Source organism: Rhamphochromis longiceps, linkage group LG16 (assembly GCF_057381845.1).
Source record: "Rhamphochromis longiceps isolate RC_006_pf linkage group LG16, R_longiceps_female_GT1.1, whole genome shotgun sequence".
In the NCBI taxonomy this organism is placed as follows: Eukaryota; Metazoa; Chordata; class Actinopteri; order Cichliformes; family Cichlidae; genus Rhamphochromis; species Rhamphochromis longiceps.
Genome location: NC_140572.1, coordinates 6,073,333 through 6,197,557, shown reverse-complemented (window position 1 = coordinate 6,197,557; position 124,225 = coordinate 6,073,333). Strand labels below are relative to the sequence as shown.

At 40.9% G+C, this 124,225-nt stretch overlaps 4 protein-coding genes across 5 annotated transcripts; 3 read left to right on the top strand and 1 right to left on the bottom strand.

Moving 5' to 3' along the window:
* Positions 1 to 4,035: 4,035 nt before the first annotated feature.
* On the bottom strand, positions 4,036 to 33,499 carry fhip1b (FHF complex subunit HOOK interacting protein 1B). Its single transcript, XM_085384020.1, has 12 exons — positions 33,159 to 33,499; positions 21,711 to 22,170; positions 19,105 to 19,509; positions 18,011 to 18,241; positions 15,871 to 16,116; positions 15,531 to 15,698; positions 14,575 to 14,654; positions 13,927 to 14,096; positions 12,221 to 13,609; positions 11,673 to 11,851; positions 10,998 to 11,160; positions 4,036 to 10,486 (listed from the first exon to the last, which is right to left on the bottom strand). The coding sequence occupies exons 2-12, from the start codon at positions 21,837 to 21,839 to the stop codon at positions 10,182 to 10,184; spliced, it is 3,465 nt and encodes a 1,154-aa protein (XP_085240146.1). The 5' UTR covers positions 21,840 to 22,170; positions 33,159 to 33,499; the 3' UTR covers positions 4,036 to 10,181.
* An 826-nt stretch (positions 33,500 to 34,325) lies between these two features.
* On the top strand, positions 34,326 to 39,848 carry cnga4 (cyclic nucleotide gated channel subunit alpha 4). Its single transcript, XM_085384342.1, has 7 exons — positions 34,326 to 34,520; positions 34,897 to 34,998; positions 35,104 to 35,210; positions 35,481 to 36,064; positions 36,179 to 36,424; positions 36,658 to 36,823; positions 38,739 to 39,848. Exons 1-7 carry the CDS (start codon positions 34,369 to 34,371, stop codon positions 39,560 to 39,562), a joined length of 2,181 nt encoding a protein of 726 aa, XP_085240468.1. The 5' UTR covers positions 34,326 to 34,368; the 3' UTR covers positions 39,563 to 39,848.
* Positions 39,849 to 40,235: 387 nt separating this feature from the next.
* Positions 40,236 to 63,423, top strand: trappc10 (trafficking protein particle complex subunit 10). Of its 2 annotated transcripts, none has more exons than XM_085384740.1 (23): positions 40,236 to 40,396; positions 46,565 to 46,646; positions 47,655 to 47,790; positions 51,285 to 51,484; positions 52,241 to 52,436; positions 52,566 to 52,677; positions 52,817 to 53,064; positions 53,175 to 53,321; positions 54,761 to 54,875; positions 55,182 to 55,258; positions 55,463 to 55,554; positions 56,071 to 56,211; positions 56,628 to 56,737; positions 56,845 to 57,377; positions 57,466 to 57,607; positions 57,943 to 58,101; positions 58,420 to 58,649; positions 59,094 to 59,194; positions 59,328 to 59,451; positions 59,799 to 59,963; positions 60,194 to 60,374; positions 60,844 to 61,038; positions 61,661 to 63,423. In XM_085384740.1, exons 1-23 carry the CDS (start codon positions 40,336 to 40,338, stop codon positions 61,906 to 61,908), a joined length of 3,795 nt encoding a protein of 1,264 aa, XP_085240866.1. In that variant the 5' UTR covers positions 40,236 to 40,335; the 3' UTR covers positions 61,909 to 63,423. The 2 variants fall into 2 exon arrangements, with proteins under 2 accessions (XP_085240866.1, XP_085240867.1); XM_085384741.1 differs by having other exon boundaries at positions 59,094 to 59,198; positions 59,332 to 59,451.
* A 2,800-nt stretch (positions 63,424 to 66,223) lies between these two features.
* LOC146650466 (protein DVR-1-like) lies at positions 66,224 to 68,833 on the top strand. Its single transcript, XM_085384423.1, has 2 exons — positions 66,224 to 66,619; positions 67,394 to 68,833. Exons 1-2 carry the CDS (start codon positions 66,343 to 66,345, stop codon positions 68,245 to 68,247), a joined length of 1,131 nt encoding a protein of 376 aa, XP_085240549.1. The 5' UTR covers positions 66,224 to 66,342; the 3' UTR covers positions 68,248 to 68,833.
* Positions 68,834 to 124,225: the final 55,392 nt, after the last annotated feature.

Sequence of the window (124,225 nt, the reverse complement as noted above, 5' to 3'; positions counted from 1 at the left end):
GCTGTTACAGTTTAATAAAGGTGTATTGTTCAGTAGCACTCAGTCTTTGCCTTTTTTGTCAATAATGATCAGTTAATATTTCAATTGAAAAAATTAAGTAGGATTTAAAGCCATAATTTGTCTTGCAAGAACATAATTGCAATGTGTTTACATTACGTAATATCATTGCGTACCACTGGCAAATAAAAATAAGTTGGTGTTAAATATTAAAATATATTGACATTATGCAATACATTGATATTATGATAATAGATTAATATTAGTACATCAAACATGATTTTTTAAAGTAATCTGATGGAAATAAAATACTTTGATGTGACAAGCATTAATTACTTGAGGGAAAGTGGAAAATTAAGTCAGTCATACTTATTCATATTATGTGGGACCGATGTACACAATAAAATCAAGTAAATTGAAAGAACTTTTTTTTTTCAGTGTACTGCATTGAGTTTATGCACAATTTTATACTCTTTTAAAAGTAGCTTAAAATATTAGTCCTGTGACTTAAATAATACCTGTAACAAGTATGATTGCAATCTAATAAACTGCCATGCTAAGAATAGCTAAGTATAATTTCAAATGAGATTTGAAACTCTTGTGTTTTAACGAGTTTTGTTGTATTGGAGCAGCAACATGCAGCATATTCAGTCATCCATCTGCACTAAAATTGGGATAATGGCATCCAGTTACAAAACACCTCACTCCCATGAAATTATCTGTCATTAGGCATGATTTCCGTAATGCATAAGTGTATGACAGACCAAAATCATGAATCAGTCACACACCAATTTAGTCTGGCAGAGGTGCATGCTTGCTTGTGAAGTGCTTCTGAGTAAACAGCTGCTTATGGAAAGGTGATACAGATATGAAGAGAGGCCATAAGAGAGCTGAGGCTGTGGGTAGAAAGAACTAGCTAAGGCAAGGAAGAAAAGTTTTGAGTTCAGTGTCGAGAAATCTATTAGCATTTCAAATAGCAGCAGACAGCCAGAAGCATCCAGAGTGAGGGCGAGAGTGGGAGGTAAGGAGACAGCCAGTGTGTCAACACAACAGTACTTCTCAACTCCCCAGTCCCTGCGAATTGATCTTGCTTTGATATTTTATTCATGAGCTGTACAAAGCGATGTAGAGAAGCAGCAGTGAAAGATGTCGATCCTCTGTGTGCTGTATTGTGATAACCACGGTGAGCCATCACAAAATCAACAGAAGCACTTATGCAGGGTAAACATTAAGAAATTTATATCCCACCTTTCTGTCAGATGTGGAAACAACTTGAGATACTTAACAACAGTCACAATTCAACAAGTAGCTTCAACAAGATATTCTACTTCAAACTTTCTCCTCAAAAGTTTTTGAAGTGTACTTTTGACTTTAAGCTTATGAAGCATGAAATAGACAGTGACTGTTGTTTTTAGGCCTATTTGATGTTACAGTAAAAGTAAATTACTGTGCTATACTGCATGTTCTGTTCAGTGAGATCATGTATATTATTGAAAATAAGGAAAAGAATTGAAAGTAGTTTATTGCATTACCCACAATATGTCAAATGTTCAATTATGATAATACTTCAGAAGTCACCTAAATTCGATTCAGTACAAAATAAATACAAAGTGTTTTTAGCTACAGCTAGGAAACTAGCTTTAGCTTGATACGAGCACCGTGATACCCTACTTAATGTGAGTTACGTGCAGTTTTATTTCAAACCTCACTCCATATCTCACTATGGGAAGTGCCTCTTGGTGAGAGCAATTGAGTACCGGGTAATATTTCCAGAGAACTACAGTTACTCTAACCAAATGCTTCATTTGTGGGCAGGTAGTAGTTTAACATTGGTGGGAAAAATTAATTACCATAGCAAAGGTCATAGAAGTGAATGAAGCTCGTCTTTACTAGTTATGGGCAATCTAACGTCCTATAACTTCCTTTTACCTAAACTGAAGCCGAGCTCCCAAAAGTTGTACACAAATCATAAGTAAAGCAAGCTCTATGGTTATGCTTTTGCTTGGGTATGTAGAGAAAAGGATTTGGGGTATTCAACCAACACAGATCCATAAAAAACAGTCGAGAGAAATATATTTATTGCTGACTGCATTTATTTTACTTTTTGTATTAGCCTGTGGCATTTGTATCAGCTGTACGAATTAAGTATTTCAGTAACAAGTCTGCTGTCTGCAGTTTACATTTTTTTAATATTAACAATTAAAAATAATGAAATCCACAGCACTTACAATTTGTTACTTTAATACTTCAAAACATTGTAAGGAGCCCAAACTTTAACCTGGACATAGTCCTTCAAAAACAAGCAATGAATGTTTCCACCATCATTGCCAGTAACTTTATCTATGTTGGGGATAAGTGACAGGAGGAACTGTGGTAGTCCCATCTCTGGTAGGACTGGCACAAGTCGCCAAAGGTTGTGCTCACATTACCAAAGTAAATTATAGATGAGGGAGTCCAGTTGCTCGTGTTTTGAATGTCAGGCCATGTAAGGAAAAGTCAATAGGAAACCTTGTAGTATTATTAAAATAACAAAAACATAAAAACAAAATTAAAAACTGAACTTTACATGTAATCAAAGGATTCATGATATGTCAAAAAAGTGAATAATGTAAATTAACACCCACACTTTCAAATAAAATAAACTAACAAAACATTGAAATTGTACTAGAAAATAGGTATATGAAATACATCTGTAGGGGAAGAAAACAAAAAACATCAAACCCTGCAATGTCTTACCTGTAGTCAGGTACCGGCTCTGCTCCACCGCTCCACTCTTCTCTACTACATCCCTGTACTCCTCATACAATCAGCCTCCAGCCCTCCCTCTGTGCCATTTTCCCTCTTGTTTGCTGTTGCTAGGACACAGCCAAGCCAACTCCAGTTCCCTCTTTGTGCAGACTTCAAATTGTGTGGATCCACATTTGACATTTGTCTTGGTGTTCAGACTGTGTACTTTATACTTTACTTGAACCGAAGATGTGTGTTTTAGAAAATGCAGCGAGTCAGAGTAAATCTATTAACTCAAACCACACAGTACGTTGCTTCAGGGACCACCACATATTTATGTCATGTAGCTTTATGATGAAAACCCATGGAAGTTTTCAAGCTATCGTTAATGCTAGAGATTTACTTATCTACATGAAACATTGATTTCTAGGGTCAGTGAGTCCCCACCCCCCGAAACATGAGCCATTTATATTCTCTGTGGTGATTGGGGACAAATATTATTATTAGTTGATCAATCAAGTTCAAACACTGTGCTGTAATGTCTCCAAATGTCTTTTCTGACCAGTGGAAGAAGGCTAACCTAGCACAGGGACAACACAGTGAAACACATCTCTACATACACACCAGTTAACCCGACAGTCATGTCTTTGGACTGTGGGAGGAAGCCCGATTACCCGGAGTTGTCCACATGGGCACAGGAAGAACATGACCAGGAGGTTCAAACCAGAAACCACCTTACTGTGAGGTAACAGTGTTACATACAGTTATTCAAGTTAATTCAAATTCAACTCACATTCCTGAAATTCACATTTTTACTTTAGTTATTCAAGAAATTCAGATATAAATTCTTCAAAGTTAGGGCTGCGTGGTACATTTATATAGTGACGACTGCAGAATGCTCATTTTGTCTGACCAGAAGGGCAAATCCAATATATCTAAATTTTACAAAGAGAGAAAAGCAAAACATCCTTAGATTAAAGCAGGAACACAGAATGCTTTTCTTCATTTCTATCCCATATTTTATACTTGTGTAATAAAAACATTATTGTTAGAACTTGTTAAAAGTCTATCTCAAATCATTTATAATAACTCAACAGAGCTCTAAACTCTACCAACAGAGCAGGTAAGACTTTGACACAGAGATATCCAATCTTAAAACATATAGTTAAAAAATAAACAGTATTTGTGCAGTGTGGAAATGCCTGCTAGTCATTAGGTGGCTCGGTCTCAATGTATCCCGACAGAATTTTAAGGAAATGCCAAATAGTTACTTACTTTAGCTAATTTTTAACTTATGTAGTTTTTCCTCATGAAAAAATGAGTGTTGGTGTTACTGGTTACTGGAACATTGGATGAGCAAAAAAAGGACAATTAGAACCAATGTTCTAAGAACATTCACACAGATGAACAGGAAATGCAGTGAGCAAAATGGCCATTTTAGGCAAATAATTACTGTGAGTCAGCCTGAAAAACAAAAGTTTCCATCACATTTTTTGTTAAGCTGCGGGGGGCTTCTAGTAGCTGCCTCCTCCTTTCACCAAATTACAATACTGTGCAAAAGTCTTGAGTCACCCTTCAGTTCTTTATATTGTGCTTCCAAAGAAGTCAGCGTTTGTTGCAGTTTTTATGTTCACACCAAACTCGTACCTGACAATTTTCAGAGGAGCGCTTTTTTTTTTTCTTTGTGTTTGTTTTTTTATTATAAAGTCACTGACCTATGATTCATTCACGCTTAACTCAAGGGATGAACCACTGCTGTGTCTTCTCATAACAGACAATGAACCAATTTTAAAATTGTATCTTTACTTTAGACAATTTTTTCCTGGCAGCTTGTCACAAAACATCATTTGTTCCCATTTGTACAAATAATAAAAAAATAAAAATGCCAGAAACACAGTTTGACAGCCATTAATTAGTATTTTGAATCAACATGGTCCTTTCCAAAGAGCTACTAGATAAAAAAATTGGGAAATCTTGCCATAGTGTGCAGTGTGTCCTTAAAAAAAAAATGTAAGAAAACAGAGCATGTGGGGGTCAAAAGAAGACGTGTCAAGCCTGGAAACTATCTGCAGATGAACAGTAAATTGGGGGGCACATAAAAAAAATAAATGGTAAAAACCTAACATAGGACCTAAGAGCTACATCTGGCCCTTCAGTTGATCCACTTACTAAGCATTCATCGGGTTTGGAGGAGCGATGAATCTCAGTGTCAAATCTTTCGTTTAAATTGTCATCAATATGTACAGAGGAGGTCAGGAGGTCGGCAGACAGTGAGTTTCTGCAGCTGTCTAAAACACACTGGAGGCTCGGTCATTGGTTTGGGGCTCCATCTGAGCCAGTGGTGTTGGAGATCTTGTCAGAATAGATGAATTATAAACACAGAACAGTACTGATTTTGATCCAATGTTAAGAGCTTTCCAAATAGCATCATTTTCAGCATGATCCCAAACACACTGCCAGTGCAGTAAAAACATACCTGAGAAAAAAGAAAGAAAAAGAATTGTACAAATGGGTTTTTCCTCATCTACTATATGTACGTTTCAATAAATCGTTGCCCCCATTTCCCTTACAAAAGATAAAGAAAAGAGGGGTGGCTTGAGACTTTTGCAGAGTAGAGTGCCATACCAAGGCATCAGATTTAACACTGATATTTCATTCTACTTTTATGACATGAATGTCTCATCTCACACAATTTTTATTTGAAGGGGTTGTCTCAGGCACAGTATGCCCATGAATTCATCTGCATGTTTCCACAAGTACGGATGGATTTTAAAAGGACAGGAAGTGATGTTACTTTGTATGTTTATAGTTTTTGAACTCATTACTCAAGCAGAAAGATGAGCTGGTGCCCACAAGTACTGGGTGCTGCCTCTTCTGGAGCACGAGCCAACATCTTATGTGATTCAACAGGAGTATGAGAAAACGAGGATATTTTTAAACTGAAAATCTCCTCTACTGGAGTCCCTTTTCCAAGACGTTCAAAGAAACCCAAAGAAAAGACACCAGGACAAGTGTTGTATTGCTAGGCAAAAAAATTTATAAATTAATAAAAACATTCCCTTTGTTGTGTTCTTCTGACAGCTTTTCCCACTTTGCAAGTTGTGTCCTCTTTTTCTCTAATGATTTCAAAATATAGAAAAATATTTCTGACAACATTCATCATGACATGATTTTCAGATGATTTTCATTCTGTAGCGTTAATCATTTCACATTCGTCTCCCACTTGCTTATCGTTGTTTTTTTTGTTTATATATATATTTAAATATATATATATATAAACAGTATTTACACATCAAAATCAATCCATACCATCTCTCAGCTTCAACCCAGAGACACCAGAGCATGTTTTGCATAGATCACAGAGGGGAAAATGTCAGAGGTGAAAGGTCAAAGCCTTTGAAAGAAACAAGATCATAACAAAAGATATCAATATCAAACATGGCACAGATTGGACATTTTGAAGCGGCAAATGAGTCCTTGAGATGTTTACTGTCCCACCCCTCCACTTTCTCCAGGTGGCGCTGCAGCTCGCAATGTAAAAACAGGAGTGGCAGTTCAACATTTTGGATTGCTGTTTGCATTCACAAAAAAAACAAACAAAAAACCCCCCAAAAGACATTACACGCTCAAAATTAAGCAAAAACACAGGAAAATTTTCAAAGAACAATTTTAGTGAAATTTATTTTAAAAGTTATTTTTTACTTAATTGTCAGATCAATTTTAGTGTTCAAGAAAATGTTTAAAACACAGCAGAAAAAAAAAGTAAAAACAAACAAAAACTGCCAAACATAATCTTCCGGAGCTTAGCTTTGGGTTTACAACAACTCCTTTTTTTATTTGTCAGTTAACAGAGTCTGAAAACAACAATAGCAGGCCAAGGAAGCAGGTTTGGAGTCTGAGCAGAGCTGAGACGCTGCAGCTCACACTGGCTGAGATGCTCGTTCATAAAGAGCTCACACGTTTTGGAAGGCCATCGTTCATTGTGCTAAACAAATTAAGCAGGAACTTTTTTTTTCAGATTTGTTACAGCATGATTACTCCGTGGCCACTAGAGGAACAAAAACATCTTGTGCATCAAGCCGTGGTAGCTGCTGAAAGCAGAAAGCGTCAAAATCAATTTCCCAAAATGAAAAAGAATAAGAGGGAAAAAAAGGCCTGTGCCCCCGTCCATGACCCCTGTTATGTGAACGATTGGAGTGCTCATGTATATATATTTTTTTCTTTAAAAACCAGCAGAGTATGAAAAGCAACTTCCATAAAGCTAAGTAAATCCATCACAGTCACCATGAAGCCTTGATTCTATTTGCCAGACTCCCTTTCATTTACCTGTGTGCAACGTGTGTTTTTACATATAATCACTGCTCTAAATAAACTTCTGCTTACAGTCTTTCAAGGAAGACGTCAAAGGCCCTGGTAGGAAACAATCCCCTTATAAAAACGCCACATTACAAACTTCATCACATTGGTTTTTGTATACTTGCAAATGAACTAAAAAAAGATCAAATAAAATTAAAAGATTAACCGCGAGTACAGACTGCAATCCCTAATTAGACAGATTTATTAATGCCACGTTCTTACTGAGAAGCTCCCTTTTCGTTAATTAGGCTGAGCCTTAAAAATTTTAAATTATTAAAAAACAAAAACTAACTGGCACCGTTTTGTGGGCGTGAAACGTTGACTAAAGAAGCGCGATTCGTGGATAAGGTTCATTACAGTGTTCAGACCGTGTACCATCAAACTGTCTACGATTGCTTAAACAGACATTGTGAGTTTCAGGTATCAGCGATTGTCTTTGGTGTACCATGAACACTAATGACTGTAACTGTGACTGGAAGTGACATTAAGAAACAGAGCAAGTACCATCAATCTTTATCAGAGCTGTTTGTAAAAAATAGTTTTGTTAGAAAACACAATCTTGAGTGTAAAAGACATGGAACCTGATGAGGAATGAGGCCCTCTGTTCTCGTTTTTTTGTTTCCTCTCCCTCGCTCTTCAGATCACACATGTACAGCAGACTGGGTGATACGCGGATGGACGGATGGCAGTGTGTAAAGTACAAGAGAGATTTCTCTACCCAGAGCAAACGTTCAGCGTGAAACCTCGCTGTCATCGCCGAGCTCTGCAGGTGCACGACTCACTAACCACTAAACCCTACTGCATGGAAGCTAATTTAAGCTCAGTACTATTGCACAAACCAAACACTACTTAACTGTTAGTTTATCATAAAACCTCGCCTTATCTGACATGCAGAAACTATTTACCTATTAATAAAAAACCAGAAACAAACTATGGGTCATTACGAAATGCATCTAAGAAATTCTGTAGAAAAGTGACTCACAGCCGGGACGAAATCCCACACGTACGAGCACGACGAACGCGGCTATGGCTTCGACGAGCTGAGGACGTCTCAGCTTGTTGCAGAAAGTGAAAGTGGTGTAATGGGAAAGAAATGTTAGACGTTTTGCAGGGTGGCAGGCAGTTTCTCTACTGCTAAGAGTTGAGAGAGAATGGCTAGTATGTGCAAATATGTTACTTGGAAAGCTGGGTCACAGGTAGATGATTTAACAAAGCACTCCTAAGAATAATGCACATTTTTACAGTTTTTACAGTTTCTGGTAGCATTACAGAAAACTGCTACAGATATTACAGAGCTGTAAAATGACTACTTACCATTTTATAAAAAAAACAAAACAAAAAAACCCCCAAAAACAAATTAGCAACACATTACAAAGGAAAACAGTGAATATCAAGTCTTGGCAAAAGCTTTTAACACTGTGTGGCTGCAACTTCATTCAACCTCAAAACACAATAAATTAAAGAAAAGCTGATCACAACTTGCATCAGCACCTCCACGTGCACATTTATACTTGGTACCCAATGAAATAAAAAGATAGAGTAGCTATTTCACCATTAAAATGGGTGTTAGTGTTTCAAAAAAAAAAAAAAAAAGTAGCAGCATATTATTTTCCCAGATGTGCTGTGTGTTCGGTTTGGCCTGTCTCACCAAGAAAACAAAATCTTTTTCAAGAAAAGTCATGAACGCCTCATGAGATTCTGGGTCATCAAATTCAAAATAAGGGAAATAATGCCAACGCACAGGTGGAATTAAAAAAAAATAAAAAATCGTGCAGAATTTCGGGTCTTTCAAAAACACTGAATGACACACAAAGGATGCGACACGTACAAGTACGGAAGAGGATCAGGGTCACTGGGGTACAAAAAGTGGGCACATCTTTTTTTTTTCTTCTTTTATTCTGAGAAAAAAAATTTCTTTGACTTTAATGTCAGGATTCGGACTTTTTTCTCAGAATTCTGAGATTAAAGTCAGAATTATGGGAAAAAAGTAATTCTGATGAAAAAGTCTGAATTCTGGAAAATAAGAAGAAGAAAAAAAAAAAAAAGATGTGCCCACTTTTTCCCCCAGTGGCCATGATCCTCTTGCCGGCTTCGTGATTCCTCCGCTTAATTTTGTTTTTTTAAATGGCCTGAACAGTTGGCGTCACCTTTTTGGAAAGGAGTGATTCATTCAAATAAACTCTCATACACAATGGCAGACACATCTGCTCCCACATGTTGCTGATATGTCTATAAAATGGTGCAAATTCAGAAGACAAATGTTTAAAACGTTAAAAGAAAAAGGCAATAATTACCCAAGTTTCTCAGTACAATTATGGTAGTCGTGCTGATTCACAGGAGACAAAGTGGCGCTCTCCCACACGGAGGTTTTTCCAGTTTTCATCTCATTCAGTGATGACTAGCATTTAGTGCAGCCTTTTTAAAATAAACCTAAAAGAGCTCCCACGTTTTTTGGGAATGCTTCTGTTTTTTAAAGTGAACTTTTTCTCTTAGTCCGTCCTTGACAAAAGCTCTGATGAAAGCAAACATGAGCCAGCTGCACGGAGATGACCAAACTGATGGGATTACTTTGTAAGTGGCTGACTCGCACACGCTTTCAATCTTTTCCTGCCAAACAATTTTTGGTGTTTTTTTCTGTTGTTGTTGAAGAGGAAACCTTCTTTGTGCCAGCCTGAAAGCACCCTTTCAAAACAAAAGATAACAAGTATTGACTAGCACCAATATGTGCACCTACTTCTTTAATCTGTGGCTTTACTGTGTCATATTATACCATGAAATGGCATGTGTATATACAAGCTCCCGAATCTCAAGTATTTACCGAGATTTTCTGTGTACAGGATGTGAATATAATACACGATATGCACAATATCATAAGTGTACAGATGAGGAAAATGATTCCAGTCCTATAGGTATCCTATAATAATTTTAGTAATAAAAAATCCCAGTTTTCCTCTTTTGTCTGCTTCGTTGCAGACGATCCATTTCAGTGACAGAAAAGTCTCACATGTGTCCTGATGGGAGAATCCTATATCAATCTCTTCTTTGTGTACAGCCTAAATCAACAGATGTGAAGCTAAGTTTGAGGAGTCTGAGTTTACCTTCTACTCCTCTGCTTCCTGGCTGTGCGGGAAGGGCAAAGAGACGGCGTGCTCCTGCGTGAGGGCAGCCAGCTCCTTGAGGAACTCGCAGAAGATAACGGCGCAGTAGACGGCGTTCTTTACTCGCAGCGCTTCAGCTTGCTTCTCAAGGCCAGACGCACCTCCGCTGCCCCGGAACAGAGCGCTGTGCAGTGATTGGCCGCCATCCCGTACGTGTGCGAGGGCGAGCTGAGCGGCGTGCCGAGCCCGTGTTGGACTGTTTGTGTGACGAAGAATCAGGTCTCCGAGAGATGGCTTTCGACTCTTCACTGGAAGAGAAGGGCACGGTTTCACAACAGGGAAATAAAACTGTGACGCGAGACTGCTCTGACATCTCTGCGATTCCCCGGCGTTTTCAAAGATAGAAAAGAAGTCACCAAGTGGGCCTATAGTTCTGATTATCTCCTTTAATGTGGAGTTTGGTAACAAATCACTGCACAGCAAAAAACAAAAAACCCTCAAAAACCTCTAAACCTGAAGCAAATCTGTTAGGTATGTTTGTTTTTTTACAAAGTACTAATGGTAAGATGTTACGGCACCAATAAATTGCTTCTGCTTTCTAACAGTTTTGTCTTTTTTTTTTTAATTTATCCTAAAGTTTTCCAATTCAAATGTACTTTTATTGGAATTTCGTAGTGTGTTTAAAATATTTTTAAACGTCTTTGTTAATTGGATTTTGGTAAATTATCTTTGATTAACACTTCTCACTAAATTTATGACCAAAGTCATCAAAGCCACGCCTGTATGTGTAAATGTAGCTCTTCCTATTTCTATACTCACCAAGGGAATCAGAGCGGCGCAAAGTAGGAACCGCTGCCGGCGAGTCGCTCCAGTCCACTTTGCTTCGGGCCACCAAGTACTGCTGGGCTTTCCTCAGCATGGCAGGAAAGTCCTCGTGAGATGCGGCAAATGCCTCGATGCGGTTCTTCACAGAACCTAAAACCTGAGGAGAGTTGTGGAAACAAACTTTTAAACTTTTTGATCACCTTTGCTTGGTGTTGTTAACCCCTCTCGCAGGCTTGTCATCCCTCAAGACTAAAATTCACATGAACTTAACAATTTAACTTAACAGTTAAATTGTTAAGTTCATCCATCCACACCCACGCTCGCTGGGTGTGGATGGATCACTCGACTGAAACTGCAGTTATATTTATTCATTTATTGTATTTTTTTATGTCCACTGCAGCAGTGAATTCAAGTATCTGAAAATAAAGAAAATGAATGTGGAAAGAAACTGGATGCAAATATCACTGTGGGCCTGATGCTTTTGGAACCAGAGCGTGCACAGAAGTAAGGTGGGCTGGAAGTGGACAACTATGCCTAAAGGCAGACACCCAAAAACTGTAATCCTTTCAAAGACAAAAAGAAACTATTCGCTTTCTCTACTATTTTAAGAACAAGGGGAAAGAGGGCACCAAAAACCATTATAAACAACTTCTGCATAGTGCAGCGTACCTGGATTAGGGACTTGACACTGGGCTGGAAGACCATGTTGGTGTTGAGCAGGAAGGAGCGTAGGAGGGGCTGAGGATAGCAGGCCAGCTGGGCCACAATGCCAGTGAGCAGGATGTTGACGTATAACGAGTTTTGGAGCATGTTCTCCAGCTTGGCAAACAGAACTGTCATGAATGGACCTGCACGGAGGAAGAGCGGTGGATCATTGAATAGAAAGATAGAATGCTCAACTCTTGTCAGCAGGAAAGAGTAACTGCTTCTCAGAAGTGGGTTTTAACTGCTTGTGATTATATGGTTGCAAATCCTTTCACCATCCTTAAAATATAGTCAAGAAGAGTTCCTAAGTTTGAGGTGGTAATTACACCATCAACCACATAACTTCAACAGCTGTGCTGTTAGCAATTATCAAAAGCAAGAGCTCAGTGATACAATTCCTGTTACACATCCAACCACTTATTTGATACAGCAGTGTGAGCATGAAAATATGATGACAGCAATAGACGTATCCACAAACTGATGCAACAGTGAAAGAAATCCGTGAGTCTCACCTGTGTATGGCTGGGACACAGGTTGGTTCAGTGGTCTGGCAGGACTACAGATGCCCACCGCAGACCCGTCTGCCTTCACGTCACCTGTCAGCTTCCCCTCCAGTGCTGATGACAGCTGCTGTTCTTCTTCCTGGCGCTCAGTGGACAGACTCTCTCTGGCGATTTCCTCCAGCTGACAGGCTGCTTTGCAGCGCTCTTTCACCCGGTCCTCCAGTTCTCTCAGCTCCTGTGTGAACGCCTCAATGCTAATGCCCTGACCGTTGGCATCGCCAGGCAGCTGTGGGTCTCCCGGCGCCTGCTCCAGCAGCTCCTCAATAAGACTCTCTACAGACTGCTGACTGGCTTCTGGAAGATCTGAGGATGCATCATGTGGGTTTAAGGTTTCACTTGACAGCAGTTTGGTATCAGATGCTGACTGGTTAATGGGGGTCTGAGTAAAAATCTTGCTAGGACAAAGAGATTGTGCATCACTGATGTCACTGTTGCTAAAAATAGACTTTGGGAGAGCAGTGCAGCTTTGCGAGGGGCAGTTAACAAGGGAACCATTTTGGTTGGCGTTTTCATCCAAATACTGCTGATCATCCAAGTCCCTCTTCACTTTCTTCACCTCCAGTCCTCTATCACGACTGTCTGAGCACCCGTCTCCCTGCACCATTGTTCCATTATACATAGCCTGGTAGCTAACAGTGATGGCAGATGAGGGGATGTGAGGAGCTGGGGAGGAGATGGGATGAGAAGTGGATAAAGCGGTTGCTGAAGACGAAGAAGGTACAAGAGGAGGTACAGGCTTGGGAGGCAGCTCCTCTCTCTGAAGGCTGCGTTTCTTGGAGCGAGGCGTTAGGCTGATGCAGCTGTTTTTGCCAATCGTAACATCCCACTCTCCGCTGTCCCGCTCAGAGCTACTCCATTCAGACCGCGCTGCTGCCACAATGGCCGCCCTTTGCTGACCGGGAGAAGAGTTATGACTTCCTCCCTGCTGGAAAGAGAAGTGCTCAGGGAACATAGTCATTGGGACATTGGAGGTAGGGGGAAGTGGGGGTGGCGGGGCTGTGTTTGGGGATGGGTTTTCGCCATCATATGGTGCCGACCAGTCACGACAAGCCCAAGAGCAAAACTCAATGCTCCTCCGAGCGTCCTTAAGATACTCCAGATAACCTGAATCCCAGTCCAGACAATCTGTGTGGGTCTGCTGATGGTGCATCGGGCTGTCAGGAGACATCTGGTGGGAGCTTGAAGAACTGGACTGCAGTGGATCCATGCTAGAGGAGGTAGGAGCACCTCCACCTCCTGATCCACCTCCACTGCTCTGCTGTCTCATGAAGAAGGACAGGCGGGATGGAGTGCTGGGTCTGGGTGGGGCGGGAGATTCTGTGCTGGGACTATTCAGTACTGCAGGATGACAATATACGGGCAAACAGGAAAACCATGAGTAGAGCCAGGATCTGCTATCCCAATTAATACAGACACTGTATGCAAACAATCAACTTACATACAATAACATTCCTAACACCAAGAGTTTTCCATGCAAATTCACTCTGGCTCTACAACTAAAGGTCTTAAGTAAAGTAAGTGACTAGAGTAGCTGCACAACTATTGTGTACAGTGTATTCCACTCAGTAAAAGATTGTATTTCAAGTGCAGATCATATCATTTACAACCACAACTATTAGTGTCAACTGCTCACTTTCCACAAGTGTGTAGCTCACCTTTGCCCCAAAATGGATTTTCCTCATCTCTCTCAGAGGAGGCAGCTGCGTTGAACCGGCAGCACTCTGGGATTAATGACAGGAACTTGTCCGCTGACTTTCCGTATAAGTCAGTCTCCCTGATAGCACGACGCTGACTCAGCATTACGTGAGTACATGGCAGGAGATACCTGAGAGCAAGAGAACACACAGAAGCAACTTCAGTAATTTTAGATAAGTTAATCCACATGCACAGGATATAGGTTACTATTCAGGAAGCTTAAACTGTGTTGTCATTTTTAATTCTACATTTCCATTCTTAATATTTGCCATATTTATCTTGCTGTGACAAATCACCTTAAAACACAGACAGTATGCCCTAATCACAGCCTGCAGGTAATGTGTTAACGGGGGGGGGGGGGGGGGGGGGGGGGGGGGGGTCACTGGCAGCTTCTGACAGTAGTATGGGAAATGGGAGAAACAGCCATTGGTAGTTCATAAAATTTTTGTAAAAATGGGCAGAAATAACCTTGTCTGTATCGTCTCGTGGTAACTGCTGACAGATGGTGACTTTGCGTCATAACCTTTACTTAATCTAAATGACTAGATGTGTGAAGAAGCCCTTTGGAAGTATAACATTTGGCAAAGTGCTCTGAAGCGCACACAAACCTGAGTACAAGCTGTAGCATGACGTCTTCACAATTCAAGGACAGGAGAGTCCTGAAGAGGCTTAACGATACCATGCAGAGCTGCAAAACAAGCAGAAAGAAACTGGTTAGAAAACAACCATTTTCTGAGGAGGACATACACATACGTAGGACACTGTGATGATTCATAAAAAATATTTCTTTGAATTCCCCCCCTCCAAAAAAAGCCTCAGAATAAATTTCAGAACCCAAACGATATAGGATTTTTAAGCTCAATGCCAATTTTTGGCAATTTAAAAATGTGATATATCGGTTGATATTGTTTGTTTTCTGTTTTTTTGGATTACCTTTCTACGCTTTTTTGCTCCACTTGGAAAAGTTGGTATTTGTGTCCCTTTGGTAAACACACTACGCAACATCAACACTCATAACGTGGTTGAAATGTACATTTTGATACCATATGTTGGAAGCTAATATTGGTTAGACTCCAATAAAATTCTATAACAGCAAAATTTACTATTTTCTTAGCAGTGAACACCAGTAATTTTAGTCAGCAGTGCTGATGTTTTAACGCTATTCCTTTTTAACTCCTATTTGGGGGTAACCATCGTTTCTCTTTTTTCCGTCATACTTCAGGTGAATTAATAGATTTTTTTTCCTAACACCACTGCTGTTCCAAAAAGACTGATATTTATGCATTTGGAGGGAATTTAAGATAATGTTGAAACATTTTGCTGAGGCTTATTTAACCACTTATAAATAACTGGTAACACAATCCTCAATTGTTGCAGCAGACATGAAGAGATTCAGTTTCCATGTTTATTCTGTATCCTACTCAGTTTCTGCTTTAAACCCACTCACCACCCACTCAGTCGAGTTCAAATGAGGGCCTCAGGGCTCCTTTACAAATATGCACGCACGCACGCACGCACACACACACACACACACACACACACACACACACACATATATACGGACCCTTGAATTGCTGCTAATGCGCGTGAGCAGCGTGTCCAGGATGGTGTCATTGTCATGGCGATGCAGCAGGATGAAGCGCAGGAAAGTTTTGAGGAGGGAAGTTTCCGTTATACTGCGCAGAAAAAGATCAAGGTAGGCTGTGCTGGCGATCATCTCATCCACCGATGACTGCAAACACACACAATTAAAGGTGTCTCAAAACTGCCAAAAATATGCAATATGATAATAGTTATGTGTGCACAGTTAAAAGCAACATTAAGGGAATTTGTTCACCCCCTCTCCCCAACTCGGCTGTTAAAGAAACTGCAGCCTTTCTAACAAAAACAGTCCCCTTTGCTACCTTATGCAGGGCGGGGCCGATGACAGGTACAAGGAAGCCGTTGTGAAGGTAATCCAAAAGCTGTGAGCGGACCAGGGGATGGGCGACCTGCACCACGGCGTTGCAGAACTCGAGCGAGTTCATGAAGAGCACGAGCGACGACACGCCCATCCAGTCCTCCCGCCGAAGGGCATGCCAGTCATCTCCTCGAACTTCTATCTTCCTCGGCAGAGAGGAATAAAGAGCGCTGAGGCCTGTCGCCAACACCTGAGGAGAGGCAGAGAGGTCACAGACGTTGCTGACTGAGTCACCTCTAGGAAGTCAGCAGGTGGCACCTCTCAAATAGGAGTCTATTTTTAAAGTTCTGACTTTTGGAAGTAACAAACAAGAGCTACAAACTACACCAAATTAATGATGGAGAAAATAAGCAGCATTTTCATACAAATATCACCAAGTCACAGCCCATCCAACCCCTTCCATTAAGACTGTGCTGACTAACGGCTATTATTACTGTCTGCTGCAAATCTCAACTGCTTAAATGAACAGTTTTTAAATATTTTCATCATAATTCAAATAATTGCAGCATGATGGTCCGTACTCTGAGTCCTACTGTTGTTACCAAAAAAAGGTTTAAACGAGTGCCTTCCCAGCACATGCAGACACAGTGGATTCACAGTCTAGCTCAAAGCCCGTCATGTATCTTAGCCTTTTAATAACAGCTGATGACTTTTATGAAAATCCAATATTTATTGCTGCTGCCGTGCACATATAGGATGGAGAAACCTGAACCCGTTAGGCTGACAAAACAGATGCAAACTTCCTCAAAAAGAGCTGTGCACGGACACCGAGGGACAGGGAGCAAAGACGGGATGTTCTCTGTACTCTGCTTACAACGTGAGAAAGACTACAATTGTTCCTGTTGTCTAAGAATGTTGAACTAGATCCAAAACTGTCAAAGCAAAGCTGATTATGATACGTGTGAGTATGCACAGACAGGAAATAGCCAGACTCGGACAGAGAGGAGCAATTGGTCATTAACGCCACCTCCACTGGATCTTTCAGCTGTAACTAGGTCAGACTGAAGCTGCTGGAAGGAAGATGAGCAGAAAATAGCTGAGTTAGCACCAGAGTATAGAGACCTGAGAGGGAGGGGGGCGGGGGTAGACTACTGACCACAGTGCTGTATGCAGACATCACGCAAGACTCGCTCTTATAATGCAGTATGAAAGCTTAAACATTGCTCTGGGACCAGATTCAGTTAAAATCCTGACCAATTCTTGTTCATACATTCAAATGTATGCAGACACATGTTCCCATTGCAGAACTGTTAAGCAAATTAAACTAATAGCTTTAAATATGCACCTCAGACTGCATTAAGTATAACATGGCTCTTTAATTACATCTAGTGGCAGCTAAAAGAAATGACAAAAACAAGGCAGACAGGTTTTACTTCAAAGCGGAATAAACTTTCCACCTTCAAGTTATGATTGTGTTTCCAAACAGAAAAAAGAAATCACAGTTCAAAAATGATAAAATATCCTTCCTTTGTTTTCATCTTTCTTTTAGGTCTCCTGCTTAAAGAACAAACAGTTATTACTAAAGAGTGCTTCTAAACTCACTGGGGGAGAACTGCATCAGTAAGGAAACTGCATTTCACACAAGTTTTCTTAAGCTGTCTTCTTTATCACTAAACAATAAAGTTTCTCCTAAAAACTGCAAACATGTGATGTTGGGTGAGTTTCTGGGTTTTTTTAAATAGGAAGCCTCGAGTTGAGACACAGTTGATAGGATGTAGATAAGGATGAACGGTCTGTCAGAGTGCATAGTCATCTCCTTCTCCTTCCATTATCGCACACCATCACTAATGCATCAGAATTAGACAGCCTGCGCGCGCGCACACACACACACACACACCTCTCTTTCTTAGAAGCAGTGAGGGAAACTAAGTCAAGATCCAACTCTTATAATCTGTCCTTAACCATCACATCAATAAAGAATAGGTCATATTCACCATATACTATACGGTTTTTAGACTCAGAGGTTTTAATTTGAGTCTGGCTTTGACCATACTTCTATCAATCACAAGCCAAATGAGCATCATTATGGGAAAACTGTCTGAAAAAAGAGAGAATGAAGAGTGACTCAAAAGCTCCTCACTCACCGGACAAAAGTAGGAGTTCTCAGCGATGTATCGTGCAACAGCCTCGTGACTGGCTGACGCCGCCATAACCAGCAGTAGTGCATCTCGCGCCTGCTGTCCAATGGCTCCATCTCGGTGGATGAATGGCACAAGCAGGGAAAAGATCAGCAGGTTGGTTGAGCCCTGCTGGGCTGGTGCAGCCCGGAACAACATCTCTAGAACCACCGGCTGTCGGGCCATTGACACGCAGATCTGATGGAGGGAAAAAGAATCCCATTAAAGAACAAGAGTCATGAAACGCTGTTGAAAAATCTACTTTGGAGGTTAGTTATTATTCCAACTTTAGCACAGAAAGGAATCACTAATCACTACAAAGGTTTCCTTTTATATGAAAAGAGCAGGTCAGTGCCCCTTTCTGGGGAGTTAAAAACATTTCAGGGAACACCATCAATTATATTACTATTTATTTATGCACCAAATTCACCTGGCTTTTGAAGTGGAACCCCTGCAATTAAATGGTACGTCTCCTGACCAATCAGTAACCTGAGCTGGACTATATTCAACTAACTTTATTGTTTGGGGGAGAAAAACGCCACAGCATGTGATGCTCTCATTTGTTGGTTTCTCAATCAATTGCTGCCGGGCATTCTCATGAAAAAGATATCAAATTACATTTTAAGATAAAAAAAACCTAGCAAACAGCATGCAAACAGTAAATGCAGCAGAAGCAACAGCAAATGAAAAACTACTATAACTTCTATCTTCCTCGGCAGAGAGGAATAAAGAGCGCTGAGGCCTGTCGCCAACACCTGAGGACAGGCAGAGGTCACAGACGATGCTGACTGAGTCCCCTCCAGGAAGCCAACAGCAAATGAAAAATTACTATAATTCAAATTGTCAGGTTTCATGAAGAGCCACAGCTCAGCTAAGGTTTTTAATACAACAGCCAATTTTTCCAGCCTTCAATTCTCAGTCATCTCACATCCGTTCAATTTTAACACAAAAAATAAAACAAAACTTGTTTGTCATTTGTGGGATGTCTACTACCGGTGAAATATATTTTGTTTATAGTGACTGCATACACACACTGGAAAAGACTGTAGGTTTGTATGTACCTGGTTAAGCAACAATACCAGGCTGTTCTCCAGAGCTGAAGGACAGCCGAGTTCTGGGTCAGCACAAGCTCCCAGGAGCCTAAGAAGGGGGTGGAGAATGGCTGTGTGCTGGAGCAGGGGCTGCTGGGACTGACCGATAAGCATCTCAAACAGTTTGAGCAGTGCACCCTGGCTGTCTGGGTCCAAGCCACGGCGAAGGTGCCACTGAACCAGCCTCTCCAGGATATTCTCTGTGACCACAAGCTCCAGTATGGGCCCCATAGGTGGCACGCTGGTGCCGCTCTCTGAGCTCTCAGCAGGACGCTCCTCTGCCAGCAAACATAACATCTGGTCGGTGTTGTTTCTCACTGCCGTAAGGTCATCGCTGGAGGATGAAGTCTCATGCTGCTCCAACACCCAAGATATCTGAGAAAAGGAAGTAAGGAGTGTGTTGTTGCTTTATCCAGTGGACTTAAGTGATGAAGTGTTTGAGGTCCATGCTAACGGGACCAGGACAAACACTAGAACTGTAATGGCACATGTGGGTATTTGTTTATGTAACACAATACATAGAACTGAATGTTATTCCACATTACAATGTTTCCTCAAGTCAATCAATTCTGCTTCCATGTAACTGGTTCATCCTTTAGTCCAAGAGGAAGAAATTCCCTTAAGGCTCTCCCAAGATATCGAGTCCATTAGCACAAACAGACAGGCAACCCTTAAACTTAATATCTCCAGCCATGGCTATTACTGACAAAGAGGCATACAGGCAGATAATACTCAAAACAGGTTAAAATACAACAGTGCAACACAACTCAATTATTTTGCAAGATATAAAACGGCCTGTATTTGTATAGCGCTTCACGGTGAGAGTATGTGGTCAAAAGTGTGTGAGAGCAAAATGATAAGCAGAAGTTTAATTGGTCAGCATGACTACAGCAAGAATGAATTTGCAGATCTGGGCCCATGTTGAACAGATAAGAGCTGCATGTTAGATACTGGATAACAAGTCACGAACTACATTTAGGTGCACTTCTGTGGCTCTGTTGCAATGCATTTGCAACATATTCACTTATGGCTGGTGTCTGCTTCTTCTACAGTGGATTATAAATGCATTTCTCCATTATGACAACCGATCCTTTCAAAGAAAAACTCACTGACAGGATCGGACCTGTATATAGCTTTAGTAAGTCTCGCCAAAGAAGGAGCGGGTTTGCAAAGTGTGCACGCCCTGCAATCCCTGGGAAAAACAGAAAATAGATCATTTCTCAGACATCTTTTGTTGCCTCAGATTAGTTCCAACCGTCAGGCAGTGACAGACCTCTGTAACCTATAAACGTTCAGTAGGTAACTGGACATCAGCCAGCTAGTTTACTTCTCTCACTGACACTGACACAGTGAACTTTCACACATTGTGTGAACACATAATCATTCACTAGAACAAAGACAAAGCCTTCAAATCACACAAAAAGAAAAAAGATTAAAAGTAGAAAATTTGAACTGTCACAATAAATTGGATTTATTATAATTAACTCACCTGTGAGAGAGAGAATGTTACTTAGGCGCTGAAGAAAATTTAAAAAAGCAGTTTTTAACTTTGATTCTGTTTTGTGACTGACAAAATTATTGTTTCATTTTGAGTTCAGCTTTTCTTGAGTTTTCACTCTGGGTAGGAAAAATAATTTGCCTCAAATTGTGAAAACGGGACAGTCTTTGTGCAAAATTAACTTTTGTGTGTTAGTTCAAACATTGATGCTGTAACATCAAGATAACATTTTTAATTAAAAAAAAAAATCAGTACCAATGTAGACCACTGTGGGCAGGGCAGGAACATCGAGCAATTTTTATTATTTATTATTTTGAAGCCACAAAAAGTCCATCACACCATTTCCTGTGACGAGCACACACAGCTGCACTAAGTAAGGCTGCTCAAATATAGCAAAAATCATCATCTCAATCCCCAATATAGTTTCGTCTCAAGTACTTAACATGGTTATTAACTAACTTTAAAAAAATGTCCTTTTAAAGGATATTTATTTGGAATTTAAATACAATTGATAATAAACACATGTCGAGGAGCGTGTCAGGCTACATTTCACCGTGTGTTATACTTGTATAACTATGCATGTGACAAATAAAGAACCTTGAACCTTGAATGGTTATTAACTAACTTTAAAAAAATGTCCTTTTAAAAGATATTTATTTGGAATTTAAATACAATTGATAATAAACACAAATTGGTGAGTAACACAGGGTCATCTGGTAAAGCGTTAAGCAGAGGTATTTTTGACTGCAAAGCCCATCTTGCAAGAGCAACCGGTGCATTGCCTCCACTTTGATATCTCTCCAGAGGCAGACGGGCAAAAACAGCCCCAGGGTCATTTGGGGACCTGCAATGCAGCCACGGCTCAAGCAGCGGAGAGCTAAAGACAGCGTTTGCCAACTTTTAGTAATTCTTCCATGGGTTACATGTGCCTTTTACTTTTTTAAGATGGATTGTTGATCAAGAGATGGGTCCAAGGGAGGGGTAAAAACATACCAGTATAAAGGAAAGACAAGAAACAAGAGCTTTGGAAAGAAAAGAAACAGAAAAAAAAAAAAAACTGTGTGTGTCTTAAGCTCACCTGTCTCCAGTGGTTTTCAAACACCATGAGACAGGTCTCTGGGTCTGCAGTGCAGGGGCTGGAGGGGGCGGCACTCCGGCTCGACCGACTCCCAGAAGCCCGTGGGTTTAACCTGCTCAGCCAGCTCATAGTGAAACCAGCTTAAAGCAGACCAAAGATCACTAAAACTCAATGACGTTGAGTCTAACAGAAGGCAAAGGAAATTATATGGGAAAACAAGAAGTGGGAGAGAGGAAAAGAGAAGTGCAAAAAGAAGGGCAGAAAGGGAAGGGAAAGTGTATCACAACAGAGAAGAGGAGAAAGAGGTCGGCTGTGCAGGCTGTCAATCCCGCTCAGTGTACATCTAGGAAAAGCCTGCTGCTGCTGCTACAGAAACTTTGTGACCCTGTCCTCCTCGTAGACCCTGTCATCCAGTCTGAAGCCAACACCACTCCATAGCCGGTCAGGACTGGCAGTCTCTCTGTGTGAACAAAAAAAACCCCCAAAAACAAAACAACATTAACATCATATAAACCTGGAATAATAACAGCTTCATTCACAAACTTGCTATTACTAAAAGATCTCATTGCATTTCTCTTAATGTGGACTTGAAACATGACAGAATAACCACTAGATTAGAGTGGGAAGAATGCATGTAAGGCAACATGGATACAAGATTCCATGCCTCACTCGCTGTGGCTCGGGAGGCAGGGTCCATGGCAGTAAGCTACCCCAGGACCCCACAGAGCTTTCAAGAAAGCCAATATACATCCAGAGGAATGACTTCAGGTGGACATTGTTGATAAAATACAGATTTATAAATGACATTATGCATATGGCAAAAACTACAAATCACCTTTCAATGGGATCACATCAGCCACGATGTCATTGAGTGTTCAGACCACACATATTACTCTTAAATAAGAATAAATAAAAGCACAGCAATTATCTGAAATGTCATTAATGATTTTGCCCAGTTACACTGAGGTTGAACAGGTGAGTAGCTCATGGTTGGTGCCAAGCTGTTGCATGTGAAGCGTGTAACATTTTGTGGATACGTTTAGAAAATTATTGCAATGGAAGAAAAGATAAAAGTAGAAAGAGCCACGGTAAAAGAATTAACAGTTTCAGAAAACAAGTTTTAACTACACACCATTTCTATCAGTAACATTTCTGCAGTATTATACTGAAAACGTTGATGTTTTATCACAAGTCTAATCCTCATAACACCTGCATGGACTGAGCTCATGAAGGAAGGGAAAAGAAATGTTTTTGCTTTCCTTCATTTTCTATTACATCAAAATGCTTTAAAAAAGGTCCATGTTATGAAAGGACTGTGCAGTATCAGTAGCTGCTGTGTCCATTTGTCGTCAGTATTTATATCACTGGCTGAACACTGCACTCAAGAACATCTAATGCGATTATATACATATACTATATTCCCAAAAGTATTTTGTCATCTGTCTTCACACCCATATGAACTTGAGTGAAAACCCATTCTTAATCGACAGGTGTTAATATGTCATCTGCCCACCATTTACAGCTATGACAGCTTCAACTCTTGTTGAAGCTGTTGATATGTTACAGTGGTGAAAAACCCAGGATTGGGGCATGGCGGAACCGCGACCGGGCCAGCCAGGGGAGGTGCTGACCCAAATGGTGGCAGAGTTCGTGCCTACCTCTAAACCCGTACCCACTTCTTGGGTGGGAGCGCCTGCACCTGTTCCTGTTCCACGGAGGAGGGCGGATGAGCAACCTCCACTTACACCACCTGCTCATGCATCTTCTCGGCCTGAGCCGATGGACAGCGTGGACAGCATGCGGGGGACAGCGTGCTCACCCAGAGCCGGAGGCTGGCACCAAGGAGAGAGCTGCTCAGCTGGGGCCAGAGGCCAGCATGTGGTCTGGACCTGCCTCGTTTTTACCAGAAGCCAGCGTCTCTATTAGAAGCGAGTGTGAAAACGACAACTGTAATAAAATCCGCTGATATGTGGTCGGGTCTGCTATACATATGCTACAGTGTGCTTATTTGACCATTCTTCCAGAATAAAAGTTGTGAGGTCAGACACTGATGTTGGACAATAGGGCCTGGCTCACAGTCTCTGCTCTAATTCATCCCAAAGGTGTTCTTTTGGGTTGAGTTCAGGGTTTTGTGCAGATCAGTCAAGTTCTTCCACACTCACACTTCCACACCGCTCATTTAATTCTTTATCGACCTTGCTTTGTGCACTGCGATGCAGTCATGTAGGAACAGGAAGGACCCATCCCCAAATGTTCCAAAGTTGGGAGCATGAAATTGTCCAAAATGTCTTGGTATGCAAAACAACAGGAGTTCCTTTTACTGGAAGTAAAGGGGGTGAAAAACATCCCCACGCCATAATGCCCCCGTCCGCCAAACTATACATTTGACACAAAGCAGTCAGACAAGTACCGTATTATTCGGGCTATAAGGCGCATTTAACATTCTTTAATTTTCTCAAAAATCCACAGTGCGCCTTATAATCCGATGCGCCTTATGTATTAATTCTGGTTGTGCTTACTAGCCTTGAACCGATTTTATGTGCTCAAATTAAGTTTAACATCCGGGCATCCATGAAAACAGAATTTATTAAATTTAATGGAGTTAGAAGTTAGGTGGAAACTAGCAAGCTAAGCATGATATAGCATGTTCTGACAGATTTCTGAAACAAATTCAAATGTACCTGAATTTGAAATTTCCACTGAAGTCACGGGTAAGAGGCAAGTGGAACCAAGATCGAGGCCATTTGCTTTTTGAAGTTTGCAAAGACTGCTAAATTGTGCCAGTGGTAGTTCACTCTTTGCAACATAGTACGCTGTTCTAAACAGATTTTTTTTCAGGTTTATTTTTAGTATGTTATTTGCAATTGGTGTTTGTTCTGGGAAAGATATTGCAGACTGAGCAATAATGCATTTCTTGCATTTCTCATGGGTTCTAATGGGGGCCTTTCTTAAAATGACTGGTCCCAGTAACAAAGGCACTTGTCGACTCAGAAATCGAGGGAAAACCAACAACACACCCGGCAGAACATTATGTTATTTACACGGGTGCACATAAGTGGTCCGCATGTGCGCATTCGCTGTCAAAATAAAAGATGCGCACCAGATAAGAAGTTGCAACGTGCGTTTGCGTACATATAAAAAGCACTGTTTTTGTCCGCTAGAGTGGGATTTTCACGGCACATTCTGCACCACATCTCTGTGCGTGCATCATTTGTTTGAAGCCAGCTCACCTCCTGCAAATACTTTTCCGAGAATACACGCTTCTTTTGTGGTTCGGACTCCTTCTGACATTTCTTTGGAGGTGGAGGAACATCACAGTAATTGCTTAAAGGAGCTTCTTCGACATCTTTAAGAGTTCTAAACAAATGTCTGTCCTCCTCCAGAAATCTTATGTACGCAAACACGCGTTACAACTTCTTATCTTGTGTGCGTTTTTTATTTTGACAGCGAATGCGCACCTGCGGACCACTTATGTGCAGCCCTGGTTATTTAGCTCGTCATATTGCAGCCACAGAAATTATTTTGTCCATGAAACCATAAAGCTGCACTTTCTTTTTGCCTTATAGTCTGATTTGTCATAGCTTTTCCGTTTTGTGGTAAGCTTTTCTTTGGCTGTCACTTCTTCACCCTGACCTGTTTTATTTGGCTCAGCAGAACTGAAATATAAATCCTGCTGCTTTTACACACGCACTCACATAACGCTCAGCGATTCTCTGCGCGATCAACCTCTCACATGTTTAAGCTGCGGGAGATTTCACTTGTCATGTTTGCATAGTAAGCTAACGATTGATAAGATGATGTGCGGAAATTATCGTCACTCACCAATCAGTGCTGTCGCTCTCTATACACAGTTCGCGCGATTGCAAAGTGAAAGCAAAAAGCAAGCACAAATTCAAATGCAATTTCAATATGTCACATATTGACAGTGGCTCACCGATGTCAATGACATAATTCCCCAGCTACATTTCTGAAAGAATGCAAAAGCATTGACATATATTTTTCCTCCCTACGATAGCCCGACGGGCAGGGCAGAGATAGATTTTGGTAGCCCGACTGGAAAAATCGTTAGCCCCGGGACGTCAGGCTAGCGATTTTGCGAGCTCTGATGTTAGCATGACATTAGCACAGTGAAGCTGGAGGATGAACGCTAACTTTTTTCCGCTTGATAAAAGTTAACGTGAGGGTTCCCGATGGTTAGGGACAAATGCAATCACATGGCAGGATGCTGTAAACGGACCAAACCTCAGTCAGGAGAACAACTGAGATAATTCACAAGGTTAGTCATTCATATACTGCAACAACATGGGAATAGAGCAGCTGAAAGAGAATTCAACACTAATGAATCAATAGTACGGAAGTGGAGGAAGGAAGACGAATGAGTTGAGTAAAGTTTGACTTATCTGTTTTGTTTCGCTTAATGCACCTTATAATCCGGTGCACCTTATGTATGAAAACAGACCCATTCATCGACGGTGCACCTTATAATGTGGTGCACCTTATGGTCTGAAAAATACGGTACCGTTTTCCTGGCAACCACCAAACTCACTCATCCACTAGATTGCCAGATGAAGAAGCATGATTCGTCACGCCATTTTCTTTTCTCTGTGGTAGCAATTCTGCTTAATTTGTTAAATCCCTTATCAATATCCTTAATCTAAATGTCATTCTGCTGTCTTAAGTCATCCAAAGACAGAAACCCTTTCTGTGCTTTTGCGTGCATGCAAGTAATCGGGTTGTGCTGTATTCCTCAACTGGTTAAGAACAAGAGGTTGAATGGTATAAAATGCACTCCGCCAGTAAGTGGGATATTTGATATTTTCCTTCAGCACCATCAGAATTTAATAGCTCCAAAAATATCTGCCAGGAAGTAGTGCACTTAGTGAGTTATTGTAAGGATTAGTGAGAAATAACTGAACAGATGGTTAATGATGGATTTTGCTGCTGGAAAGGAGGGGGGAGGGGGATGTTTGTTCTTTTACTGTTGTGCAAACCTACAGTGCAGAACTTTTGGCTCTTAGACTTAAAGTGTAAATATCAACCCTATTGACTCTTGCATATACAGCGCTGTGCAAATGACTTGACCCACCCCTCATTTCTTTCCATGTGGCTTAGAAAATGATTTCTTGAAAGATCTAAACATACATGGATAATACAATATATAAAGCAAAAAGAGTTTACAGAATTGTAAGAAGCTTGAAAGATAGTGTTTGGCATTACAACCTTTATTCGTCAACATAGCCTGAACCCTCCTGGGCAACTCTTGCATGATTTCTTCAAGTTATCTTCAGCAATAGTCTTCCAGGCTTCTAGAAGTGCATTCAAGCTTTTCTTTGAGTGCCTTTTAATTAGATCTCTGTCAAGATGATCCCACATTGCTTGAGAGATGTTGAGGGACTCTGGAGGGGTCAGTCCATGACTGATAGTTTTCCATTGTGCGTTTTTCTATCCAGGTATGCTTTTACTGCATTAGCATTGTGTTCGGGATCACTGTCATGCTGAAAAACAAGTCATTGCCAATCACACACAGTCCCAAACCATGCCAGAGCCTCCACAGTGTTTTACAGATGTCTGTAGACCATTACTACGGATTCATGCTAATATTTATGCTTATGATAGTATCAATATAAGGACTCCCAAATGTCAGCATCCTAGCAACTGCAATCACCATTAAAAATTTTCTGGTTTTTGTTTTGTTTTTATTATATATGTGAGCAAAAATATCGCTGTTGCAAATTTCCTTGAAAAATTGTTATATAATATTGAGACTACATTGAGCACCCCTAACAACAATTTGACCAAAACCTCCAAATTTGGATTCATCGCTGTTGCCATGCATTTTCAGTCCAGTTCTTGTGTAATTGATATACCTTAGTGTTCTCTCCCCCTTTCCCTTCCTTAGGAATAACTTCTTGACAGCCACCCTTCCACTGAGACCATTTCTGATGAGGCTTCAGGAAACAGTAGACGTATCAACTGAAGTGCCAGATGCATCGCTCAGGTCCTGTTTTAGGTCTTTGGATGCCCCCACCCCCTCCACCACCATTTTTAATGAATTACTGTTCATTTTCTGCAGATAGTTAAGCTGTTCCTCCAGATGTCCAGTGCATTTGACACATTTACCAAGCCGACATACGCTAAGTTTTCAACCAATAGCTCTTCTGAAATCTCCTTGTTGGTTCAAAACATGCTATACCTGTTGAACTGTGTTATCATTGGCACTTTTCATAGATTCAAAGAAATAAAGAAATGGGAACAGATTATGTGTTTATGTGACAAGCTGCTAGTAATCAAGTGCCTAAAGACTAGAGATGGCACGATACCACTTTTTAATGTCCGATACCGATATCAGAAATTTGGATATCTGCCGATACCGATATGAATCCGGTAAAGCGTATTTTGTAATCAATAAAACTGTTTTTTTTTATAAATATCTTGCTGCATTTTGTATAAGTTCATACCTAAGTTTTTTTAAAAAAAAACAAGCGACCGAAGCTATTCTGTTATACCTGTATGCAAAAAATACACTCCACCCAAAACATTTTAAAGTTCAGCAACACTGATCGGTCTAATAAATTTAAACCTACACCATCCTCCCTATTCTGGTATTTTAAAGAGTACTTAGTAGAAATATTAAGCAACCTAACTAATAGGGTTGCCAACTCCCAGCAAAAATATTAGGGCGGGGGGTGGTTCCCTTGTGGTGGACCCACATACCTCATAGCGGCTCAGCTATGAGGTATGAGGCCAATCACCGTGGTGTCATCGCCCTTAATCGATGTAATCAACTTTAATTTAATGCAAGTGTAAAACAAATGCACAGAAATCAATTATTTTTCTACAATAATTAAATAGATTCAACATCTTTCTTCAACAGAATTGCAGACTGCACAGATAGTACCTTCCCAAAGGAAAAAGTACTATAGCTTATTAGGGTGTATATTAGAGTTATTAGTTACTATATACAATAATGGATTTCTATACATTTAATCGGATGACCACTTTTGTTGCAAGATTCAGATAATTATTTATTCAAAGTTTTTAAATTACATAACAAAGAAAAGTATTTCTTTGTGCCCCCCTCTCCCTGTTAATGCCCTACCTGGCCACCGACAAAACTTTGCTAGACCCGCCCCTGCACAGTTACCAGCTGTCAGCTACTTAGAAAAGGATCCTGGTGTTATTTGTCTCTCAGAAACAGTTCATAACTTCCCTTCAACTCATTCATGTCACCTAAAAGGTAAACCTGTTTCTCCATCACCTGTTCAGCTCTGATGATTCAGTAAGGACATCTCCTGGTTTCATCTTGATGTTTCCCTCTCACCACATATCCAAACCATATCATGACCAACAGCATTTACAGCCATGGCTCCAGCAAACCTCAGTTGATACTAGAAATTAATATTAAATAAATTTTAACAACAGCTTATCACGCTTAAACGTGCTGCTGTTGTTTATCCGCTGGTCTCCTCTTTCTAGCGCAAAGTGGGCGATAAACAAACAAGAAAGGCGGGACTTGTGGCAGAAAAGCCGATCAGCTGATCATTGATCAGTTTCATGTTTGAACTAATAATAACAGGAGAGGAAGGGGGAGTGAATGAGAGAAGTAGATGCAACTGCGCAGCAACGACAGAATAACTCCAGCTTTGTGTCTATTTTTTAATTCTAGCTGGAGTACGGGACAAATCGCTTCCTTTTCACCTCAATATGGAACTCCGATGGCCAGTCCAGCTGTGGCTCAATATATTAGTTGTTAAGCTTAACGTGGAAATACTCTGCAAACATTCAGGGATGAACTTACACACTTGCTTTACTTCTCTGGGATAGTTTTTGCCAAGATGAAATGCTGCGGTTAGGAAGCATGTAGCGAGGCTCCAAATGCTCCAACAGACCGCCGACAGGTCTCGCAGACAACAGCCGCTCTATCATGTGACACATACTGCTCCGATGCGCCGAGCTGGGTTACGCCAAGTAGCGCGTTTTGTGAGATGATTGTGTGATACTTCGGATCGAATTACATTTTTTATTTCTCTCCAATATCCGATCCAGTAATTTAAGTCAGTATCGGACCGATGCAGATACGTAATATCGGATCTGTCCATCTCTACTAAAGACACAATTTTATCCCCCCCCATTGTTTTTGATGTGTAACACTAGTTTATCCTTTGAGTTAAGTGCTTTGTTTAATCCTTGAATGGTCTGGACTGAAAAAAGGTGAAAAAGCAGCCAAAGTCCAAAGAAAGACTTCAAAAGATCTTAAGAAACTCTGACTCCTTGGAAGCAAAATGTAAAGAAATGAATCCTGGCTCAAGACGTTTGCACAGTGTTGTATGTATTTCCTATGGATAACATCCCTTAGGCTTGATAAGTTAGTAAGTTCACTTTAACTGAGATACATAAATGTTAAAGTAGATTTCAAACCTTTGTTATTGTGGCCACATGATGTGGAACAACATCACATGAACTGGACTTTGATCACACGCAAGAGGTCTACCAACGTCATGCTCAACTTCCCTAAATCAATAAGGCTCAAATGCTTCTTTTTTTTTTTTCCTTCGCTCCCCTGATAGAGAGTATTTACACACAAACAACAAAGGAAAAGATGGGTTACTATAGTCCACACTTTTTAATGACTCACTGTTCCTTAACATCTGATTCAAACTTAATGACACTGCTTGAAAACTGCTTCAAATGCATAAATTCATAACGAGGATAAAAATAAGATGATTATCTTACCCTAAATGAAGTTTAAGGTAACTGCTGATGCAGCTACTGTGCACCAGCATTTTAAAACTTTCTGACCCCGATGTGCAGGAAGTAGAAAATACAGTATATGGCCATTCAGCTTTAGTTTTATTTCAGGTCACACTGAATCATAAAATGTTTCAAAGTTCAACTAGACATTCCACTGGAGGGAGGCTGCCTTCATAAAGAGAAGTATTTGCCAAAGCTTAGTCACGAAGAACACCAAAGCAGTCTTGACTGCTACAGTCTCATAATGCAAAGTCTAAAGGTCAAGACCTATTTTATACTAACTAAAAGTATTTATGTGAAAAACTTAGAGCCACTCCTGCCTTAACCAGAAATTCTCCACGTCCACTCATATCCACGAGGACTGATGATAGTTACTGATAACATCTGTGACTCAAGTAGTGAGCAACCATAGACAAGACATGAGGACTTAAGGGTGTCAGCGGCTACACAACAGTGCTTTTTGTTGGCTTAAGTACCAAATCAAATCAAATCAAATCAATCAAATCACTTTTATTGTCACATCACATGTGCAGGCACACTGGCACAGCACATGCGAGTGAAATTCTTGTGTGCGAGCCTCACAAGCAACAGAGATGTGCAAACACAACAACACAAACGAGCAAAATACAAGAATGGCCAACCTGAAACTAATAAATATATGTACAATATATAATAGTGTATGCATTTCTGGATGTGTAGTGGTGGTTCTGTAGGTGGTGTATGTGCCAAGACAGCAATTCATCTGGAACTGAAAAGGGTGGCATACACCTACAAGTGTTTTTCTCTATCCTTACATGTTGAAGAAGAAGAGGAAGGATGTCAAAGAGTCATAAACAATATAAAAGATGGATGTAGCTTCCATGTAGCCAAAATTAAGCCAATATGGGAGGCCTTAAAAATGAATTCTATCTGAAGGCCACCAGATGGCGATAGCTGTGGTTGAACAAAAGACTTCCAGTCCCGTAAAAGACTACACGAAACGGCTTTCGGTCTCAATCTCTGTAAACACTTTGCTGATGAGTTTATGGGGTCAGGTACACATTTAGGGTAAAGTCTTGGTCATACCGTATTTCAAAGAGGGAGGCCTGTACATGCCACAAAACTGCACACTCACTAGCTAATGACTTGTGACTGACAAGTTGTTAGCCACACAATTTCACAGTCAGACCAGCCTTTCCTCATCATCTGGGTTTTTTGGTTTTTTTTGTCTTTTTGCAACCAAGGTGGCAATGGCAGAAACACTCATCTTGAATCTTTAAAACAAACACTGAGGTTATGTTGTAGTAGCTGTGATGATTGACTTGCATAAGGTTGTAATAAACTTGAGTGACATGACATCTGGAACAGGGTTTTATTGAACAAAAAAGAAAATGATTAGTGATTGTTTATCAACTTTCCCTGCAGTGTACTAACTAGTTAACAACTTACAATTAAACCACTGCTTGACTCTTCCTCATCAGCGGCTCAGCTATGATGCACACTCGTGCCTCTGCCACTGCCTACTGCTTTTTCTGCATCAATGCAGATCAGAAAAACATATATCCTATATCTTTAACTGTGACAGGCAAATATTATTAAAGCAATACATGAATCAGGCTGTAGAAACAAAAGAATACTTTCAGTCTGCAACCACCATCATTTTTTCTGTATAAGAAAATAATATATGAATGTGATTTTCCTTTGCATAATCCAAAGCTATTCTAACAGTGCAGACGTGAACTAATAAGACACCTGGAGGAACGTGTGCTTATTTTCTAATACCGATTCATCTGGTTTTTTAATCACATATTTCCTGCCCCAATGTGGCACACTTATATTGACTCCTCTCTAGATCAAATTTAAATAATCATCCAACACTGAAGCCATAGCACCGGTAAATGTTCACATCTAGGAAGCTGAATTGAGCAGAATCTGGTACATTTTTCTTGAAAATGACCCAAAATGCTAAAAACTGAAGTCGTTACAGATGCTCTTCTCTTCATCTGAAAACCGCAATTTTATTCTTACTCTTGTAAGGCTGAAAGATGTGTCTGAAAATAGTTACACGTTAACTTTCTGTTAAGATGGTGAAATTATTATCTAAACCCAGTGAATAAAGATAAGCAAGAGTGTACGTTCTCAAACAGACAAATTTAAGCGATTAATGAACAAGGCTTTTCTATTCAACCATGATTTAATCTGTTGATGTGATATGCATATATGTGGCTTATTCGAGATGGGGGGATCTACTAGTTATTCTGGGCACAGAAGTGACAGATTATTAGAGTTGTGTAGTTATAATTCCAAAGTCCAACCCAGTCCACAGATCTAATTCAAAGTTCACAGGTAAGATCACAACATAAATCATCAATCACTGCAGTATTTGGGGGTCATGTGTCCCGTTCAATCTGACAGACTGCTAGAGCACATACAGTGCACACAGCAAATACTACGCCCTTTCCCCTAAACCGGTTGGTTTGTCATGACTTAGCAGCACTTGAGCTTTTCTGCACTACATCTCACTTCAGCCAAGCGAGGCTCCTTACGCTGTGGTTCGACAGAAAACAACAATGTATTTCAAATGCAAGACGGAGGACCAAGCTAATTGACACTGCAAATATAATCAGCTACCTTAGAAATGCCAGCAACGCATATAGTTAATTTATCTAGTTGTCATGCTGTTGAACTTCACTATGAGGTCATCGAGAATCTCCCTACCTTGTGTGAGTCTCAACAGTTGTTGCGAGGTGGTGTTTTCCTTGGGCAGCTACCTGCTAGCTGGTTGCTAGTAAGTTAGCGCTGGTATGCTGCTAGCGACTAGCTGCTGATGAATTCCACAATGTCAGAGCAGTAAGCGATTACAAGATAGGAGGCGACCAAAAGACAACCGGCAAGACAGACCACAGTGAGTCAGGGACGCTAAGAAATCAACCACTCCTTCACTGAGGCTGCTGTGCATCCTGTTAGCAACAGATAAACATCCCATTTGATGGTTTCTCAAACACTCTTCGCTTTCCCGCAGCCATCTTACTTTAACTCCGCCCACACGTCTTCTCTGACTCACAGCGACGCTGCTTCGCACAGCTGTATGAGGGCTTTAAAGTGCCCAGATTATATACACTGCGTGCTAAACACAATGCACAAAGCTGAAACTTGTGAAAAATTGCTTGGCACCATGTCTGACTTTGGAGTTAGTTTGCAGTCCTCACCTCTTAGTCGGATAATTGTTTTTTATCAGTGGACCTGAAAGCTCCAGTTACTGCACCTTCAGAAAAGCCATGCAAATAAACTAAGCACAGGCAAATAAGGAGAGCTTATCTAAACGTAAAGACCCGCAGCAGTCAAATAAAACAGCGTAGCTTAAACATGGAAACATGGAAAGCAAATCCACATAGCGAATCCAGAAATGTATGGAAGTTTTTACCACTGGGGAAAAAGAAAAGCCATTTATAAGTGTTAATTTTGTATTATTATGTCAACATTATAAGTTGAGTATTTCAAAATTTATTTTACACCAACTATATTGTAGGCTAAAGACTTTACAATATTACAAGAAGATGACAAAAATTAAACAATCTCAATAATCAAGTCAAATTTAAGGTATATTAAAAAAAAATCCATACCCTATTAATTTATAGACACACAGTGACATCCTCTCTGTAGTTTGGGCTCTATAATCCTGTCAGTGTTTGCTGTGTCTGAATTTTAAAGAGATAGCCTGCCCTTGTTTTCCGACAGAGTTAAGAACTCCCAGAAGACACATGACATCTGTTATGGTTTCCCTCCATAGAGACCAGCATCACCAGGCAGTGATCAGGTAGACCTGGGTTGTTGTTAGGTGGACTCTACAGTGGTGCCTGTGTGTTCCTCTTCATCATGAGCAGTACTTGCCTAAAAAATACGTTCATTTAAGACCGATGTTTGGAAAATGGATATAACAGGTGATGTTAGTATCAGAGGGAACCGATGGCAGAGGCTGTTTAGGCGGCAACAGGGGCAGAAAGCCAGTGGGGAAGGACACGATGGTGTCAAGGATAAGGGAAAACATAACACTTTCCTGGGCAGAATTTTGAAATTTAAGTAAGTATTATTGATTAAGCTGAATCTTTTTGGAAAAAGAAAAGTGCAGCTGTGATACAACAACAACAAGGCTGTTATTCAATTAGGCAGCTTGTAGAATGACAACATGTTTCTAATTATTAAGATTTAAAACATTTGACCTGTTTGAGATAATTAACACAAATTAGATCAGATATAATATCATTTATTCATGACAAGAGTCTTTCATCGTTTTGTTTGGGCTCCTGTTTTGGCAAATATTTCACAGTGAAAAATCCTAATACATTTTCCTGTCACAAGCAATGCTTTGGTTAATAATTTGACTATGACAAGTCTCGAATCATAATATTTATGTGACTCTGTTCTTCTCTTCTTTCCCTTCTTCAACATTTCTCAGCTGGAACGAGTTCATTGTTGATCCAGCTGAGCAGTTTTATTATGTCTGGATTCAGGTCATGACACTACCCATCGTTTACAACTGGGTAATCATCATTTTGAGGTAAAGTAGTGCAAGTGTGGTATGTTTGCAAATGGTAATCATTCCTAAGCATATAACAACAGTGCATGATAGGACATTTTCTGAAGCAATGCTTGTGTTTTTCAGGACTTGTTTCACTATGATAGCACTGAGCTACCTCCCTGTGTGGCTTACTCTGGACTATGTGTCAGACCTCATGTATATGATTGATATGATCATCACTCTTCACACTGGTAATTCTGTCGGTTTACAGTGGGAGTTCAAATTCCAACTTACTTTTGTCACGTGCAAGTTTTACATAACCCTTTATCATATTAAATATGACAGTCTTTTTTCCCTAGCTGCTTCTATTCATGTGGCCGCTGTAGCTATGGCTATAGCTATAATGAGGAAAAGTCATTTGGATGCTTTCTAACAGTTAGAGCCAACCTGTGTATTGATAAATTACATCACTGTATGATGAGTATTCTGGGCTTCATTAAACACTGTTTTTGCCTCTTCAGGTTACTTGGATCAGGGCATCCTGGTCAAAGACCTGATTCAGTTGAGGAAGCGCTACCTGCGCTCTAAACATTTCCTCTGGGACCTGGCTTCCATTCTTCCTTTCGACTTCCTGTATTTTGCATTCGGCATCCAAACTCCTCTGGTCAGAATCAACCGCCTTTTGCGTATCCCACGACTCAACGAGGCCTTGGACCGCATGGAGACAAGAACCTCCTACCCCAACACCTTCCGCATTGCCAAGCTCATGATCTACATCTTTGTGCTTATCCACTGGAATACCTGTCTGTACTTTGCGCTGTCCAGCAGCCTCGGCTTTGGAAGTGATCCTTGGGTTTACCCTAATATCACCAACACAGAGTTTGGCTCCATGCGACGTCAGTACTTTTACTGTTTCTGGTTTTCCGCTCAGATTTTAACCACAGTGGGAGACGTCCCCCAGCCAGAAAGGGAAGAGGAGTTCTTGTTTATGATCGCAGACTTGCTCATTGCTGTGTTGGTGTTTGCGTCAATTGTTGGCAATATCGGCAATGTCATCACAAGCCTAAGAGATCGCGATAATGTCTTCTTCCCTAACCATGAGCTGGTAAGCTGATGGAAGAGCCAAGCTTATTGAAAAGACTTTTAATAATGAAGATTGTGTGATAGCTTTCTTTAGCTAACATTTATAGAAAATCAAGTTTTTCTTTCCTTCTTTCAGGTAAAGGCATACCTGCGTAGTCATCACATCAGCAAGGAGCTTCGAGAGCGTATCAACAACTGGTACCAGCATCTTTACATCAACAAGAAGATCATGCGAGAAAATGAAATCCTGCAGCAGCTGCCTCTGCATATGAGGACAGAGATCACGGTCAGCGTTCATCTTCGCACACTCTCCAAAGTCACCATCTTCCAGAACTGCGACAGAAGTCTGCTGGAGGAGCTGGTTCTCAAACTAACTCCTCAGGTCAGAAAGCTGGCAAAGCTGTGTTTGTAACTTATAGTCACTAATTTGTTTATAGAGCACACAACTAAAGTGAATGGCACCTGCTCTCTGTGGAATGTGGTTCAGTAGCTTACTGTTATCTTGCAGATCCAAATTTAACACTGTTGTTGGTTTACCTTGACAGTGCTTTTGGAATATAACAATCCTTTGAGGCTGATGAAGTCTCACCTGCTCTTTATCTTTTTATCTTGTAGGTGTTCAGTCCAGGAGAGTACGTCTGCAGGAAAGGAGATGTGGGCCATGAAATGTACATCATCAAAGAAGGAAAATTGGCAGTTGTGGCAGATGATGGGGTTACAGAATTTGCTGTGCTGAGTGATGGGAATTTCTTTGGGGAAATTAGTATCCTTAACATCAAAGGTATGTTAAGTGATTTGGGCATGCTCTTACAAGTGAATTTGTTTAGCTGGTGAAGAGACACATGGACAAGAAGCAGGCCAGCTCTTTTTCTTCAGTTGTCTAAAAAATAAAACCGAGAGTCTCAACAATGGTAAAAGTATTCTTCCAGACTATTAGAGATGCTTGAAATAGACAAGTATTCTCTATAAAAGGAGGGAACGTGATTTCTGCACATTTAAAGTGAAGAATTACGACTAAAATACAAATTATACTAAGAGTTTTTTAATTGTAGTACAGCTGAAATTCAAGGTGGAGCCTATAATTCTGTTCACAGTTTTCACAAGAAGATGACTCAGATGAAAGAAAATTGCTTCTGAAGGCATCTAAAAGTGTATAATTGGAATCGGGAATGTTGGTGTATGAAGAAAGCAAACAAGTTTACTTTCAAGTGGTTGTGCTGAATTACAGTTTTTACAGATTTGCAAAAAATCTCTAGAAACGTCCACAACACCATAACATACATACAACCACAGGTTCAAAAAAGTTGGGACATGGTGTAAAATTTAATGTAAATCTCACAACCCCATATTGCATATTGAATAGAATATAGAGAATGTATCCTGTTTAACCTGAGAAAATGCAACATTTTAAGAAAGACTTTAGCTCATTTTGAATGTGATAGCAGCAATACATCTATAAAGTTGGGACAGGGCCGTGTTTGACTCTCTGTAACATCCCTCTTCTGTTAACAACAGTCTATAAACATCTAGGAACTGAGGAGACCAGATATAGATGATAAGATTTTCAAAGGGTCCACAATTTTATGCTAACATTATTTTGAAACGCTATTGTTAATAGAATATTGGTTTATAAGATTTACAAATTATTATATTCAGTTTTTTATTTACAGTTTAAACTTTTTTGGTAAGTCCAAAGGTATTTTTGGGAGCCTCTATAATTCCTACTCTATTGGTTTAGTTGAAGCTGTCAGTTGGATTTTTCTTTTTTTCACATTCAAAATATTATGGATGATTATTACTACTTTCTTTTACTATTTTTCTTTATTTGTTTCCTTGACATACTACTACACACTGATGGCAGTTAAAAAACAGCCACCTGTATATCAGGTGGCTGTTTTTTAACTGCAATCAATTGGAATTTGCTTTGAGGGCTGGTGTCCAGTCACGTAGGAACAGGAAGGACCCATCCCCAAAATATTCCCACAGAGTTGGGAGCATGAAATTGCTGCAAAATATTTTTGTATGCTGAAGCATTAAGAGTTTCTTTCACGCGAGCTAAGGGGCTGAGTCCAACTCCTGAAAAACAACTCAACACCACAATCCCCACTCCACTAAACTTTACACTTGGAACAGTGCACTCAGACAAGTACTGTTCCCCTGGCAACATTCCCGAAAACAGATGGAAAAGCATAATACGCCACTTTATAGAACACATCTTCACTGCTCTGGGATTTAGTGGTGCATGTTTTACCCCACTGCATCCAAGACTTTATACTGTGCTTGGTGATGTATGGTTTGGATGCAGCAGCTCGGCCATAGAACCCCATTCCACATTGCATCTACATCTACATTGCATTGAGGAAATTTCAGAACTGGACTTGTTGCACTGGTGGTATCCTATCACGGGCCCATGCTGGAATTCACTGAGCTGCTGAGAGCAACAAATTCTTTCACAAATGTTTGTAGACGCATTCTGCATGCCTAAGTGTTTGATATTATACATCTGAATTCAATGATTTGCATGGATTGCAATATAGTGTATATAGTGTATAGTGTATATTCAATTAATTTAAGACCAAAACAAGAATGATTGGCTGGTTTTAAAAGTCTTGAATAAACCAACAAATGTTGGTAACATCCTTAAAATTTTTAGGTTTGTCAGGTTTTTACAGAAATACTATTCTCTTTTATTACAGGTAACAAGTCAGGCAACCGCAGGACTGCCAACATCCGAAGCAATGGGTACTCTGATCTCTTCAGCTTGTCCAAAGAAGACCTGACAGATGTATTATCGGAGTTCCCTGCAGCCAAACGTCACCTGGAGGAGAAAGGCCGACAGATCCTCACTAAAATGGGCATGTTGGAGGAGAGTGGGGAGAAAGAGGAAGGGGAGGGAGAGAAAGTGGAAACCAAGATACAAAGACTAGAGAGCAACTTGGAGGTTCTGCAAACTAAATTAGCTCGACTAATGATGGAATTGGAATCGAGCAACCGCAAAATGCAGGCCAGGGTGGCGCAGCTGGAGCTGGAAGTTTCAGAACTGGAGACTCAGCTGTCAGAAGATGATGGAGAGAGAGACAGAACATTGGGAAGAGGGCAAGGTGTGGGTAGGGAGGCTGAATGGGAGCGAGAGGAGGCAGAGGGAGAGGAGGAGGAGGAAGAAGAAGGCTCATATATGAAGGGGGAAAAACAGGGACATGGAGATGATAGTAATGATGTCACCAAAGAGGGAGATGGTGAGAGCACTAAAAGTACAAAGGAAGATGCTGAAAAGGTGGTAGAGGGAGATAAATGTAGGCCAAAAAACCCAGATAATCAAGGAGATAAAAGTGAAGATGATGGAGAGAAGATCCAAGGAGATGACAGACCTGGGAAAGGAGATGGAGCTGAGATTGAACCTGAAAATGGGAAAGAAGCGAAAAGTGGAAAGAGAGAATCTGAGGAAGGGAAAAGGAGGAAAAGGATAAGGGAAAGAAAGCTGAAAGGTAGAAGAAATGAACGAAAAACTAAGAAAAAATGAAAAGAAATGTGAACTGTGTTTTTCCCATATGCGTTTTCAGGAAACGCTGCAGTGGATATTTGTTCCCCTAGATGGCAGCATTGCATTCCTCCCTTCTAAGTCATCGTCAAGAAAATCAATGTATTAACCCCTCCCCTCTCCCTTTAGTATATTTATAGTTTTCAATAAAATAGTCTTATTAGTTTGGTTTCTTTGTTTGTTTCTTTTTAATTCATTAATTTGCAATATACATGACATGTTGTAAAAGTTGTGTTCACTTTGATTCTTTTAATATGTATTGGTTACTGACAGCAGATTCCAATATTTTAAATAAAACATTTAACCAGCAATTACAGACGTTTTCTTGCATCCCTTTAATGTATTGTCCCTATGACTAAATTGCGTCTGTTAACACCATCTATCAAAGTGCAGCTGTAGTGTAGCGTGGTGAGATCCTTGCTCTAAACTACGCCCGAATGAAAAACAAAGAAGAGGACCAGAAACCGCAACGGAGTTTTCCAATCCTCATCCTCATAATTTTAGAACACACGCACATCTTTAAATTGGTGCACAGCACACCACAGAAAAATGCTGGCTTCCTGACAAACCTGTCATTTATATCCCCCATGCGAAAAGCGCCTGCTGGCCCTTTAATTACGCACGGCTTACGTACTTCCCGGAAGCGCAGTGGGGACACAGGCCCCATCGATTCAACACAACTGCATACATAAGCACTTACTAATAATAAAGCACTGTTTGTATGTCATTTTCATGGAGTGCTATCGCTAACACATATGGCGGGTCAAGAGGAAAAGCCAATCATCTATACCATGGAAAACAAGCCGATTGTAACATGTGAGTGTTTGTTAAACGGAGACGTTCACTCTTTTATTTTTTATGGTCTTGACAGCTAGCCCTGCTAGCTGCATTCATTAGCTTATTTTGGCTAAGCTAGCTGTCACCCTTACAATAACCAATTTGTAGTCGCTGCTTATGTGTATAGCAATTGGGGATGGCTTATTTCCAAACTGTTAAGCTGTAATATTTTTAGACGTGCATACTGCGCCGTGTTCGTGTTAAATGTTCTCAGGAAAGACGGTCTCTTAGCTAGCTGCACTGATTAACAGGCCCAGCTAACGATAGAACGTCACGGACAGGTGCTGCAGTTTTAGTGGGGTATCATATTGTTCCTTGCTATACAGCCACAGTTTTCCCTGTCGGGACCTCGAAAAGTAGCTGCCACAGTGAAGAGTGAGAGCTGGGCTCGGTTTGCCATTCATAAATCCCGTGGAGTGTGGTAGAAGCTTCATTGGTGGGGTTATTATTTTAGGGAGCGACAATGGTGGTGGGTGCCAGCTTCATCTGATTTCGCAGTATGTATGTTTCGCAAGTATAAGAGTAGATAGAGGCTCTAGGAAATGGGACTATGAATGAAAATCATTGGTGGCACACTTTGACGTTCAGACATTGGGGTTCACAAGCGAAATCGCAGGTAGATCTCAGAGTGTGGATATAGGGGTCCCTTGTCGTTCCATACGGGTTATCGTGTGTCCTACACTAGACGGTTGCATTCTGTAGTAATAGGTCCTTTTACAGATATAAAATATGAAGTTAAGGCCTTAGAGATTGTAATGCTCTTAACAGTAAATGTAATATGAAATGAAAATGACACCCTACTGTTGCAGGATTTATTGTCAGGGTTTCTGTGTAAATTACTTACTGTCTCAAGTTGGATACTGAAAACGCAGTTTGTGTGTCGTGTGTGTGATTGTAATTGTGCATAAGTGGAGACCTCGGGTTACACTCTGGTTTACTCTGGCCGTGTGATCATTGATTTACACAGAGCTTATGCCACTCAAATAGTGTGTGGTTGTGTTCTTGATGATAGCAGAATTAACATATGATGAAACATTGATTCGCTCAGCAACATTTAGCGATGAGGAGGGATACATCAGAGTATGTCTATGTAGTAGATGAGCAGCAATGTGCCAAGTGTGTGAGAGCAGCTAACCCAATGCAAGGATCATCAGTTTGCTTTGCAGCTTCAATAGCAGCTTTTGTGAACATCCAAAGTTCATTATTGTTTGCATTGCACTGGGTATATCAAGAACTGTTGAGCTAACACAAACAACTGCAGTATCCCAGTGTGGGTGATAAAATGCTGAACTTCAACAGTTAAATATGGCGCTTTCAGATTAGAACAACAAATCTGAATTGTTTGTGCTAAATTGACCAAATTACAGAGTATACAGGAAGACATGAACTGTTAGAATGACCAGTTCACATTTTGTCACTGTGATGACGGTACAGGCACATTATTGAAGTCGTACAGATTTTAGTATTTGATACAATAGTTAGGTTAACCTCTTTGTGTCCTCAGTGCTTTGAATTTTGTTTTTCACTTGGTATTTATTTTGGTTTTATTTGGGCAGAGGCAACAAAACCTTTTTAGTTAGTTTTAATGACTGAAACTGTTTGATAAAGCTTAGGAAAAGATCTAAAAGAAAAAAAATATTAACGCTGGATGTGGAAAAGTGAAGTTTAAATAGTGTGTTTAAAAGCGATTTAAGGAGTGCTTTTGCAAATGTACCTCACTCAGTGTATTAGGCACTGATGCAAAGGAAACGGCAGAATTGACTGATATTTGTGGCACTGTTAGGGTGAACAAGATCCACATGCATATGTTCTGGTGTGGTCAGAATGTGGAGGGTATGGTGGTACATGAACCAGTTCTCCACCTGCTGCCAGTGGTGGTTAGACTGGTCCTCCTGTTCACACCCCGCAGAAAAAGCAGTAACTATTATCCCCATCTCTAGTCTGATGGACAACTGCTGGCGACATCGAGGACTGCCACAAAAGAGTCAAATTGACCTGACGTTGAGGTTGAAGTGCTGACCTTTTGGGATATTTGGTTACATTTTGTTTCATAAACCATGTGGCTTCCTTTTACTTTTCAAGTGTATTCAAAGAAAACATGGTTTCACACTGGTTCACTGGCTGTGGCCTGTTTGCAGTGTAGCTTTAAACAAGTGCTAGTCACTGTTCATCAAAACCCACACATCTACCTTGAATGACAGCTTGATAATTTCTAAAATTGGACACCATTGTTCTGCAGGAGTGGTGACTCTACCAGTCCGCGCTGGTAAAAGTGGATTCACGGAGTGTAGGAGGCATATGGAAGAGGAGCCTTAAATTAAAAGCTGCATGTCTGAACCATTATGTCATAGTCACAGTCACAACTCTTTTTGTAGTTTTCTACCCTGGTCTGTATCAAAGCAGTATCAGCAGGAGTGAGAGGGACTCTTTTATTTATTTATTTATTTTTTGTAATCGCAGGTGGGGCGTGAACAACGAGTCATGTAGCAAAAGAAATCAGATGTTTGTTTTTCCAATAGCAATGGCTGATTCTGGCTCTGTGTAGGGCAGTGCACTGTGATAACAGGTGCTGATGCATGCGTGTTTTTGCACTTTTATTTTTGCATTGCTGATCATGTGCTCTATTATAGCAACTGGCACTGCATAGAAAAATAGACTGTTTAACTCAAATCCCTGGCTTTAGGTATGTGCTTTCTTTACTACCAGTGATTGATCTGTAGTTTTTTCTGCTTTCTGTCAGTTGAATCTTTTACGGATGTTGAGCCATGTGTGGGAATATAATGACTGCGACTGTGAAGGCTAGTCCAGACTGTATTTACAGATGACACTAGGGCTGAACGATTATGGAAAATAATCTAATTGCGATTTTTTGCCCCAAGATTGCGATGTGATATGCGATTATTTTTTAAGGTATTTGTCTTCTGTATTATTAAACAAAGACAAGCAATACATCATATAGTATGGCCAATACTATATTACATTAATTTTAAACTGTTCTTTCCTGGAAGACAGACCTCTGTTATGATGACATGAGGTGATGCATGAATTGATGACTGACATTTTTATTTAACTTCTTCAATCACAACAGTATATTTGAACATACACAATAGTTTATTTTTAGCTTACAAACATCTGAGCATAAAGTGCTGACAAGGAACCCTGGTGTAAACATTAAAATGAAAGTCAGTACAATGTGCAGATTGCAGAAATATACATAAACAAAATCAGTGGCTTTACCACACTCAGTTTTTCGACATCTGTGAACTACTAGACAGTCATTCAATTAAAAAATAATATTAAATAAATAAAACTAATAAATAAAAAATACACACATCTTACTGATCTCTGCAGTCAGTAACATTACACATAAAGTGCAAACATAATAGCAATTGTATAAACACACACACAAACACGCCTTTAAAGTTTAAAGGCGTGAAATTGGACGGTCTAGTTCTGATTAGCGTCACCGCTGTCTCGGTGGAGTTTAATAAACTCGGCCGTCTGCTTCTTGCTATCTAAAATATAACCAGACACTGGCGTAAATTCTCGACTGTCTCATACTTCTGTTTAATAAGTTTTCTGTTTGACGTTTAGTCAGCTGTGTGAAAACCAAGGAGGAACCCACCCGGGGGATTAATAAAGTTTTATTTTATCTAATCTAATAACTTTAATCTCAGCCAAACCGATTTACTCACGAACAAACAAAACACTGAAAAAAGCCCAACAATAACATTTTTAGGTTGTCTAAGTGACTTATATATTACGTTTAACCCGAGCAGCGAAACTCCGCGGTGATCTGAAAATGATGTGCCGGGAGTTGTGCCGTTCTCGGCCGCATCAGTAACCCTCGAGCTCCCGGCTAGCTGTCGAGCTGGTGGGTAGCAGACGCCTCTGAAAACGTCGAAGCACTTTTGCAAATATGGGATATCTTGATAAACCGAGCAGATATTTGATGTTTACACAACTACTTTCTCGCCTGAAAATATGTTAAAAGTTTATTTTGTGACCCAGAAAGATTAGTATGAGTAATTTTAAAACTTAGTAGCGGCCGCCATTGCTGGAAACTGGAGTTTGGCTGGGCCGCGCTATGAATTCTGGGATATGGTAGTAATTTGGACAGCCTTCGGCGCGTCGCTGTGACGTAATCGGTCTACAAATGCGGCCTCAGGAGGATGCAGCCCATGAATTTGGACATGTCCAGAGTATAATCGCAGCCTTTGCGGTTAGAAAATTGCACTTGATCATGTCGCGATATTATCGCAAATGCGATATATCGTTCAGCCCTAGATGACACCGTGATGAAAGAAAGGATTGACAGTGTTAAACTTTGGTTGTGTAAATATCTTAGCTTGAGTAGCTCTGTCTTTAGAATAAAAGTGAATGTGCTTTGTAATGAATTCTTTTTTCTTTTACTTTTTGTTTAATGATAAGCTGTAGATGGCTAGAAATCTCTGTCACAACAGTAGCACTTGTGCTAGGACATAGCAATCAGTTACAATACAAGGGTATTTCTATTGCTTTTTGGAAGCATGCGTTTGCTGTGCAGAAAAGAGAGAAGTAGGGGTTTAAAAAAATCTATTTGTGCTCCTAATATTGTGTAGTTTAATAGTCTAGTCTGGAGCTGTGTACAGTTGCCTCCTGGACAGCTTTAAATATAAAAAAAGAAGTAGAAATCCCAAGAATGATGTTGTGGAAGCAGAGGAGGCTTTATTCTGGAAACCTTGACATCATTTAGACCCAGAGGGCTGTTAAACAGGAGGCAGCAGATATAGAAGAAGAGTGCAGTGCAGGAGGTTGATGCTGCCAGACTAGCCCGACGAAAACTTTGACAACATTTTCCCTAAATTAAAGTGTCATCACAGCTTGACTGTCTTTGCATCTGGTGAGGTTTTATTGCAGATTCTGAAGGTGTTTAGAGTTAAAAACCATTTGTCACATTGTGCAGTGATTGTTTACTCCATTTCTGATATTTTCATACAAAAAAGAATTCACTTTGCATTTTGTTCCCAATTCTTATTTTTTTCGGTCAATGTTGTGTGTTCACATCAAAGTGGCGTTGGCAGCATCTGACAAGGAGGTGTTTGATGAATCATGTGACTTTTCTACCACCCAGAATGATCCCTATGACAGGTACAACAGAAATGTTATCAAGTTGTTCAGAACAGAAATATAACAGTAAAATGCAAGACTGTTGTAAAAAAGGAAGAAAAGATGAAATCCAGATTTTAGTTCCAGTTAATAAGTTTATCCTTAAGCGCGCTCTCAGCGCTGCTGTTGGTGGCTGCATATTAGAGCGCTGAAACTTTAAACTGGACCAGTTTAAACATTAAAGATTACAGGCTGATAAAGGAGACGTGGAAATCACTTCAGTTTGTCGGAGATCAAAGTGAAATTAAGTTGATTTATTGAGCAGGTGTTCTTGATGTGTGTTCCGTGTTCTAGTAACTGCATTTAGTTTTTATTCTCAGATGCAGAGTCTGTGCTGTTTAAGGGTTTGAGAGTAAAGGTTAAACACAGAGACAGAATTCAGACTTTATACAAGCACATTTGATACGGGCGGCAAGCACAGTGTAGGTGTCCTGTTTTAGGATCAGATATTAATGCTTGTTGTACACTGATTATTGTAAAATTGTTTGCTGCCAACAGAAAACAAGAATCAAAGAATAAAGCATCTAAACATCTATATTATTGATTATTGATTCTAATCAGGGAAACATAAAGATATTACACCCTTGTACTGTTCCCACCCAGGGAGCATCCAGGAATAGTGACGCTATTTTCTGCGGAGAAGGTTGGTTGATTTCATACTTGTTGATCTCTAATCTGGAACCCAACCTGCTCCAGAGCAGGTTGGGTCACATCATAGGTTACCTTGGCCATTTACCCTAATAAGAAGTGAATCATCTTCGTAGAACAGAAAATGAAAGGTTAACCCTGAAGTTACCTGGATAAGGCCTCTGCTCGCTCTGTTTTAACTCAGGTGTGACATCCTTTTATGCTGGTCGGGGAAACTGTTATTGTCAAGAAGACATGAGAAAAATTTTTTTTTTAACAACAATATTCCATTACCACCCCTTGAACTATTGCATTTTTTTTTTTGCGATGACCTAATTTTTAACCCACCTTGTCTTCCTGTTTTTGTCTCAGGTGCTGGAGATCAGGCCTTGTTTACTTCTCTTTATACCTCATTGGCTCAACAGCTTCCCAGAGAGCCAATGGAGTGGAGGAGGTGAGTTTGTTTTTCTTCTTCTTCTTTCCTTTCAAATTTCACAGGTCAGTGTTTCACCAACAACACAATACATTTGTATTACATTTATTGATCACACAGAAAAACCTCAGGAGCAGAGCACAATGAGAGACGTTCTAGAGGAAGCAAAGGTGTAAAGAATTAAAAGAGGAAGTAGGAGGTCCGTTCATCACAAACCATAAATGACATTTACAGGTGCAGCTAAACTGCAGTAAAGACAAAAACTGGTTGATTTGGCTGAGCATGAAGTGTAGCAACAGAAAAACACAAGGTTAGACATTAACCTGATCTCAGAGGTGTACTTAGTAATATTGGATGGTTTATTATTAATCGCCAGAGTTGCCTTAATGACTGGAATACTGATAATGTAATTCTCTCTGAGACATGATGTTTCATTTGAAAGCAAAGTGAATATTGTTGTGTATTAAAAATATTATGAGCTGGCATAGCAAGCAGAGCTTCTGATGGTCTTTTCTGAGCTGTTATCTGCACTGCGTGGATATAACACTTCAGGGTTTTGTTATCGTTATGACTTCGGCCAGAATCAGTTTATCCATCTGTTTGTGGTGACGGTAACCACATTGAGTGAAGATGGGCGGCTTTTTACATCCTTGATCTAATTTTCCCATTTTGTTATAACAGGAAGTTAACAAAGCAGCATTTATCTTCATCCAACAGAAAACACATCGACAATTCTGAGGACAAAATGGAAACTTGCGTGTAGTAATACCATTTCTAAGATACTGCTTCTGTTTCCTCCTGATATATTTGAAAAGACAGTGTGAGGTACATATTACATCAGTAAGACAGATTCTACTGGTGATACAGTTAAAGATATGATGCTCTGTCTTCATGGATATTTTAGAGTTTATTAGGTTGGGTTTATGGCAAAAGAATCCATTGGATAGAAAGATGGCATTTTGTGCTATAAACTGTAGTCATTGTAAACTTGTGTTTGTATACTGATGCTCTGCTTTCATTTTTGTGCAGGACTTATGGCCGTGCACCAAAAATGATCCTCCTTGAAGCTAATTTTGTCCAGTTTAAAGAGGAGTTGCTCCCAAAGGAGGGCAACAAGGCTCTTCTCACCTTCCCCTTCCTCCACATCTACTGGACTGACTGCTGTGTGAGTACAAAGCACACACAGATACACAATCTTATTTCGCTCTGCTTGTCAGATCAGGTTGAGCATGTATTCTCTAGCCTGTCTTTGGGGGGGTCCTTAGGTTGATTCAAAGCTCCATAAACTCGCCTTTATCAAATAGCTGTCTGACAGAGAGATAAAGACTTGGTGCTGTTCAAGCGAAATTTGGAAAGGTGTTGGCACATTTTGTACAGGAAGTGAGAGTAGTCGAGTCGTAATAAAGCAGAGTTTGTTTAATCCATGCGTGTTTAAAGATGGATGTGACTGCCTGGATGAGTGTTGTGTTTATACTTTTATGCTCACTGTTCATCCCCTTTCGCATGATGCTGTGCAACAAAACTGATGTTGCATCTTCTGGCATAAGCTGCTGCTTTTGTGTTGCTTCTGCCGGTCACGCACATCACTATTTTTATAACGTAGCGTACTGTTCTACTGCACTTGAGTTGTGTTGAAGACGTGAGCATACAATTGTGTATCAGTACAGAAGTTAGACCGACATGACACTTGGTCTTATGTCTTTGCTTCTGGTTTTCACTTATTGTCTTCGTATGTCAGTGCTGATGTGGCGGTATTCCACACCTGTCGTTCAGGTGAATATTGCAGCTCTGGGTCTTAACTGCGAGTTAAAATAGAAGTGGCTATGTGATCACGTTACCAGCAGTTTGTGAAGAAACCAATGCAGTGGGAACACTTTCAAAGGTGGGTCTTTTTAAAAGAGGTGAAAGGTGGCTGAGTGCAAGATATGGAAATGTGACGTCCATCAAGGCTGACAGGCACATGTATGTTGTTTTCCATATAAACACAAAGCTTTGAACAACCCATCATCAAGTGTATCTCGTTTGCAGAGCCTTTCTCAGCAATTATCTGTTATTACACGGATGGCTTTCGCTCATCCGCAGCCAGGCTAAACTGAACTTGACAAAAGCAAAAGCAGATGGGAGAAAAACAAGAGAAGCAGGAACCTGCTGCTGGTGCTGACTGAGCAGTTGGTTAGTTTAAGGAAGTGCAGTCATCAGCTCATGACTCATGACATTTCCTAAGGACTGTGGGTGTAGTATACCTGCGTTAAAGACTGCCTTTGCAAAGCTGTTTGTCAAGGAGGCATTGGTTTGCTTGCTTTTACAAATAAGAAAGCATTCAGGTTTTACAAAGTGTGTGTGAGTTTAGTCCCATCTTTATTCAAGAGCAAGGTCTTTTGATTTGAGAGCATTTCTTAATTCCGTGTCCCAGAACTGTAGTGGTTTTCCTCAAAGCGTCATGCTTGCAAAGGTGCTCAGCTCTTAATGAAAAGTTGAATAATGTATGTGATATTCAACTTGCTGCTGTCCAAGCACACGCACACACCACATGAATGGAATTGCTTAATTTGTTTAAGTAAAGAAACAAAGGCTTTTTAAACCCCAAGGTGCTTCTTTTGCAGTTTCCTTGAGTCACTTTGTCACTATTAGTACAGAAACCAAACACAGAAGCAGTACACTTTCAAAAGCTTATTTTGTTTGCTTGTTTGTTTGTTTGAAAGAAGAACTAAGTTCTAACAAGTGAAACAAAGCTGAATATGGAGGTAATGAGGATGCTGGCTAAGTACTGCGTGTCCTCCTGCACATTAGACATCTGCATTTTGTAAGCGAGTAATGTAAAATGCAGGCTTTACTTTGCGGCTTAAATAAAATTGTTCACACTCAGCTTGTGGGATGACAAAACTGCCAAGCAATTAGCCGACTGTTGGAGGCAGTGCCATTCTTGTCTAGTGAGGTCAGCCTCTTCAGTCACAGGACTGTCAGGCTGAAGTAATCTGCCGCTATAATTGAAAAGGGAATATATGGGAATCCCATAGCTACATTTTAAAAGAAAGAAAACCTTTTTTATTTATTTATAAATGAATAAAACATCATAAAGGCTAGATGAAGTTATTTTCTGGTAACTTGTGTCACTTTAGGACAAATAGGTCCTGACTGACTAAAAGTTAACTTCCAAAACATTGTGTAATACCAGGACTTCAGTTTTTTCTTTCTGGCGGGTGACTGTTATATAATAACTGACTAATCATATTATAGCCCACCTCTTCTCATTTCCAGCCAATTTAAAACAAACACCACCCTCGAGCGGGATTCATTTAGAGCAAGCCACTTGGCAAATCCCAGTCACAACACCACATCAGTACCCCACAGATACAGAGGTTTAGTTATTGTCAATATAAACTCGCTGGCCAGCATTCTTTCTGTAGTTTCAGTTTCCTGATATGCTTTGATGTTGAAATATTCTCACTGGGTACAAAATGCTCTTAAAGAGGAAGCATGTTTTTCTTCATTTGCTCTTTAGTTACAATCTGATGAGTTAAAATTTTATTGATCCTGATTATGTAAAGTACAGCTGTAATAAAATTAATATGTTTGTACTGCTGTGGTGTGGTGTTGGCAAAAAATTGGCCAACGTCTAGGATGGAATAAACCGCAGGTATATAGTGCACTGTGATGATACTCAAGCCAAAACATGTGCAAAGAAATGAGCTATTTGCAGTTGTGTGGATGTTGTATATTTCCCAGGTACACCTTGCTAATACTCTGGAATATTGGCATGATAGTGTCACACAGTTGCTGCAGATTTGTTGGCTGCCGTGATGCGAATCTCCCGTTCCATCCACATCCCAAAGGTGCTCTATTGGATTGAGATCTGGTGACTGTGGAGTGAACAAATTGTAAAGTTCCAAAACCAGTTCAAGTTTTGTGACCTGGTGTGCTATCCTGTTGCAAGCATCAGAAGACTGTACAGTGTGCTTACATAGGGATAGAGATGGTTGGCAACAATACTCAGGCAGCCTGTGGCATTTACACAATGATTAGGGGCCCAAAGTGTTTCAGAAGACACCCCCCACACCGTTATACCATTACCAGCCTAAACAAAGCAGGACGGATCTGTGTTTTTGTGTTGTTGCCACAGACTAGTATCTGAATCTTGGCAACAATCGAGACTCAGCAGACCAGGCAGCATTTTTCCAGTCGTCTATTTTCTAGTCTCTCTAAGCAAACTGCTTTCCATACCATGATTTTAATAAGTGGTTATTTGAGTTACTCTGTGGCTATTCTATTCAGCCCTCTAGCATCAACCAGAGAGCCCACTTTCACTAGGTTCACTACCATGCCTCATTCAACATCACTGAAGTCACCTTTCTTCCCTATTGTGATGCTTCAGCAGGTTGTCTTGACCGTGTCTAAATGTATTGAGTTGCTGCCATGTGATTGGCTGAGTAGTTATTTCCATTAACAAGCAGTTGAACAGGCATATGTGCATATATACCACTATGCAAAAAGGTAATTAATTGCATTATAAAAATGAAATAACTTGAACTAAATCACATCAATGTCTGGGTTGATGACTAATTGTTTTTAAACCAGCACCAGTTTTCTTTCATATTTTGGCAGCCAGTACTAAGTCTTCATAAAATGCCTGACTAAGCAAAATGATGTGCTTTATTGTAGGATACAGAAATGTATAAGAGCTCCGTGAAGGAGGACATGATGCGCTGGCAGAACAGCCTGAGGACCCACGGCTCATCAGACTGGGTCATCATTGTGGTGGAGACCAATGATACCAAGAAGAAGAACAAGACAAACATCCTGCCTCGCTCATCCATTGTGGACAAGATCCGCAGTGACTTCTGCAACAAGCAGAGTGACAGGTTAGCAGGCTCCTCCTGTCTAAACAAACTCATTTGGATGAAATTAGAAAGACGTGACGATGTGTAACACACTGACTCCCTTTACAATGCTTTATTAGTCCCAAGTTTCTTCTTTTTCTGGAGTAACTGTCAAAGGTAATTGTTCTACAGAGTAATTTGAAATGTGATGTGTAAGTCTGAAATGATTATTTGATTTTTGTAACGATTGTTTGATGTTATGTTTCTGAAAAACGTCATGAGAGCCTTTCTTTTTATCCCAAAACACACAGTTTGTGAATCTCTAGCGGTGGGTAGTGATGAATGCAGAGCGTGATGCAGTCTAGGGAGAGAAAGTGTACTATAAGTTATTTCTACACTTACAATGTACAAAACAGATGTAAATGTGCTCGATGTTAGAATTTAGAGACATTCTCTGAAAGTCTATCGTAGAGGTTCTCTAGATGCTGCAGTTTACTGATTTCCAAAGGGATGACATGAAGAGTCTGAGTTGAAATTTTAACTTTTACAAATGCCAATTTTAGCTGAACTATTAGGATGATTTTCACAATTAGAAACCCACAGACTGCTTTATGTTTTAATTATTTTATTCACTTAATTTAAAAACATTTTCACTTTTATTTAAAAAAGTGAAATAATAGTAATTCATTGCTTTCTTTCACATGTTGTCTCAAAGCAGTTTCTGTAATCAGTGCTTGCTAAATCTAAGCTGCCTTGTGGATTGAATCTTCCTTATGAAAGACTTGTCTTTTCATCCAGGTGTGTAGTTCTGTCTGATCCTCTGAAGGACTCATCTCGATCTCAGGAATCCTGGAATTCCTTGCTGCTAAAGCTGCGAACTCTCCTCCTCATGTCCTTCACCAAGAACCTGGGCCGCTTCGAAGATGAAATGCGCACACTACGAGAGAAGCGCACCCAGCCGGGCTGGAGCTTCTGTGAATACTTCATGGTCCAGGTACATGGAAAGAAGCGCCAGAATGTAGGCCTGTGTGTTATCCTGTTATCCTGTCCTTGAACTCTGTCCTAGAAGGTTACAGGAACCAAGTGTTGATTTCCAGTTTTGTCTTATGTGTGTGTCGTGCAGGAGGAGCTGGCCTTTGTTTTTGAAATGCTGCAGCAGTTTGAGGACGCCTTGGTCCAGTATGATGAGCTGGATGCTCTTTTTACCCAGTATGTCCTTAACTTTGGAGCGGGAGGTACGTAATCACCTCATTATTATGCTTTGTTTCAGTTTGTCTCTGTTAATTAAAAGAAACACTGTTTGCATTTTTGTTTCCATTTTCAAAGGTACGCGCTAGTTTTGTTTTTGGTCATGCTAATCCGTTTCTTTCACAGATACTGCTAACTGGCTCGGCTCCTTCTGCGCCCCAGTGCGTAACTGGAGTGGCTTGTTGCTTCGGCGACCCATTGACATGGAGAAGAGGGACAGCATCCAGCGTGGAGAGGCCAGTCTCTTAGACCTGAGAAGCTACCTGTTCTCTCGTCAGTGCACTTTACTAATCTTCCTCCAGAGACCCTGGGAGGTCACGCAGAGAGCGCTGGAGCTGCTCCACAACTGTGTACAGGAGCTCCGCCTGCTGGAGGTAATAAACACAGATCGTACCATTTCTAATGGTACGAGTGGCCTTTCATCCTCTCTTTCTACAAAATGTACTTCATTACTTATCTTAAAATGCTTTCTTATGTTACTCAGGTGCAGGTCCTTGAGGGAGCCCTGGACTGTTGGGTGTTTCTCAGCTGCTTGGAGGTTCTGCACAGGATCGAGGGCTGCTGTGATCCAGCCCAGTTAGCTGCAAACTGCTCCCATACTGTTGGTCTCTGGGCATATGCTACAGACAAGGTACCACACACAAAATAAAAACAAAAACAAAAGTCTTGCTTTTTTTAAGCTTGGGCTTTAATAACTTAAGGAACCCATTAGCAGCACCTTTAAGCTTCCAACAGATCTGTTGGACCTTACCCCTCAGCCCTAAAAAAGGCTGAAGGGGTAAGGTCGCCAGCCTACGGGGCAGCAGGTTTTTAAATGCAGTAGCTCACAAATGCTTCAAATGGATACCATAGGTGTATCTGCTAGGAGGCTGAGGTAGGGCTGCCACAAACAATTATTTTGATAGTCGACTAGTCACCGATTATTTTTGCGATTAGTCGACTAATCAGATCATCATCCATTGGACGTAAAATGTACAGCTTATTGCACCAGCAGCATCTGCTCTTATATAACTATCATTAGCTTACAGCTTTAAGTGTTTAAGGTCTGTGCTAACTAAAAATAAAGACAAGATGACAGTTTATTAAATTTTAATGAAATTTGCAGATTGTTTCTGTGAAATTTAATAAACTCCTTGCTATCTAAAATATAACAGGACACCGGAGTATATTCTCGAGCATCTCACACTTCTGATGATCAATTGTCTGCTTGACTTTACTCAGCTGTGTAAAAACTATAACTTTAATCTCAGCCAAACCGATTTACTCAGGAACAAATAAAACACTAAAAAAGCCAAACAATAACATTTTTAAATTATCTAAGTGACTCATATTTCGTGTTTAACCTGAGTAGCGAAAGACGGCGGTGGGTTTGAAAATGATTTGCCGGGAGTCCGGTGTTCTCACGGCTCTAGTGAGCCTAGCCCCCGGCTCGCTATCGAGCTAGTGGGTAACAGACGTCTCCGAAAACGTCGGAGCGCTTTTGAAAATATGTGGTGTCTTGATAAACTGAGCAGATGTTTGAGGTTTACACAGCTACATTCTCACCTGAAAATATGTTAAACATTTATTTTGTGACCCAGAAAGAACAATAAGAGTAACATTAAAACTAACTAGCTGCCGCCATTGTTGGAAACTGAGCTGGGCGCTATGGATTCTGGGACACAGCTACTTCTTCTTCGGGGGTTTAACGGCAGCTGACATCCTTGTACATGCAGTGCTGCCATCTTCTGTTCTTATTCCTGCGTCTTTTGGGATCTTACAAAGCCTCAAACAACGCATCGAATATTTAAATTAGTCGTCGACGTAATCGTGACTAGTCGACTAATCGTGGCAGCCCTAGTAGGAGGCCATCGCCCCTGCCAATACTTTAATAAGTTTCTACATACAAGAGCACTAAAAAGGTTACTTGTCTGTATTTTTCCAAAACATCTTTGCCAATGCTTTGCAGTCCATTTCTGTCGAATGAAGAAATGTGCTTAACCTTTTATGTAATAATTTAAACACCAAGAAGTAGGTATTATGAACATAAAATGGCCTTTTTCCAATGAGTGTTCTCTCTGCGTTCTGCAGCTGAAGTCTCTGGGGGAACTCTGTGGCTTAGTGTCAAAAAATGGACCCAATTCTGAGGACCTGAACAGGACTGTAGATCTGCTGGCTGGGCTCGGGGACGAGAGGCCTGAGACTGGTAAGTTTTCACATTCTACCTTTGCTGGGCAGTAATGACCACCTGATTTATTTATTTATTTTTTCAGTTTGTCACTTTTTTTTAGATTAAAAGTACAGGCTGTTCCCAAAAACATGGCTATTAGTTGTAGTCTCTGCAGTGCAGCACACACAGGCACAGTGCCTCTTTGATCTATGGCAGCTCTCTTAAGTCACCATGGTGTGCCTGAACCCTCAGGGTTAGACTTTACTCTTCACTGCCTCTCTTATTTGAAAGGGAATAAATAACCACATGTGTTTTTAAAATCTCCTTTGTCTTCCTCCACAGTCAACAGTTTGCAGAGCCCGTACAAAAAGCTGAAAGAAGCTTTGTCGTCTGTCGAAGCTTTTGAAAGGCACTATCTTGTAAGCCACACATATTGCCACAGTTTGATATTTTATTTCATTGGTTTACTAAGAAGGAAGTTAAGACGCATTCTTTCAACTGTTATCCAATTTTTTTTTTTATCATCATTTTTTTAATGATGTAATGTCCTGAAAGCTTCAGCAGCAACAGCTCATTTGATGATCTTTCTCTTCTACCACCTTGTTGGCTCCTTCTTGCATCAGGAACTTTCTCATGCTGCTATGGAAATGTACCAGGCCATCGGCCGGCTTCGGTCTGCCAGACTGGTGGGAAAAAGTCTGGCTGAGTTCTACATGTAAGGAAGAGTTAAGCTGTTGGTTTAATTAGGGTATAGGCAGGTCTGTTTGAGTTTTTCAGGTTGATTAGGCTTCTACTATAGAACTGTTTCCCAATTAGAGCCTATAAATACCCACACAGGACTGAAGATAATTGAGAGGAATTAAGTGACATTAATTATATTGAGCATAACTATATGAGGTCTAACTTAATAGTCAAAAACCAAATACTTATGATGCCAGAAATAGGCTGTCCATCTGCTACTGGCTCATATTTGATGTCATGCCAGCCAATAGAGAATAAGTGAGTGGGCAGTATTTGCATGCAATTTCATACATTATAACCTGCAAAATAACTTTATCAGTGTACAAAAGGAAAAAAAGAAAAGAATTTCTTCACAAATATATAAAAATCTATGATGATGACAATAATAATAATAATAATGATGATGATGATGATGATGATGATCTCTATCATTTTCTATAATGAAGAGGAACAAGATGATTTGTTTATATGTCTTTTTTATGTAACACAGGAGGAAGGGAGATCCTGAGCGGGCGGAAACCTTCTTACAGGAAGCTCTGAAGTCATACGTGTCAGAGGGGTGGAGCCTCCCTGTGACTCACACCAGGAGACAGGTTGCTGAGTGTCAGAAGCTGCTGAGCAAAACTGAAGAGTATCCTTCAGAGCCATGAGACTAATTAATGGGCAAATATTAAAACATCACAGTGGTGCCAAGATTTAACATTACTTCACAGTACTAAACACTGAAGCACATTTATTACTTTCCTACTTTCCTATTCATAAAAATGGTTGCACTGGTCAAAGTTAGTACTTTAAAAATATGTCCTTTAGTTTCTTTATAATATAAAGTCGGTTGTTATGGCATCAAAATATTTACATGACCTTCTATAAGTTAGTCTAGTATTGTCATCAGTCAGGGTTAAAATAGGCTGAGCCGCTGATGATGTGAAACCTTGTCTGGTTCGGTTTGGCCTTGAAGGTAAAGTAGGGGTTCCTGCTTTGTTCTTCCAAAAGTTGTTTTTGAAGTAGTGAAATGAATTATTTGGTTTCCTTTACAACCCCCCACAGCTACTTACAAACCAGTGCTTTGTTGGCTGGTGATGTAAATCTGACGACGGACGAGAGGAAACACTTTTGTCAGGAAATTCTGAGCTTTACTGGCAAGTCTGGAGACCAGTGTAAGCACTTCTGTTTAACTCCCAATCAGCTGGAATCCACGTTCTATTTATAATTTACAAAAATGTGCACATCATTAACATGTTTTTTTTCTACTTCTTGCTCTCAGCTCATAAAGTTACCCTCAGCATGGGCGTGTTTGCACAGCTCACGCAGTTAAAGTTCCATCCAGCAGCAGCCTCGGTGCACTCTGGAGCTGTCCTGCAGGTGGAGCTCACTCTGCGGTGCTTGATGCCCGTGTCGGTGCGCATCCAGCAACTAGTCGCCAGCATTCACTTTGAGGTGGATCATGGAGGGACTCATGGGAGGTCAAAGGGAGCTCAGAGACGAACGCACCCAGGGACAGTAGTGTTTAGACAGAGTAACTCATCAGCGGGTCCTCCATCCTCCGCAGGCGCCGGGCCTTCATTAGAGCTGGATGAGATTCAGGACAGGAGTCCTTCGGACAATTCTCTCAACTCTACAGGAGTGATATGTAAAAACACTCACCTGCTCATGCGTCGTCATGACAGCAACTCACCCCCAGACACGCCTAACTGTATCAGCCCCCCTACTGTTGGAATTAAGGAAGGAGCCCAAATGCTGAAGGTGCAGGATGTAACATTAGAGCCTGGGAACAACAGCATCACGTTCACGGCACCAGTAAGATGCGACCTTCCTTCGGTCATAAAATGTCTCTTTAACTTTTCCCCCCTCACACTCTCATTTGTCCCTCTGGTTTACATTGTAGAGTGGACAGCCAGGTACTTACACACTTCGTCAGCTGTGTGCCACAGTCGGTGAGGTGCAGTTTATCCTGCCTCATATCTACCCGTCGGCCCAATATGAAGTCTATTCTCAGGAGCCCCAGCTCACCGTGGAGCCTCTCTCAGGTCTGAATACTTTTTTTGATTAAAATCAGATTCTTCATGTCTGGGGCTGTTGTGTTTGTTACACTTGGAGTTTATTTGCAGCTTTATTAGCTTAAATTCTCTAATAGTTTTCTGTAATTATGACCATATAAGCATAAAGAGTTTGAGGTTGATAAATTCTAATAAATGATTAGTTCAGAAAAATACTTTAACTTTTAATTTTAACAGCTCAATAGCTTAAAAAAAGTTAAATAAGTTTTACCAGCTCGTTTGAGCTGATCAGACTATAAATATTCCACTTACCCATAAGCCAGCGCAGCATGTGTGCGTCACTGTAGTTGTGTCTGTGTTTTCAGAGCCACTGTTAGCTGGTCTGCCTCAGAAGGTGAAGTTTACTCTGCTGACGGGTCACTACACTGTGAAGAAAGGAGATGCCCTGCAGCTCAGCAACACAGAAACAATGCCCATCCTGCCCTCCACCAGCTGCACCGCCCGAATCAGTAGCCCTACTTCTGGTCAGTAACTACACTGAATATAAGAAATGATTCTTTTAAGATAGTCATTTGGAGCAGTGATCTTTCCTGACAGTCCACTTTACTGCTGTCATTCTTTCCATGCCAAACTGCTTAGATTATCTCACCTGTTATTTGAGTAATGTCGTCTGAACTATATGGATCTCCACTGTGCTGCTGTGTGGGTGGGTGGGGTTTGCACAGAATCTTGGTGTTCATGTTTCGGTTCAGAACTGAGTTGTGCCCATAAACAAACAAACTCATAGATACGGAGCTCTAAGCTTCACGCGGCCGTCTTTTCTGTCCCCCTCTTGTGTTCAGAGTTGGTGGGTGAAAGCACTTTGTCCATTCAGTCGTCTGAAAAGGTGACGAGCATCAGCCTTCCTCCGGCCCCTCCCTACCACACTCTGGAGTTTCAGCTGGAGGTTTTGTGCATAATCCCGTCCGGGGCTGACCGGCCCGCCAATGAGAGGCTGACTAATGGGGAGGTCCGCCATCGACCACGGAGCTACAGTCATCCCGACACACCGATGACCGCCATCGATCAGAGGGTGAGACACAAGACATGTTTCTGTGGGGGAGATGTGAGTGACGAAGCATGCTACATATCACTGGTTTTCAAGCTGTGGGTGGTACCTGTGTATAGTGTGGATTATGTTTTCTAGTGATCAATCGATCAGTTGTCCATAAGATGATTAATGACTAATATTCTAATAAATGTTTTAAGTTATCGTGAGGGTTTGCTACTTTAATGCTTTCACATTAGAATTGATGTTTTTGTGTGGTGAAGGTTTTATACTTGATATTTGATGACCTCACTTTGGACCCAGAGATATTGTAGTTTTGTTTTTCTTTCTTTTTTAAGATAAACAATTGACTATTTCAAATAGTTAGCTGACATAAATTGTAAAGAATATGATTGTTAGTCATCAACCAAATACATATTTGCCAGATAGCTGATAGTCTGAGAAACGTAAACTTGTGTGTGTACACAGATGTCTATCGACTGTCCGTGGTCGATCTACTCCACACTGCTTGCCCTTACCTTCTACATCCCTTTCAAGACCAAACACTCTTTGCTTTCTGCTGGTAACAGGCAAGTCTCTTCCTCTTTTTAATTCGTTTTTATTGTTGGGAAAGATGAAAGTTTAGATTTAACTTATTAACAGTCTTTACCACTACCTTTCCAAACCTGTCTGACCTGTGACCTGTTGGACGTGATCCCACAGGAAGTACATCCAGGTGTGTGTGCAGAATGTGTCAGATGTTAATTTTGCGCTGGCAGAAGTGAAGCTGACAGAGAAGCAGCACGCATCGCTGGAGCTCCAGTCTCTTAACACTAAAACACAACAGGTGAGCAGAAAGGGGTAAAAAGCCTAACAAACATCTTCCTTTATTTTAAATAATGACACCAGTTTTAAAATATGGTGAATGCCTTCTGTAATATTTTGGGTTAAAGATGGCTTTATAGGCTGTGTGCACTGTTTTGCTTATTTTATTCTTGATTTTGCATTTTGGTGTTAATTTGTCTGGAAACCTCTTGTCATTGTGGACGGAGCCCCAGAGTGTTTTCAGATTCCTTTTACATCAGGATAGACAATGTCATAATACATTTTCCATCTTAGATGTCGATTAGAAACATCAGAGCTACATCATCCATGGACTCGCACTGATGTCTGGTGTGTATTTTGTGTGTCTAGCTTCTGTGCTGTAAGCACAGTGTGTTCTGCTTGTGGGAGGTGAGGTGGAAGGACGACCTGCCCTCCTGTCTCCAGTGTGTTTTCTCTGCCAACTTTTCTCCGCTCAGCCAAGACATTTCTGCCTACAAACCTTTCCACTACCAGTTCCAGCTTGAGAGAGTCACTGTAAGTCCACTTAAACTCCAGATTTAGGTCCTTTTCATCTAAATGCGTAAGTGAAGCAGTGATTGTGTTGTCAGAACGTTAAATATCAAGACTTTTAAAACATCTGAGCAAATTCTGTTTGCAAGTGGCTACTTTGTATGGATGGCTCATTGTAGGAGTTTAGTTGCAGTTAAGTTAGCCATTATCATTAACTCTCCCACCCACTGATAACCTCTAATTCATGTCATCAGACATTGTACAGCGTGAAAGCAGAAATCTTCCCTCCTGCTGGTGAGCAGCGCTGCCGCTCTGGCGTCCTCTGTGGACTTGAGGTGTGTATAACACGACTGACTGAACCAGCAGAGGGAGAGATTGCAGAGGACAGCAAGACTGAGACCGATGGCCCCAAAACCACCAAGCTCATGTATGAAGGTATGCTATCAGCTCCCCTTTCTGTCTTTTTTTTTCTTCTTTTAATTAAATCAGATTTTTAGTTGACCGGTCAGTTATTTGAGAGGAATATTTGGCTGAAGAATATAAAAATGGCGTTAATTTCACACAACACTCAACGTAGAAATGCTGGTGCCTAAAATCAGCTGCTTGCCAAAAACTGTAGTTCTGTAAGAGTTAATATCACTTTTCACAAATACCAAGATATTAGCTGAAGCGGTGGATTTATCACTTTATAGATCGACTTGCTTTTGTTCAGATGTGCATATGTATAAGAGCCAGGCACTCCAAGCAAAACCATCTCTTCAAACTATTCTTCAGACTCCTTTTTGCACATGGCCAGACACAAACAAGGCAAAATAATTTAAGGCAACAAATAGTCTGTTTGATTTTGTTTGATTTCGATAATGTGAAACAATTTTAATAGTTGTGTTTGCATGCATGTCCACAGTGGCTGACAGCAGCAGTAACTGGGCGGTGTGTGGGAAGAGTTCAGGGATGGTGCTCATGCCAATGACGGCCAACGCCACCCACAAAGTCCAGATCGAGGTGATGCCTCTGTTTGCTGGACACCTTCCCTTCCCCAAGATCAAAGTGCTGAAGTACCTGCCTCACACTGCAGCAGTGGCCATTCAGCCAGACCCCGGTGAGACCTGCTAAACCTTCAAGCCTTTGTAGATGTTTATTCATAAGGGAAGTTCAGAGTGTGCAGCAGCACAGCTTATTAGTTACTCAGCCTCACTAGTTAGGAGTTGCTTTGTTTGTTCCATGCAGTTGCTCAGGTTGTGCTTTATTTACCTTAGAATTACCTTTGTGTTGTGTGACGCCACAATGCAGAACATTGTGTGGATTGGTGACGCCCTCTGGTGATTCCTGTGGGGTTTTTCAGAAGGTGCTCCTAAGTTTGAATATGACAGTCCATGCCGCCTTGTATTTGACCACCGTTAGTGTGTCACCACTCACACCAGTGTCATTAGCATAGTTTCATCATTTTAACATAAAAGCAGCATCACATTAAAATGTAGCAAATGATTGCAGTGGAACCGTGTTTTCATTCACACTGAAAAGGAGAGGATTTATTTTTTTCATTTTTATTTTTTTTTATTTTTTTAATAGATTTGTGTTTTACACACTCTGTTTGATCTGCTGGCCTGTTAGCAGTTCATCCCCAGATCTTAGAAATAACGTTCCGGTACAAAATGCTTTTCTTCTTCTTCTTCTTTGTCATTTGGACAATCAGTAACTTGTTTATTCCTTGGCGCTTTCAGACAGTTGCGTGGAGAACGACAGCCTATCCCTGCTGGACAAGACGCTGGATGATCAGGGAGACACAGCAAGCATCCGCAGCCGGGGTAGCGTCCACTCTGTGGGCAGCGGCGACCAGCAGCAGAAAGGCGTGGCCATGCCACGACTCGAGCCTTTCAGCCCTGGACAGGTGTTCAACCACAGCCATGCATGCCAGGTCCTGGTGCTGCCAGCTACTGACGACCACATCATGGAGGTCAATGCCACATGACCCTGGTGACAGCGTCACCAACAACCTTCACGTAGGACTGAACCTGTGGCCTGGATGGACTCTACTGAGATTGTTTTAAATCTGGGACGACTCGGGTCCATGAGTCCATTTCTGCGGCTGCAGGTTGTCGGTATGGACTCACTCCTAAGCATGAAACCCACTGCAGACGTTACGGACTAGCCAGTGAAGAGCCAATGACATCTGCTGATTAAGTTTAAATAAAGATTTTTCTTTGCCATACTTTGTACATAGCTCATTGAATGGATTTATAGGTATAAATATATATATATAAATAAATAAATATATATATATATATACGGACTGATCAGTGAGATCGGTGCCTGTCGTACTATTTCGAACTGAAGAAGGAAAAAAACACTCCTGATTGTCCCGTGATGCACCAAAGCCCTAGATGTGTGTACGCCTTGACCATCTACTCAAGTACTGTAACAACTGAGTGTGTCCAGCTGTTGTGTGCCTCTTCAGTAGTCATCTTTTTTTTTTTTTTATATATATTTGAGATTTTTGCTTGTTTTTGAGTCATTGAACTCTGATGTGTCTTTGGAGACGTATCTTATAATCCCAACAGACTCCTTTGTCCTAGTACTGAGGTAAATAATAATAATCTCCCAAGTTTACTACATGATTTCAGCATGATAAAGGTCAGTCCAGCACACATGAGGCACCAAAAATGAAAGTGTAGAGCTATTATTGAAAATGACCAACGCACCATCTGTGCTGATGCAAAGAAGTAGTAAAAAACAAATCGAATCTAAAATAACCCGGGTTACCTGTTCAAATGTCTGAACGTGTTGCTCTTCTTTCCATAGTATAGATTAAATGTGCTGCACAGGATTCTAAGTACAGGCTTTAGTATTTCTACTCTTGGGTATAAAGATCTTTAAAATGTTCACGTCTCCAAAAATGCACATAGATGTGCTAAAGAACTTCTATTTATTTTTAACAAAGACAAAGCCTTATGTTTTCTGACTCAAACGAAAACATAAGAATGAAACTCTCAAATATAAACCCGGCAATGACACGAAAGGCTCCGATTGTAGTGGTGTGTGTGTGTGTGCGTGTGTGTTGCATTTCTGTTCCGCTGTAGCTCTGTGTCCATGGACGTGATCAGATGAGACTTTTACACGAGGATCAGCCAGTGCACATTGTCAGTGCATTGTTTATATACTGGGTGTGTATATTTATTGTGTGCGTGCGTGTGTGTGTGCGTGCCAAATCCATGTCCGAGCTATGCACACATACCGGTGATGTCGAATGGATGAGTGAAATAAGCCGCTGTTAGATTTATTCATACATTTGTTTGAAAGGATGAACTCTAGCTACTTCTACCCCCGCCCTCCTCCACCCTTGTCCTCCTCTGTGGTGCATGCGCACACAGCGCGACTACAGCCTCCTGCTCCTCTTTGACCACTGTACATACTTATGTGTAAATAATGATTCAAAGGAAAATCATCTTTGATTGCCAACTATATTAAAAAAAACACTGGGATCTCCTTGGATGTCTGTTTTCTATAATATCATGTTAGCAAGAAAATGGGTTGAAAGATTGACGAGGCAACTGATTGACTTGTGTTGATATTTGTGCAGCATGAAAAACACAACAGGGTTTCTTATGGCCTGGTATGAACAGGGAATCCTCACTTGCTGACCTCGGTGTAAGAAATGATTCACAATGTATCAGTTTACAAGTCAAAAATATGCTTTTCCCAAATGTTCCATGTTGACTGTTGTTATTAATCAAGTGAGTTTTGTGGAGGGAAAAAAGTTTGTTTTTGGTTTCTTACTAAGAATTTATTGAAAGTACAAAAAGATGCAAAATGAGTTTTAGTAAAAGTAAGAATGGAATGGAGGGAGGTGTAACAGTGAAGCTGTAAGGAGCAGAGGCAGTGAAAGTGGATGAGTTTAAATACCCCAGGTCAACTATCGGAAGCAATGGACAATGAAGAGAGTCCTGGCCGGGTGGAGGGGGACGGTGGAGCGACTGAAGATGGAGGTGGCTGAGTTGAAGATGTTCAGATTTTCGTCATTTGTGACCAAAATGGGCAAAGACTGAGAATGAGTACATGAGAGGGGATGACTCTGATTGAGCAGATTGAAGACAAATTTAAAGACGAGGTGGATAGTAGATTTACCAGGGGGATGTAGACCAGCGGTCCCCAACCCCCGGGCCACGGGCCGGTTTGGTACCGCGCCGCAAGAGTTGAGGCTAGGGTGTGAAATTTTTTTTTTTTTATCGGTTTTTAGCGTTATTTTTATTAAATCATTTTTACTGTTAACTCTGTTTCCCTGGGTCTTTTCCCACATGTTATGAATACATTTTCTTTTTTTTTTTTCTTTTTTTTGGTACTGGTTTTATTTTGTTGAATTTATCCGCAACACCTTAAAGGCCGGTCTGTGAAAATTTTGCTGGAAATAAACCAGTCCGAGGTGCAAAAAAGGTTGGGGACCACTGATGAAGAGGGTAAACGAGGACATGCAGATGGTTTCTGCGACAGAAGAGGTTGCTGGGGTTAAAGTGACAGGTGATCAGCTGTGTAACCTCTAAAAGCAGTTGCTGTATGAAGATGATCCATGTCCCACCAGCCGTGCCTCTGCTTTGAGTCCTGCTCTGCAGTTTGAGAACCGTTTATTTAAGGGCAACACTGGCCTGCAAACACTTTAAACATGGCCAAAGTTTCAATTAATAATATAAATATATTAAAAGTACTGATTGTGAGCCAAAGGTTTACAGAGAATACACTGATCACTTGAATACCAAAGTGATTTTCTGCTTTTATTACAAGCTGATGTCAATGAGGACATGGACAAGTGGAGGACAAAAAGAGTGGCAGACCTAAAAAAATATCCACAGCAGATTAATAGGACCTGAAAGCCACATCCTTAGGAATTCGGAAACAATCCAGCAAAGGAAACGGGAGAAGAAGCTGGGGTATCCCAAATAACACAAGAACTGGGGTGAAAATCCGTGACAATAGGTACAGAGGAGTTCAGGAGAGAGGTGCAACTGTGAGTGTCTGCATCCAAATGTAAAACACGGTGGCGGCTCAGTCATGGTTTGGGGCTGCATTTCCACCAGTGGTGTTGAAATCTTGTCAAAATTTATGAAATTACAAATGCAGAAATACGAAGTACCATTAGGTTTGGATCCACCATGCAAAACTATCTGACTGGGACTGGCTTCAGTTTTCAGCATGTCACTGATCCCTGAGCTGCAACATTACTGAAGCAGTGTGGAATCATCTTGACAGAGAACAGGACAAAAGGCAGCCAACATCAAGAAGCCTGGAGAACTATTCCTGAAGATGCTTAAAAAAACACTGACGTATGAGACCTCAGGAAGTCTAAGAATAAAGGTGATCATACCAAATATTGACGTTCAAACTCCATTTCTGTATTTCCATTCATGTATGTGTACATTTCAATAAAATCACTGCATCTGTTTCGTCTTTTCATAGCAGATTAATAAGAAGAACCACTCTGAGGGTTCACAGAGGGAACATAATATATTTAAAATGAGAATATGTTGGAATGTTTTCTTCTCATGAACAATTTTATCACTTCAGTTCTGTAAGAAGTCTTTATATGAAGCAGAAGTCAGTCGCATTATGAGAGATCATGAGAAGTTCATACCCTCAACGGGCGCTAGATGGCGCGATCGTCTCACCCTTTGAGCACAATTCAGCTTAAACGCTGTTGAATAAACTGGCCTGTTACTGCTGTGCCTTCTTATCTGGCAGACACATCCCGGTGTTACCAGTGTTTTCACTGAGATAAAGCCTCTGTTTGACATCACCGCACTGGCGCAGTAAAAGACCTCTCACAGGGTGGCCGGGTCATCCTCCAAGAGAGTCCCCTGGGGGCCCAGAATTCATTGTTGAGCTTATATTGACCTCCGTTTACAGTGAGGTTCGACTCACAGATCATATAAAACAAGACACACACATCAAGACTTTTAAAACTCGGTTTTTAAAAGAGACCAACAATGACAGAAGAGGGGACTTGAGGATTGAGATGATCATGTTTCTGGAAGCTTCTGCATTCAACATGTATTGGTGTTTAAAAAAACAATCACCTGTAAGTCGAATTACCTGGTGAATTTGACTCAGGGAGAAAGTGAGTCTGAGCCTATAAACAGGATGGAGGATATAATAAAAGCTGATTTTACAGTGTAAACAGCGCGATGTTTCCAGACTGCTTGGTGACTTCATTCAGGAATGTCATTGTTATTTCAAGGGACCTGTCCTGAGCTCAGCCCTCCTCCCCCGAGCTCAGCCCTCCCCCCGCTTATCTTCGCCCGCTTCTCATTAACATGATTACGCAGCTGCGCGCCGGGATCTCTGTGAGGTTAAACTAAAGGTTACAGGTGAAGAAGCTCTGGAGCTGCCGAGTCCAAAATCAACCGAAAGTCCGGGCATGGCTCCTGTGTTGCTGCTGGCGGTGTGTTTTCTCGGCGCGTGTGCCCTTTCACCCGTGGAGGACACAAACAGGCAGGAGCAGCTCCTCCTGAGGTCCCTAGGGCTCTCCGAGAGGCCGAGGCCTGCAGGGAGCCTCCAGCCCCGACGCCATGTCCCCTCCGCTCTCTGGGGGATGTTCCGGAGGGCCGAGAAGCTCCAGGCTCTGGAGAGCCAGCCCTGCACGGTGTCCGAGTATGGAGTCCGCGGCAACATCGTCAGATACGTCCAAGACCAAGGTAGCTACTTGGAGAAGCTGATGTTAGTCAAAACATAGGATGCTGGAGCTGAAGCACTAGAACTATCGATACGAACGCTGGTATTGGTTGATCGATACTTTGTTTTAAGTTTATTATGTAGCCCACTGACACTATGAAAAATGTCTGAAACCTTTGTGTTGACTGTCACGTGTAATTGATTTAAAGCCTATTAAGAGATTTAATATCGAACATCGTCCATGGCTGTCAGCCTGTCAGTGTGCAGTATGCTGCCAGAGGAGGATGCAGTGCTGCTGATGGCTGAGATCACAACAGTGAGTGTTTGTGTGAGTGTCAGGGATAGTTATGTTTACCCCAAAGACTCAGCGGTGGCACGAACTCGTTATTTAGATTTACATTTTGAAAGAAAAATGATGAAAAAACCGATGGAAATATTGATTTGCTCTGATATAATTTACTAACATTCCTTCCAGGTTTGCTTTCAGAACTCCCCCCTATTTAAGCCTTAAAAAAGCATATCTGGCCTTTTAATAGCCAATAGCCAAGCTATATTTCATGTCTCTGCAAAGCTAGGCACATATTTATTCATTAAAGCTGATTCAGATACAAAAGGTGAAATAGTTACAAGCATTTCATGCTGGTAAGAGACAGAAGCTGTAATTTATTGAAGCGAAGACTGAGCTCTGTTGCATAAACAAAATGCACATTCTTTGCTCTGACTTGTACTCTTCTCTTGACTCCTGGAAAAACTGTAAGTTCCTTGTTAATCTTGCTGTCTTGGCGGATGTTTTGCAGGCAGGATGGTGTCTGGCTGGAGCAGCAGCTGTCAGGCTTGCCTGGAGAAGCATCTTTTCTTCAACATGTCCATCCTGCAGCCTGTGGAGATGCTATCTCTGGCTCAGCTGGAAATCAAGCTCCACTGGAAGCCCCTCAGTCCCGTGCAGCTGCTGCAAGGGTCCCAGGCCATTAGTGCCTCTCTTTATAAAGTGATCCGATCGACTTTGAAGGGAACTAATCCTAAGGCGAACCGCAGACTCCTGCTGTCCCAGTCGGTCCAGCTGCAGCCCGAGTCCACCTCCATCACCATGGATCTCACAGCGGTGGCAGAGAGCTGGCGCAAACCGGGGTCTAACTACGGCTTAAATTTAGAGTTGCTCCCTCTCGGACCAGACCCGGAAGAGTTCTTTCCGTTTTACCCCGGTAACTCCCTGCCGCTGGAAAAAGACTTCACCTTCCCGTTGGTTCAGGCCTCACTAGTGGCTGTGTCCCTCAACCCAAATCGGTGTCAGTCCAGACAGAGGAGAAGCGCCATCCACATCCCCGTGACACCCAGCAATGTGTGTAAAGCTCGCCGCCTCTACATCAGTTTTAAAGATGTCGGCTGGCAGGACTGGGTCATCGCCCCGCAGGGCTTCATGGCCAACTACTGCCACGGGGAGTGTCCGTTCCCGCTCAGTGAGAGCCTGAACGGCACCAACCATGCCATCCTGCAGACCCTGGTGCATTCCTTGGATCCAGAGAACACGCCACAGCCCTGCTGCGTCCCCATCCGTCTCTCCTCGATCTCCATGCTCTACTACGACAACAATGACAATGTGGTGCTTCAGCATTACCAGGACATGGTGGTGGATGAATGCGGGTGTCGCTGAAGATGCTGGACACTTCTGATTGGTCAGCAGATATTATCCTCTGATTCATTCAGCTGCTTTGTCCAGTGATGCGAGTCTAGAATTGTTGTTACTGCAATTTTTTAAAATGATTGTTTTTCAATATGTAATGGAATATGTTTGCAGACAGTAATTTTTAAAGAATTTAACCTATTTGCTCTTATTGAAAGCTCTTGTTTGTCTTTTGTTTGAAGTCTAATGAAATAAAATTAGGAATTTAGTGTTTTTCAGTTTTAACAATGGCTTAAGTGGTCTGTTACACATCGCTTGCAATACTGGGCGGCATCGATCCAACAGCATTTTCTGAGTCCAAGACCTAAAAGTGAGTTAAGTTTGCTGATTTTGAAGTTACAATCTCAAGTTTTGTTTAACTAAAAGCAGATTTTAAGAACTATTTTGCTTTTAATTAGGTGTATTTGATTTAAAATGACAAAAATCAAGATCTTAGTGCTAAATCTTTGACAGAAATATAAATGATGAACAACAACAACAAAAAAAAATCAGACAACTACACTGATGTTCAAAGAGCAGCTCAGTCCTTACACATCTTTAGAGCTTCCCTGTGGTTTAAATGTTTGCAAAGATCATCCACTCCTTTATCTGCTTCAATGGGAAATAAACACTTATCTCACCTTCTTGCCTGATAACAGCACCCCCCCCCCCCTCCCTCAACCAGGGAGCCAAACCGCTGGGGTTGCCATGACGACAGCCAGGAGAGGCTGACGGGTTGGAGTAATTAGTGAGAGATACAGAGAGTTTGTGGTGTGAAGAAGAAGCCTGGCGAGCAGATTCTGTCTTCCAGAATGTTCTTCTGATGCTCTCACTGGGTTTTGGTAATGTTTCTTTTATACAGCAGGTTTTCTTCAAATCTTTAAAAGGCTTGAAGACTTTTTTTTCCCCCCCCTCTTCCAGTGTTCCCGTGTAACGAATCAATGAAAGCACTAGAATATTATACCAACAACAATACATTAAAGGATGATATAAAAGAGGCTACACATATGTGACTAATGCAGTTCTGTTGTAAGAAGAAAATATTTAGTTTTCATGTTACCAAATGAGAAACCCTCCAAAACAACAGGAAAAAATACAATAAAATTCACCTGATTATGTGTAAGTACTCACTGTATGACTCAAGTACTTAAATGTCCAGATCTAAAAACGAGAGGGAGGTATTTATGTGGGTGAACATTACCTCCATCAGGAATTTGGATATCTGTCGTAGGAGAGACAGAAGACAAATCACTCACATTCAGGCAAATTTAGAGTTGTGAGTTAATCTAACATGGACGTCTTGGACTGTTGGAGGAAGTCGCAGTACCCAGAGAGAGCCCATGCAAACTCAGTCTGCAGGTGGATTAAAACTCTGGACTTTCTTTTTTTGAGGTGATGGTGAAAACCACTGAATCCCCATGCCATCCTAAACTATGCATTAAAGCATCCACAGCAGCCACTTCTTCAGCTTTTTCCTGTTTTATCTGGAATGTTTTTTTCTTCGGTACATTTTTTGTGCACTGTGGCGAGCCCTTTTGTTACTCTGTTTTCTGTTCAGACCAACCAGATACCACCTGGCTTACACACAGGTTACAGAAAACTGCATGCAACCATGTCAGTCTAGGTTGCATACCATTAATCACTGCTTGTGTAGCTGAAAGCTAACGCAAATGAATGAAAAAGCACTGCCAGAAATGCCACATAAGCATTCCAGGGTAACAGAAGAAGAACGCCACCTCATCTTCTTGCTAGTGTGGAAAGGAAACTATAAACCTTCTTAATGGCAACTTCTCCAACATGTTGGAGCCCACACCTGTTCTCAAATATGACACAAACATCTGCAAATATTACACTCAGCAGTTGTTTTATGTGCGACGTAACTGAGTTTTTCAATCACAAGGTGCATGCAGTGCCCCCACAATGCACCTCTGAACATCTGAAGATGAGATTGCAGACAGTAGCAGAAATGATCTGCTGTCTTCAAATTTACTAACATAGCATGTAAAATGTTATTCAGCTTCAGTCCACATGACTGAGTAGCATGTCCCTGTACTGTTGGTCAGGGTTATATGCTTGAGTGTATGAAATATCTTTACCATTTAAGTTCTTTTGCAATCTATTGCAAAATCTGTGCAGGTGCATTGACATTGTGACATTGTGGTTTGACTTTGTGACTATGCTGTGCCTGGAATTTCATGACGAGCTAACAGTTGCTACTTTATATAGAGCATACTGTGTCTAACCTATAGTTACTGAACTCAGTGACTAGGCCCAGCTTGGGCTGGGCAGGCCGTGTCTCCACTTTAGACAAGAGTCTTTGGTTTCCTTGCTCTTCAGCCACCACAACCACTTCCCAACATCCTCATAAGGCCTCTGCCATATAGTCAACATACTCAGTGTGTCAGCTGGGTGCTTATTGTGTTCTCCCTTGTGCTTAAGTTTAGGATCTGTTGTCTCCCAGAGTTGAAAGGCAACATTTCAACATTTGCTCACCTATTCCAGTTGAGTTGGTCCTTCCTGCTGGAAAATAGCCCTCATAACCAGTGACACTTCCCAGTAAAATCCATTGCTGTTTGCCAAGTATGTCAAACCATTCATAGTTAAATTATTCTCTTGATCAGATCTGTACCATCCCTCCACATTAAACCCACCTGAACTAACTCCATTCCTCTGTCCTTTGGCTGGCTGTGTATCCCAAATCATAACCTGTTTTTTTTATTCCCTGTTCCGAACTACTTTGCATCAGTAAACCAGTTTCAGTGTAATACAGTCTGTCCACTTTAATCTACCCCCACCATTGGCATAGAGAAAGCCCACAGCCCAAGAAAGGACAGGAAATGGAGTTTGATGAAAGGAAAGAGTTATTGTGAGCAGAGGAAGAAGAAGAAGCCACTTAAACCCACGTCTTTCATGAGTCTGTCTTCAGAGACCTGAAGTCAAACAACTAGAATAAACACACACAGACACACACCGAAACTGTTGTATTTTTCTGATATTGCTGTGAATTGTTTAGTTTGCAATATCTCAACAGAAAAACTCCTTAAAACTAAAACTACATCCCTAAACAACAGACGTACTTTGTTCTTAGTTTTCACTCTACCATTTGTGCAGTTAAAGACACACAATAGGCTTTTCATTGTGATTAAAACTTTTAAAGAAGGAGGAGTGGGGGGAAAAGCATTTATTGTTTTGATAATTTCCATAATCATATTGCAGCAGTATTGTTTCCTTCCTTGAAACATCACTGAACAGACAGAAGATGAATGAAAGTGAGAGCAGAGCAGCAGAGGGAGACAGGAAAAGGAAGGAGCCTCGGGCGCTTCAACAGCTCTTTTCTGTCAAAGACAAAGCCATTTCTACTTCACCCTCTGGGACCAGCAATACACACTCTACAGTCAGACTCACAGAAGTGTTTTGCTTCCTGTGTCGAAAACTGAAGCACGCGCTCTCCCCTTTCCCATAAATCTCCCCTCAGTGATAGATGAGCCACAGAGCAGAATTATCTTTATTAAGCTTTGCATCTGCGATTCTTTTGCTGGAGCTTGGTGGGAAAGCACTGTTGGAAAATGAGAGACAAAGTTAAACTGTATGCTATCAGATATGTCACAGATAGATATGATTAACTGATCACATGTTAGTGATTTTTATGAAGCCCGCACCAGCTTTTCCTCTCATGCCATCATGAAGTTGATCTTTTTTGGTTTTGAGCGGAATATCTCAACAAGTGTTGAAACGATTGCCATGAAATCTCTCACATTCCCTTCAGGATAAATTATGGTAACTATAGATGGGATATTTTTTCACGTCTAGCTTCTTTAGATGGTTTTGCTTTCAGTAACCAAACACCAGTAAAATCATCCGCACGCCCATTAGCTGAATTAGCAAATGTTAGCATGCTATTGGATAGAAGGCAAATGGTGAAGCGCTGTTCCTGCCAAATATGTTAGCATACTAATATAAGCTCAAGGGACACCTGAACTACAGGCTCTACTGGTCACATGTTTGCATGTAAAGAAGGCTAATGCAAAACTGAGGGATACTTTGACATCTGTTGCACATCTCCAACCTATCAATGCCTGTTTTTGGGGGTTGTTTTGGAAATGTCTCCATCCAGATTGTTTGATTTTGGTCTATCAGATCGTTTAGGATACATTCCCAGGGACCAAACCCAACAGCAACTCTGCAGAATTCATTACTTCAGCACATTCTTTAACTCTATTAATCAGTTTTACCTAGCTACCAAAGTTAAGACCTGGTTGATCAAGGAATTGGTTAACTAGGCCTTCACAACTAACAGAAATGAGCAATTTAGCTTGCTAAAATACATTTTCAATTTTCAGTTCAATTCAATTATATTTATGAACCACTAACTAATTACAGCAGTCACCTCAAAGTGTTCTAGATTGTAAGGTAAAGACACTAAAATAATACAGAGAAAACCCCCAAATTACACAACCCCTTATGAGCAGTACTTGGTGACAGTGGGAAGGAAAAACTCTCTTTTAATAGGAAGAAATCTCCAGCAGAACCAAGCTCAAGGAAGCGCAGCCATCTGTTCAATTTCACTGTTCATACCAAATGGCACAAAATGCTACAAACACCACATTTTGTTAAATGTTTCTTTCATTGCTTAATGTCATCATGTAATATGTTACTGCATCTAGGCTGGGAGAAAACTCTATGAAGAGACTTTCTGGCTCCTTTCTTCCTTCTTTGGTTTCAGTCTTCCACACATGCACAGTCCCTGAGAAATGAATCAATGCCAGTCAAGATGGAGCCTGTGGAGCTAATATGACTCAGCCATCCCGACTCTTCCGTCCATCTGTATCCTATAACCATTTAATGCTACTGGATACATTTTGACAATAGTATGCTGAGCCTTATCACTCCAGTGATTGCTGTATCTCAAAAGAAAAATATTTCCCTTCTCTTTTATATGAAACCTCGACCGACCTGCAGGGGGCAATGTGGCTTCAGCTGAAGATCCAGAGCTGCAAGCTCTCTCTCTCTCTGTGTATGAATGCTCTCAGCATGAGGTAGCTGGTTAGCAGTGGGTAGGTGCTGAGCCGACCATAGCAGTGAATCTCAGTGAGCACTGGATATCTGTAGGTAGGTGTGTGCGCGCACAGACATTTTAGGATTTCATCATTTTTGTGGAGTGGGTCAATAAAACAATAAAAACACATTCAATCATCATATTTATTGTAATAACTGCAATGCAAGTTTTTGTTGAATAATAGAAAATATCAGAGTGACACATTAGTGAAGTCATTGTACAATGATAAAGGGGAGGAGAAGAGAAACGATGTGGGAGAAAGAGAGAAAAAAAATAGGCCAACAAAGGCCACATTTTGCCAGATTGTCATTGGTTGTTCAGCCAAGCATCCCGGCCTTCGGTTTTCCAGCCCGTTTTTCACTTCCTTGCTCTATTTTCCATTGTACGGCCAGTATATGTGCTTATCTGCCATACTCTATCTAAGCTCAATAAACTACATGAAAGCACTGCCGTCTATTTTACGTAAAACTGGGGCCATAATTTACAAAATGAATATCACACCATGTTGAAGAAGACACAAAACTAATGACTGAGAGATAAACTCATTGGAACAGCGGTTACTCGGGTGATAGCTACTTTAAGGTTTATGTACAATCCACGTCGCCCCCTGTTGTTCTTTAGAAACAGTGCAGATATAAGCACTTCTAAATTGGTTTTACTTCTCAGACCCAGGGGCTACACTCATCTTTTATGTCTATTGATATTACACACGTTACTCTGCATTAGGCGAAACACTGTTGAGTGAATCTGACTACATGAGGAAAAAGGCTCATAAATACTCTAATACACTCTGGCATGCTCTCAGCAAATATATCCATTTTTCTTTTTGGGCTGATTTGCTGTTGGCAACAGCTCAAATCATCATGATACACTCATGTTTTTTAAAATAATGACTTTAAGTAATGAGCACTATCAAAAAAGAGAAATGTGGAAAAGAGAGAAATGTCAGTGTTGTTTTAACTCGTTCCAGCAGTCAGTAGATCTTACTCGAGTGAGACATATTAGTGCTCGCTCTTTAATGTGAGTAAATGCCTCTGTGAATTGCAAAGATGACAGCGAGGCACTTATTCTGTCTCGACCACAGACAGACTCATCATTCCATTGACCCCCACGGTGAGTGCAGTCTGTACGACAAGCACACTGAGTAACGTTCTGCAGCCACACACACACACACACACACACACGACTCTTGGCTCCCATATTTTTAATCCTTTTACAGCGTGTGTCATACTAACATACATTTGGCACACACGCTCTGTCACCTAATCAGTGATAATGGAATGACGGTGTATCCTGCCTAGTAACACAGGCCTCTGCATCATTAACATGCTAACCTACACTTGGGTCGCACACTTACACGTCTGCATGTTGTAACGTGCACGTGCAGTCATCAGAACAATAACCTGATGTTAGGGAGCAGATCAGCCACCCAAAGCCACTGTGCTGCAAACAAACCCAGGGGACTGGGAGATCAATTTTAATGTTTAAAGTTATGCTAATTAAGATTTTTTTTTTTTTTAAATCAAAACGAATTCATCAAATGACTGTAATTTGTAATGTACATGTGCACATGACGAGGACTGCATAATATGACGTGGATCTCATGACTGGTTCAGTCACAGCAGAGTGAAATAAGATGAAAACCTACTTGCTGTGGTATATTGTAATAAGCAGCAGCTATTACTACCTCCCACCAGTAGGTGGTACGGTGTTATTGTATGTGTTCTGAGCTTATGGAGTAAAAAGTCCGGACCTCCACCATAGCCTCGTCTCAGTCCTCTGTGCTTGGTCTAAAGTTATTGTTGACCACAACCCACGCTACACGGGCAGTTGGAGCAACACTGCATAAAGTTACAACATGGTGTCAGAAGTCGGCAAGACCGTGTGAACAGGGACCGCGACGTGAGTAAGCTAGCCGTAGATTAGCTAACAGTAGCCATTGCTAACGGCATGGAGCAATTCAAGCCACCATCACCGCTACTGCTCACAGGCAATTTATCTGAGACCTGGCGCAGATGGGAACAAAGATTCGGACTGTATATGACTGCTACGGGTGCGTTGGAGAAGGATGAAAAGGTTAAAATAGCCATTCTTCTCCACACTATCGGCGAAGAAGCGCTTGAAGTGTACAACACGCTCACAGTGACCCCGACCGGAGACGCACTGACAATGGCGGACATTTTGAAAACGTTTAAGGAATACTGTAGTCCACGAAAGAACGTTGTTTTTGAACGCCACAAGTTCTGGTCATACCCAATGTCGGCGGATATAACAGTGGACAGATATGTCACGGAACTCCGTCAGAGAAGTAAAAGTTGTGAATTTGGGATCAATGAGGACGACATGATCAGGGATAAATTGGTGTTCAGCATAAGTGACGCAAGACTAAAAGAGAGATTGCTTCGTGACAACGACCTCACACTGCGCAAGACGATAGAAATATGCAGATCAGCAGAAGTGGCCAAGTCACAGATTCAGGCCATGCAGTCAATAACTGCAGCCCAAGACACGTCAGTGGACGCATTAAGAAAAATGCCAGGATACATTAAATCAGGACACAGTAAAAACAAACTGAGCAACGACAAACAAACAGTTTGTCACAAATGCGGCAACAAACACGCATTCCGACAGTGTCCAGCCTATGGGGCAACATGTCACAAGTGTTGGAAAAATAACCACTTCTCAAAAGTGTGCAGAGCTAGCGCAGAGAAGAGTAGACACTTCAAGAAAACAAAAACTATTAACAACATTGAAACTGATGGCGATTCACTATACATCGGCATGGTATCCAGCGACAAGCACAAGACTGGCAAATGGCGTGAAAGTGTGACAATCGGAGACGTACCACTCACCTTCAAGCTAGACACAGGTGCGGACGCAAATGTGCTCCCCAGATCAGTTTATGACGAGTTACCAGATATGCCTCGGTTACAGCCCACAAAGACTGTACTCATAGCTTTTGGTGGAGCCCGCATACGTGCAGATGGTGTGGTGTCTCTTGAGTGTGAAGCACGGAAGCACAAGGCTGTGTTTGACTTTCTTGTATCAAGCCATGCAGATAAACCGATCCTAGGTGGACAAGCTTGTGAAGAGCTCCATCTGGTGCAACGAGTTGAGACCCTTGCCATGACATCCTCTGTACCGAAATCAGCTAAACCACCTTCTACCTCGGAAGAACTTGTGGAGATGTACGCTGATGTGTTCACAGGCTTAGGTGAGTTCCCTGGAGTTCACCACATACATATTGACCCAAATGCAACACCTGTGATTCACGCATGCAGGAACGTGCCACTCTCCATAATGGATGCACTGAAGAAGACGCTACAGGACTTACAAAACAGAGATGTCATAATGCCCGTCAATGAGCCTACAGATTGGGTCAACAGTCTTGTCGCCACACAGAAGAAGAACGGAACACTAAGGGTGTGCTTGGACCCTTGTGATCTGAACCAAGCAGTTAAACGCCAGCACTACTCCATTCCCACACACGAGGACGTTCGCAGCAAGCTAGCAGGAAAATCCATCTTCACCATATTGGATGAAAAAGATGGATACTGGCAGATCAAGCTGGACGAGCCGTCATCAAAGCTCTGTACCTTCAATACACCTTGGGGCCGATATCGCTTCCTCCGACTCCCATTCGGGATCAAATCAGCCAGCGAGGTCTTTCAACAAAAGAATTGTGAGACTTTCGGCAACATTCCTGGTGTATTTATCATTGCAGATGATATGATAATTGCAGCTACATCAGAGCACGAACACGATGAAATCCTGCAGAAGGTCATGGAAGGTCAAGAGCAGCTAACGTGAAGTTTAACAAGGACAAAATTCAGTTCAAAGTTGACACAGTGAAATACATGGGCCATATCATCACAGCAGCAGGGCAGAAAGCAGATGTTTCAAAGATCAAAGCTATTGTCGACATGCCGACTCCAGAAGACAAACAAAGCCTTCAGCGTCAGCTGGGAATGACGAAGTTTTTGGCACAGTACATCCAAAATGAAGCATCGCTCACAGCACCTTTGAGACAGCTACTCAAGAAGGACACAGTGTGGCAGTGGCAGCCACATCACACAGTAGCGTTACAGACGCTCAAGTCGACGCTCACACAAGCGCCAGTGTTGAGATTTTATGACCACAAGAAACCACTAACACTGCAGGCCGATTCTTCAAAAGATGGGCTGGGTGCATGCCTATTACAAGAAGGGCAACTTGTGTGTTATGCGTCACGAGCACTCACAGACACAGAAAAAAGGTATGCACAAATAGAAAAAGAGTTGCTAGCCATTGTGTTTGCCGCTAAACGATTCCACCAGTATGTCTATGGAAGACCAGTGACAGTGCAATCTGATCATAAACCCCTGGAGGCGATAGTGCGCAAACCGCTATGCAAGGCACCGGCGAGGCTACAAGGAATGCTGCTACAACTACAGAGATATGATCTCACCGTCACGTACACCCCCGGCAAAGACATGTTCATAGCCGACGCACTCTCACGTGCCACAACTACCAGTGACGACGGAAACGTGAGTGAAAACGCAAATGATGAAAGAGTTGTGTATGCTCTGGAGGCCACAGCAGCATTGAGCGAGAAAACACTGTGTGACCTGAAAAAAGCAGTGGCAGCAGACAGCGTACTACAAGCCGTGCGCGAAAGACACTTCAACGGATGGCCGCCCAGAAGGAAGAGTTTAGACAAAACACTCCACAGCTACTGGCCTATGAGACACAATATCAGTTTCCACGATGACATTATTATGATCGGGGACAAGATCGTAATACCCCAAAGCTTCAGGCGTGTGATCCTGGAGAAGCTGCACCTTGCCCACCAAGGCGTGCAGCGCACAAAAGCCAAAGCAAGAAGAGTGCTGTACTGGCCTGGCATGTCACGCGACATAGAGACCATGCTTGAAAAGTGTGAACAATGCCAGCAAATGCAGCCAAAGAACCAGGCTGAACCGCTTATTCCACACCAGATTCCAGAGCTGCCATGGATGAAAATCGGAGCAGACATCTTCGAACTGAACGATCATCCATATCTTTTGTTAGTGGATTATTTATCAAAATATCCAGAAGTTCTTAACTTACCTGACAAAACGGCACACTCTGTGATTCAGAAGATGAAATCAGTCTTCGCAAGACACGGAATTCCCAAAGAGATAGTGAGCGATCATGTTCCATTCGCCAGCCACGAGATGAGATCGTTTGCAGCATCCTGGGAGATAAAGCTAACTTTCTCCAGTCCCGGCTTTCCTTCTTCGAATGGCATGGCGGAGCGAGCCATAAAGACTGTCAAACATGCACTTAAGAAAGCCGCACGGACTGGAACAGACCCACATCTAGTGCTGTTGTCTTTGAGGAACACTCCAGTCACAGGACTTAGTGTGTCACCTGCACAAATGTTGATGGGACGGGTTCTCCGCAGCACCCTGCCATGCACCAGTGCTGTGTTGAGGCAGTCAACCCCACAGAACATTCACAACGAAGTGCGCAGGTTGCAATCAAAGCGGAAACGCCACTATGATCAGCACGCAAGACCATTGCCTGTTCTGACCCCAGGCGAGACTGTGCACATGCAAACAAGGCGCGGTTGGGAGCCAGCTGTTGTAACTCATCGGCGAGAGGAACCACGCTCCTACACTGTGCAAACACCAGATGGTAAAGTGCTCAGGAGGAACAGGAGACATCTGAGGAAAATACACCCAAGTCTGTTCAAGGACACACCCATGGACCCAGATGAACTGTCCGTTCACACCCAAGAGCCAGTGGAGCCACCAGCAAATGACACCCCACAAAACTCTAGTCCTGCAAGTATGGACAACACACCCACATGTTACACACGCAGTGGCCGAGCAATAATACGCCCTGCCAGGTATAGAGACTAAGTGATTGGGAAACTTAAAGTCACTCTATCCTGTACCTGCGTTGTTCTGTACAAGCTAGATAACTGTCTTGTTGGAAAAGAGAGAAAATATGTCATGTTTCATATGTTCATTTTGACATGTCTTATCTAATCTGTCATGTGTTCATCTGTTTCAAAACACTACACTGATGTGTATTTGCATTGCTCAAGTGACAAGCAATCTGAGGTGTGCTTTACTTAATGTCTCAAGAATATAATATTGTTAATGTTCCTACGATTTAAAAGGTGCATTTATGTTACAAAATATTGGAGTTAAGAGGTAGTATCTTTATCTCGGAAAAGAGGGATGTGGTATATTGTAATAAGCAGCAGCTATTACTACCTCCCACCAGTAGGTGGTACGGTGTTATTGTATGTGTTCTGAGCTTATGGAGTAAAAAGTCCGGACCTCCACCATAGCCTCGTCTCAGTCCTCTGTGCTTGGTCTAAAGTTATTGTTGACCACAACCCACGCTACACGGGCAGTTGGAGCAACACTGCATAAAGTTACAACACTTGCAACCAGGAAAAATCGTTTGTTGCCCGTTGATTCAAGGCCACAGGTCACCCCGAGGGAGGAATCACTCACAAATGATGGTCTTGCAGCAACTACGTCACTATTTGTTTAGGAGTTTCTGAATTTATCTTTCAGATCTCTGAGATTCTGACTGGACTCCGACTGAAAGTACTTATTTTGAATTTCTGCGTATGTAGACTCCCACAGATTTGCAGTTTTTGCTGATTTATCTCAGTTAATTGACGTATTATCACAAACAGATTGCATTGTCAGTTAGATCCCGTTCAATTCCTACCTGACAGCAGACAGACTCCTTATATTGCCATTCCTTAGCTGTCTTGATGTACTCGGTGGTTGCAGACACGGTGTCTACCTTTGAAGTAACTGTTTAAAAGCAACAAGGTATTGCAGAGAACCACAACGATTTCAGTTGTGCCACAGTCTCCAACCACTTCAGTGTGACTGTCGTATAAAATTCATAGATGGTGTGGCATAGATGTTGGTATGGACTGCTGTCCGTCTATGCAGGACCACAGATCAGGGTTAATTCACTCCAAACGGAATCTGCAGAAATGTCCTTCTCTGTTGTTGCTTTATGAGTCAACAGTTTGTTACTTCTGGGAAACAAAAGCTCTGCACTGGTGAAATTACTTAAAAGGTTTGGTCTAACAAAGAAAAGGGTTAACGACTACAATAGAGTTTAGTATGAAGGGAAGAAACATAGGCTACGTTCACACTGCAGGCGAAAGCGCATCAAATCCGATTTTTTTGACCCTATGTATCTGATCATGGTGTGACAGTGTGAACGGCACAAATCCGATATTTTCAAATCCGATCTGGGTCACTTTCGTATGTGGTACTGAATCCGATACATATCCAATGTTTTACAAAAGTGACTGTTTAAACGGTCATGTCACTGACGGTCACTGACACAAGACAGACGCCAATTGTCAGCGCCTGAGAAGACATCACGGACGCTTCCTGGCCATCCAGCGTAGATGTCAGTGAAACTGTTGGGAAGACAACGTTGGAGAAACATGAACATTTTATTTGTCTCTGCAGATTCTGACAGAAATCTGCAGCTATCCTTTGAAGCAGCGCTCCTCTAAAACAGCAATAAGGATAATTATTAGATTATCTACATTATTATGTAAATAACAAAATAACTTAAAGCAAAAATTGGGAAACGTAAAGTCCGAAGTCTTTATATTAAGGGCCATCAGTCAAACAATACTGTTTGCTCTGGGTCTAAACAGAGTGCATTGTGTGTGATGTCTTCTTTTGCGCATTCGGCCGCTTTGAGGGTTCACACTAGAGCACGTTTGCTGTCGCATTTTATTTATAGTGTGGATTTGATCAAAAAATCTGAATTGAGCATTAAGACCTGCAGAGTGAACGTAGCCACAGTTTTATTCCATTTTGTATGTTTATTCACTTGCTGGGGTCCTCATGTGAGGTTTGACAGTGTTTTAGTAGATAAAGGTGAACGGCTTGGACATGAATTGTGCAGGGTTTTAGGGAAAGCTTCGAAGGGGACTGGCGGCGGCTCCTGGGCCTGGCAGATCCCCATGTACTAAACAGAAGTGAAGAAGTTAAAGAATTAAAAAGGAGAGGGAGGGTGGGGCACGTAAACGAGAACGAACAGCTTGTAGAACTGGGGGAACATATATAGATGAGAACCGGAAGGAGCGTGTTTGGAGGCGTGGTCTTAAAATTCAGATACCTTATTTCCAAAAAGACAAACAATGACACAAACACATACAAAAGTTCTCCACAATTCTGGATTTGAGTTGACGTCTTTTCCAATTTTTTTTTAAACTCAAACTGTTTAAGTCCAAATACTATTTCAGAAGTTAAACATTCAGAAAGTAGAAATCGTGCATCGGGATTATACATAAAATGCTTGCCTTTACTTTGTAATCGGACTTACAGGATGAGGACTTACAGAAGGAAAGGTATTCTTTTATTACGCTGTCCTCACAGTTCTCTCCATTCCTCAGTAAAAGTTGCTCCCAGCAGCTTTGTGAAAGGCTCTTAAAGAGTAAAAAGTCTTGGCTCAGAACTTTTTGGTGCCATTTAGAAAAACTCCTGGTGGTCAAATAAAATACTTGGTGAATTCAGCCCCTGGATGTCAGCGTGAGTTGTGGCTGGCGGTGTCCTGTAATGAGGTGACAGCAGGTTCCACTGACACACACACAGCAGTGGCAGCATTACCCTTGACCCTTCAGCTTACAGCTATGCGTGTGTCCAGGTGTGTATGTATGTGTGGTGGTGATGGTATTTAATTAAAACCATACGGCTGAGCTCCTCCTCACACTGATACAGTTCAGCGCATTCAAAATTAAGTCTTACCTAAATGGTATTTTAATGAGCAACTAACAACTCTATCAGATATTCAGACACACTCGCATCTTGTGGTCACTGACCCATGGCAGGTTAAGGTCCCGTATTAATGAAGAACATTTTTTGCTTTTATCGAGACAGCGCCACGTCATCTATTTGCTTAATTGCCACGGGATGAATCGACTTGGTTCCAATGAATTAGTTTTGTAAATCAGTGAAGGAAATGATCTGAGGTCATTTGCCTTTAATCTTACTGTAATATATTTCTTATAGCCATCCACTCTTTACTGTAGTAAGGTGAAGCCTTAGTAGAAAGTAGAAAACCTGTTGTTGTTACTTTTATTTTAAATGTATGTCCGGGGGGGAAATAGTCAAATGTTTCCTGCTTCTCTGGGAGAAGAAGCTGTCATAGACACAAATTAGTCACATAAGCTCATGTAAGTCTAAGTGGGCTCCAAAATAAAGCCTGTCCCAATAGACTCCAATTTTAAATGCTTAACTTTAGAGCCAAAGAAAAAAAGAAGAAACCATTTTGGTTTCCCCTTCATGTAGCTCTTTTTGGCTGCTCACTTATTCACTAGGGGTCACCACAGCGGGCAACTGAGAAGCAGTGAGGAAATTTGCACAGGGATATTATTATGAGTTTGGCAGCTTAAATTGCAGGCATGCTGACACAGGTAGCTACAGTATGCTAGGCTTCATATTAGCGATTGTGGCTTACTCGGTTGATCTTTTAACTGCTGGTACTGTCTGAGAAATAATATGAGCCGTTGAGTTGTTAATTGCACTGACAGACCATGCAAGAAGTGCATGCATGGGCATTTTTTCCGGTGTTAGCAAATACTCACCAGCAAACCTTGCTAGCGTTAGCTGATTGTGTGGCAAATAGCGCTACATTTTCTGCAAGGAAGGCTGACTTTTGAGAAATTGACCCCAGCACAATATATAGAAAGTAAAGTTTGTACTATGAATTAAAGATTCATAGTTGTATGAGAAAGTCTCATTTTGACAGGGTGAGCAAGATGGGAAATAGTCGCCTCTGACCAAAGGTAAGTTCCTTGAGGAAAATGTCATTTTAAGGAAATTTAATTATGTGAAATTATTTTTACTTGTATGCTACTTAGCGCTAATTAGCAGGTTAGCTAGCTGGACAGCTAAGACAGCTAGCATTAGCTGATGAACGTAGTTCTCCACTCCTAGATTTTAAATAATACTGTCCTTATGTGCATATTTATAATCATTTATACTCAATTGTACATTCAAAATCAATTTAACGATACTTTTTATAGTTAATATTTTGGTTCCTTGTGTTTCTGTTAACATGACATTTCTGTGTGTGTGTGTGTGTGTCTGTGTGTGTGCACGCTAGTGAACACAAAGCACTCTCAGATGGGCACAACTTAGCAGTATACAGTTAACTGCTGCGCATTAATTTAATTAGCATTTATTGTACAACTCATCCAGAATGCAGACAAATACATTATGATGACTTTCTACACACAAGCAAACAGAAGGTGTTTATGCCAACAAGTGCTGAAAAAGTAAGAAGATATTTTTTCTTAGAGAAATACAGTGAACTCAATAAGAATTAAAGTTTTTAAGACCATAAGATCCATCTTGTTTGTTGGTTGCTAAAACATGGCAGCAGGCGATGATCACCCTTCCACTCCCCGGGGAAGAAAATGTTTTCTTTCTTTGTAATTTGCCCAGGAAATATTGACAAAGCTGACACAGAAGGAACCTGCAGCATATTTATGCAGAAGGCTGGCTGGGCTTCTGCTAATGCTAGGATGCCTAAACACAACAAATACATAACTGCACTCACAAATACAAAAACTGTTTAGTGTTCACACTGAGAGATGACCTGACTTTCCTTTTGCCAGCAATTAGAAAACTTTCAACTTGACTGATTTGTGGAAAGATGCGTAATTAAGCAGAAAAACAAAGAGCTCCCCAGCCTGTTAGTACTGTTGATGTCCTTTGTCCTCTTTACTTTATTCAGTAAGTTCTCCTGTGAGAGAAAGGCTGACAATAAGTTACCATTTTGGTTTAATGTATCGTTACAGCTGCATGCATGTTTGAGGAGTCAAATAAGCCTGTATATCTGATCATAAGTAGTTTAGCTAATGTATATATTCCAAAGTCTTTAAGTGGTTGAGCTACAAAGATATACATATACACAGTGCACTGTGTTTAGTACTCATCGTTGTATTTGAGTATCTCAATTCTGACTGCCTGGAATTATCTACTACACACAGACCTTACACTACTAACAGAAAAGTAGTGTTCATGATCTCTGTGCCGCAGTGTAATGCGACTCTGCAGTTGGTTCATGGTTAGTAAGTGGCTGAATGATGACATTATTTCAGAAACAGCGTGATTGTGAGACTGCTGCATTACCTATCCCTGCCCTGTTTTGCTTCGATTGTTTCACTTCTGCCCCACCCAATCCACACAGCAGATACACTCAGCTTTCCCTCTGGTCTGAGTCACTTGACCAGAAGGTCGACCTCACCTGCCTCACGTGTCCCCCCGTGTATTTACGGCTGATGCTGATTTTCTGTCTTGAAATTTAACCACCTCAACTGTTTCTACTTGTTTCTATGTGCACATATGGGCCCTTACTCGAGCTCTTTTTCACTAACCCTGACAAAAGCATGACTAAAACATCTGATCAATCACCTAAAGCAAGTGTAACGTCAGAGTTCTGCAGGATCTTTCTTCCAGCATATGTGGCTTCCGTCTGTCTCATTTCTGACATTATCTGCGTGTGTCTGTTTCTTAAAAAAGGATGATGTCATGCATTGGAGTGTTTCATTTTCTAGACTGCTTTTCTTATAATTTCCGAGACTACGTGAAAGTTCAATCACTTTATGAAAAACCCCGCTCCTCTGGTACACCTGTCTGGCTTAAAATAAACACACTGATTGTTTGTGAATCCTTGGAAATCACGAGCCATGGAGAGCTACATGCTACCCCTTTTCTGCTTTTCTTGTTATGAGCATCTTAACTACAACGCTGACCATTTGTAAAGCCTTAAAATGGCACACGGAAAAGTTTTTATGATGACATGTCAACAAAAATGCTTTTGAAGTGATTTTTGAAATATAGAAAATTGTAAGATATCACTGTTAGGTATTTTAGTACCATGGTAGCATTTACTGGATATTGTTTTATAGTGACATTATGCAGGAAAACTCTGTCATTCAATAAGGCCCCTTTGTTTTAGTTATTTTTCTCTTTGACCCAAGAATTGATGTGTGAGAATCACAGGCTGGTACAAGGTTGAAATACCACAGAGATCACTCCCTCAGCTACATTAGTTTCTTAATCTTTTAGACGCCTGTTGAAGGCCAAATGGTTTGTTTCAGATTTCACTAATGTAAGAACTCTTTGTTTTGTGCCTTGAAAATATGTCGCTGAGATAATCACAATTGTAGCTGAACTGATACACTACACAAAGGATGCTTCTTCACCCAAGGGCAGGAAGACGCTCCCTTATCTTGGTCTGTACTGGTTTAAACTGATAAATCTGCTGTCTCATGAATTTTACCCTCTATATAAACTGTTGTACTTGTGAATAAAGTTGAGTCAATTTGGGAAGACAACCTGAAGCAGTCTCTGTTTTCTTGTTCTCCCAAGCTGCTCCCGAGCTCGTACTAACACGCTGAATGGCATGCTTGAATATTGCTTGAGAATATATTTGACTGTGTTACAGACTAAGGGACATTCTCTGCTGATAGGTGAAGGTACATTCTCTGCTGATAGACGTCCACGCCTCGAAGGAAGTCGATCCACGGATTAGGCCTTGGAAACCGTTTCCTTCAATTTTGGTGTCAGAAGTGGGATACGCTGAGGAGCCTTCGTTAGTGGCCCACATAGAAACACAGGAAGTTGCCTGTTGTTTTGTAAATAAAAGCAGAAAGGACACAGGAAGTTGCCTGCTGTCATAAACTAAGAAGTTGCTCACCAGCAGAAAGGACACAGGAAGTTGCCTGGGGTCATAAAACGAGAAGTTGCTCGTTAAAAAGTGAGAAGTTGCTCACTAAAAAGATAAAATTGCTAGCAAAAAAATCAAGTAACCTCAGGTGTGCCACAGCAAAAATAAAAACTAACTTAAATCCTTCAAAGCGTCTAAACCCCTCTGGAAATCACTGACCATGGGTCAGAATAATTCAAAGACCTTAGACGGGTCCGATAAAAAATCAAAATTAACTGTAAAACCGAAAAAAATAAAATATAAAATCACAAATAGCGGCTCAGTACGACTCCCACTTCCGGTTACGTTTAACCCACGCTCGCGAATCAATGAAGACTTCCATGATTACGTATCCAGAACATGCGGAAGTGCTTACGTGACTGATTTCGTCTCGAACTTAAGAACTATAACTTTAATGCATCCTAATGTATTTCCGGAGCCCTATCCCGAACGATTATCGCCAGAAAACAGGTCAGTAGAAATGTTAAATACTATTTGTGATAAGGAAAGTAGGCTGATTAAAAAGTCCTGTAAAAAATATATGATAGAATGTCGTGATGTGACCAATCGCATGCTACCACTATGGAAAAAAGGACCCGAGCCAGACGTAAATGCTTTAAATCAAGCCAGTGTAGGCTCTAGTAAATCCACTGCAGAAAAAACTAGCCTTATATGCCCATCCGTTCAACCTACGGCTCCGCCGCCTTATGATGAAAAGACAGAATTAATAGCTGCTGCGGCGGCTGCACGTCATCAGCGCGTATATCCTGATATAACAGCAGAATCCCAAAAGAGTGAGGAAGGCACTGAAATGACACCTAAATCAGAAGAAGATGACTGGTTTAACCTAGATCAAAGACAGGAACGAGAATACACTGAACGAGAAAGAGAGTTACAGGAACATAAAAAGCAAACAAAACAGTTAATGACAGAGTGTGAGGAAATCATGAAAGATCCTTTAACTGAACGTACGGAAGCTGAACTGCAGGAAGCAGTTTCCGTCATAGATAATCATGTTCGCTACTCTAATCACTAGAGTAGCGAATGGTTTAACTGTGCCAAAAGCAATAACTAACACCAGAAATTTAATAAGGAACTACTTAAAGCAGAGAAAAGAGTAAAAAACTCAAGAGGGCCCCCACAAAAACACCCGTTATAAAGAAAAGCAGGGATCACAATTTAATGACGTCAGCACCTCCCTCCCGTTCATGATAATAGGGGACATGTGTTGCATTCAACCCCCTAAAATTTCAGAGTTAGCAGCAACCATTAAAGAACTTCCCGATCCTCTACAAAATCCTACAGCCTTTGTTTCTGCATTACAGAGAAGTACCAGATACCACCACTTGGGTGGGCCTGATTATAGATATATATTATATCAACGAATTCCAGGTGTGACTGAATCTCAGCTTATTGAAGAAGTAGAGGAACTAGACCCTAAAAATGACCAAGCAGCCAACACCACCTCGTTTTTGTGGATAAACGATGACATAATCACAGCCTTTTTTCAAAATCTAAAGAAATTTCTGCTCACAGTGTCTAGAGATAAAATTGATTTAAATGCAGTAACCATGTGTAAGCAAAAGCCAGATGAATCCATTCTAGTGTTTATGAAACGTTTCACACACTGCTGGACTAATGAGGCATGCATGCCTGAAGGAGGAAATGATCAGATTTTCATAACAACATTCTTAAACAATATTCATCCAGAATGTTCACAACTATTGAAGCTGACTGCCACTGATAATCTCTATGACATGAAAATAAAGAACTTTATCACACTTGTCAAAACAAAAGCTGGTGCAGATCTTTTCCCCAACAGCACGAAGGCTAAAAGTGTTAAGATGATGTTGAATTTTGATGTTGAAGGCTCAGAGGAAAGTGAAAAAATGATGTATGCAGGGGCCCCGCCCCCTCAACAAGCGCAGCAGGGAGATCTCAGAAGGAGAGATAGGAGTGGAGACGCATGTTTTTACTGTGGAAAAATAGGACACTGGAGGAGGGAATGCAAATCAGCAGCACATAGGTCTCAACCACAAAACACAGGACCAGCTCCTGCCACTAGGCGTCAGCAGAGCTCTTACAGACAAGGTAACTGGCAACGCAGACAGGAATCACATCAAAGAAACGGCCCCTTTGCACTTAGGGAGCAACCTTATAATCCACATTTTAATCCCCATCCATATGATAACGAAAGACTGGACCAACCATAGGGAGGCCCAGGTGATGATGAGGGACAGTGTGAAGCACTACACACGATGCTGCATTTGCAATTGTCCCGTAACACAGAAAGCTTGCCCATGTTAGATATAGAGATAGGTGAAAAGACTTATTCCTTTTTAGTTGACAGTGGAGCCACTAAAAGTTCACTGTCTGGAAAATTCTATAGTGGGCCTGTTTCCTCTGTGTGCATCAACACCATGGGAATAAACGGAACTCTAGTGCAATGCCCCAAAACTCATTCTCTAAAAACACGCTGGGGCCCAAAACCAGACGAAATTACATATCATCCATTCATAATTATTCCAAACTCGCCTGTGAATCTATTAGGCAGAGATTTAATGGCAAAAATGAACTTGTGTATTTCATTTAACACAAAGGGTGAAATGTTTGCAGATACTGATAACAGCTATGTTTTCTCTGCCCTATGCACCGACACCATGGAGAAGGAACAGCCTCTGTGTCAGCTGGACGCCTCAGCGGAGAATGAACTCAATATCCATCTGACTGGTATCCCACGTCACACTCTGTGTCAAAAACATGTGCAAACACCGTTACCAGGTAGCCCCATGCCTGGAAGCCACATATTTGTTTCTCTCACACTGTTCAACAACATGATAACTGCTCACACCAGTGAAGGCCGAACAGTGGTTTTGTCACATAACTCAGACATAGGCTATGACATTACTGCACCATGTCGACACACAGATCTAACCTACCCCATACACTGTACTATCTCTGCTGTCACATTGCCAGCTGAATATCAAAACATGACATTATGGTCAAGAGGTGAGAATGATGTAGGATTTATTGACTGTACACCTTATCATGCTCAGCTGAAAAACAACAAGCCGGTATATGTCAAGCAATATCCCATTTCCGCTGAAAAAGCCGCAGCCTTAGACATCATCATAGGAGATTTATTGACAGTTGGAGTAATAAAGCCCACAGTATCTCCATATAACACTCCTGTCAATCCTGTGCCAAAGCCTAACAAACCTGGCGTATGGCGTTTCACACAAGACTTAAGGCAAATTAATGCAGTCATTATGCCTCTACCTCCTCTTGTCCCAGATGTCCCCAGCATACTGACAGGTATTCCAGCAACAGCTACACATTTTACTGTGGTGGATTTGTGCTCCGCCTTTTTCTCAGTACCTGTGCATGAGGACACACAGCCGATATTTGCTTTTACACATAGAGATAAGCAGTACACATGGACTCGCTTACCCCAAGGCATGGTAGACAGCCCTGCGGCTTTCTCAATGGTGGTACGTGCTACCCTGGACGGCTTCATTCCTCCAGAGGGCTGTACTCTGATCCAGTATGTAGATGATCTCCTCCTCTGTGCTGAAAGTGAAAAACTATGTCAAACTGCCACACACATGCTACTCCAGCACCTCCAACAGACTGGCCACAAAGCATCAGCAAAGAAAATGCAGTACTGTCAGACTTCTGTTCAATATTTGGGATTTACACTGTCTCACGGACAACGTTCCATGACTACAGACAGGGTCAAAGCTGTGACCTCTGTCCCTAAGCCCACTACACAGAAGGAAATGCTGTCTTTCCTAGGCATGGTGAACTATTGCAGACAGTGGATACCAGACTGTTCTTTTCATGACCACATTCTGCGTGAATGCTGCAAAAAAGACAAGCCTCCTCGAATACTGTGGTCAACAGAAATGACTGCCTCTTTCAATGCATTACAGGGAGCGCTGACCTCCGCCCCTTGTTTGGGTCTGCCTGACTACCACTTACCGTTCCACCTGTACGTCACAGAGAACGGCACAACCTGTGCAGGTGTATTGGCCCAAGAGCATGGCTGTGGCTACCGTCCAGTAGCCTTCTACTCAAAGGTGCTGCCAGCAGTAGTTCAGGGGATGCCGGCCTGCCTGAGAGCAGTAGCAGCTTGCTCTATCATGATAAGGGACTGCGAGAAGCTCACACTCTCACATGACACTATTCTACACACCAATCACCAGGTCACGACCATTCTAGCAAACATAACTACACAACACATGACCGCACAACGTCGCTCAGGTTATGAAGCTACACTGACTTCAACAGCAAATCTCACTATAAAAGCAAGCAGCACACCCAATTTGCCAGCACACTTACTCATTCGTATGCTGTGTTCCTCTGACCGACAGGATGGTTCAGACGACCCTGACGATCATGATTGTATGACACGTATACAGGAATCCACAGCACCACGCCCAGACTTAGAGCAGACACCAATCCCAGACTTAGTCATTGTTTATGTGGACGGGTCCTGTTCAAAACCAAATGACAACTTATTTCTTTGTGGCTATTCGGTGGTGACATTGCCTGACATCATACTAGAGGCTCACTCATTACCGTTTCACTCAGCACAAAAAGCAGAGCTCATGGCTTTAATACGCGCCTGTGAGCTCCATGTGGATAAGCGGGTAACAATTTACACTGATAGCCGTTATGCATTCGGTGTGGTGCATGACTTTGGCACATTGTGGAGACAAAGAGGATTTAGATCTGCTGATGGAAAATCGATCGCTAATTCTGACCTTGTTCAAAGACTTTTGCAGGCTATACAGCTGCCATCGGCAATTGCAGTTGTTAAAACGAAGGGGCACAGCACGGCTGACACAGACGAAGCAGTGGGAAATGCTCTTGCAGACGTAACCGCGAAAGCAGCTGCTGCCTCACAGCAACCACCCAGAAAGGAAGTATTATCTTTGCCTTTACAGCTGCCACTTGTCACACTCCCAGACTATTTAGAAACAAATGTTGACCTAAAATTCATACAAGAGCAGGCCTCTGCCTTAGATTACACTTACTGGGAAAGTAATGATTGTACCTTAGATAACAGAGACGGCTTATACAAAAACCTTGAGGGTTTGATTGCCCTCCCATCTTCACTACTGCCAATCCTTGTCCGCCATTTTCACGGTGTGAGTCATGTCGGACAAAGAGGGGTAATAGGAGCAATAAAATCAAGATTTGTAATCGAGAAAACATCACACGCAGTAAAACGCATATTAGCAACCTGTCTAACATGTGCACGAACTAATGTAGGAAAACCAAAAGCAAAACATCAGCATTTACCACAACCAGATTTCCCATTTCATACATTACAAATTGATTTTACACACATGCCAGCACAAGGAAGCATCAAGTACTTACTGGTAATAGTGGACCAATTTAGTAAATGGGTAGAAGCTTATCCAACATCAAAAGAAACTGCAGAAGTAGTCTGTCAAAAGTTGTGCAATGAAATAATACCCAGATTTGGAATACCTCACCAAATTAACAGTGATAGAGGACCTTCATTCACATCAGAAGTAATTCAAAAGTGTGCTAAAACTCTAGCAATAGACTGGAAATATCATGTGCCATACCATCCTCAGAGTTCAGGAGTTGTAGAAAGAATGAATAGGACCATAAAAAATCGCCTGACTAAAGCAATGATAGAAACAGGAATGACCTGGATCAAACTACTTCCTCAAATCCTCTGTGAGATTAGAATGACTCCATCCGCAGCAACCAAATTATCTCCATTTGAAATAATCATGGGAAGACCGTTTCCAACACCATGGTCAGCCTCCAGAGGGGCACCGCTATTGGAAGGGGACATAGACACTGCATTGTCTGACTATGTTCATAACCTGGTAGAAACACTGAATAATAACTATCAGAAAGTTTGTCTCTCTCAGCCTCTCCCTTCCATAGATCCAACCCATCCGTGGAAACCAGGAGATGCGGTGTTGGTAAAGTCGCTAAAACCAAGGGCACTCGGGGAGGCCGCGTGTTCCAGCCCCCAGACTGTACTTGCAGTGACGAGAACCAGCATCCTAACAGACGGACAACCTCAGTGGATTCATGCCAGCAGGGTTAAGACCAGCCCCACCAAACCACCTAAGGCGTCGGATCAAGTAGATGACGACTCAGGCGAGCCAACGCCCGGATCCAATCCACCTACACACACACAATCACTGATTAACACACAACGCCTGAAAGAACAACAACAAGGTACTCGAACATCCAGCAGGAACAGAAAGCCTAGAGTACCACACAATGTCTAACCTGATAAAGATAGACTCGTTTCATCCTGATAATGGAGAAAATGAAATGCCCATTGTCATCACACGACGCTTATACGGTGTCTCTCGAACCTGGGACCAGGCCAGAAGACGACTAAAGAACTGTCTTTTTTATATATTTAGGTTATTAATCATATCTACTGCATTAACCTTAGGATTTTTATTTACTATTTCGTATTGTAAAGTGCAACCCTGTTCACATTTCTGCAAGCCACATTTTCAATGATAACCCATATAGCTACTAGTACAGCTACTTCAATGTATTTGCAATTAGCACAAATTGATCCTGAGGATGTGCCAGATGTTACCAATGATGTTCCTGATGTGTATATTGAACATTAGGTTGTGAACTATTACATTTTATGATTTGCTTTTTATATTATGTTATTACATTTGTGATTTTTCCTTTCTATTTGAGTTATTATTTTTAAAAATAATAAAAGAGGGGAACTGTTAGGTATTTTAGTACCATGGTAGCATTTACTGGATATTGTTTTATAGTGACATTATGCAGGAAAACTCTGTCATTCAATAAGGCCCCTTTGTTTTAGTTATTGTTCTCTTTGACCCAAGAATTGATGTGTGAGAATCACAGGCTGGTACAAGGTTGAAATACCACAGAGATCACTCCCTCAGCTACATTAGTTTCTTAATCTTTTAGACGCCTGTTGAAGGCCAAATGGTTTGTTTCAGATTTCACTAATGAAAGAACTCTTTGTTTTGTGCCTTGAAAATATGTCGCTGAGATAATCACAATTGTAGCTGAACTAATAAACTACACAAAGGATGCTTCTTCACCCAAGGGCAGGAAGACGCTCCCTTATCTTGGTCTGTACTGGTTTAAACTGATAATCTGCTGTCTCATGAATTTTACCCTCTATATAAACTGTTGTACTTGTGAATAAAGTTGAGTCACTTTGGGAAGACAATCTAAAGCAGTCTCTGTTTTCTTGTTCTCCCAAGCTGCTCCCGAGCTCGTACTAACACGCTGAATGGCATGCTTGAATATTGCTTGAGAATATATTTGACTGTGTTACAGACTAAGGGACATTCTCTGCTGATAGGTGAAGGTACATTCTCTGCTGATAGACGTCCACGCCTCGAAGGAAGTCGATCCACGGATTAGGCCTTGGAAACCGTTTCCTTCAATCACGTTGATGTTTTTGTGCTCCTAAATTGTCATGAGTGTCAGTCAGTGTCATGTCAATGGATTCTATATAACGAGCATGATACTTATAGCAATGGTCCCCAACCTTTTATCGCCCCCCAGACCGCTTTAATGTCAGACAATATTTTCATGGACCGGCATTTAAAGTGTCGCGGATAAATACAACAAAGTAAAATGATATGACGAAGACAAAAAACTGTGGTATTTTGTAAATATAATAATAAAATATGTATTCGGCTTTAAAATAATAACAAAAACCTGAATTCACTGTGTAATTATGCAACTTTATTAGCAGCGTCCTCCTGAAATGCGCCAACAGCATTGAGAGTAACATCCTCCTCTCTGCCCCTTAATGCTCTCTGGTCGCTATGGTAATGCATAAATAATAACTACAACACGTGAAAAGACCCAGGGAAACCGAGTTAATGATAAAAAACCCTGAAAACCATAAATTTCACACCTGATCCTCAACTCTCACGGCCCGGCACCAAACGACTCACGGTCCAGCCCAGGGGTTTGGGACCGCTGACTTATGGTATGCTACATTTAACAGGTCAAATGGCAAGTTTAGCACAATATGAGTCATCATTGGTCATGACAGCAACCCTAAAACCAACCCTGCACAATTCGATATTTAATCAGATTTTTAATTTTGGTTTATATCAAATTTTTTCCTGAGTACAGGGAACAAATGAAAAAATATTCATTCCGCTAAACACGTTTTTGCATCATTTCTAAATCTGATACAAAGGTTAGTACAAGGCTAGGTGCTTAAATGTCTAATATACTGACATCCCTACATTTTTAAAAATCTTAGTTAAATGAAAATCCAAGTGGCAATTTTGAGGGCTGAAAAAATTAAGTCAACTTCAGGAGTCAGTAGAGTTGTCTGCAGGGATAGAGCAGTAATATGTTTCCTTATAAATGAGTTTAATGCAAACAAAGTCACAAAAACACCAGCGCTGTACCCTCAGGCTAAATTTAGCCCATCTAGGGACCAACATAGCGGTGCATTGGTGCAATGCAGAGCTGCTTCGCAGACCTTTGTCTACATGTTGTAGCTGTTTACTGTCAGTAGGGGATACTGTCAAAAATATGTGGAACAACAGGCCTGTGGGCTCCCCTTGCTTCTGCTGGAGCTGTGGAGAAGACTCAAGTTACAACAACCAAACAGGTGAAGTGAAACAAAGTATATAAAAAACAAAACCAGACCATTTTTTCCTGATACTTTTTAAAAATATTGTCTTTGATGTCTTTTTGCATTTTTCCATCGGTGCTGAACTTCCCTGCCACTTTCTGTTGCTGTTTAGACCCAAATTTCCAACACTCAGCATTTGACCTACACATAGCACCATCCATAATGAGCCACACTTTTTGGGAAATGACTGCGCACAAACATACACAAACATAATATCACGAACCTCCCCCATGAGAGCAAAGGTAACAATAAGTATTGGACTATGAGCTGATTATTAAAGGTAATGCTTGATTTTTCAGATCCTGATCAATGAGCTACTGCACTGTGTTAAAGACTTCTGGAAAAAGGCCATCAGAGAGCTGATGTAATGACTTTAGGTCTTTTGCACTTATAGACTTTTACCATAATTGATGGCATGGGGGAATAAGAATCACCCGAGACAAAGTAAAGGTACTTTTGCCTTTACTTTGTTAAAGTAAATTTCTTTTTTGGGAATAAGAAGTCAGTGTTGGCAGATCTATTAATAATGTATCACTGTAGGCAGCGCTTCTGTTTTATGGATGTATATCGGGTATTGTTGAGTAATATCTCTGACTTATTCAGCACTTCAAATGGACCAGAACCGGTTTAAGATGCATGATACTTTAACAGCACCTGCCAGCCAAACACAAACAGCTCTAAAGGTTGCAGAATGGACTTGTCACTGTGTCTATAATGGTTTTATTTGCATGGAACATTTATTAGAGCTTTTCACCAGTGGGAGTAGTTGCATCTCTTAATGCGCAGACTGTGATGAAACTTGAATCTCTCCCTCTGCCTTCCTACGCCCTGCCTCCTCCATTTGCTGTTGTAAAATTTAAAGTAATGCAGTTATCACCATGGAGACTGCTTAGAGATTGACCCTCTCTGGACAATGTCAAGAATCTGAGATGCTCTCACTGTGGAGTGCAATCGAAGCTTGAGGGGTGCTTAGAATAAAAAACAAGGACATGTCTTAAACACCTACACTAGAATTGAAAAAGAAAATCAAAAAATCAAGGGCAGCTTTTTATTCTGCTTTGGTGACTTAAATAAAAAGGAGCATTGCTTGATACTAAGCTGTCATATTCAGCAGTGGCACTTTTATGAGATGACAAATTGTTGAGCTAAGCTGAGATCTGGGGCTGGCTGAAGAGGTCCCTGCTGCTCTGTCTCTAACTCCACTGGCTATATTTCATTGAATTTTGATGCATTGTGTTGTGTTGCCAAAATTGCTGCTGAGTTGCAAGCGTTGCTTCTAGAAGGACAAAATATGCACCTGCAGGACAGCTAACATTATCAAACCCATGGCAACAGTTGACACAGCTGAAACAGGGTTTTTTTGTTTTTAACATCTTTGTTTGGTACTTTGTGTTGCACAGATTAAAAATGTCATTAGCCTTATAATATTACACCAGTGTTGCGACTACACGACTGTTTTATTTCATTTCAAAAGCATCAGATGTGTTGAACTTTACACTGTTCCCCACATTTTGTGATGGGTTCCCCTGAACTTTGACTGCCACAAATGCATAGATGATGAAATCGTGTGCTTCAGAGATATTTCCAAGATACAGCATATTTATCTTTTCAGTCCCTTTGCGATGTCTTTGGACAAACTGGACCTGCCATTTAGTGGGTTAATTCAGACTATTTAAGACTTTTTTTTCAACATTAAATAACAAACAATTACCATTAAAATCAAGTTGATATCTGAAAAAAGTGGCAGACATGTAGCTAGCTAGCATCATCCTGTTTCAGTTGTTCTAACCTACAGTGTATCAAGACAAATTCATGAGACAGTTGTGTCAGTCCTAGTTTTCAGGGCCATTTGAGTCCCCGTTACAGAGATGAGTGTAGTTTGTACTTAACACTATTAACACCTCTTTACCATGTGGTCTCTATGCTAGCCTATCGTGGATCACATGAGTAATAATGGCTGACAGGATGGACTTGGTACCTGGCAGACTGGTCATTGATATGCATCCTTTTGTTAGTCTTTAAAACATGACATCTGGGGATTCAACGAGTTTAATTAATTTTTAGGTGCGTTCAGATTATATACATTTTTCCATATTTTGGTATCAAAACCCCAAATGTGTCAGGTGGTAAGGGCGCCCATGTAAAGGAAGATTATTGAAACTATTTAAAATTGTGTTTAAGTGATAATGACAGTAAATTCAAAGCAGTTAAAAGATAATAGTCAAAAATACACATCATCATGCCACTTGGGGTCTTTATGGATATGAATACCTTAATTCAAACAGGAAACTGGTATAATTTCCATGTCCGGTGGTGTTACCAATGTAAAATGTTTGTTTACTGTTGTACAGTAGAAAGAAAAGTAGACAGTGCAGTCTGTGGACTGGGCTCTTAGCATCGGAATGCATTTACTGCACCGACAGCACAATATTATATATTTGGTAATGGATGGATGAGATTTAATTAATAACAGTGCCAGTTTTGGTTCTGCTTATAGATCAGAATATTTATTGACTATTGCCTATCCCAGCTGAGTGCACCCTAGCAAGGTTTCCCTACAGGGCTACAGAGAGAGAGAGAGACAAGCATCCATGCTCACTCATGTCTCTGGGCAATTTAGAAACACCAGTTAAGCTAACGCACATGTCTTTGAATTGTGTGGGGAAGCTGGAGTACCTGGAGAGAACCTACACAAGCACCAGGAGAACATTAGTCTCTGTGGAGCGAAAGACCTCAACCAGCTGGTGGATTTGAACCCGAAACCACCTTGCTGTGAGGTCACAGCGCTAACTTGTGTCTCATTAGTTCCTATGTATGTCCTAACACCTCTTAAGTTACAGGATAAGCAGTTAACACTTACTCTTCACTACTCTTCAGAATCAGTGCAAATGATATCAAACGCCCGGTAACCCTAGCAACAGTGCATCACTGTCATTACAATCATTTTGACTATCCTTCATATTCTTCTTATTTTAGATCACACGAGTGGTGATATTTGCTTAGATTTTTTTTTTTTACTGGTTCAGCGCCTTATTCAAGTCTACTGTAATAAAGTACTATTAAATTAAATTATAATCTATTAATGGCACTCTATGAGATAATAGAGCTGGGAGTGTGGGCTGAAACATCTGTGAGCATGTTCTTGTTGCTCGGGGAGAACAGAGATGGAGACAGAGATTGAAAGAGAGAAGGGAATGAGAAGGAAATAAGGTCCAGTGTGTCCTAGAATAGAAAAAGAAAATCCATTTATTCTGAGAGGCCTGCAGGGCTGGAGGTAGCAGGAGTCCACTGTTACTGCACAACGTGCGCACACACACACAAAACCTCTCATCCCTCTGGAGAAAATGAATTCTCTTCCTCTTTTTCCTCTTTTCCCCCCCTTTACCTTTTTGCCTCTGTCAGCGCAACTACCATAACTTCAACCTGAACACAAATCCCATCTCTCACACGCAAACATATGCACACACACACACACACACACACGCACACACACAACGAGTCACTCACCTGGTCACCTGCCCGAGGGGTTGTGATGCTGTTTCACTCTTTGCAGGGGTCTCTGTTTCGTGTCCGCCTGGCCACCGAGAATACGAGGTCATCAATAATCCTGCTGAGAGGAGAGGAGAGAGGAAACGGGGAAATATCAAGTGGAAATAGGAAAGCGAGAAGAAAGGGGAACGGGGGAGGAAGAACTAATAGGAGAGGGGAAGCAAAGAGGAAAGAGAGGAGTGGAGAAAGGGCCACTGGAGGTAACTCCAACTGAAAATAGTCCCATATTACCATAACGCCTTTCTGCAGCACCTCCTGGTGCACTGACAGGTTACACAGTTTGTTGGAATGATAAACAAGCTTCACATTAATAATAAACCCAGCACTTTATGATTTTTTTAAACAAAAAGCAATCAGAGGCTTTTTATAAAGAAGTTATAAAGTCATCATCACCATTCTTCCAGCTGAGGGCTAGAAGTGGTCACATGCAGACACGCATGCACTCACACAGGAATTTAAAAATAAGGAGACAAAAGGTACATATCAGCTTTTTGCCCGTCTCTTCATTACGTTCCATGCTGAGCTGATTTTCCTCCCCATTTCATCTCAAATCCTCCACTACTCACAGTTCCATCTGCGTTTCTCACCCTAAACTACATTTTTCTTCTTTGCCCTTCCTCTTTTCCCATCCAGCTGTCTTTCTGTCCCCATCAACCTTTTTCCTTCTCCTCTAATCCAGCCAACCTTGAAGCCACCTCTACACCTTCCTCCAAAGTCCAAAAGTACCCTGAAATATCACCTCTCACCGCTGAGACTCCCCTTACTACCTTAGAGTAGCACCAGAAAAGGTTTGTGTTTAAATTTCAAGACGAGCGTTTGGAAACTTTCATTCTCAGGCGTCGTTGGAATTCAAGAAAAACCTTTCACGGCAGTGGCGCGATCTCTTCAGTCAACTTTATTGGCCTACATGTTTCAAATCAGCTGGTGGGCAACCTTTTATTACTGACCGGACTGAAAGCCCAATCTGCCATTTGCCACATCCATAGTGTGACTCCAGCTCGAGACAGATCGTTTCATTTCTTTCTATTCCCTTCTGGCTTTTGCTTCTGATTGAGTATTTTTTAAGGGGCACTTTGGAAGTATGAACCCATCTGAAAGGAGACGATAAATGGAGTCCTGCCCACCTCTGAAGATCAGACTGGCTGGATAAACGTGGGTTTAACCAAACTTTATATACAGACGATGGACACACTGGAAGGACTGAATGTTACAGACTGTATCAGCAAACCAAGACCGTTAGATACTTTAGATCTTCTTCCTCCATTTGTCTTTACTTTGTCAACATCTATAGCCATGACTATATATTAGCATTATAAAATATAAGAGATTGCTGTCATATGCTAAAGCATGATGCTGAGCTTGCCTCCGCTTCCATTTTCACCACGCCACACACAAAAGCCTGAAGACAACAGTGTGTAAATGTAAGTCTGACATTTTAGCTGTCAAATTGTATCTCAGTGTGGAGTAGCTTTTTCGTTTCCTTTTTTTTGATGACATGCAGCATGCAGACAGTTTTCTAGGAATCAAAATGAAAAGACAGTCAAAATTCAGAGAAACAAATTTCTTCATAGTCTTGCTGTGCTAGCTGAGCATATTGTATCCAGTGTCATATCTGTCCATTAGACGCAGTAGCCAGTTAGCTTAGCATGAATTGTAACACAAGACACGAAACAGCTCTGTACACAAATAACAGCAGCAATAAAGCTCAATAATGAACATGTTAGATCTTCTGTGCATAAAAATAGGAAGCTGTGATTTTAAGGTTGCATGGCCTTGTAAGTGTTGCCTCTCGCGGCCCCTTTCAGCCCTTTCGTCAGTGATATCCTGCAGACAACTGAACAATCTTCACCTGACCTGCGTGTGTTTATCCTGTTATTGAAACATTGCTAACTTCCAAGCCACTAGGCTCCTTTCATTAATTGTTGGCTACTTGTTAATTAACTAAGTAGTCCAATTAACTAGACATGAATCTGCAGGTCTCAAAAGTACAATAAAAGTCCTCACAAGAGAGCACAGCTATCATCAGTTGCACTTCATCAGCACCTTTATACAGAAGGGGAAAATGGGCAAGTAAAAGGCCTGACTCCAGCACTGGACCTCCAGGGCAGACAATATTTACTATGCTGGGGCAGAGAGTGAGCTGTTTTGGGGGGACTCAAGGTTCCAACAATGCCCCCTGTCTCGATATAATAATATATGACTGTGCTGGTGATTCTGTGGTGGAAATAGATTTGTACCAGTGGCTAACGCTGGAGGTAAATTTGGCTTTAGACCCGAAGGACGGCAGGCAAGTTTAATAAATCTCGATCTTGCTAGGAATGATAATAGCCTTTTAAAAATGGCTGAAGTTGTCCCTTTTATCATGCTGCTAGACTATAGCACTGATGCAATAATTTTCAGTAAGGATGACAGAGATAGATTCTTGAAAGAGCCATCATCTTAGACACACACACACACACACACACACACACAAATTCACACACACACACACGCACAAATTCACACACAGTGCTTTTGAATACCACCAGAGAAAGAAATGGTGATTAGGGAATAAAGTGAAATATATATGGGCAATTTGTCTTATTACATTAGTGGTATGAGGTAATATGAGATAGTGTTAGTAAAATTATTAACCATAAAACACAGAAGAGACCTAGCCTGGATTAGGCAGGGAGAGCGAGAGACTATCGTACGGCCACTATATTGTGGACCTACTGACACATTGGAGATGGGGAGGAATTAGGTCAGGGCTCGACTGTAGAAGGTAATAGATGGATACAGCAGAGATTTATGTGCAGCACCCTCTCTCTAGAGAGAAATAGAGGGGGAGAGACAGAGAGAGAAAGAGAGATGGGAGGTTGGTATTGGAACTAAATCAGACTGTCAGTTGGTGCTGAATTCTTCCTGAGGCGACAGAGAGGGGAGTAGAGAGAGAGGGAGGGAGAGCGATGGAGGGAAAGGAAAGCAGAGCAATGGAGAAGGAACTGGGACATGGAGAGGGAAAGAATAATTATGGAGGAAGCAAAGAGGCTGAAAGAAAGATCAGGGTGTTGGAGTTTCGTGGGGCAGAAAACAGCCAGCGAGGACACAGAGAACAGGAAGGCATTGGAGATGATGCAACGTAGGCTGGGATGGTAGAAGTTATTTCAGGATACGAGAGATCCAGAAGTAAGAAATGTTGGAAAAAATTAGGTGATAGGTGTGTTATCATTTGGTTTTACAGTCAAAGGTATGAGCATATCGCAAGGATATAGTCAGAAGTATTTTTTTATTATAAATTTGAAATAATCTGTTGCATTGCATGTGCTAGGACAGGACCCTTCCTGTGTTGCTTTTCCAGAGGTTTCTTTGCATTTCTGCTCCATTAAATATGAGATGGGATTGTTTTTGTTGTTTGCTATTTACCTTGATCCAAATTTATACAAATTTAATTGACTTGACAATTTAAAATTTTGGATAGATGCTGGATTACTCCGTAAGTAATACCAGTTTTACACCATTTTTTTTAAATTACAAAAGGTTTTTGTACAACAACACTGCTACAAAACAGACTCGAATGGCTTTGAGATGTAGTTTTGCCAGCTTGCATTGACATACAAATCATATAGGCATTAAAAAGGCACCAAACTCAAACCAGTGTTGTGTGTGTACATAACAGAAAACAAAAGTACATCATGCGTCATCATGCATAATTTCTCCAGCTGAATCTGCAAAAATACCAAAGATAATACAGTTTCACAGTCATAAAATAGTATATTTGCACTAACAAAACAAGTTATTATCTGAACACCTGGCACATCCCTGCAACTATCTACAGTGAATGAAATGCCAGAAAGTCTTGTGTTCTGTGTATGATCTTAGGAAATAGGAAAAGTCCTGCAAAGACCTGACGCAGGACCTCAAAGATGCATCTGGCCCATCAATTGAACCACCTAAGTGTTGATGTATATTAAAAACTGTTAATCAATCAATCAATTTATTTAAAAGCACATTTAAAAATGACACAGGTTGACCAAAAAAAAAGTGAAAAGTAGAACAAACACACACAAAGAACAAAACAAAAACTCATTTACCATTAAAAGCTATCCGGTTGTTCAGTGATGACGCGACGAATCCTACTTCCGGGCCTAAAGTAGTCTGCATATGGCTTTTGTGTTGTTAACATCTTTAATGTTATGTATTTTCTTCTATTTGATCTCAAAAAGCTCCTAAAACAGTCAGTGATCCCTATTGACCTCCCTCGGCTTTTATTACCACTAATCATTTATTTAAGCTCAGTTTTTAAAACCTTAGGATGTAACTACAGCCCAGCCCATGCAGCAGTATATGAATGACTAACCTCGTATTGTGGATGGATTATCTCAGTTGTTCTCCTGGCTGAAGTTTGGTCCTTTTACAGTATCCTGCCATGCGATTACATTTGTTCCTGACCACCGAGAACACTCACGTTAACTTTTATCGAGTGGAAAAAAAGTTAGCTTGTTTATATTATGCTAACATAGCTGTGTCGCTAGCGGTCACGTAGCACATCATTATATACCAGCTAGCCAAACTTCAGTAACCCTACAAACGTCACTGCTCTTTAGTTTTCTGTCTTCATTTATGCTGGAAGTGATAACAGAGCTGTACATTTTAATTTGTTTCCAAAACCCCGCAGTCAGGACATGCTATATTGTATTTAGATAGAAGCTAGCGAGCTAACTCCCTGCTAACTTCTAACTCCGTTAAATGTCATAAATTCCGTTTTCATGGATGCCTGGATGTTAAACTCAATTGTTACACCTGGTAGAGCAGAACGCTGATCATTTTATTAAAGATGAAAGACTTTAGACAGTTTTTCAACTCTCAGTAATGCCATAGTGATTGTTTGATATATGGACCTGCAGCGGAGTTTAGACCCAGACACGGCTAGTGACGTCAGACTGAACAATCGGATAGAGTAAAGATGAGTTTTCAGATGGGTTTTAAAGATGCTAAGTGTTGGAGAGATCCTAATATGAAGGCAGACTGTTCCAAAGTTCACAAAGGCCTGGTCTACTCTGCATTTAAGTCTGCTTCTAGGGAGAGTCAGAAACATCTTATCAGCTGACCTGAGAGTTCCAATTGGAGTATTTTTAATTGAAAGAACAGAGAGGTATGATGGAGCTAATCCATTTAGAGTCTTAAAAACAAGCAATGCAATCTTAAAATCAGTTCTAGAACGTACTGGAAGCCAGTGTAAATGAGCCAAGACTGGGGAAATATGGTCGTGTTTACGTGTGCCTGTCTAGAGTCGGACAGAGCCTGGCTCATACCAAAATAAAGACTATTACAGTAATCAAGCCTGGATGAAATGAATGCATGAATCACTTTCTCAAAGTCAGCAGATGACAAAATGATCTTTTTGCAAGGGCACAGAGCTGGAAGAAGCTGGCTTTTACAACAGAATTTATTTGTTTCTCTAATGAAAAACTGCTCTCTTGCACCATCTCAGATTTTTTGCAACAGGAGTTCTGGACGTTCCAGAGGGACAAGGTCACACTTAAGAGGAAAACCAGGGTCAGAAGGTCCAAATAAGTTTTTGATCATTTACATTCAAATAATTCAGTGCAAATGATGATTTCATTTCATCAAGGCAGTCTAACAAAACTTTTAGAGAGTCTGTAGAATTATTTTAAAGACGAAAGTAAGTTTGAGAATCATCAGCATAACAGTGACATGAGATTCAATTTTTTCTGAAAAGCATAATGGGAGCTGAGGATCTAACTTCTGTCAGTTAAATAAGATCTAAACCATTCAAGGACAGTTCCTTTATTACCCACACAGGTCTCCAGTCTTGACACTAGAACACCATGATCCACCATATCAAATGCAGCGCTCGGATCAATGCAGTTAAAATATACTGTGTAATAAATAGTACAAAAGTTTTAAAAAAATACGCCTTTAAAGTCAGCGCTAAACATGCTCTAAAAACTATTTTGTTCCACTACAGAACAAGACGTCATTTGGTTGGTTGTTGGGTGCTGATAATAGTCTTAGATTAGGTTATGTTAGCTAGCTAGTGACAGAAACAACAACAAACTCGGTGGAAAAGAAGGAAACTTTTTACTTTTACTCTCTCTCTTATGCAGTAAGTGGTTCTTCATTGTTCGCTAGCTACACAAGCTAAAGTCTGTGGTGATTTTTCCTTCCAGGTGTAAAGAACAAGCAGTGCAATCAGCTGGCAAAGCGGATGTCCCTAAGATGCAATCAGCTCTATTTTATACAATTCTTTCCCCCAAGCTCATCCAACCAGTTTCCAACATAACAGGTTACTACATGTGCATCACATCACATGCATAACTAAGTTTCTTACCAAAGCAAAATCAGGAATCCTGACATACATCAGTACATCACAAAAAAACATGGTCTTAAATCCAGCTTCACAGACTGAGAGTTCGACTTGTGTTGAAAAACAAAGGCGGTCGCAACTTTCAAGCTCAGTAGAATAGCACAAACTCTGCTGTTCTCTTCTCTATTGAATTTCCGCAAATGTTCACACATTTCAAAAAGTTGCTCCACCTATTGCTCATGCTCCTTGTGATGTATAAAGAAATGAGATGTGGCTCCAGAAAGCAGTGTACATTACAATCAATATCAGTGGTGTTAGCAATATCAGTCAGCACCAATCAAATGTTCTAGCTAACTAGATAGAAGGGAGGAGAAGTTGTGGCTGATTTGCTATCTGCGTCTCGCTGGACAGCTTGAGACTTGTGAATGAGTCATTGTGTGTAAAGCTACAAAGTAATGGGCATTATTTGTATTTTAATGGGGTTGTTGATCTTTTTATGATGAACATCATTACACACAGATAGTGTCAAGTGTTGGCTTGGTACTTTACACAGAGAATTTAATAATGCTAAAACATTAATGCATTGTTAGTGGAACCTGATAAAAATGTCACTGGATCAATGTAGGTCAAGGTCTTCCTTGTAAAACCACTTTGATATTGATCAGTTTTGGAGGAGCTTGTTCATGTAATCCAATACACCACTTCCCATCCACCAAATGCACCAAAATGGTATTATCTCATTTTAAATTCAGTGTACATATGTGAAATGCATGTACTGTTCTAATCATAAGACAAGTATGCTCACTGACATTGACCTTGCAATTCTGCAGTCTGTCCAGCAACAGCGTCTGGGTGGGCTGCTGTCGAAGGGGCTCTTTTATTCTTGAAGATGTGTTTTTTAAATACCCCCTCTTTATCTTTTATCCTCCCTTTTTATCAGAAATTGCCACTAATGCACACTTGTGCACAATGGATAAAGGAAGCAGAATCTGAGTTTAACCTTTTCCTGCTCTCTGTTATCTTAGATTGAAAAGGAAATTCAGAAACTTGTTTGAAATAAAATGACATAAAATTATGTTTTTTTTTTGTTGCTGTTGTTGCATTTTTTACATTTTGCAGCTTTTAGATACATCCACAGACAGACATGCCCATGTGTGCTTTAAGTGTATACAGGAACACGGCCATTGTGTTCTCTTTCATCCTGTTACTTAAACACTCTCTACACACACCCACACACTAATCAGTGTTACGCTTGCAGCCAGTGACTCTTATTGAAGCCTGTGTTAATGATGACTTAAACAAACAGTGTGTCTTTAGCTCAAGTCAATAGCTCTAAACAGCCACGAGTCACACCACCCATTACAATTAGGGTGGAAATATTAGAACAGGTTCTATTGTACACACTTTCAATGTGTGTGTGTGTGTTTCTGCTTGTATTCACCACGTTGTGGGGACATGATTAACAGCAGGTGCTTTGTGGGGACTTGCCTCCATTCCCAGGACAAAAAGCAGGGTGTGTGTACATATGATATAAAGCATTATATTTTCAAGTAGACCTGTTGAAGTTCAGTTTTGGGTTAGTTAGTATCTCAGAAATTAACGGTTAATACAGTGAGGAGACATGAACTGTGTGCGTATATGTGTGGCCTTGCTAATGAAGGTATTGAAATTGTCATTAACGTGTGTGTGTGTGTGTGTGTGTGTGTGTGTGTGTGTGTGTGTGTGTGTGTGTGTGTGTGTGTGTGTGACGATCCAACGCTAGGAGAGCAATTGGGTTTATGAAAGGCTCATTGCTTTCCATAGCTCAGCCCTAAGCAATATAGATGTTTTTGTGTTTTCACATTGACAAGTCCATTTAAAGCAGCTTCCAAAGACATGACAGACCATTACTAATATGCTAGCTGCTGGACCATGAGGGTTACAGCAACACACTGGACTCATGCAACACAAAAGTCCAGTTTGAATCACACGCCTTTTATACACGACAGGGCCAAAGAATATGGAGATTTATGGCAGGAATATATAAAGAGGCAAAGATTACAACTACGCGTTATGGATTTCATGCTATATGACCATATGCAAGAGTCACAAGATTTTCCTTTTTCCTTCACTAGATAAATATGACCTCGTCAAACAATGTCAAAATTGCACAGATACATAGAGAGCAGGCAAAAACAACCACACAAGCTGCCGGGTCATGCACGTTTCACCTTTTGGAAAGAAACTCTACAGGCTACACTTTGTTATGAAGTCGGCAGAAATGCTAAGTGTGAGTTCTTTTTCCAGTAAGCCATATGAGTCAGCCTGTTAGGTGCGATACATGTTATGTTTATTACAACTGGCCACTGGTAACAGGTCTCTCACAATATAGGTTTCCTTTAACTTGACTGTAACAACACAATGGTAAGTTTTGCTTTGCTGTTCACCAGGACGTTACTGTGGCAGGTCTGGTGTACCCTCAAGCACTAGTTATAAAAAGTGGTGAGGCTGTGGTGATGTCACACTTGCTGCATGAGACAACCAACATAACCATGAGCAAGTTATAATGATTCTATAGCCTGGAACAGTAGATTTTGCCTTGTAAATCACCAAACTTCCCCTCTTGGATAACCACAAGTCCAAACTAAAAAAAACAATGTTGAATGTTTTATTTTGAACAGGCGTATCTGTTGTTTCAGACACATATATTGGCAACATTCCTAATTACCTAGTAGGCATGTAGAAAGTTTCTGTTTCCCCACAATGAAAAGAAATAAAAGGAATCTGGTGTATATGTTTGAGCAATGTTATATTTACATATCAGATCAATTTATAAACCTCAACAGCAGCTTGTTATTCTGGACCAAAATGGCACTTTTAGAGAAAATTGTCTAGTGATGACTGAGTTGTTTTGAGCATTGTTACTGATGCGTTTTTAAATGTAATTTTTGAATGATTCTAATGCTGCAAATGAAATTCCACTTAGCGCCGCTGTGTCAAAAAGCAGCAGAAACTCAGAGACGATTATCTGAAAACCTTAAACTGCAAATAAAACTGGAAGTGTCTGCAAGACTGCTGTGATTCGAGACGCCCTTAAAGGAAATCTCTACATCTGTGTGTGTGGATGTGATAAAGTTGCAGAGCTGGAATGGTCTCAGAGCACTCAGTGTTTACTTGGCCTCCATTATCTTTTATTTGTAGGTCAATAGTGTCTCTTGGTAGGGAGTAAACATGCTGTAAATCAGAAATGTGTTTGTGCATGGCTATGAGGGAATTCACACATGCACAAACACAATAAATATGCAGGTGGGGGCACACAAATACAAGCAAGTGCTCTGCGTTTCATTTTATTGTGAAAATCCAAGGAACACAACGCAAGAAACAATGAGCCTGATGTGACCATTAGCAGTGCAGAGCATGTACACAAATCCACTGTGTGAATATGCACATTAGCGAATCAGCCATGGCAAGCTTCACTCCTCAATTCATTTGAATATGCAAATGTTCCTCGGCACAAAAAGCCTTGACAAGCTGTTATTACGTGATTCCAGTGGGTGCAGATACAACAGGCTGAAAAGATATTAGAGGAGGCAGAACAAGAGAGAAGAGAGTAGCCCTTGACAGTTGCTGGGGAAATGTGTGCACATTTCCTGTGTGCATCGATTTGAGGGTGCTTGTGTGTGTGTGTGTGTGTGTGTGTGTGTGTGTGTGTGTGTGTGTGTGTGTGTGTGTGTGTGTGTGTGTGTGTGTGTGTGTGTGTGTATTCACAGAGGAATATAATAATGCCTTGGGTGGTGTTTGTGTTTTGGGCTTAGAATCTGAGATGTGCCGGGTCATACTGATTATGATGGGGTTGGTCAAAGAGGGCAACAAAGCATTCAAGGAAGTAAACCCTGATCACGAGAGGAAAAAGCAGCAGGCCACCATGACTCTCAGACTGTGTGTTCTTGATGTTGGAGAGCAGTGAGCTTATGTTTAGCTACATTTTGCATTGGCTTGCACGTTTTAACTGTATACATATTCGGCTGTGGGAGTTTAATTACCCTTTTGACATTAACTACAGAAACTGAACTTATAAATAAATAATTTGCAATTCTCATTTCAGAATCTTCTCTCATGGTCGAACGTTCTTTGACAAGCCCGAACTCCTTTTTCTAACCACTGTGAAGGCATGCACAGCCACAAGCAAAAGACTTCACTGACCATGATCATACAGTTAAATCCAGTTGTTGGACAAAGACACAATTTTCATAGTTTTGACTCTGTTATCCAGCCCTGTGGACTTTAAAAGACAGCTTTAATTTGAAGGGTTTATTACCAAATTTTGCATTAGCTGTTTAGAGACATTTTCATGCATAGTCCACCACTCTTAGAGGTAGTTTTATGGCCTTGTGAAGCCCGTGCCTTGCAATTTCCTGCAGGTTTTAGATCTCACCCTGGGTCAACACACCTGAATCAAATGATTAGTTCATTACCAGGCCTCTGGCAAACTTCCAAGACATGTTGAGGAGGTCATTTAGCCATTTGAATCAGCTGTATTGGATCATGGACTCATCTAAAACCTGCAGGACACCGGCACTCGAGGCCTGGAGTTGCCTACCCTGATAGGCTATCATTAGACTGGAGAACCAAAATAAACTTATCAGAGAGACAGCAAAAATTTTTAGGAGTGGTAGAATCAACAATCTGCTGCATTAGTAAAAGAAGGAATAGACTAATCAGGTCAGCCAGCTCAGCAACACCAAAACGCCTGATAATAGAATCATCATCTATCATCAGGCACTTTGGTGATGATAGAATTATTTCCATGGTCACAACATTTCACCGAGTCAAAAACGCTCTTGAGAAGCTACTCGTATCATCATCAACATCTACAATCAAGAGATGCCTTCATGGAAACACAAAAGGGTTTACAACAAGGTGTGCGCCCCTGATAACATTCAAGCTCAGGAAGGCCAGATTAGACTTTGCCAGAAAGCATCTAAAAGAGCATGCGCAGCTCTGGAATAAATTCTTTGGAAAGATGAAACCAAGATTAACTCGTACCAGCACGATGGGAAGAGAAAACAATGGAGAAAGAGCTCATGAGCCTAAGCACACCACATTATCTGCCTAACATGGTGGAGGCAACACCCGGTGGACCTGAGTTTAATGATGATGCGACTCCTGATGAAAAGTACAGGGCTTCACTCTCTGTTCAGATTCAGCAAAATGCTGCAAAAATGATCAGATACTCCTTCACAGTGCAAATGGATAATGACCCAAAGCATACTGCAAAAGCAACCCAATATCCAATTTCTTTGCCTCAAGCAACCCAGCTGGGAGAAATGGGATAATCTTCAATGACCAAGTCAGTCACCTGATCTCAGCTCAGCAGAGGATGGGTTTAAGTTTCTGAAGACAAAACGCAATGTAGAGACACACAAACAAGAAGTAACTCAAGGTGGCTGCAGTGAAGGCTTAGCAGAGCACCTCAGGGGAGGATACATAACAATTTACTCTAATTATTAAAAACAATGCTTCAAAATTCTGTAATCCTGTCCCATTAATTTCAATCCTCTGAAAATGGGGTATTAAGAATAAACACGGCTGTAAATCCCAGCATGTTGTTACAGAGAGAAAACTACAAAAATTGAATTTTTTTTCCACCAAATTGTGCAACCTGACTACCTTCTTTGATAAAGGTTTATACTAGTGCATCTCAAATAACTCAAGAAACTCCAGCAAATCCAAGAAATCCAGTCTCTCAAATTATTAGAATGAAAGGATTTCATTTTGAGTTTGGATTAATAATAATAAATAATAATAAATGACTATTCAGCCCTACATTGAAACCTAATGAAAAGTTGACTGGAAGTTGCACAAGCAACAGGGATGATGCAGTGTCGAGAATTGTCAAAAAACAAAAAAACAAAACAAATATTTAAATAAATTAACTGACGACCTTGGGAAAACTTGACAAGGACTGAGGCCAGTGTCAGTGCATCAAGAGCCATCGCACACAGACAACTTCGGAAAAGGCAGGAGACTGTTCACAGGCTGGTCTCAAACACAGGTGAGTGACTATGAAGGATCTCTTTCTTAGTCTTATTTAGTTCTGTGATTGGACTTTTTCTTCCCGTTTCATTTGAAAAACAGAAACTGAGTTTCTCCTCAATTTTCTGCCAAACAGTGTTCCAGGATTTTCAGCTGCTGAGTGTTGAAGGCAGGCAGGGCGAGCATGGGTTAGTCATGCTGTAGTGAACACACTCCAGCAGGCACCCCAGATGGTTTCCTAAGAGAAATGAGGAGTTGGACAGGTAAGTCCAAACATACAGGTCTCCTGAAGCCACGCCCACCACTGAAAGAGTCCCAGTCAAGTACTGAGTTTATAAATGAAGATTTTTTTCTGAATTTGGTTAATTTAGTATTGTAAATCTTTAGTGTTCAATCCAGTATTATTCAAATAAACCTTGAGATGCTGGATTTTTGATTTTCAAAAGTTCAAAATGAAAACAAAATGAAATGAAAAAAAGTTGAAATAAAAATGTACCTTTTTGAATTCAATTAAAATAATGAAATTTAAAAGAACGTTTTCAGATGCACTAACAGTTGCAAGCAATGCATGTAATAGTCTCTGTATTTGTAAAACAAATAAATATAAAGCAAAGGACACACAGGTACAGGTGTACAGTTCAAACAGTGGCCTTTATTTTACTTTGGTGTTTACAGTCTCTCAGGTCATCAGATGGAGATCTTTTAACTGTTCCTAGAAGTGTGCTGATGGTGGTTATTGTGGTCCCGGTCTTTGGAACAAGCTACCTGCTGACCTGAGATCAGTTACTTCTGTGCTTACAGTTAAAAACAGACCTACACTCAGGTGCTTTTTCTATTATGTCTTGCTTTACTTTATTTATATTATGCTGTCTTGTTATTGTCTTGTACACTATGCTCATCGAGTTTGCTTGTGATGAAATATGCTATATAAATATAATTGGCATTGCTGTTTATCCCCCCCCCTCCCCAAAAGGCAAAAATTGTGCCCTGAAAAGAAGCCAAATGAAAAGGACCTCCATTCAAAAATACTGCTTAACAAAGGAGGAACTTAACAAACTGAGCTAACCAAATGAGATCAAACTGAACCCCTCCCTAAAGTGTCTGTTTGGCCCACTAACCACCGCTTTAATCAGCTCCAGCCTCAGACTGCTCTTTTGTTCAACGAGACAACGTGAGCCAAACGTGCATGTCACCATTTAGATTACAGCACAGTGTCATAAAATATGCTGAAAAAACTAAATGAAATAAATCAAAAACTTCATTGTTGTGTTGATTGTTGAGGATTTGAACAGTGAGCACACCCAGGCTGGTAAACCTGCTTGTTCTGCAAGTTTTTAGTTTCTGCTTGCTCAGTCCACACACACTATAGAACGTACCTTCGCACCAAAGCGTTGGTAGTAGCATCACAGATTAATGTGGTTCTAAGTAAAGTGACCACACCTAACCACACCCATGTGTGGGAGTTCTCATTTGAGGCAAGGACAACAAAGGTCAGCTTATGTTCACACAGTCCCACAGGAACAGAGTGCAACTGTCATCTGTCTTTTTTTTTTATAACGGCCCCAACGGTAGCACAGCTAATTTTACTGTATGTACATCATACTGGTTAAACTTGATGTCACAGATTATCTTGTTTGCTGTGCATGTGAAGCAAGCCCAACAAATATAGATAAAGTAACTGACAAACTTGCATGTTTTCACATTTGTTAACTGCATTTGTAGCAAATCACCTGAAATTATTTGATCAGTTTTCCAACTTCCTATATATATTTATATATGTTTAAAAAAAAGACTTTAATACAACTTCCCGGGTGTCAGCTGCACTCAAGCATCCTCACTGAACTGTGGCGAGGATATCGGACGGCGGTGAAGGTCAAATGATAATTTGGAGGAAGCTGCAACAATAAGAAGGGAAATGCACTTCCCATGTGCTGGTCATTTTGTAAAGGTCAGGCAAAAATGCTACAAACCTCCAGGGAATGAGAAACTATAAATGGCAGTGGTAGAAAAAAAATAAAACCCTGAATTTGGAAACATGTTTTTATGACAGATCACTTAGCTCTCCTGTTTTACTGTTGGCTCTTGATGTGTGATCTTAAACTATTTTCCAAGGTAATGAGTCATTTCAAAGAACATGTGGATGCATACAGAGATTTCTTAAGCAAATTTCAGTATTTTAAAGGAGACAGATCCTGTTGTCATGATGTGTTTTGCAGGCGAATGTAGTCCAACTATTTGACTCAATGAACAGCAAATACAAATTGGGGTTATTGAACATCCATGCAAGCGAGTAACTAAGTTAATTTTAATTCTGTAAGATCTGTGTGTAAAATCCCACAGTTTCCAAATCGTTTGATCTTCAGATGCTGTTAAAAGATCACAGATTAAAGCTCCTGCTTTGGTCTTTAGTTTAATATCTTGTGTTTAGAAAGCTGTTTATTGAGCTGAGACACTAATCAAAGAATTTGTTGCGTTGTCGAAAACTTTGAGACTTCCTTTGCTAGCCACCAAACAGAAAACATCAAGCTTCACAGCAGAAATAATTAGTAAGGACTAATTGAAAAGCAGTTCCCAGAGAGGAACTTTTTGATGTTGGACAACAAGATGTGGATAAAATCCCAAAACTTTAAAAAGCTGCAGGTAGCAGCTCAGAGCCTGTGAAGTGCATCAAGGGAGAGAGTCTCCATGTCTCAGCACTCAAGGTTGTTGTTTGATTCACGCCTGGTACATGCATCTCAGGTCTTCCATATTAATGACCAGCATTATGTTAATAGTGTCATAAAGGAGTCTTGCTCTGCAGGTGTTCATCCAGAGCTACTTCAATAATCTCCATCATCATCGATGTGTCTTCAGATCTTATGGTGTGTGATCTGTGAAAGGTTGGGCACAGACAATGAATCTGGGCATGGAGTCACTAAGTGTTTTGAGATTACGCCCCTCCTTTTCGAGTGAAGACAATTATTTTTAAAAATTAATTTTTATAAAAAGTAGAATTCCTTATTCGACACAGCTTTAAAACCAGTGCAAAAGTGCACTTCACTTATCCTTAAATCCCTCCTGACCACTCATCTTCAGTCATGAACGGTTTAATCCTTGTCCTTGCTTTATTTGTGGGATTGGTACAAAGCAAAAAAAAAAAAAAAAATCCAAATAAAGGTTATCCTCAGACGAATTCTTTATTATTATTATTTTTATTTCATATGTGTGTGTGTGTGTGTGTGTATATATATATATATATATACACACACACACACATACACACACACACATATGGCTTTGCCTCGTGGGCCGATGGTGATTTTTCATTTTTATGGGCCGATGATTGTTTTTTTTGGGGTTTTTTTAGTAACGGTATGTGTAAAAACAACTCAGTTGTTTGGTGGTGGCTATCGCGGAGCTGCCAGAAGAGGCCAGGTGGGTGAGGGAAAGGTGAGGCAGGAGGAGCAGAGGCCCGAGGCGGCCGCCAGTCCGAGTGTCAGGTGAACTGAACTTCAGGTAAGAAGTTATGACCTGCAGTCTATCTGGGTCAGATATAAACCAAGTTTAGGTGGAGTTTATTTTCATCATGCTGACTTTTTACAGTCAGTTACAATAACTCGTACTGCGGACTAGCTAGCATGACGGAGTTTATATACTGCTGGTCAGGTGCTATGATGTTACTGATAGTGAACTTGTTTTATCTTATTTTATTTATAAGGTTAGTTATTAGAGTTTCCAACTGTCCCGTAAAAAACGGAATCGTCTCGTATTCAGAGAAAATATTGTGTTGAGGTGAAAAGGAACACAGTTCAGCTATACAGGGAGTGCAGAATTATTAGGCAAATGAGTATTTTGTCCACATCTTCATGCATGTTGTCTTACTCCAAGCTGTATAGGCTCGAAAGCCTACTACCAATTAAGCATATTAGGTGATGAGAAGGGGTGTGGTCTAATGACATCAACACCCTATATCAGGTGTGCATAATTATTAGGCAACGTCCTTTCCTTTGGCAAAATGGGTCAAAAGAAGGACTTGACAGGTTCAGAAAAGTCAAAACTAGTGAGATATCTTGCAGAGGGATGCAGCAGTCTCAAAATTGCAAAGCTTCTGAAGCGTGATCATCGAACAATCAAGCGTTTCATTCAAAATAGTCAACAGGGTCGCAAGAAGCGTGTGGAAAAACCAAGGCGCAAAATAACTGCCCATGAACTGAGAAAAGTCAAGCGTGCAGCTGCCAAGATGCCACTTGCCACCAGTTTGGCCATATTTCAGAGCTGCAACATCACTGGAGTGCCCAAAAGCACAAGGTGTGCAATACTCAGAGACATGGCCAAGGTAAGAAAGGCTGAAAGACGACCACCACTGAACAAGACACACAAGCTGAAACGTCAAGACTGGGCCAAGAAATATCTCAAGACTGGTTTTTCTAAGGTTTTATGGACTGATGAAATGAGAGTGAGTCTTGATGGGCCAGATGGATGGGCCCGTGGCTGGATTGGTAAAGGGCAGAGAGCTCCAGTCAGACGCCAGCAAGGTGGAGGTGGAGTACTGGTTTGGGCTGGTATCATCAAAGATGAGCTTGTGGGGCCTTTTTGGGTTGAGGATGGAGTCAAGCTCAACTCCCAGTCCTACTGCCAGTTTCTGGAAGACACCTTCTTCAAGCAGTGGTACAGGAAGAAGTCTGCATCCTTCAAGAAAAACATGATTTTCATGCAGGACAATGCTCCATCACACGTGTCCAAGTACTCCACAGCGTGGCTGGCAAGAAAGGGTATAAAAGAAGAAAAACTAATGACATGGCCTCCTTGTTCACCTGATCTGAACCCCATTGAGAACCTGTGGTCCATCATCAAATGTGATATTTACAAGGAGGGAAAACAGTACACCTCTCTGAACAGTGTCTGGGAGGCTGTGGTTGCTGCTGCACGCAATGTTGATGGTGAACAGATCAAAACACTGACAGAATCCATGGATGGCAGGCTTTTGAGTGTCCTTGCAAAGAAAGGTGGCTATATTGGTCGCTGATTTGTTTTTGTTTTGTTTTTGAATGTCAGAAATGTATATTTGTGAATGTGGAGATGTTATATTGGTTTCACTGGTAAAAATAAATCATTGAAATAGGTATATATTTAATTTTTGTTAAGTTGCCTAATAATTGTGCACAGTAATAGTCACCTGCACACACAGATATCCCCCTAAAATAGCTAAAACTAAAAACAAACTAAAAACTACTTCCAAAAACATTCAGCTTTGATATTAATGAGTTTTTTGGGTTCATTGAGAACATGGTTGTTGTTCAATAATAAAATTATTCCTCAAAAATACAACTTGCCTAATAATTCTGCACTCCCTGTAATGAAAAAGACACAAAGCTGGAGTTATTCTGTGTCTTTGCTGCACAGCTGCCTCTTCTTCTCTCATTCTCTCCCTCCCTCTCCTGTTTCTACTTCAATCATGAAAACTGATCAATGATCAGCTGATCGGCTCTCTTGTTTATTTATCGCCCACTTTGCGCCAGAAAGAGGAAACCAGCAGATGTCGCGCTAAACAACAGCAGCACGTTTAAGCTTGATCAGCTGCTGTTAGAATTTATTTAATATTAATTTCTAGTATCAGCTGATGTTTGCTGGAGCCACAGCTGTAAAGCTGCTGGTCATGATGTCAGTTTGGTTATCTGCTGAGAGGGAAACATGAAGATGAAACCAGGAGATGTTCTTACTGAATCATCAGAGCTGAACAGGTGATGGAGAAACAGGTTTACCTTTTAGGTGACATGAATGAGTTGAAGGGAAGTTATGAACTGTTTCTGAGAGACAAATAACACCAGGATCCTTTTCTGTGTAGCTGACAGCTGGTAACTGTGCAGGGGCAGGTCTAGCAAAGTGTTGCTAGGGGAAGAGGTAGGCATTAACAGGGAAAGGGTGCAGAAAGATATACTTTTCTTTCTTATTCTCATTTAAAATGTCTACCTTTTATTAAAGAATTATCTGAATCTTACAACCAAAGTTTTTATCTGATGTAAAATGTATAGAAATCATACATATACCATCAAGACTGTACATCACTGTCACAACAGCGTTTGTTTTCATTCAAAGGCTTTATGGCTTTAATACCTGGTGGGCCGGTCTGTAGTCAAAATGCCCGGGCCGATTTTTTGTTCCAGTCCAGTCCTGGGCACGACACGGAGTGAATTAATCTGAAAAGGTGCATCAAAAAATAAATGGAGACAACGTTCCCCCTCCAAATGGACTGACATTATTGGTTTAATTATCATTTTCGTCAAAGGAGCTTGCAGAGAAAAGCGTCTGGACTTCTTTAAGTTGCTTGAAGACGTTTCACCTCTCATCCGAGAAGCTTCTTCAGTTCTAAGGTCAAATGGTGGAGAGTCCCAGATATAAACCTAGTGGGAGTATCCCCCCACAGAGGGACAAAAGGACCCCCTGATGATCCTCTAATCGCCTGAGCCAAGGTGTGAAACTGGGTGTGGGTCCCAATCAGCCAGAGTTTCGGGTGTGTTCATTGTGAAACCTGGCCCCACCTTATCATGCGAATTCCTGAGGTCAGATGGCCCAGGATGTGAGTGGGCGTTAAGGCGTCTGGGAAGGGATCTCAAAACTGGATTATAGATGGCAGAGAGTTGGTGTCGTCAATGAACATACCCGAAACTCTGGCTGATTGGGACCCACACCCAGTTTCACACCTTGGCTCAGGCGATTAGAGGATCATCAGGGGGTCCTTTTGTCCCTCTGTGGGGGGATACTCCCACTAGGTTTATATCTGGGACTCTCCACCATTTGACCTTAGAACTGAAGAAGCTTCTCGGATGAGAGGTGAAACGTCTTCAAGCAACTTAAAGAAGTCCAGACGCTTTTCTTTGCAAGCTCCTTTGACTACGATGACCTGGATGACTGAGAACCTTCACAGACAATTATCATTTTCAGATTCTTAATGGAAAAATCAATATGTTTTCTTAAAACTTCATTTTTTTGTTGTTGTAATATTCTGTTACACTGTTACACCAAACAGTCCAGCAGTAGCTACAATCCCACCACTGGATTTTTCAAGAAATTGTGTTGTTTAGTTAATTTTAACTACATTAAGCTGTAAAAACTGTCAGTATTCATCCTCTGCAGTTTTTTAACACTAGTTTTAAAGTGATACAAACTGAAGTTAAGCATTACTTTACTATTATAGAGCACCGACAATGATAGAAAGACAAAGAGAAATACCCAAAAGAATTAATATGTAATTAGAAAATTATCTATTAGGAGAAAATATGATTTATTAGCTTAAACAGTGTGTTTCTTCACATATTTCAGTTCTGTAGTCCAGGCTGACCTCTTTACAGCAGATACGAAGAGCTTTAACTTTATTTTAGTGTAACCGAATCAGCTTACATTTTTTTAAAGTGTTGAATAGGAATAAAAACCCTCAGACATTCACACTAAACATCTGAGAGCATGAATGACCTGACCTCTCAAGACTAAAACATCTAAATGTCAAGTAACAATAAAGAGAAAAAGATACAATATGCCTCACACAACAAAAAAGGGACATGAATGGACTTTCTTCTCAAAGCAGCACTGAAAGGTCAAAAACCACTTAATATATGTTCCCAGATGTCAGAATAGACTTACATGGGATGCATAAATATTTGAACATACACCCAACCCACAAAGTGGTGCTGCACACATACCCGCACTGAGATTTCAGTCCAATTCAGCTGGATAGTGAAATGTCAATATAGCTGACAGTCTGAGTGGGCAGAAGGGCAGCCAATCATTTACTGAAGGGTGCTCACAGTGAAGTGCGTGATGGCTGTTAACAGACTTCACACCACCTGCAGTCCAGCTATTCCAGCACATGGAAGTCTGAGCATAACATGAGCATAACCTGAGTGGACTCGAGGTTTTCATGTTATGAAGCAGTGAGGGGAAATGTTTCGTGTTTTTCAGTGAGACAAAGAACATATGTGGTCAAACACAGGGTTGCTATACAGCAACAGCATTATTAAAAACCTTAATGGTCAATTTGCCACCTTAACTACAACTGAATCTGGTCATGAAGACAAAGGTTAAGCTGGAAAAAAGAGGCAGGCTTTACAGGCAAGCAGGCAGCACATGGATAACTAGATCATTTCATATAACATGGGGAGAAGAAACAAAGTAACAGTCAGCCAGAATGACAAATGAACTTAACAATTAACACGAAGCTGAAAAAAAGCTTCCTTAAATATACTTTTTTTCCGTGGGAGATCTCTCAGGATGTCACAGCAGGCAATACGGAAGTGTAAATAACAAAAAAAAGAGTAATTGCTGATTTCCATTTAACTGCACGCCGCATTACAAGCACTGACACTGCGACAGAACAGCGCTAGTAGCAGCACTGGGGCTTATCTTCCGAGGAAAAGCCAAAATGTCTGCTGTGAAAATGGCTTGTGGCAAATACAGAGCAGCTGGAGTTGATCAGAGTAATCATGATAATGCAGGGTAGCTGCACCCAAAGCAGTTCTGGAGAATTCAGGGGCTGTTAAGTATCAATTAAACTGCTGCACACGAGCTTGAATTTACACATCCCGTTTGTTTTCGCCATCAGTGTGCGTGTTAGTATTAGTGAAATACAATTTTAAAGACAACTACGATACATTAAACACTGACACGTGCAGTAAAACCTTTTTCTTTTTCTTTCTTTTTTCTTTTGACTATCAAAGCATTAATCAAGTTAACTCTTTGAGCACCAGGATAGTGTTTGAAATTTCTGTCTGAAATGATAAAGTCACACACATCTGTGACTATGTGAACAACCCTGGACTCCATGAATGGCTCTTGAGAGAATTTAAAAATGCATTAATTGACTCCCACCTATTCAGCTTCATGTAGGAAATTATTTCAGAATCATAAAACATCGAGTCAGTGACACCATGTTGTTCTGAATATTCTAAACTACACATCTACAAAGTCTGATGCGACAAACAAATCAATCCTATGTTTTTTTAGGCACTGGAACAATCATACTCTGTGTTCTGAGGGTATTTCTGTTTACATGCGTGCTTGTGTTTTTGATAAATAATGGATAGCATGCATTTTATTCACACTTTCGGCCACTGGTTTGTTTTATAGGTACTGACAATTACTTCAAATGAGATTTTAGGAGAAAATTAAGGTGTCTTTTGTCTTGCCTCCCTCCCATCACCCCCAGCCAGTCACGGCAGATGAGCCTGGTCCTGCTGGAGGTTTCTTCCTGTTAAAAGGGAGTTTTTCCTTCCCACTGTCACCAGCTTGCATCTGATTGTTGGAGTTGCGTCTGATAAAGAGCCCTGCGACGATTGTTGTTGTGATTTCGATCTAAATGAAACTGAACTGAATTGAGGTTTCGGTTAATATCGGCTTCTTCACAGTTTGATTTGAAAAATGACAAGTTGGAGTTCAGCGAGACAACTCAGTCTCATTAATGTCATATGCTGCTGCATCACATCGCTGCCAAAAGCCATCTTGTGCCTAACTGTGAGAAGTCAGCAGCTTTGACAAGAAAACGTAGTGTCGCATGCTCCAGGAATGAGAACGGCTGGATATTTCATTATTACTGCTGCGTTCTTAACACAGAGATCATAACGTGAGAGCAGAGTAGAAATCAAATGTCCAGATATAACAAACTGGTCACATAATAGGCTTCCCTGCACCTTTCTATACACTCCTGTACTGATGATAAAAGTTAGTTTTCATTCAAATATGGCCTATTTAGGCTTCTTTTTTAAAAGCAGTTTAGGTTGTATAGTATTGTAAAAAAAAATACCCTCTCTTTTAAAGGACAACCTGCATAATGCATCTCATGATGCGTGGTTTAATGGGAACACACAGCAGACACAACAAATGAGGAGGGAAAAGCCATTTCCCCCACAGCAATGCATCCACACCTCTCTAATTTGTGCCCGACATCCCAACTTCTCTGTTCAGCCTGTAGCCTAATCAAAAAGTTCCACATCATTAACAACTGAAGGTTGCTATGCTGTTAATGAGAGGCCCAATTAGCCTTTACAATAACAAAGAGAGGCGAAAGAGAGACACAGAGGAACGGTTTCTTTACTGTATTACATTTGTTGACCAGTTGCTGCACAGAGGAGGAAGATGGGAAAAAGAGAGAAACAAGAAGCTAAAACAGATCTATAAGATATTTTAAAATTATTATTAATGCTGAGATTAGTGAGGTTTTTTGAGGACTACTTCTAACTGTGGAAAGACTGAGCTGTACGGCTGGCTTTTAGAGAATTCGACGTGCTGTCTGGAGAAGTTTCTCCAGCCCGTGATTATTGTCTAAATTATATTGCATGCTTCAGCATAACGACTTGCCTTTGTTTTAAATGAAGAGCTACGGCTCACACATGAAGGTTTTTCTTATTCCTCATATCTCATTAAGGGGTTTTTATTAAGGATCCTCTGCTTTCAGAGTAAACCAAACAGCCTACGGGGTGCTGAGACTCATTAAAATAACAGAGTGAATGATAAACACACCTGAAAGAAACTGTGACCGTGGTTTATTGTCATCCCGATTACACTTTCTTAACTCCTGTTGTGCAACTGAAATCACAGACAAGCGCCACTTAAAGATGGAAATGGGATCTTGCTACAGCTTTGATGTTCCACAAATAACCAGATGTGCCGTACTGAGAGCTCGATAAGGATCATTTAATCAAATTTGTATGTTTATTTTTAAAAAAAGACCTGAATTATTTACAACTTCTTACAATATGTGAGTGCACTCAAAAAATATTTATGCTGACTTCAAGCAATTTGATTACATGTAAATTTTCTAATTTACATGTAATCTGCTTCTAGTCTAATTTTGTACAGTGCAAAAATGTTCAGTTCAATTCAGTTTTATTTATAAAGCACCAAATCACAACTACAGTCACCTCAAGGTGCTGTTTATTGTAAGGTAGACCCTATAATGATACATAAACAGAAAAACCCAACAATCACATGACCCCCTATGAGCAAGCACTTTGGCGACAGTGGGAAGGAAAAACTCCCTTTTAACAGGAAGAAACCTCCGGCAGAACCAGGCTCAGGGAGGGGCGGGGCCATCTGCTGCGACCGGTTGGGGTGAGAGAAGGAAGACAGGATAAAGACATGCTGTGGAAGAGAGACAGAGGTTAATAACAGATATGATTCAGTGCAGAGAGGTCTGTTAATACATAGTGAGTGAGAAAGGTGACTGAAGAAGAAATACTCAAAGCATCATGGGAATCCCCCAGCAGCCTCCACCTACTGCAGCATAACTAAGGAAGGATCAAATGTTAAATTTGATCAAGTGAAATTTACTTGATTGATAGACATTCAGCTTTTACTGAGCATGCTTTTCTTAATCATTAGTTGTTTGAATAAATACCCCATTGATTTTATGGATTTTAGTTGCATTTTCTTCCAAATACACACACACACACACACACACACACACGTCATACATATATTTTTGTCTGTATAAGTAATATCAGTCTATTTTGGATTGTATAATCAAAGCTATTAAGCATTTGTTTCCTCCTACTCAGTTTTCATCAGAAAATATACAGTTTTGTTTCCATGTGAATATGATGCCTTTCAGTGATATTGAGTTTCTTTGTTTTATGTGTATTAACACTTGTTACTTACATGTTATAAATAGAGATTTGATAGATTGAGTGATTATCGCTTCATGTTTTTGAGGGTAAAGAATATTTTTATTTGAGTGTGTGGGTGTAAATAGATGGGGATGAGGGTGTAACGGGCATAGTGGGTAAAGGGTAAAGGCTAGAAGGAAGAACATCATTTTCCATCTATACTTTTTCCTCATTTCCATCCATCTTTTCTCTTCCTTTGCACCTCTTTCACTGCATTTTTTGTCCTGTCGTTCTTTCTTCCTCCATCTTCTGCTCCTACCTCGTTTGAAATACAAGAACCACGGCAGGAAAAAAGATTCTTATTCAATCAGCTCTACTAAACTCTTTGAAACACACTGTTAGGATGGAAAAGTCATTACGGTGAAATAAAATAATCATCTCAGGCAGCCCTCTGTTTTGCTGTAATGGTTTTGTGAAGCTCTGCTTTTGGCCTCAGCTCTGTCTGTCTTCTTGTGGATGCTCCTGCAGTGATTTGTTCTCCTCCATGAAAGACTTTATTTCATCCATATCAGATTGACTGAAACATACACAGTGTTTAGAATTCATGGATTTATAGTGCATCCTAACTGTTTGTACACTTATTTATACAGAAAAAGCTGCTATAGTCTACAGATAGCGCTTCGTGGTGTGAACGCCAAAAGAGAGCAACAACTTGGATTCTTGCACATGCAGTGTGTGCACTAAGGGAAAATACCTTAAAACAACACGTGAAACAGCACAGCAAATACCATCATTTCTTTTTACTATGCTGACACTGAGGTTCCAGTGTTTTATGGTGAAGTTAGAACCATCTGTCATTTAAATATGTCAGACAAACTGTGGTGGCAGGGCTCCTGTATACGTTAAACCCAATCAGAGATATTGTTACATAGCAATAAATTGTATTGTTTCACATGGTTTAACCAGCTGAATGCAGAGTCTCAAAGGAGAAGCTAAATAACTGAGCTAAAAAGGAAATGGAAATATTGTGGTGGGTAAATAGATGCTAATGCAAAAGAGAACTTTAAAAATACCTGATTAAAATCCATATGCATAATTCAGTTTTTTCCCTTTGCTTTCAGACCACAAATACATTATGAAATTACATTATCCATTCATGAATCAATGTATTTTTTAAATGATGAACTTAATTACTATATTGTGCTTTGCATGTCTTTAAAGAGATGGGTGGCAGAGGCAGCCCATGAACAAATCGAGGCTTTGTTCACTGGTTGATGGTTCGTGTAAGCTGATACTCTGCTTGTTTTCCATTCTTTCATTTCCCTCATTTCCCTGACAAGAGGTTTCATTAATTTCAGAGCCGTTCGACTAACACACACAATTCTTCGAGCAACGCAATCAAATTGATTTACATTGAGATTTGACTTTAAAATATATTGTCTTTTGCTGGATTACAGAAAATTCCTTCTGTTTTCACCCAGAGAAGCACATTAGTTTTTAACCCTCTCTGTAGTCAAACCCAGCACCTCACTGCCTGAAACTAAATCAAGTATTGAAATAGAGTCATAAACACACCCACAGTAAAGTCTCAGTTAAGGAAATGAGCTGGACCAACACCTCCCAGGTGTTCGGTTGCTAGTCTGTTCTTCACTTGTCTACCTGTTTCCCACGCTGTCAAAGTCAAGACTGTCATCATCACTGTAATCTAATCACCTTCTTGCCCACCTTCTTTTAGCCAACCAACCAGCCTGCAGTCAACCAACGTGGTGTAAATCTGTCATTCTCCCTTTCATTCACGCAACCCACCTCCTCCCCATCTCCACCTCACAGACACCTCAGTCAGAGCTCCATCCAAGCCCCAGTCTTCATGTTCGCCACCCCCAGCGTCTAGACTCCGGGGGGGTCCTGTCCTAAATCCCGTCACTGCTGGGATTCCACTCTGCCATGAATGGGTAATTCGAGTTTAATCACCAAATACATTCATTTCTCTGTGTCAATAAATCACGTTCAATTCTGAACTGAAATGCATGAGAGCTGGACGTCCAGGCTGCGTCATA

Bases quoted from the DNA above. Each gene is read 5' to 3' on its own strand.
- trappc10 (XM_085384740.1), top strand. From the start codon at position 40,336: ATGGCGGGTCAAGAGGAAAAGCCAATCATCTATACCATGGAAAACAAG. The intron at 46,647-47,654 runs GTGAGTTTGTTT...ATTTTTGTGCAG, and splicing joins GAGCCAATGGAGTGGAGGAG to GACTTATGGCCGTGCACCAA. The intron at 59,452-59,798 runs GTGAGCAGAAAG...TTGTGTGTCTAG, and splicing joins TTAACACTAAAACACAACAG to CTTCTGTGCTGTAAGCACAG.
- cnga4 (XM_085384342.1), top strand. From the start codon at position 34,369: ATGGATATAACAGGTGATGTTAGTATCAGAGGGAACCGATGGCAGAGG. The intron at 34,999-35,103 runs GTAAAGTAGTGC...TGTGTTTTTCAG, and splicing joins TGGGTAATCATCATTTTGAG to GACTTGTTTCACTATGATAG. The intron at 35,211-35,480 runs GTAATTCTGTCG...TTGCCTCTTCAG, and splicing joins GATCATCACTCTTCACACTG to GTTACTTGGATCAGGGCATC.
- LOC146650466 (XM_085384423.1), top strand. From the start codon at position 66,343: ATGGCTCCTGTGTTGCTGCTGGCGGTGTGTTTTCTCGGCGCGTGTGCC. The intron at 66,620-67,393 runs GTAGCTACTTGG...GATGTTTTGCAG, and splicing joins CAGATACGTCCAAGACCAAG to GCAGGATGGTGTCTGGCTGG.
- fhip1b (XM_085384020.1), bottom strand. From the start codon at position 21,839: ATGAGCTGGCTGAGCAGGTTAAACCCACGGGCTTCTGGGAGTCGGTCG. The intron at 19,510-21,710 runs GTGAGCTTAAGA...TCCTTTTCTCAG, and splicing joins TTGAAAACCACTGGAGACAG to ATATCTTGGGTGTTGGAGCA. The intron at 13,610-13,926 runs GTGAGCTACACA...GTCATCCTGCAG, and splicing joins AAATCCATTTTGGGGCAAAG to TACTGAATAGTCCCAGCACA.